Here is a 144,179-nt window from a genome sequence, read left to right as displayed (position 1 = left end):
GTCTACCTTAGGATTCCTAATTCTTCCAGGAATTTCAGGGAGTTTCTCACAATTTCTGTGCTTCTCCACTGACCTGTGCAAAGTCTGTTCTCTGTGTAACCCACAGTGACCAGATACAAGAGAGAGTGTGACTAGAAGGGAACAACTCTTTCCATTGTTTACTTTTTTTTTCAAAAATTCCACAAAACTACTCTGCTAATATTATGTCTCTCAAGCTTCTTATTATTTAGGTTCTATTACATTTATATTATACCTTTTCATTCTGTTTTTGATGTCTCTTGACTTCTTTTTTCCTATTCTCTATGTTATTTTAGAAATGGCAATTGATGTGACAGAGGTATTAGCTAATGCTACAGTGGTAATCAAATTGCAATGTACAAGCGTATCAAATCAATACTTAGACACCTTAAACTTACACAGTGTTATATGTCAATTATGTGTCAGTGAATCTGGAGGGAAAATCTCTATGGGCTGTGTTCAGGTCAGTTTATTCAGAGCTTTATTTATCTACTGAAGATTTTCTTCAGTTTTATCTTTTTGTTTAAATTTTCTGCTGAATTTTTAGCCTATGACAGCTGATTTTCATTTATAGAAATTCTAATGGTGATATTAGCCGTCTGCTTGCCTATTTCACTGATGTGTAGCTTTTAATGTTTTCTTTTATAGTTTCATAAGCTTACTTATAGTCTTAAGGTTTTTCTTTTTCTTAATTTTTTCTGGGTGCTGTTCTTCCTTTCTGGATGTGCCTTCTGACTCTCTTTGTTGTTGTTTGAGGGGATCTTGTTTGTTTTATTGTGAACTAATCTTCAGTGGTGATTGCTTAATTTGTAGGAATCCTGTGAGGCCTGAATTTTGGAAACACCTCTCTTCATGGCTGGTTGATGTGATCATGTTAATATCTCTGCTTGGAGTATAAGTTCAGACTCCGAATTTTGGTAGCATAGGCTTTAAGTTATTCCACAGGTGATCATTTGTTTTGGTTTTTCTTCTATATCCCCCTTCTTGAGAGCGTTGTCCCTGAGAGAAGATCCTGCCTTGTGACTCCTTCGTCACTGGGCGGATAAGCTCTTGTCCTGTCCCTTAGAGGCAGCCTCATGGGAGTCTCTGCAAGTCTCACTTGTGGTTTCCTGCCAAGTGCAGAGGCAGAGCTTTATAATTTTTTTTTTTTTTTTTTATCTAGCATTTTAGGGTCTAGTAGTAGAAAATGGTCTTATTAATTTTATTCACCTTGCTCTTAGATTGTTCTTGAGGATAGCTACTTATTATTTCAACTTTCTATTTTCCAGGATGTAAAGAAGAATTTTGCTCTAGATTAGGTAACTTTTTCTTTAAATGTCAGGATTGCAGTTATTTTAGGCTTTGTTGGTCCTATAATCCCTGTAACAATAACTCATCTCTGGCATTATAGTGTGAAAGAACCCATAAATCTTGTATGACTGACTAAGGCTGTGTTCCAATAAAACTTTGTTTTTAAGAACAGGCAGTGGGCTGAATTTTGCCCATGGATCACAATTTGCTGACCCCTGTTTGGATCACAGATTCTTATTCTTTTATTCCACAGTCAGAATTCAGAACTGTTTAAGAACAGAATTATTTAAGAAATAAATGTACATGATTTTTTAAAAATATATTTAAGTCAGGATATATGCAGATATGTAAGTGTGAGAAGGGCAAAGAGAATATGTGTGTGTGTGTGTGAGTGACTTTGATATGGGAGTTATTTGCATGCACCTATAATTTTTTCTCTGGGGAAACTTTACATCTTTCGTCAAATGTTTGAAAGATCCAAGGCTCTAAAAATCTTAGTAAAATCACAGAAATATCCCTGAATTAGAATTTAGAAGTTCTAGAATTCTAGAAATTCTGGAACTCCAAAATTCCCTGATAAGGTTTTCTCCTAACACATCCCTCTTCTAGAATAAAATTAATTCTCTGCACTTTAAATACTTGAATGTGATACTCTGAGTCTTTTTTCACCTTACCATGAGCACTGGCGTGAAAGGGGGAGCAGGTGGAGACATGTGACGGGGAGTTTCTTACAGCGTGATGCTCACATTATTGTTGAATAATTCCAAAACCGTGCCATGATATTTAAAGGACTTAAGGTCACTTTATTGAACAAAATACTTCCTCTCTCACTAATTTCAACTGCTAATTTTAACTTCCCCTCAGCAAAACTGTTCAACTCCTGATGCAGAGACCAAACCACCATCTGCACTCACTCTATTATTTCCATCATTAATTGTTGGCTACAAAAATATAAAAATAGTGCAGCTACAGCTTTTCCTTCTGAATGGAATACAAACTTTCTTTTTTGCTTCCTTTATTTTTTGATCACCTGGGCTAGGAAAGATTTACTACTAAATGCAGGTGTTCATTTCTGGCTCTCAGCCAAAGTTTCTGCTTAAGGTTGGAATTGGAGTAGGTCATCACTGATGAGTGTTTTTTGCTTTAACTGTTTCTTACAAAATGAAGGTAAATTATGATAATATTCTTATAATTTCTTTCTGAGCCTCTGAAATAACTTAGTTCTCTTTTCAATGTAATTTTAATCATTAATAATAATAAGCAGTACCTTATGATTGTCTATTTGTACATCTAGTTGAAAATATTAAACTAGCATTTGAGTGTAGTATACCAATAGCTATCAATAAGGTTTGAAAATCTATCTTGGTGAACAGTTGGGCAGTCGAAAGTGAATTACATATCAAAATTTGAATATTATTTTTCTGAAAAAATGAAATTAAGGTATTCTCAGGATAACAGATTTCAGGATATTTTAGAGATTTATAAAAACTAAAGCATATTGCTTACACATAATAGGCCACAAAAATATTCCTTCTCACAAATTTAAAAAAAAATGGAAAAGAAATAAATCTGGGATTTTGGCTCATCTAATTTACTTTTTTTTTTCATTTATTTTTATTAGTTGGAGGCTAATTACTTTACAGTATTGTAGTGGTTTTTGCAATACATTGACATGAATCAGCCATGGATTTACATGTATTCCCCATCCCGATCCCCCCTCCCGCCTCCCTCTCCACCCGATCCCTCTGGGTCTTCCCAGTGCACCAGCCCCGAGCACTTGTCTCATGCATCCAACCTGGGCTGGCGATCTGTTTCACCCTTGATAATATACATGTTTCAATGCTGTTCTCTTGAAACATCCCACCCTTGCCTTCTCCCACAGAGTCCAAAAGTCTGTTCTGTACTTCTGTGTCTCTTTTTCTGTTTTGCATATAGGGTTACCATTACCATCTTTCTAAATTCCATATATATATATGCGTTAGTATACTGTATTGGCCTTTCTCTTTCTGGCTTACTTCACTCTGTATAATGGGCTCCAGTTTCATCCATCTCATTAGAACTGATTCAAATGAATTCTTTTTAACAGCTGAGTAATATTCCATGGTGTATATGTACCACAGCTTCCTTATCCATTCGTCTGCTGATGGGCATCTAGGTTGCTTCCATGTCCTGGCTATTATAAACAGTGCTGCGATGAACATTGGGGTGCACGTGTCTCTTTCAGATCTGGATTCCTCAGTGTGTATGCCCAGAAGTGGGATTGCTGGGTCATATGGCAGTTCTATTTCCAGTTTTTTAAGGAATCTTCACACTGTTTTCCATAGTAGCTGTACTAGTTTGCATTCCCACCAATAGTGTTAGAGGGTTCCCTTTTCTCCACACCCTCTCCAGCATTTACTGCTTGTAAACTTTTGGGTAGCAGTCATTCTGACCAGCGTGAGATGGTACCTCATTGTGGTTTTGATTTGCATTTCTCTGATGATGAGTGATGTTGAGCATCTTTTCATGTGTTTGTTAGCCATCTGTATGTCTTCTTTGGAGAAATGTCTGTTTAGTTCTTTGGCCCATTTTTTGATTGGGCCATTTATTTTTCTGGAATTGTGACTCATCTAATTTCACCCAGTATATTTCTAGATTAATTTCAGCGAGTTAGTTTGGGTACTTTAAAATTTATATGCATGTTATATGTTTATATCTATGTAAAGATCTATATAAATAAATACATTATATGTATGCATGTATGGCATATATTTTATATGGCAGTTACTAAATGCAAATTACTAGCTGTGTGTTAAGATGTTTTATTTTCAAAGGAAAAATAAATCAAAATTTTACGTGGTTCTGACTAAACTTGGGTTCCATGACTAGTAAAAATTGTGCATTAATCTAAGTCTTAAATATATAGAATTCCAGACATAATACTAAATCTGACACAGTACAGTATGAAATAGAATATGGCAGCCTAAGTCCCAGTTTCATCAGCATTTTTTAATATCATTTCATGAGAAGAAGTCCAGCTCAGTCAAAGGGTTGAGGACATTATTTGTCATATAAGACAGTGTAAATAAAGAGGAAAGATGCTTATAAAAACTGTATAATAATTATTTTAGATCATTTTCATATGAATAATGAAGAGGATATAAATTGTAAATGAGTTTTCTGTAGGAGAAAAGTTATAAATCTTTAAGCATCTGAATAGATTTCTATTTGGAAAGTTAAAGCATTGACTAGAACTATTAGTCCTTTTAAATGCCTTGCATTTCAGATTAATGCCAAATATATTACTTTTTTCTGTGTGTTGGTATCACCCAATAAATACGATCTGATCATTAGCTTTAAATTTGTAAGTCCCGACAGAAGCACATTACACTTATGTTTTTTCCTTATAGCTGCATATATTTGTGTAGATTTTGGAAAGTGAGGAGAGTGGTGGCCAGGTGCCATTAAAAAGGAAGCAGGAAGTGCCTGTAACTATTTAAAAATATTTGCAAATATTTCCTGTTGGTTAAACATTCAGGAATTTAGAATAAAGATATCTATCGGTCTGTAAGTCAGAGAAGGACAAATACAGCGTGAATTTACTTACATGTGGAATCTAAAAAGCAAAACAAATGAACAAGCATAAAGAAACAGAGCTGTAGAATACAGGGTACAAAATGTGGTTGCCAAAGGGGAGAGGAAAGAAATAGGTGAGGGAGATTATGAGGCACAAGCCTCCAGTTCTATTCTTAATGAGTATACCTATGTTGTATACTTTAGTCCAGTTGCGTGCTTTTATCCTGTGCTGTATGTCAGTTTTATCTCAATAAAACTGGAAGAAAAAAAGTTAATGAAACAAGGAAGGAAAGAATGAAAGGGAGGAGAGGAAGGGAAGGAAGAAGGAAGGATGGAGGGAAGAATGTGAGTCCTATATGAAAGACAGAAAGGGATTGGAAGGCTTAAAATCAGCTTTAACTTAAGTCTTCAACTTAATCACAACCCTCCATTCTTGTTCATGCATTCAAGTACTAATTAATTCATCTTGACTAAAGTTTATTACATATGCAATGCTACATTCTATTTCAGCAGTGAAGATTAATAAGTGAAGAGAGCAGACAAAATTGGCTACCATTTTGGAGTTTACATTCTAGTGGAAGAATCCAAACAAATGAGTAATGAAATATGTGCATAATCTGTCAGCTGGTCGTGAGCGTTCCTCGGAAAATATAAAGCAGAGAAGGAGAGTAAGTAGTGTGCAGGGGAGAGATGGGGAAGACAAGACAGGAACTGTGCGGGTCTTAGTGCAGAGACATGAGGAATGATCTGGGAATTTGGGTTTCTTTGTAATGACCTAGAGGAACAGGGGTAAGGAGCCTACTAATACCCAGTGGGGTGGTCTAGAGATTGGTAATCATTTTCAAAGCATGAGGATCACTCTGGGGGATCACTTGCTCCTCTTCTGATTTTCTCAACTTCCCAATGACTTCTATGAGCTGATTTTTTTCCTTCTGTTCAACTCTGCTTTAGTAGAATTTTCATGTCAGTTCTTGGCCAGCATAGACCCCATCGTACTGCTTATTGGTTGTGCTACTTGCAGTTCCTGACCTTTTTTATATGATATACAACTGTAAAGATTGTAGAAAGGTTTGAGATTTTACTGTACTTTCAAGGTAATGACTTCATCTGCCACAATTTTATAGATCCTGGCAGAAGAGACGGGACTCCTGGGCCAGAAGCAAAGGACTTTATTACCTACAGCACAACAGGCCAGAGGACTTGGTTAGGATGGCTTAGAAAACTACCGATTTTTTAAGGGGGTTGCTGGCAAACCTGCCTTTCCTGTTCCCCAGAAGGAGACGTTATGTTTAATAACCTGGCAAGGAAATTTCTTTGCCTTCCTCCCTGGAAGGAGGTACTACTTTTTTCTTCCAAGTCCCTTTGTTATACAAAACTCCTTGAAAAAAATGTAGTTCAGAACAAAAGCCTGCATGGTTCTTTATAAGATGTCAAATCACAGCAAACCTTTGGAGAATTGTCTCCCAACAGCTTCATAATCACTCAGTCTCCAGCGTCGGAAGTGCCAAGATCTCACACTACCATTAAAACTTGCAATCCTGACTCACATCTCACTGTGCTAGGATGTCTTGATTCCTGAGTCAGCCTCCCTAATTCTATGGCTCTTACAAATCCAGTATTCCATATGTGTTATTCTTATGTTAAAATTTAATTCAAATTGTATTAAAATACAGTGTGAGCTACATTTAAGAAAAATTTGAAGTAGCTGAAATTTGATTTTAATATCCTAAACCTTTCCTGTAATAATTCTTGAAAATACATGTTTCTTGCCTTTAGGAAGGTGTTGAAGGAGTGTGTAATTTCATCAGTTCTGTCTCACCGCAGCAAAAATTTGAAGTGATGGATGGACCAGTGTTACAGCTCTGTGTTACAGCTCAGTTTTATTTGGCAAGCAAAGGAAAATATATCCTCGAAGCATGAGGGCGTGTCAACCCAAAAGACATGAAGAGAAGAGAAGCCCCCAGCTCAATTTTGGTTCCTCTTTTTGTATGTTTTTTCTCCTCCCCCCTGAGCCTGCCCTGTGGGCTAGCCAGGAGAGCTGTTTGTTTTACCTGAGGTCCTCACTCTGGTCCTTGGATCTTAGTTTGTTCTATATTTGCGGGTTTTTCCCTTCTTTGTCTTTTAGCCACCACCATTCAGGACTCCTTTTTCCTATTCTAACTACCTAACAAAGAGATATGAGCAATAATTTGTTCTGTGGCATTAAATAATAACAGGCTAAATTAATTACCCTATCAGGGACATTTATATTTTAACAAGTGTATAGTCATAACCAAAGGCGTTATCATTATTTGTATAAGTAATAAGTATTAGAAAACTTGTTTTGAATCAGAAGGAGTCTTTTGGAACATATCTATGAGTCTCAAACTCAGAAAAGGACTCCTTCCTGAGTGTATTTTATGTGGCCTGAGCCGCATGAAGCAGTCCTATGTCAGATCTGCTATATCCAGAGGCCTGGTGCTTCTTTCTGTTATCTACAGATCCCCATCATAGATTTCATTGAATTAATAGCTTTGCAGCTAAAGAAAGAACATCATCGTCATCAGCAGCAACAACAAAAATCTTAAGGTCACTGGTCTAATTTATTTGTGACTTGAAGCTGCCCATACCTTGACTTCTTTCCTCTTCTCTCCTGTTGTCTGTTAAACGGCATTAATTGAGGAGGCAGTTCTTTGGAACAGACACTTCTGTCTGTGTTTCCTGTTAAGTGTAGGAAGTGTATTTTTCATCTAAACTTACCTCAGTAAAATCTTGAGAAAGTACATTGGTTCATGATGTTTTCATGATTCTAGAGAATAACTGTTTGAAAAATAGGATATGTAACTGCATTTTAAATTATTCAGATTAACTGAGGAGCATTTCATTTTACTTAAGGGGCGTTTACAGCCAATTTCTACGTAGAAAAGACATTTTGTCTCTTTTGGATTTGGTGTGATAAGATGCAGTGTCCGTGAGTACTAGAACCTAGTGACAATCTAAGAATGTGACTTTTTACTTGTAGAAGAGAGTCAAGTATCAAGGGTATCATTGGTGGGAATTTACAGGATGACTTTCTAGACAAATTGAAACTTCTTTCTGTGACTGTATTCCCTGAATACCCAATTACTTCAGCTCAACAGGTCTTTCTGTCTTAGTGACTCAATCATTAAAACTGCACAACAGAAAAAAAATTTTATTTTAATATCCTGTAGAGAAGAATTAATATTCTTTCATTGATATATAGCATTTTCCTTGGGATATTATTTTTCTTGAAAAATTGCATTAAAAAATAACTGCCTTCTCCTTCCAAATAATTATTTTGTTCAAAGCTAATTTTATTTTGATTACTATCTTTGAGGAGAAATGAACTTTTAAAACTCACTTAAACATTGTCAGTGTTCTTGATGTTCATAAAAATTCAAGCAAAGCTATTCACTGTTTACAGTAAATTCTTCTCAAGTCAGTCTCACACCACTGTCCCTTGCCTTCAGGGCATGTTTGCCTTTAGTTTGCGTGATCATTTGCTAAATACATTGTGATAATCTGTCTGTTTTGGTTGACAGCATTGAATCCAGGGATGCTACCCTGCATCCCTCCAGAAGTTTCATAAATAAATCACTGTCATGTCTTCCACTGCCTGTTAAACCCTAGGAAATCAATATGCTTCTCCCTGTGTGTGGGCTTCCAGGAAGATTTCTCACAAAAATTGTTAAATAAGTATTGCTTGATAACTGAACTAGTTCCAATTTCAGGCATGTGAAGTCGCCATTCTGGAGCACCCTATAAAAGCAGAGTGTTAATAAAAATTTAATTATTTAAACCACCATATGTATTCATAGGAATTCTCTTCCAGTGAAGTCTATCTGCCCTAAAAAGTGAATAGCATTCTACTTTTTGTCTCATTGAGTTTTCTGACAGCTTGTGCTACATAGCTATATAAACAATCCTCAATTATAGCAAAATTTTTTGTTTGCTTATACTTGTGTATCTATTTAGTTTTGTCTTTATTTCATCTTTATTACACAATATTGAAATAATTAACCTTGTATTTCTTGAATCAATTTTGGCAGTTTATATATTTAAACTTGTATATTTTATGTCTATTTTCAAAGTTACTAGTATAAAGTATAAGTTTATTTATGAAAATTAATTTAAAAAATGTTCTCAATTTATATTATCTACTTGGGTTTATTTTATTATCACTTTGCCAAAGGTTGTTAGACCATTTAATTCTTACTTTTTTAGATAGTGCACTTGATTGCATTTTTATGGCTTATTAATATGTTTTTATTTTCTAAATTTTCAACTGAAAGATGGTGAATATCAAAACTGTGAAATGCAGCCAAACTTGAAAGTGATCTATAGCTTTAAATTCATAAGAAAAGGAAATACTAGAAATAAATTAATCAAATATTTGTTTCTAAACAAATAAACACCTAACAAATAAACACCTAAACCCAAAAAGTACAATTAAAAACATTTAAAGATGTGATGGCAATTAATGACATTGAAAACAAAAACATAAAGAATGGCCAAGTCAATTAAAAAGTCAATTTTTCAAAATTACTAAAAAAATTGATGAGAAAAATAAAAGAAATAGGCAAAAATATCAAGATTAAAAAGGTGTAATTAGTATCAAACATCTGCATATATTTAATAATGTAAGAAAATATTATGAATAACTTTATGCTAATAACTGTAAAAAAGTATGCCATTTAAAAATTTCTTTGAAAATAAATCTTCCCAAAACTGAACCAAGAAAATTTGGAATATCTCAATGACTATTGGAGAAATACAATCTAAAATTGCAAATCCTCTTTCAAAGGAAATTCTGGACTAAGATAGCTGTGTTGAATAAACAATGAAGAAATAGCACCAAAGTTATGTAGACTGTTAGAATAAAGTTGAAATGAAGCCAGCGTGAACTTGATGCTTAAGTATCATTCAACACTGTAAAGATGTAAATACTCCCCAAATTATTCTGTATAGTCAACGTAATCACAATGTTCCAAACTTTATTGTATGTTTTTTGTAGAACTTAACAAATGATTTTAACTTTATATAAAAACTTAAAGGCTGAGAATAGACATTTGGGAAAGAGAAGATGATAAGGGATTTGCTTTACTATATATTAAAATTTTGATTAAAATCCAGCCATTATTAACTTGAGTTTTAGGTCCAGAAAAAGGGAAATAGACTGGGGGAACTCTAAAGAGAGTGCAGAAACAGGCCCAGGACCTGATTTAGGAAAACTTGGCAATACATGGCATTGGAAAAGAATGCTCCTTTTCTGTAAATTGTGCTTGATCAAACAGATTACCTTACAGAAGAAAATGCAACAGATGTCTACCTTACATCATATACAATGTTAAATCACAGTGTATTGTAGATCAGTATGTAAAGTACAGAATTATTAAAGTTCTGAACTTAGAAGATTATCTTTAAAAAATTTTTTTAATTAAAAAAAAAGATTATCTTTATGGTTTTGAAGTAGGCAAAGATTTATTAAGTAGGATATATTAAAAAATTAAAAATAAATGCTAAACATAGTGGTAAAAGCTGATAAACTATATCTGTGTGTAAGACATGTATTCCAAACTGTTCATAAATGTGATGTGTTCCAAACTGCATGGTTGAAAGTTTGAGAGGGACCATGATATGCTAGGGGCTTCCCAGGTGGCCTTTGGGGTAAAAAGCCTACCTGCCAACGCAGGACACGACATAAGAGACCCTGATTCGATCCTTGAGTTGGGAAGACCCCTAGAGCAGGGCGTAGCAACCCACTCCAATATTCTCGCCTGGAGAATCCCATGGACAGAGGAGCCTGGAGGGGCTACAGTCCATAGGATCCTAAAGAGTCGGATGCAGCTGAAGCAGCTTAGCATGCAGGCATACTTGATGTGCTGGATACATTCTATTTCTTTCTTTTCTTAATTCCCTCGGTTAACCACACGTTTACTTTGTGATATATCACTAAGCTTATAAAATTCTGTGTTCTTCTTGTTTTTATTATATCCAATACATAATGGGTTAAAAGAGAAAGAAGGAACAATGAGAAGGGGGAGAGGACAGAGAAGGAAAAGAGGAGAGGCTCTATGTTCTACTAGGGTAATTCAATGGTATTTCCACATAACTCTTCCAAAATATATGTGCTATATTAATTTTGGCACATTTAAATTTTTCTATTTAGGTCCTAACTAAGCCCAAGTTCATCTCTAGCACTATTTATACAACTCTAAAACCAGACTTACCAATGTTATATTTTAATAACTTGCATACCTAAAAGTGAACTACAAAACTGATCATTAGCACCAAATGTGGTATTTTTAGTTTAGGCTGGCTAATAGCACTTTTCATTTCATGTTCATTCACATTACCTGTTGTTTCACAAAAGAGTTTTGAAGATATGAATTAAAATATGTTGCCAAGAAGCACTTTGTAATCCTTATTAAGTATACATTCTTATCTGTCTAATCTGTCCCCATCTCTGGACACAAATGAAAAAAGGAATCTGTTGACTAATTGATACTGTTTTACATCTTTTTTTTTTTTTTTTGCATTTTTAATTGAAGTGTAGTTGAAGTACAATATTATATGTTACATAGGTGCAATATTATTTGCAAATTTTTAGGTTATATTCAAATTTATAGTTAATATGAAACATTGACTGTATTCCCTGTTTTATAAAATATATCCCTGTAGGTTATTAGTACATAATACTAATAGTTTGTACCTAGTCTCCTACTTCTAGCTCACCCTCCTTCTTGCCTCTCTTCCCTAGTAACCACTAGTTTGTTGTCTCTGTCAGTATGCTTTTTTGTTATGCTCCCTAGTTTCTTGTATTTTTTAGATTACACATATAAGTGATACTATACATTATTTGTCTTTCTCTGTGTGACCTATTTCACTTAGCATCATGTCCTTCAAGCCCATTCATGTTCTTGCTAATGGCAAACTTTATTTTTTGTTTTCATAATATTCCATTGTACATATATGCCACATCTTCTTTATTAGCTCATCTGTTGATGGACACACAGATTACTTTCACATCTTTGCAATTGTAAATAACGCTGCTATGGACACTGGGGGACATGTATTTTTTTCAAAATAGTGTTTCTGTATTTTTCAGATATATACCCAGGAGTGGAATTGCTGGGTCATATGGTGGTTCTGTTTTTGTTTTTTTGAGAAACCTCCATACTGTTTTTCTCAGTGACTACACCTGTTTACATCCCTACCAAGAGTGTATGAGGGTTCCGTTTTCTCCACATCCTCGCAAACTTTGTTATTTGTGTTCGTTTTGATGATAGCCATTCTGACAGGTGGGAGGTGATGTCTCATTGTTGTTTTGATTTGCATTTCTCTAGTGATTAATAATCTTGAGCATTTTTTCATGTGCCTGTTGGCCATCTGCATTTCTTCCGTGAAACAATGTCTATTTAGTTCTTGTACCTATTTTTTAATCATTTTTTATGTTGAATTGTGTAAGCTATTTAAATATATTGGATAATAACCCACTATTGGCCTTATCATTTGCATATATTTTCTCCAGTTCAGTAACATTTCCTTTTATTTTGTCAGTGGTTTCCTTTGCTGTGTGTAGCTTTTAAATTAATTAGATCACATTTGTTTATTTTTTCTTTTATTTCCTTTTCTTTAGGAGGCAAATCCAAAAAAATACTTTTGTGGCTTATGTCAGAGTGTTCACCTATGTCTCCCTCTAGTTTTATGATTTCAGTCTTACATTTAAGTCTTCAATCCATTGTGAGTTTATTTTTGCATATGGTATTAGAGAGTTTTCTAATTTTATTCTTTTATATGTAACTGTCCAGTTTTTCCTTTAGCACTTATTGAAAAAACTGTCTCTTCTTTATTGTATATTCTTGCCTTCTCTGTCATAACTTAATTAACCATAAGTGTGTGGGTTTATTTCTGGGCTCTTTATTCTGTTTTATTGATCTGTGTCTGTTTTTCTGCCAGTACAGTACTAGCTTTGTAGTATAGACTAAAATCACAGCATGATTCCTTCAGCTCTTTCTTCTTTCTCAAAACTTTTGGTTATTCATAAAATTATTTGGGTTTTCCATACAAATATTAAAAATTTTATTCTAGTTTTGTGGAAAAGGTCATTGATTTTTTTTTCATTTTCAAAATTATGTTTAATCCTTTTTTATTATTTTTTTTTTCATTTATTTTTATTAGTTGGAGGCTAATTACTTTACAATATTGTAGTGGTTTTTGTCATACATTGACATGAATCAGCCATGGATTTACATGTATTCCCCATCCTGATCCCCCCTCCCACCTCCCTCTCCACCCAATTCCTCTGGATATTTTGATTGTGATTGCATTGTATCTGTAGATTGCCTTGGGCAGTATGGTCATTTTAACTATGTTAATTCAATGCACTCCAAGATCACAGTATATCTTTCCATCTGTTTGTTTCATCTTCAGTTTTTTTTTTAATCAAAATCTTATAGTTTTCTGAGTATAGGTCTTTTACTCCCTTAGTTTGGTGTATTCCTAGGTATATTATCCTTTTAATGTGATGGTAAATGGGATTATTCCCTTAACTTCTTTTCCTGATAGTTCATTGTCAGTGTATAGAAATGCAGCAGATTTCTGTATGTTAATTTTGAACAGATCAATTATCAGTCATGAAATTGAATCAGTAATTTTAAAACTCCCCACAAATGAAAGGACTGGATAGGTGAAATCCACAAAACATTTAGAAGAGTTTATACCTATCCTTCTCAAACTATTTCAAAAAAACTGGAGAGAAAGGAATATTTCCAATCTCATCTATGAAGTCACCATTATACTAATACCAAAAACAGACAGTGATATCACACAAAAATAAAACTGCAAGCCAGGATCACTGATGAACACAGATTCCATTTTCCTCAACAAAATATTAACAAACCAAATCCAACAATGGATTAAAAGGATTATACGCCATGATCAAATGGGATTTGTTCTAGGAATGCAAAGATTCTTCAGTTTTCACAGTTTAATCAATATGATACACCATATTGACAAATCAAAGAATAAAGACTATGATCATCTCAATATATGGAGAAAAAAGTAATTGACACAAAATTCTACTAAAATTCAACAACCATTTATGATAAAACTCTCCAGCAAATAGGCATAGACAGAGTCTAACAATAATGAAGGCCATATATGACAAGCCCACAGCTAACATTCATACTTACTGGGGAAAAGCTAAAAGTATTACCTGTATCACTTGGAAATAAGAATTACATTTGTGGATCATACAGTTAGTTTTCTGATGATGGCGATGGCAAACAGTTTATTTCACTTTTGTCTGCCTTGGATTTGTCAGATGAGCTTCAGGGCTTTTAGCTGTCTTTAAGAACTAATGCCAAATTAGCAACTTCATTCAAAAACAGAAAAAGTGACTTTTAAAACTTCAAAACCTGCGCTAATTAAAATTTAATGACAAGAAAAGATCTTCACCAGAAGGTGAAGTTTAATAGTCTCTTGCTTGATTTAGGTGCCTCCAAAGCAAGCAAAACATACAAATTTGTATTCCGTTCTCGTGAATCCTAGCAGCACAAAGCAAATTCTGGCAGAGTTTCTAAGATCGTAAAAATCTTGCATTTCGTTGAAAACTATTTTTGTGTGGATTTTAAAAGCTGGCTTTGCTTTTATTATTTATGTTTTCTTTATGCATTTGAGTGTCACAAGCTGTTCTGTACTAAAGAAAGTTTGGTCAGCATTCCTGGCAGACTACAGATTTAGATTTAAAGAATCTTTACTATGCTACTATTTCCACCCTCTCAGTCCTATTTGATCATACAATTTAAAGCAGTATTTATCCAATGCCAGTAGAAAGGTAATGAAATATGAATAATATGAAATCTGACTATAATTTTATTTTTAAACTGGCACTTGATAACACATTTAAAGAGGCTAAAGATATTTCTCATTTTCTCTCCATACACTCATCCTAATTATAGTATTATACCTTTTAGTATAACAATTGAAAATAATTTGACAAAAAAAGAAACCCTGATGTTTTGTGTGTTCATACTGATTGAAGGGTAAATAAAAGAGGATCCATTTTTCTCTTATGCTTTATTCATTTTGCCATTGTCTTATTTTCCTCGTCTCCTACAAGTCACTGTATTTTCAAACTTGCAATAAGCTGTTTAATCACAAACAGTCAAATTGACATTATCATGAATATAGTGTTTCATTCTTTCAGTGTATACGATCATTTGTATTAATAACCCATCTTCTTGATTAAACAATGGTACTGTTTGTACAACAGACATGTTCCTATAGTGGTTACAAGTTCCTGTACCCCAAATATTTCTAGTTTCATATATATACTTATTTAATAATTGTATAGAATCATTAGACAATTTCAAGCTTGAAAAATAATGGTCATGTAATTTATTTTTTCCACTTTATAGTATACCAAAAACAAATTTGCCACTTTCCATGTCAGATAACTATTATCATTATCTTTCCAAACTTTACATGCTCTTAAAGCTCAAACATTGTAAGAATGATTTCTGAGCATACCTTTTATTATAGAACAAAAGGTATGTTTATTCCAAAGTAAGTTATCTTCTTTTTCTTATGTTTCCCAGATTAGTTATTTTAAAACACATCACTGAGGTTATATTCTGAAAAACCAAAGGTTTCAGATTCTGCAACTAAAGATGGGATTTCTTGATGGAAGTAATCTTTAAAACAAATTATTGGAAAATCAGCAAACAAGATACTGCAGATAAAATTTAATGCTGTAGGACTATGGCATCAAGTCTGTGAACAAGAATCCCCCACTTAGAGTTATGTTCACTCAGCAGATGATTATAAGAGAGATGTAGATACTAAGGTCTGTGGATGCTAACTTATGGTCTTTAAAAAATGTAGTTAAATGCACGCATCACACTTTAATTTATAGTGAGAATTATGTGGAGCAGCATAAAAAGGAAATAACCTTACTTCATTTATTTTCTTTTTCCTTTGGAAAGCTTGCAGAAAATAAAACACTTTTAAAAAATTCTTCTGTATATTGAGGCAGTTATCATCTGTGGTATGAAGTTTAAGCTTTATATCACCTACATAAATTCTTTTTACTTTTCTTTTATCTGTTTAAGTCTGCTTCTCTGACATTTATGGGCCAGCAAATGGGCTCCCCATTGACTAATTTAACACCTGCAGATTGGGCTCATTATAAGCATAAAATCTGAATAACTGAGATGGTTAAAACTCCTTACCCTGGTTCTGAAGATTCTACCTGGTCTGAAATGTCTGTGGCAGTTGGGAACTCACTGAGTGAATTTTGAACCGACATGTGCAATTGGTGATTGTCCCCATGTGATGATTCCAAGAGATTATGCTCTCTGATGATTTACTGCTATATTTCTGAAATTGAGGATATTTCACATGTAAAGGATTCCTCTATTACTCAGCTTTAACCTCCCTAACTCATTGCATATTTATTAAACACTATTCATGAGCCATTAGGAAAGTCTGGGTAGTTGGAAGGTCACAAGATATAATCAGATGTACAATGAACACAATCTTCCAGGAAGTTGCTTATCTAATAGATGTCATAAGATGCATGTGCTAACCCATTATTAAAAAGTTATATGTAAGTCCTTCTATCCTAACAGAGTGCAAGTGCCTGAGCATACCTGAGTTAAAGGGATATACGAAGTGGAATGGGGCTTCGCTGGTGGGTCAGTGGTAAAGAATCTGCCTGCAAAGCCAGAGACGTGGGTTTGATCCCTGGATCAGGAAGATCCCCTGGAAAAGGAAATGGCACCCTTCTCCACTATTGTTGCCTGAAAAATCCCATGGACAGAGGGGCCTGGCGGGCTATAGTCCGTGGGTCACAAGGAGTTTGATACAACTTAGTGACTAAACAACAGGAAACAACAACAAAGTGAAATAGGATTAACCAAGTAAGATTAAAATCACTTCTTTAGCCAGAATTTGAAGAGAGTCATGAGCACAGATTGGTGAAGGCAAGTTGGCTACCTTCCAGTCAGCATCAATCTAGTGAGGTAAAAATCTTAGTAAATGGCCTCAGAGCATCATTTGTTTTACCTTTGTTAAAAATTATGCATCTTATTTGAGTTCTTTTGTTATTAAATTATTAAGATAATCTTCATGAAGGCAAAGATATAATGTTCTTGTTTATAATTGTATTCCCAGAAGTTATCATTGTGTCTATCACTGTGGCCAATAGGTAGGTATTTGTTGTTTTATTTAACAGAGGTGCAAACAAGTAAGTCATAAACAAGGTTCAACATATTAGTAGAAAACAACCCTTCACATTGCAGATATATTGTTATCTCCTAAATCTGGACTCAAAACACTTTTCTCCAGTTTAGGTATAGGTATAGTGATGCTTCTTTCTTCCTGAGAAATAACTAGGTAGACCTGTTTATAAGCTCTATATGTTGGTGCAAATTGTTGTCATATAACAACTCAAAGAAACAGCAAATAGCACAAAACTAAGATTTAATATAAATCAGAAATTACTTCAGTAGCACATATTATTAATGAACCACCAAAGAACACAGAAAAAGCCCAGTTATAATAGATAAACTCTGCAAACAAATTGGGTTTCACAAAAGCAGACGACCAGCACAAGGAATCAAGACTGCAGAATACTGAGTCATTCTTTTTGGTCAAAGAATAGAGAAGATAATATTCATACAATTTCTAAACTCTTAAGAATATTGGTATCAGGTTCAAATACAAATCTCCAATAAATGAGAAATGTTAATAGAATATGTTTTGCCTTTTTAAGATATGTATGTTACTACAGTGGATAATAGGGAGTCAATTCTTTTTCTTACTGGGACTGGGGATTTTAGATTTGATGTGATACAGCAGATGTGATAGAGCACAGAATCATCTCTGAATGGTGGGTCCTTGTGGAAGTGCTGACATTTGAACTGAATCTTAGGAAGGAGAAAGAGCTGGGATAAGGTGTAGGTGAGTTCCAGATAAAAGAAATGGACATGATTAGGTTTGAATTATAGATGGTTTCCTTTGACAGCAATAGAGAAGATTAAGTGTGCAGGCAGAGGTACAGGGTAAATTTTTATAAACTGAATATACGTTTGTAAAATAGCAGTGAAATCAAGAAATGGGATGTTGTCCACACCTCAAAATTACCTGTCATGTTCCCTTCCAGTCACTACCGTGTGACAGGAAAGCCACAGTTATAACTTCTAAGACATTTGTTATTTTCTGCAGTGTGTGTGAATAGAATAATACATAATGTGTCTTTTAGCTTCATTATTTTTCATTCCACATTAAATGTACAAAATTTGGTCATGGAGTTGCATGATTTAGATATTTCTTATCACTGCTGTGTAGTGTGACTATAACACCATTTATTCATTCTACTGTTGATAGGTTTTCAGTTAGTTTCTAGGATTTTGACTATTTCAGATGGTTCTACTGCCATGAACATTCTAGTACATATTTTTGAGTGAACTTATGTGGATATTTCTTTAAGGTATAATCTAGCAGTAGAATTCCTGGAGCATGGGAACTGGGTGAATGTACAGTTTTAGTGGAGATTGCAAAACAGATTTTCAAAGGAATTGTACCAATTTATACTTCCTCCAGGAAAGGAAGAGAGTTATTTACCATTCTCCAAAACAATTTTTATCATTGTCATTATTTGTCTTCACCATTCTGGTAGATTTTGGTGGTATATCGTCGTGTTTTAAGTTTCATTTACCAAACAATCAGAAAAATTTATTTCTATTTTGTATTTCTGTGTGTTCTTTGCACATTCTGTTTATTAGTATTTTTTCAGAAATATTGTTGGGAATATATTATTCTATTCTACCTATTGACTTTTCACTCTCTTAATAGTTTGCCTTATAAACAAAAGTTATTTTTTTAATGAAATCCCTTAATGGTTAACACTTTGCATCAGGTACTTAAGTCACTCTTGGTCTTTTCTAGTAACATGTACAGTCACCTAATTTTTCTCTGAAGGTTGTATCTCAAATTATGAAATATATTTAAAGTGTCATCTGGCACCACTCAGAGTTCACTGTGTCATCTTAATATGCCTTGGGCATACAATTTAGAACTATAAGGATATTGAGATTTTATGTTGTTTTTTTCTGGTCAGATTCAGCATTATTTTTGAGGATTTTGCCCAGTTCAACCCGGTTATTAAGTTTATTAGCAGATATGTTTGTAATTATTTCATACTTTCTCCTCTTTAAATCTGTCATATTTTTCCCTGTTCAATAATTATGGTTATAATTTGTGTTATTTTCCTTCTCCTTCTATTATTTTTCTTGGACAAATTGCCCAGAGGTTATCAAATACATTTTTTTAAAAAAAACTTTTGGCCTTCTTGAAATTTCCTGTTATATGTTTGCTTTTAATTTAATTTTTAATTAAAAAAATACACAACTTTTAAAAATTAGGACACACATTTTAAACTTAGATTTGCCTTAAGAAAATATAAATAACTTTATTTACTCTTATTCACATTCACTTGATTCAAGTGAATATATATATGTATATGGAGATAAACATGTCTGTCTCTTGCCCAGCACTAAGAGATGTCTCTGCTTTTCAACACACTGTCTAGGTTTGTCATAGCTTTCCTGCCAAGAAACAAATGTCTTCTGATTTCATGGCTGCAGTCACCATCCACAGTGATTTTAGAGCCTAAGAAGAGGAAATCTGTCACTACTTCTACCTTTCCCCCTCTATTTGCCATGAAGTAATGGGGCTGGATGCCATGTTCTTAGTATTATAATATTTAGTTTTAAGCTGGCTCTTTCACTCTCCTCCTTCATCCCCGTCAAGAGGCTGTTTAAGTCTTCTTCACTTTCTGCCATTAGAGTGGTTTCATCCACATATCTGGGGTGGTTGTTTCTCCCACCTATCTTGTTCCCAGCTTGTTACTCATCCAGCCCGGCATTTCTCATGATGTGCTAGCGTATAGATTGAATAAACAGAGTGACAGCACACAGCCGTGTTGCACTCCTTTCTGAATCTTGAACCAATCAATTGTACCACACAGGGTTCTAGCTATTGCTTCTTGACCAGCATTCAGGTTTCTCAGGAGACAGGTGACATGGCCTGGTATCCCCATCTCTTTAAAAGCTTCCCACATTTTACTATGGTCCACACAGTCAAAGGTTTTTGCATAGTCGATGAAACAGGTAGATGTTTTTCTGGACTTCCCTAACTATCTCTGTGATCCAGCAAATGTTGGTAATTTGATCTCTGGTTCCTCTTCCTTTTCTAAACCCAGTTTGGACATCTGGAAGTTTTTGGTTAGCATAAGGCTGAAGCCTAGCATGCAAGATTTTAAGCATGACCTTACTAGCATGGGAGATGAGTGCAATTGTCCAGTGATTTGAACATTCTTTAGTACTGCTCTTCTCGGGAATTGGGACAAGGATTGACCCTTTCCAGTCTGTGGCCACTGCTGGGTCTTCCAGATTTGTTGACACATTGAATGAGACATCTTGATAGCATCATCGGTTAGGGTTTTAAATAGTTCTGCTGGAATTCTGTCACATCCACTAGCTTTATTAACAGCAGTGCTTTCTAATGCCCACTTGACTTCGCTCTCCAGATTATCTAGCTCTGGGTGGCTGACCACACCATTGTAGTCATCTGGTTCATTTGGATCTTTTTTATATGGTCCTTCCATGTATTCTTTCCATCACTACTGAATCTCTTCAGCATCTCCTAGGTCTCTACTGTTTATCTTTGGGCAAAAGTTTCTCTTTATATCTCCAATTTATCTGAAGAGATCTCTAGTCTTTCCCCTTCTGTTGTTTTCTTCTAGTTTTATAGGCTGTTTATTGAAGAAGGTCTTATCTCTGTCTGCTCTGCCCCTTTCCTTATTATGACAGTGTGTGTGAGTGTCTGTGTGTGTGTGTGTGTGTGTGTGTGTGTGTGTGTGTGTGCGCGCGCATGCGCACGCGTGTGTCATTCAGTCATGTCTGACTCTTTGTGAACCTGTGGACTATAGCCCACTGGGCTTCTCTGTCCCTGGAATTCTCCAGGTAGGGATACTGGGATGGATTGCCATTCCCTCCTCCAAAAGATCTTCCCGACCCAGGGATCATACCCAGGTCTCCTTTACTGAAGTCAGATTGTTTCCCATCTGAGCCACCAGACAGCACACAAACTGTCAAATATCTCCATCTTTGGAGGAATTAGCCTTTTTCCCTGTAATGATCCCATGCATACAATATTGAAAATTAGTACATTTGGATACTTTTTCTTCTCTTAGTCTGCCTGTTTCAGTTTATTTAATTGACTTGACTATGGAACCTTAGGAGGCTAAAGGAAAAGTCTTTCCTCCCCTACAACAGAATCCAGGACGTCTGAGTTATAAATCATCAGTAGTAGTGAAGTCATGGCCTTCTTTCATAGTCTGTACATAGGGGGATGAAGGTAATAATCAATAGAGTTTTTACGTTTTGTTATTTTATCAGTGCATGACAATATACAGATCTTACCAAAACAAGACATTAGGGTTTGAACATTGTTTTTTAGAAGAGCATGGGTTAGTTGTTCCTTTTGTCTTTTTTTTGCCTCCTTTTAAGAAAAAACAGTTGGGTTTTTTGTTTTGTTAGTTTTGCTGGATGTAAAGTTCTAGGATGACAGTATTTTACTCATATCACTATATTGCTTTTCTTTCATTGCCTTTCTTGATTACTGGATGCTTTTATTTGAACAAGGAGCAGTTGTAAGACTTTTCTGATTAAAAATAAGCAAAAATCTTAGAGCTCAATTAATAAAATAGCAAGCAACTGAGTTAAAGTGAAGAAAAGGTAGAAAATGTCTGAAAAAAGCTTAGCCAGTTACTATAAAAGTTAAGCAGATATCTACTCTCTGACCTTGCCATTCCACTCCCAGTTATGTATACCAGAGAACTGAAAGTATAAGTACATTAAAAGCCTTGGAATAAAATGTTTACACAACATGTTTATTCATAGTACACCAGAAGTGGTAATAATACAGATGTTCATCAATTGGAAAATGGATAAACAAACTGGAGTATAATCATAAAATTAAATTCCACTTACCCATAAGAAAGAATGAGCTACTGTTGCAACACCAACAACATGGATGAATCTCAAAAACTGTTACACTCAGTTGAAGAAGTTTTACACACACACTAATATGTGTATGAGAATTTCTCTAGAAACTAAACTGCAGTGATGTAAATAACATCAATGTTGCCTTCTGAGTGTTTAACCAGCAGGGGTGGGGGGGCTGATGGATAAGAGATAGGGAGATATTCTGCAGTTATGGAAATTATCAACGCCCCGGTAGTGATGTGGGCTGTATGAGCCCACATCAGACATCAAAGTTCAACCGTTAGTAGTTTCCAGATCGGAACCTTTCACTGTAAATAAATCATACTTTTATAAAAAAAAAAAAAAAAAGTTAAAATGAATGTGCAAAAAGCTTGGAGAAAAACTTCATAAAATGTGCTCATCATCATTACTCATCAGAGAAAGAGAAATTAAAATCACAGTGAAATAGGAGCTTGCTAATATCAGAATGGCTAAAAAATGAAAAAGAATGTCAGTATCAAGTGTTGATAGCAATATGGAGAAGAAAATGATAAAATGTTACTGAAAAATAGTTGGCGGGTTTTTTTAAAATAAGATGCAGTGTATATACTTACTCTACTATCCAGTAATTTTATTCCTAGTTATTGAGTCAGCCTGAATCATCTATGTTCCTGGAGGCAGATGGTAAGAAGGAGGGAATACTTCATGGAAGTCTAAGTGAGGGCACTAAACTCAGGTACCCAAGAAGGCTGGACATTGAAGGGGAACGTTCCAGGCTCCAGCGACAGTAAGGCAGTGCTGGGGTGGAAAAGCTGAAAGGAAATGATCACAGCCTTTCCTGGCAGCCTGGGGAGAGTGGTGGTAACAGGTCACACAGCAGAGGGGATGGGATGGTTGGAATTTTGGTTACTTCGAACAAATAAGTGTGTTGATTTGGCAGATAAATCAGTACATGAGGAATAATTGGATTTACTATTATCTTACCTACTGAGAAATGATTTACAAATGAGGAGGGAAAAGTTAGAGCATTGAGGTTTTCTATTAGAATTGGAAATATGGGTGTGAACCCTTTTTAAAAACATACATAATCTATTTGTAATTATTCAGGAACTCAGTATTTTGGAATTCACAGACTTGCTAAAATTTATCTGTAACCCCAAAATAAATATAACACCTCTACGGTCATTCACAGACGTGGACAGGACAGTAAACAGTTTGAGTTGCCTGACATATGTGTTCCCTGCAGAGATCCACCAAGGCAACAGTCTGCCTTCAGGTCTCATACTGTGCAAACCTTTTCTCTTCCTTATTTGAGTCTATTTGAGTGATGTTAGTTGCTCAGTCGTGTCCAACTTTTTGCGACCCCAGGCACTGGGGCCTGCCAGGCTCTGTCCATGGGATTTCCCAGGCAAGAATACAGTGGTGGGTTGCCATTCCCTTCTCCAGGGGATCTTCCTGATGCAGGGATCGAGCCCCAGTCTCCTGCATTTCAGGTAGACTCTTTTCCATCTGAACCACTAGGGAACCATGGCTTTAACATTTTTGTGCTTTTTCTTGGTGCTTTTGCTGTTTCCAAGCTTAGTGCTGAAGTTTGTCGAGTATTCCTAAAGGCAAGAAGGTTGTAGTGTTTCTTATGGAGCAAATGTGTTAGATATGCTCCCTTTAGGCATAAATCCTTGTGCTGTTAGTCATGAGTTCAGTGTCAATGAAACAGTGATATATTTTGAGTTGATGGTTTTAAACAGAAACACATGTAACACAACAATGTTATGTAATGACCAATTGGTGAAAATGTGACCAGAGACTCACAGGAACCTAGCCCCACATTCTCAGGGGTGGTGGTTCAGTATTCCTTAATTTGGAATTTTCAGTGACTTGCTACAGTGTAACTACCATGTATAATGAGAATTAACTTTGTATGGGAGTGCATGTGAATTATATTCAGAGGTTGGCATAGACTCATTGATACCATTTAATAATATCCTTGGTTTCTAAATAGTGTCTTCACTAAAGCATAAGAATGATAAAAATGTGTCAAAAGTATATGAGAACCTAACTTGAGGGATCGCTCATTGAGCAAGTCTAGGATAATTTGAGTATTAAAATCAATGACAATATCAGATGACACCCAGTATAATAAAACAGGAACCCATGAGTTCATACTAATATAAATAAATGAAGGAGGAAAAGAACTCTTCTTCAATTAAATATCTAAAAATAAAGAGGAAATGATAGTCATAATTTGGAAAATTGTAATGGTGGCAGAGGTTTTGCTAAGAAACAGTATGCTGGTGGAATACTGAAATCTGAACACAATGATGACTTCACCCTAAAGAGACCTGACTTTGGGTTTGAGGAAGCATCCTCCAGACTCAGAAAGGAGTCATAAAGAATGAAAAGCCTACAGATTTGAAAGACTGTTAAGGACATAAGAGAAAGGGATAGATTAAACAACTGTTTCAGACTGAATGTTTATGAGACATGTAAGTTAGAAGCAACACTGCTTTCTTGACAAGTATCTGAACTAGAAGTGAAAAAGATACATTGATGTGGTCATTGGCAAAATTGAAATAGAGCCTATGGATTGGAACGCAGCATTGTATATAGGAAGGCTTCCTAAACGGATGAATTATATGGTGGTAATGTCAGAGAGGATTGTTTTTATAAGATACACGCTGGAGTCTCTTAAGAGTGATTGGGCGTCAAAACACCAAATGACTTCCAATCTATTTTCTTCGTTCCCTCCCTTCTTCCCTCTTCCTCTCTCTCCCTCCCTCCTTCCTCGCTCTGTTCCTTCCTTGATCCATCCTTCCATTTGTCTGTAAGAGAGAACAATATTCATTAATCTTTTTACTCTGAGAAAATCCTTAAAATAATTCTTAGGTTTCCTACACACAAAATATTCCATTACTCTTAGTAATTGAATAATATAAGTTTGTTGTGGATATAATATTACAATAATAATTTTCAGTACTATTTTAAGTTGAGAAATATTTTCCTGTGACTGTCTTTATTTTGGCCAATTCTTTATTCTGCTCTTTTTATGTGTTGCCTCATTCCTGTAAATTATAGCCACTTTAAGTCAGTGAGGTAGATAAAGGAAATTTTAGTTTTTTTTCATTAAAAAATTATTTCATATCCAAGTAAGTCTTATATTCTTATTACAACTTTCTGCTAAGCAAGTTCCTAATGAAGTAGATATATAGTACACAATTTTTAAGGGTGATTTTATGTTTCCTCCTTTTTAATATTTAAAACTTTTCTTAGAGAAAAAAAAGAAAAGAGGTGTAGCGTAATTACCCCTCTTGACTTTAACTTTGTTTCTTTGTACAAATTTAAAAAACTTAAAAGGCAGACAGTATGTCTTTGTCAAACTATGGCTTAAGGTAAAATAACCTTTCATTTTTTGAGATAGGCTAAATACATTTAATTTAAATAAAAGTTGAAATTTGATTCCAATTAATGTTATTAGCAATAGCAAATTTTCTCAACCTTAATCAAAAGTAACATGGATACAAATTAGTTTAAAACACAGATTTATTTAAGACTCTGACAAAGCATTCTTTCTTTGAGTGATATCATAGGGGCTAGTATGTAGGCATGTAATTACAAAATTATCATATCAAGACTTTGCTTTTTTGAACTGTTTATAGACCTATGAATAAAATTATTTCTTTTGATACTAAAAATAAAGAATAAAACTTCTTGGTGAAATTTATGCTTAGGCTTTTTTGCACAAAATACTCAATTTTCAGTCAAAATTGAGATAAATACAAAGGGGTTTATTTTCAATTGAAATTAAATGAATTTAATATTGTTCAAGATACTTGTTAAAACAAAGTAGCTTGCTCACACTTACAGGAAGCTAAAAACAGTGGCAGAATGTTGTTATACTTTCTTATGAATGGCAGGATATTCTTTCACACAGAAATTGTGAAGAGATTTATTACATGCTTAAGACAGCAGTAAATCTCAACTTGAGTGTAATAACAGTACAACTCTCTGATGTCTTTATCTTCTCTCAGTATTCTGTTCTCTGACTGAGCAGAAGGTTCAGAAAAAGGGTCACACCCATTCAGTCTAGGAAGGGGGAAGTTAAACGCTGTTAATTTTGTGCTGTAGCTCTTCCCATCTTTGGGTAGAAGTTGAGTGTTGTTAGTTTCCTTCCACATTCTAATGCCTAAGGAAGAATGGAAATGTTTCAAGATTTTATAGGGAGTTTTGTTTGGTTTTTTTTTTTGCAACATCATTTTCCAAAGATTTAGTTTTCCTTTAAATCCAAGTATCTTGTCACCTGAAGTCAGAACATTTTCTCCAAGGCCTTGCAGAGACTTATTCAACTGATTATTGTTGAAAACTCTCTCTAAACCAGACTAGTTTTTTAAGTTCATTCTATATTTTCAAAACACCAAGCAAAATCACAAAAAAGTTTTACAAAAAAAGCTCTTAAAAGAATTTATTCATCTTTAAGCTAAACCATCCTGTCACAAAACCTTCCTCTGTTAAACCATCAGATTTCTTTACTTAGCAGAGGATTATGTTCTCTTTGTCAATATTTGCATATAATTTTTAGATATGTTAAATGAACTGGTCTTTAATAAGTAAAGTTATCCATTTTGTAGTGTTATCCAGAGTTTTTTTCATTTTATCATTAAGAATTGCTGATCCAGCATTTCCACTCCTGGGTATTAATCTGAAGAAAATGAAAATACTACTGAAATGGATATATGCACCCCCATGCTCATTGTGGCATTATTTACAATAGTAAAGATATGGAACAAGTGTTCACCTGTGAATGAATAGATAAAGAAAATGCAATGTATACATGTATAATGGAATTTGGTCATAAAAAAGAAAGAATCTTGTCATTTTGAACAACATAAGTGGACTTTCAGGCAATTATCCTAAATGAAATGTCAGGCAAAAGAAAGACAAACACCATCTGATCTCACTTATATGTGGAATGTTTGAATAAAAGAGCTCATAGATACAGAAAATAGTTTAGTAGGTGCCAGAGGCTAGGAGAAAATAGGTGAAGCAGGTCAAAAAGTACAAATTTCTACTAATGAAATAAATAAGTAATAGGGATGTAATGCATAATATGGTGGCTATAATTAAAATACTATTTTAATTATATTTGGGGCTTCCAACATTGCACTACTCGTTAAGAATCTGCCTGCGGCAAATTCAGGAGACATAAGAGATGTGGGTTCAATCCTTGGGTTAGGAAGATCCCATGGAAGAGGGAATGGAAATCCACTCCTGTATTATTGCCTGGAATATCCATGGACAGAGGAGCCTTGCAGGCTGCAGTCCATGGGGTTACAAAGAAACAGTTGGGCATGACTAAAGTGACTTAGCATGCACACACGTAGCATATTTGTAAGTTGCTAAGATCTTCAGAGTTTTTATTACAGGAGAGAAGAGATAAAGAATAACTGTTGACATTAGCATGTCTCTGTGAAGAATGCAGTTCTATATTTCAGTGTTTGGATTTCCCTTATTTTTTAAAACAGTTGAAACATCTGAAACAAACTATTGATGAGCACCATAAATGCTGATATCAATATATTCTCTCTCTAAGACAGGCCTTTTCTCTCGATATAAAGACAAAAATGCTAGATACATCTAAATACCTTTGGTTGTCTCAGAAGTACTTTGCAACAAAATAAAAGTTTTCTTTAATGTCATCATCATTTACAAAACTTGAAAATACTACAGCATGATACTTTTGCTAAAATCTGTTTATTCATCACCTGAATAGAAAAGCTGCTGTTTTTCAGTTATTACATAGAACCTTTTCAGCATCATGTTGACTTTTCCTGCTGTGTGAGAATGTAATCTTTGAAAAATTATACACTGTAATTTGTCCTAGAGTTTTGCTTTCTATAATTTTACATGCTTGTATTATTAGATTCTCTCCAGTGGTATCACTTTCCCTTTCCTGGGCATTAATAATTTACTGAATGACTTGCTTCCTAATACTTTTTATCAAATCTGACTTTTAATAATAAAACTTTTCCTTTCATATGTTCTAAGATTCCAGTGACACTTTTTAAATAATCAGTTCTTTTATGTATAAACCAGCCCCATCCTCCAATCACACACTGGAATATTGAATCCCCATCAATACACCACAAAAAAGTACACAGATTTCCTGGGTCATTCTTTTATTATCTAATTGTTTAATGTCTCATACATTTGAAGAAATCCTAAAACATGGCAGAGAGAATATTATATATAATATAAACAAATCTTCCTCAGTGAATATCTTTTGAGAAATCTGAAAATATGTAATATAAAAAGAAATGGTGATGCTATTCAAAAGAAAAGAAATGAGGTACAGAAACAGAAGTACTGAAAAGTAAAATTAAGTGAAAGTATAGTTGCTGAAAAAAAGGAGTCCAAAATGCAGTACTTGAATGCAGTCTCAAAAATGACAGAATGATTTTGGTTTGCTTTCAAGGCAAACCATTCACCGTCACAATAATACAAGTCTGTGCCCCAAACACTAATGCCAAAGAAGCTGAAGTTGACCAGTTCTATGAAGATCTGCCAAACTTTCTAGAATACCAAAAAAAAAAAAAAAAAAAAAAAAGATTTTCTTTGCATCATAGGGGATTGGGATACAAATGTAGGAGGTCAAGAGATACCAAGAATAATAGGAAAATGTTGCAGCGGAGTACAAAATGAAGCAGGGCAAAGGCTAACAAAGTTTTGTCAAGAGAACACACTGGTCATAGCAAGCACCCTTTCCAAAATCTGAGTTGGACATCACCATATGTCAACATCAGAATCAGACTGAAAATGATCTTTGCAGCCAAAGATGGAGAATCTCTATACAGTCAGTAAAAACAAGACCTGGAGTTGACTGTTGTGGCTCGGATCATGAGCTCCTTATTGCAAAATTCAGGCTTAAATTGAAGAAAGTGGAGAAAACCGCTAGGTCATTCAGGTATGACCTGAATTAAATTCCTTATGATTATACAGTGGAGATGATGACTAGACTCACAAGATTAGACCTGGTAGACAGTGTGCCTGAAGAACTATGGATGGATCTTCATCTTTGTACAGGAGGAGGCAGTGACCAAAACTATGCCAAAGAAAAAGAAGTGCAGGAAGGCAAAGTGGCTGTCTGAGGAGGCTTTACAAATAGCTGAGGAAAGAAGAGAAGTGAAAGGAAAAGTAGAAAAGGAAAGATATACCCAACGAATGCAGAGTTCCAGAGAAATAACAAGGTGAGAGAACAAAGCCTTCTTCAATGAACAATGCAAAGAAATAGAGGAAAACAATACAATGGGAAAGACTAGAGATCTCATCAAAAAAACTGGAGATATCAAGGGAATATTTCATGAAAGGATGGGTATGATAAAGGGCAGAAACATTAAGGACCTAACATTAATTACCTAACAGAAGCAGAATAGATTAAGAAGAGGTGGCAAGAATCAGTTCAGTTCAGTCGTGTCTGACTCTTTGCTACCCCATGAATCACAGCACGCCAGACCTCCCTGTCCATCACCAACTCCCAGAGTTTACTCAAACTCATGCCCATCGAGTCAGTGATGCCATCCAGCCATCTCATCCTCTGTCGTTCCCTTCTCCTCCTGCCCTCAATCCCTCCCAGCATCAGGGTCTTTTCCAATGAGTCAACTCTTCGCATGAGGTGGCCAAAGTACCGGAGTTTCAGCTTCAGCGTTGGTCCTTCCAATGAACACCCAGGACTTATCTCCTTTAGGACGGACTGGATGGATCTCCTTGCAGTCCAAGGGACTCTCAAGAGTATTCTCCAACACCACAGTTCAAAAGCATCAATTTTTTGGCACTCAGCTTTCCTCACAGTCCAACTCTCACATCCATACATGACCACTGGAAAAACCATAGCCTTGACCACACAGACCTTTGTTGGCAAAGTAATGTCTCTGCTTTTTAATATGCTATCTAGGTTGGTCATAACTTTCCTTCCAAGGAGTAAGTGTCTTTTAATTTCATGGCTGCAATAACCATCTGCAGTGATTTTGGAGCCCCCCAAAATAAAGTCTGACACTGTTTCCACTGTCTGCCCATGAGGTGATGGGGCCAGATGCCATGATCTTAGTTTTCTGAATGTTGAGCTTTAGGCCAACATTTTCACTCTCCTTTTTCACTTTCATCAAGAGGCTTTTTATTTCCTCTTCATTTTCTGCCATAAGGGTGGTGTCATCTGCATATCTGAGGTTATTGATATTTCTCCCAGCAATCTTGATTCCAGCTTGTGCTTCTTCCAGCCCAGTGTTTCTCATGGTGTACCCTCATGATGTGGCAAGAATACACAGAAGAATTGTACAAAAAAGTCTTAATGACCCAGATAACCATGATGGTGTAGTCACTCACCTAGAGCCAGACATTCTGAAGTGTGAAGTCAAGTGGGCTTAGAAACCATTACTAAGAACAAAGCTAATGGGTGTGACAGAATTCAAGCTAAGCTAATTAAAATCCTAAAAGATGATGCTGTGAAAGTGCTATACTCAGTATGTCAGCAAATTTGGAAAACTCAGTAGTGGCCACAGGACTGGAGAAGGTCAGTTTTCATTCCACTTCCAAAGAAAGACAATGTCAAAGAATGTTCAAACTATGTACATTTGCACTGATTTCACTTGCTAGCAAGATTATGCTCTAAATCCTTTAAGCTAGACTTCAGTTGCATGTGGACTGAAAGCTTTAAGATGTGCAAGCTGGGTTTCAAGGAGGTCGAGGGACCAGATATCAAATTACCAACATCCATTGGATCATAGAAAAGGCAAGGGAATTCCATAAAAACATCATCTTCTGCTTCATTGACTATGCTAAATCCTTTGACTGTGCGTATCACAACAAACTATGGAAAATTCTTAAAGAGATGGGAATAGCAGACCACCTTACCTGCCTCCTGAGAAATCTGTATGCAGGTCAAGAAACAACAGTTAGAACCAGACATGGAACAGTGGACTGGTCAAAATTGGGAAAGGAGTGCATCCAAGGCTGTATATTGTCACCCTGCTTATTTAACTTATATACAGAGTAAATCATGTGAAATGCTGGGCTGGATGAATCACAAGGTGGAATCAAGACCTCCAGGTGAAATAACAACCTCATATATGCCGATAACACCCTAAGAGCAGAAAGCAAAGAGGAACTAAAGAACCTCTTGATGAAGGGTGAAAGAGGGGAGTGAGAAAAGCTGGCTTAAAACTCAACATTCAAGAAACAAGGATCATGGCATCTGGTCCCATCACTTGATGGCGAAAAGAAGGGGAAAAAGTGGAAGCAGTGATACATTTTCTTTACTTGGGTTCCAAAATCACTGTGTACAGTGACTGCAGTCATGAAATTGGTGCCTTGCTTTTTGGAAGGAAAGTTATGACAAACCTAGACAGCATATTGAAAAGCAGACATCACTTTGCAGAGAAAGATCCATATAGTCAAAGCTGTGGTTTTTCCAGTAGTCTTGGATGTGAGAGTTGTGAGATGATGTGAGTTGTGAAATGTGAGAGTTGGAATATAAAGAAGGCTGAGCAGTGAATAATTAATGTTTCAAACTGTGGTGCTGAAGATTGTTGAGAGTCCCTTGGATAGCAAGGAGATAAAACCAGTCAATCTGTATTCACTGGAAGGTTTGTTACTAAAGCTGACATCCCAATACTTTGGCCACCTGATGGGAAGAACAGACTCACTGGAAAAGATCTTGTTGCTAGGAAAGATTAAAAGCAAAAGGAGAAGGGACTGACAGGATGGTTAGATACCATCGCTCACTCAATGGATATGAATTTGAGCAAACTCTGGGAGATAGTAGAGGACAGAGGAGACTTTTGTGTTAGTCAATGAGGTCGCAAAAGGTTGGACATGACTTAGTGACTGAACTGCAACAATATGGTTGCTAAAATTTAGTTAGCAGAAAGAATAAATGGACAATATATCCAGAAAGTAGAAATGAGTAACAGATGGAAAATATAAGGTAAAAGATGATAAAAGAAACCGAAAATTAGTGTAAGGTGTCCAAAATATGTCTAATAGGGTCTCTAGAAAGGGCAAAATGAAGAAATGTGTTTTCATTTAGATGGAGCATCCCAAAGCCCAGGAAAAATAACTGAAATGTAAATCTTAATTTTGTATTGCTTAAACAACCGTGAAATTGAAATTTAAAAATTTAGATTTTTTTCATCATCAAGAGGAATTGGAGTGAGGGGGTATAAGAGGTTAGGAAAATAGTTACCTTGCCAAGGAATGAAACTTGAATAAGCATTGATGGCATAATCAATACTAGGTAGTAGGTAACAATGGAAATTCTGAGAGGCTATTTTCAACCAGGTGTTCCATACACAATTAAGAGGAAGGTGGGGGGGAAGCTTTACCGGAAATAGTAATTATAGAACACTTTCTGAGTTGGCAGAGAAAACAATTTACATAGTGATATCGAGGTTAGCATTGTGTCCTGATTTAATTAAGAATAGTAGGGCATAATTGAAATTGGTAGGTGAGTGAGAAAATTGAGAATGTTTTGAGAAAGAATTCTACCATAGAAGAGAAAATCAATGAACCAAAATTACTAATATAAGCATTCAGTTTTTAAATACAGAATTAAGGCTGGCATGGAACAGGAAATTTGCTTGTTATTAAAAGTCCTACTGCTTTTTTTAAGCACTTAAGATTTTTTTGGATAATTTTCAAACCAGTTTTTCTCATAAAGTGATTATTAACATAACCAATTTCATTTTTCTCATTCCATAACAACTTTGTTGATACTCCTAACTACAGTGTCAAAAACAGTGGCAAATATCATGCATAATTATATTAGCAATAAGTATAACATATGGAATGACTCCTGCACCGCATCTTCCTTTATTCTTTTTAAAACCCAAATGATGTTGTTTTGCTAGATAAAAGTCTTCTTTTCCTGCCTGGTTGTTTGGTATATAAATGCCAGCTGTTATAATGTTTTGATTTGGTTTTTAGAGAAACCATTATATAACATTTTCTTTCATCATTCCAACTCCAGGCACTAACAGGCCTCAAGGTACAGAGCCATAGAATCTCCTTCTGGAACTTTCAGATTTTCCTTGAAAAAGGAAGGCAGTTGTTTGCCTAAAATTTTTTCAAGAAATAATGCAACAAAAAACAGTGATATCTCATTTGCATCAGCCTCACAGACTTTCTAGCATCATCGTAGAGTATGTTAATCAAAGTCAGGCATCTGCTGTTATTCCGAGAGCAAATTTATAAACTAAATTCTCAAAATTATATACTGAAGTCAGTCTGAATTAGCTTCAAAGTCCACTAGCAACTTAGAATATCTTGAGCAAGTACTTATTCTGTCCATTTCCGGTTTCCTTGTATGGTTAACAGTATTAAGCTTTTCTGTCTTCTGTGTATGTTATGAAGTTACATGTAAATGACCTTGTACTATTCCTGGCATAGTTTCAGTCTGTAAATAGTGGCAGGGCAGTGCTGTGATTGCTGCCCCTGATGGTTCTGATAAACTTTATCATCATTGCAAACCCCAGTTTTTTCAACAGAGCTTTTTGTTTTTTCTGAGTGTTAGTTGACAGATAGGATATCACTAATTCTCCCTTCAAGCTAAAAATATGCATGGCTGCAGAAATGTCAACAGTAGACAGATGGTTATGCCGAAAGAGATGACATTATAAGAAATTCAAGGTATGGCCACAGAGGAATATAACTACATTCCTATGGCACTTATGAAATGAATTTATAGCTAATTCCAAATGAACTGCTTACTCTGAAGAGATGTCAGCATTTGAGAACAGGTGTCAGGTAGCTGATGACTTAGACAGACAATATATGATAAGTTTTAATATATCTTAGAAAATGTTTATTTGTACTCATTTTACTGATACCATAGGACAAGGTTATGAATTGAAGAAAAAATGTATAGTTATAAAAGAAACACAAAGGTACTCATACTGCTCCTTATACATACATAAGAAATTTAGCATTTTGGTTTTCTGTAAAGATCCAAATTTACTCACAGCTTTACACCTTGGTGGACTTTAAACAGGGTAATAAAATATAGCTTTATGTGACGCCATAATCTCTACAAATATAAAAGCCTGTATTAATGATGTAGTCACTTTTATATTCATGTTCAATCTCTCAAATGCCCTCATTCTGTTCTGAAATTCATGACATACCAATTAACAACCTCATGACATGCTCATTTCTTCAGTGTTCTCATAGTGACAAGAGTAAGAAGGCCTTGATTGTTCCTGGGTTTTTCAGTTCCCCTTCCATATATGCTGTGGTGTAGCTGGCATAGGTAACCACTGAGATGTGACATCCCAGCTGGTCTTTGGAGGGCAATAGTCTAGATGCCATGGTACAAACTGTATGTCCCTAGTCATCAAATCCTTCTTTTGATCTGTGTCAGCCCATGGACAATTCTTTTAAGCTCTCCATTTCCATAGTGAAATTGCTGGATCTTTCTGTGCTCCACAACACATTTTTACAGGAGTTCAGGACAGAGACCTTAGGCTCACTGTGGAGCTCCCCTGGCATTGCTGCACTTTCGTTTTGCTACGTGTTGGATGTTCAACCCACGAAATTGTATTTCCTATAACTTAATTGAATTAAATTCCCTAGGGGAGAGTACCATGTTTATCAATCTTTATTTCTGTCTTAAATTCCTCAAATTCTAATAATCTAGTACAGTATCAATTAGCAACAATTAATAATAATTAACTGAGCAAAACAAGCATAAGTCAATGTGGTGGGCAAGCCAATTAACTGAGGAATGGAAAGAGACATAATATGGGAAATCACAGTAAAGGTAAAGACTAGATTCAATAAATACATGATTTTGTTGGGTGCCAAACATGAACTCATTGTGGTGAATCATTTCCAAATATGATGAAAAGCATAGTCAAGCTCTGCTGCTGCTGCTAAGTCGCTTCAGCCGGGTCCGACTCTGTGCGACCCCACAGACGGCAGCCCATTGGGCTCCCCTGTCCCTGGGCTTCTCCAGGCAAGAAAACTGGAGTGGGTTGCCATTTCCTTTCCCAGTGCATGAAAGTGAAAAGTGAAAGTGAAGTCGCTCTGTCGTGTCTGACTCTTCGCGATGCCATGGACTGCAGCCCACCAGGCTCCTCCGTCCATGGTATTTTCCAGGCAAGAGTACTGGAGTGCGGTGCCATTGACTTCTCTGAGTCAAGCTCTAGTAGAAGGTAAATTAAATGATATAAAGGTGACCTTAAAATATGTAGAAGTGATTGAGCAAGTCTGGTCTCAGGTACCAGAAGGGTCATTGCTGCTGCTATTGAAGTTGTAAAAAATTTTAGTGAGGTGGCTATGGGAACTTTCAGCTTGCTGATGAAGGCCTCAAGGAGAGGGGTTGAATTTTGAGCATCCTGTCACTGACACCACTTGTGAAGCTAAAATTAAGCTTTACTGAAGATTTTCGAAACGTGATTGCTGGTTGGTGGTGGCAGAAGTGTGATCTACAATTAGCATGGGAGTCTACCGAGTATCTTTAATAACTGGGAAAATCAGGAAACACCACACTCTCCAGTGAAGAAAGCTGAAAGAGAAAGTAAAATTTCAGCTAAAGCAAAGAAGTTGAATTATTGTTTACAGAAATATTTAACAATGCTAGAAAATATATTTTAATAGTATACTGTTATCTTGATGCTCATTGGAAAAGCCCAGTAACATCTAGGCAGATGGAAGGAGGATGATGAGCAGTTTAATGTTTAGTGGTACAAATAGTCAATCAAGTGGTAGGGAGGTAGTTTTCCTATGGTAAATAAGATAAAGGAAGCAAAAGTACAGGAAGAAATTCATAGTGGCATGAAGTTGATAGTGGCTTGGAGAGGTGGACACAAAATAAATAGGAGTTGAACTGGTGAGAATATTGGAGGGTTAACAAGACCCTGAAGGCTTCAGTTTTTGTGTGTCAGGATTGCTCATAAATCTTGTGATAAGCAGCTATCTCAAATAAACCATGGAAAAATGTCACATATTAAAGCTTTGTTTAGGAACAGTTATGTATATTGTGATTAGTGCTGTCATGTTCATTAATGTGCTTTTGTAAATGAAGGGCTAATGCACTAAATGGAGGCAGCGGTCTATTTTTCTTAGACTGTACACTTTATCTCTTAGGCCTAAAACATAGGCTAGTATTCGGTGAACAGTTTTATTTATTGCTCTTTAAACCATGAACATCTGTAATAAATACAAGTAAATTCAACAAATACAAGTAAATTCAAAACTGAGTCCCATGGTGACTTTTGCAACTCTTAAGAATTTAAATACTGATAAAATGGCAATACAGAGTACCTTCAAAGTCATGAAATAGAGGATGGACACCAAAGATTGTCTGGCAGATCCATTATTCTAATAATTTTTCTTTACTCTGAGACACTAAAATGAAATTTTGGTTTCCAAAAGTTTTACAACCCATTTTCCTTAAAAGTTAATTTTTAAGATTTTATAGAAAAACATTTTTTCCATCTCTTTTCTTTTAGTCTAGATGGGGTAATTTTTCTCTGCCCTGTCCTTCATTTGAGTTCTCCTAATACCTCTTGCCTGGAGAATCCCAGGGACAGAGGAGCCTAGTGGGCTGCTGTCTATGGGGTTGCACAGAGTCGGACACGACTAAAGCGACTTAGCAGCAGCAGCAGCAATACCTTTCAAATTTATTATTTGTATATACTTTCTATTTAGAAATTCTCTAAGAGATCCCTTTGTGAGTTCCACAGGTTCCCTGGGCACTGAGGGAGAATGTCACTTCCCACCCCCATTTTATAGAAGAAAAGAGCATTGAATGATGAGTTCACATGGTGTGTTCATGTAGATTAATAGAGCCAAAGTAAGAAACTAAGCTTTCTAATCCAATTTGATACTATGTATAAAATTTTTATTACTCTCTATTTCCTCCCTTTTATATCCAAAATCTGGCATCACCTTCAAACTGCAATTTCTCTGTACCTCAGATGTAAAAATCCCTTTTATCTCATGCCAACTTGTCACTGATTTTCTCAGTGTGGCTTTAATTGACATCCTTTTTTCTATCTGTTCATTGTCAGTATGTAAAATAAAATTATTTCTCATCCTTAATTGTATGCAGCATCCTATAATCAGCTCATCCTAGAATTACGGAATCACATGCAAATTATAGATTATGCTCAGAAACTAAAGATTTTCCCAATTCAAGGAGTAACCATGAGCTTGCTTTGCATACTCTCCTACAATAGAATAAAATACCATCACTTAACACACAATCCCTATAGAGATTAGAATATAAAACAGCTCCTCAAAGAGACTTCATTATATTTCCTCATTTTTTTTTATTTCTGCTAAATTGTATTCAATTTTTTTCAGTACTTCATTGGCAAAGAGAGAATCTAGATACATCAGAATCAGTTGTTTATCTTTCTCTACAAGCCAAGTGAGAAAAGCCAACATGGACTAGTAACTTGACTAAGTCAAGATTTACATATTTGAATTCCGATTTGGCATCAACTTCCTTGAAACCTTGTGAGATCTTATGAGTCTCAGTTTCCACAACAGTGAACGAGTGTGGTCTTCACTGCACCGCCTGTCTTTGCAGGGTTAAAGTTAGTAGTGATAGATCTCTGAAAAATGTAGACTTCAGAGATGCAATGTATCCACAAAACGACAACATCTCTGCTCTTTCTATTTCAGGTCTGAGTATTCTACAGGAAAAAAAGAACAAACAAATTCCATGAAACTCCAAACTTGATTAACTTCAAATCTTTAAATTCTCTGCTAGTCTCCAGGCTATCTGATATGTCATGATCTTTAATCAAGAGACTTTTATATTCAGTCTTTATATCACCATCAGTGAAACATAACTTTCTGGAAGTCTTCCTAGCTGTCCACGTTCACCCATCTCAAGTTCACATAGTTCCCGTTCTTCTATCCTTTGAAGTGTCCTCTGTATTTCTACATTCAGAGCATTTAAAACTGTGTTATATAATTATATATTCACTTTTCTTTATTCCTCAACATATTGAACGTTCTGAGAGTTGGAAAAATTATGTTTTCATAATCTATAATGAAAAATTATGAAAAATATGTATATATAATTGAATCACTTTGCTCTACACAAGAAACTAAGGCAATATTATAAATTAACAATAATAGTAACAATAAAGACTATCATCCCTTTGGCATAAGTTCAGTTGGAGGTAGAATTAGTATCTTATGTGAAACATACTGATCTTTACAACCACTTTTTCACTTTTTCTATCTTCTGAACCACTATGGTGTTTTTCCTGCTGGGCATATTCATTTTTAATCATGTTTTGGTTGTGCTGTTTTCTTGCTGTCCTCTAAATTATCATATATATACAACCTCTTGCTGCCTTATTCCCTTGATTTTATTTGGGAGTATAGTCTCCTGGCCTCGGTTAATTTTTTACTTTGTGCCAAGTGCTTCACCATCTGGACATCCTACTCTGTTATCTGCCAGTCACACCAAGGTCCCAAATTCAACATTTCTGTCCTCAGACTTGTGTTGTCAAAGCACAGCATTATCGTACATTTTCCTAATTCATGTTTGTCTTGGATATTGAATTGTTCTTTCTTTACTGATGTTTTCTATAAAGGATTTGGAGTTATATATGGTATCAAGACAGGAATAAGAGTTGTCCCATAATAGAGCACTGCTCGCTCTCTGTACACTAGCTGTCTTCCCTTCCTGACACTTACACGTGTTATTTCACAGTGCATGCAAGGGAAAGACACTCACTGTTTATGTGTGTGAGTGAAGTCGCTCAGTCGTGTCCGACTCTTTTCGACCCCATGGACTGTACCCTACCAGGCGCCTCTGTCCATGGGATTTTCCAGGCAATGGTACTGGAGTGGGTTGCCATTTCCTTCTCCAGAGGATCTTCCTGACCCAGGGATCGAACCTGGGTCTCCCACGTTGTAGGCAGACGCTTTACCGTCTGAGCCACCAGGGAAGCCTTTATGTGTGTGAATTCCCATTTTTGTCCAATTTACTTCTACACTTTTAGCCACTCACTTAGCTTTCATGATTTGATAGGCAATCAGTTGTTTTTTTCTTCCATCTTTAAATAAATTAAGTATAATAGTGATATTTTAAAATATCAAGGTAATTTGAGAATCCCGAAATGTAAAATCTCTACATAGATAAGCAAATTCAGTTTTCATATACCATACATTTTTTTTAATGAAAATGATTGAGAAATCAAGTATGTTTTCCTACTTCTTTCCAGTTTCTTCCCTGTGTAATACACACACACACACACACACACACACACACACACACACACAGAGTTTCTCTTTACTGCTCTGATTCCTCTGCATCTATTGGCTACATACTCCTGCTGTTTCGAATCTTTCTGCACAGAGACTGATGACATCACTTATCCCCAAAGTGTTCAGTGAAAAAAATACATGGACACAACTTTGGGTAGGAATAGAATTTCAGCAGTCAGTGACATTAGGTAATCTCCTCGTTCACAAATGCTACCTGTGAGGCCAAAGTATCCTGTCATCAAACTTGACATTTAGCACATGAAATTAATCAGTGCACTCATTCGTTGTCATTCATTTTTATTTTAAAAGGCAGCCCTAGGTCTACACAACATGGCTTGTCTGGGATGGTTATCACTTAGCCTTGAGTGTGCCGGGTCTCCCTTGGCCCATTATACTCCGCTGTGGTGAGGCAGAACTATTTTTCTGCGACATCAACTGTACTTCCTATACTATCATCACATGGAGGAGAAAAAAAGCAAGCATGTCTATTTCTTCCTCTTACTTAATATGTGCCCTATCTCCACAAAGTCATGAAGCATTAAGGTGTAAGGTTACCTAAGGATTAAGAAATCTCTATTCCTTACACCCATTTTATACTGGAATCTGCTTTGACAGTTTTAGCTAATTGGCCAGTTGAGTCATCAATGATTTCAGCGAAGCAGGACCTAGGAAATTCATTCATTTATTTACTCATTCATTGCATATTTATTTCACCCTGTGTTCTGAAGATTTAACAGAAGTAAAAGGTGAAAATTTCAACACTCATAAATTTTACATTCTACTGACAGGAGAAAGACACAAAACAAAAATGATTAAGTGAGAAGATATGATATTAGATATCAGTAAGTGTCAGAGATGAGAACAAAGCAATAAATAAGGAAAGGAATTACCAAGAGAATGATGAGGCTCAACTTTAAGTAAGATGATTAGGAAATGTCTGATCAGAGGAAGCACCTGGGGAATGGAACCTAAGGAGGGGAGTGCAGGATAATTGAGGGAAGAGCTTTCTAGGCAAAACACATGAAAACTAAACACCTATAGATATAAAAGCTCTTAGGTGTACATTGCCCAGTGTGTTTGAAGAGAAAGATCCAGTGGCACTAAAACAGAATGAATAAGGGGAATGATAATAATGGGTCATGAGGTCAGAGAGAGAATTGGGTTGGTGGAGAAAAGCAAAGATGTTTCGTAAGACATTGTAGGATGCTGCAGTAATTTTTGTTTTCTCTTTGAGTGATATGGGAAGCCAGGTTTTGAAGCATACAAGTGGCATTGTACGATTGGTATTTTAAAAGATACATGTCCTCTCCCTCTAGAACCTCCACATATGTATACCTATGGCTTATTCATGTCGATGTTTGGCAGAAACCAAAACCATTTTGTAAAGCAGTTATCCTTCAATTAAAAAATAAATTATTTTTTAAAAAGATAATGTCTTTGTTGTGCAAAAGCTTTTAATTTTCATTAGGTCCCATTTGTTTATTTTTGCTTTTATTTCCAATATTCTGGGAGGTGGGTCATAGAAGATCTTGCTGTGATTTATGTCAGAGAGTGTTTTGTCTATGTTCTCCTCTAGGAGTTTTATAGTTTCTGGTCTTACATTTAGATCTTTAATCCATTTTGAGTTTATTTTTGTGTATGGTGTTAAAAAGTGTTCGAGTTTCATTCTTTTACAAGTGGTTGACCAGTTTTCCCATCACCACTTGTTAAAGAGATTGTCTTTTTTCCATTGTATATCCTTGCCTCCTTTGTCAAAGATAAGGTGTCCATAGGTGAAAAGACAGCCCTCAGATTGGGAGAAAATAATAGCAAATGAGGAAACAGACAGAGGATTAATCTCAAAAATATACAAGCAACTCCTGAAGCTTAATTCCAGAAAAATAAATGACCCAATCAAAAAATGGGCCAAAAACTAAACAGACATTTCTCCAAAGAAGACATACAGATGGCTAACAAACACATGAAAAGATGCTCAACATCACTCATCATCAGAGAAATGCAAATCAAAACCACAATGAGGTACCATTACACGCCAGTCAGGATGGCTGCTATCCAAAAGTCTACAAGCAATAAATGCTGGAGAGGGTGTGGAGAAAAGGGAACCCTCTTACACTGTTGGTGGGAATGCAAACTAGTACAGCCACTATGGAAAACAGTGTGGAGATTTCTTAAAAAACTGGAAATAGAACCGCCATATGACCCAGCAATACCACTTCTGGGCATACACACTGAGGAATCCAGATCTAAAAGAAACACGTGCACCCCAATGTTCATTGCGGCACTGTTTATAATAGCCAGGACATGGAAGCAACCTAGATGCCCATCAGCAGACGGATGGATAAGGAAGCTGTGGTACATATACACCATGGAATATTACTCAGCTGTTAAAAACAATTCATTTGAATCAGTTCTAATGAGATGGATGAAACTGGAGCCCATTATACAGAGTGAAGTAAGCCAGAAAGATAAAGACCAATACAGTATACTAACGCATATATATGGAATTTAGAAAGATGTTAATGATAACCCTATATGCAAAACAGAAAAAGAGACACAGATGTACAGAACAGACTTTTGAACTCTGTGGGAGAAGGTGAGGGTGGGATGTTTCGAAAGAACAGCATGTGTATTATCTGTGGTGAAACGGACCAACAGCCCAGGTGGGAGGCATGAGTCAAGTGCTCGGGCCTGGTGCACTGGGAAGACCCAGAGGAATCGGGTGGAGAGGGAGGTGGGAGAGGGGATCGGGATGGGGAATACGTGTAACTCTATGGCTGATTCATGTCAATGTATGACAAAACCCACTGAAAAATTAAAAAAAAAAAGATAATGTCTATTTATATATTTATGTCAATATAGATACAGATATGGCTAATTTCCCTTCAGAAGCTTGATGAGGAATATACATTTGGGTCAAGGAAAAAATTAAGAGGCCATTGCAACTATCCAGACTAGAAATAATGTTGGCTTGTATCATGTCACTCGGTGGATGTAGTAAACTATTACTTGAATTTTAGATATATTTTTAAAGTAAAGTTTCCAGAATTTGCTGCCAAATTTAATGTTTGTCATAAAAGAAAAATCATGAATGATAGGAGTTTTAGCCTAAACATCTGAAGAGTGGTGGTGCTGTGATCAAGATGGTGGCGATTTCAAAAGAAGCAGACTTTGAGGAAACTGATAAATCTGTTTTGGAAATGTTAAGTTTGAGATGCATTTTGAATACTTAAATAGAGATACTGAGTAGGTGGTATTGTACCAGTCTGGAATTTGGAGATTTATGAGAAAAGTCCAGGCTGAAAAATATCTATTGGTATTTAGATAATATTAAAAGCCATAAATATCAAGGAGTGGATTTACATAAGGGAAAATTCCAAAAGTTATGTGCAGAAGTTCTACAATATTGAGATACTGGGAAACTAAAGGGAATAGTCATTGATATAAAAGGGGAACCATCATGAGAGTGAAGTGTCCTGGAAGAAGTTTTAGTAAGTGGCTACACCTGAGACCAATACACTGTATGTCAATTATATCTCAATAAAAAATAAAGTGAGAGTGATTAATGTGTAAGACACTGGTGGCAAGTTAAGGATGATAAAAAGTGAGGATTCTCATTAGATTTAGCAATGTAGAGACTGGAAGTGATTTTGGTAAGAGTAGTTATGGGATGAAAGCCTTATTGGAATATCATCAATGAGAATAACAGAAGAAGCACTGCAGATGATAAGCATACACCATTACCCTGAGATTTTCTGTTACGTGGAGCAGTAAAAGATCAATATCTAGGAGAAACAGGACCAGTGTGTTTGTGTGTATGTTTCAAGATAGACAGTATCACAGATGAGTTGTATTCTATGGGAATGGCACCTTCTCAAAATCATCTCAAGACATCTTTGACCTGTTTTGACCTTTACATTGTACCTTAATCATATACTAGCCTTTCTACCTACCAAAACTGTTTTAGTCTTTTTGAATCAGGGGTCTTAATTCTGTAATCTTTCTACCTGTAGTACCAAACCATCAATGAAATCCTGGGTTCCAAACCAACTTCCATTGGAGTGTGGTAGAATCTTAATACAAATGTCTTTCTAAATAGGAAAAGAACAGAAATATAAGCTTCATTTTCCTACATCCCCCAAAATAAACACCAAAATTAAAATAAGACAGGATTATGTCTTTCTTTTAATTAATAATTTTGCTTCCCCTGTTACCTTTTGGATACGGGTAGAAATGTTTCAATGGAGGTTGCTGTTGAAATTGTGAATCCATAATTATTTTAAGTAAGTAGTTTATACTTTTCCTTTTAATATACCACAAAAGAAATGTTTTGAGATAATGGCTCCTCAATAAATATGTTTAAATGAACTTCTGGGGGTGCATTAGAGACTACATTTAAAGGTTAAAATGCGTCAATAGTTTTATAGAAATTTGGAAGGGACTTGGGAATGTGTACTGTTTTTGTCAATGAATATCACAGACAGTGCTGCCTAAAATGTTGTGTCCTAATGTATGTCACCAACATTCATAAGGTGAGAAATAAAGTACACTGCTCCTAGGCACAATCTGAAAGTCACGTGGCAGACAGAAATAGGGAGGTGTGAAAAACTGTGAAAAATATGCAGCCTACTTTCTTTCTGCTCCACTGTTGTTATTTGCTATGTTTTTCTGATTGATAGCAGTGAACATTTCAGAATATATCCTAACTAATGGACATTAAAAATAAAATAATGGTCCAGGAATTAAACTAATATGATTTTCTTAAACAGAGAACAACAGTGTGATTGAGGCCAGAGTTTTAAAAAACAGGCAGAAATGAGTTCATATGTCAAATCCTTCACTCAGTTAGCCTTTTGTTCTTGAACAAATGCATTCTCTCTCTTTTGTCACTGAACTCATGGCAGTTTGAATTTAATATTTTTATGTACATTTTTTTTTTTTGGTCTGCTACTCCTGGTAAACGAAAATTTCTGCAAAGACATAGATGATATCAGTTTTGATCATCAATGTATAACTAGCCTTTAGCACATAATCGAAACTCAGGAAGAACAAGTTTAAGAAAAAAAGAAGGGAGGAAATGATGCATAAACAGTAGCTATATGTAAGGGAGGAGAGAAGGAGAACTCCGGGAAGAGGAAGAAGCAGACAAGCAGGCTCTGAGGTGAGAAGGAGTATGATAAAGAGACCTGAAATGAGATTGTCCATCCATTGGGATTGGCTGAAAGAAAAACAGCAGAAAACATGGTTTAGAAATAATCACTGTTCCGTTCTTAATAGTTTTAAGAGCATTGAGATTCTTTTGATGTATTTTAAGAAGGGAGGTTATATGATCAATTTTCCCTCTAACAAATAGCCTTCTGGTTTCCACCAGAGAGGTTCCGGGCTGATGGATGTGGCTTTGAACATGTATGTGCTTATCCAACCGCCCACATATCCCTCCATCTCCTCTCCTGAGCTAAGCAGCTCAGATGGCGGGGAAGACCTGGAGCTCTGTCCATGTTTGGTTCTTCCCTTTGGTTCTCTGGAAGATGAGGCAGGGCCAGGTGCTCAGCCCGCGTCCTGCTCCTGTCGCTGGGCCTGGGGGAGCCCTGGGAGCTACTTGAGCGGAGAGCTGCCTCCGCTGCCTCCGCTGCCCCGCCAGCCCCCGGGGCAGGCTGTCTGTCTGTCTTGTGGAAAACGACGCGCATGACATCACACTAACATACATTCTGGAACTGAAAAATGTTGTTTTCCAGACTAACAAGTACAAAGTCATAGATAGGAAGTCAGTGCTTTTTGTGCTAGAAAATCAAGTAGAGGTAATATTTCAAGCAAAAATGAAATAATATAAAAAGCATGAAGGAAAATATAAGACTTGGAAAGAAGATCCAGAGTATCTAATATAATCATGTTAGGATTTCCCAAAAGAGAAAAGAACTGGATATGTATGCACGATCATTAGACAAATAAGAGATAATTTCTTTGAGCTAAAGAAAACTGAATATGCAGATTGACAAGATGTAAATCTCAAGAGAAATTAGCCTGTCTCCACTAAATGCCCAGGGCAAGGAAAGTACCTGTCACACAGTAGGTACTAAATGGATTTTTGATGTGTGAATTAATAGACAAAATTTGCTTCTGGCTTTTAAGGTGCTTTTAAGATGGAGTGATAAAATGACATATAATTTACTCAAGGGAAAGCAGATCAAGATGGAGAAAAAATTGCAGTTGTAATCAAATAGGAAAGAAAAAGGAAACCTTGGGGCTTTCTTCAATATGCCTCAATATTTTAATTTTAATACAAAAGGTGATTAAAATGTTATTGATCACTCATATGGACCATCTATATCAACCAATCATGGTGATGTCATAATAAATTACCAATGACTAAAAGTGATTTAAATGTATATTTAGGCTAAATATGAATAAAGTTTAAATGAAATACTTGGCATATAATTATATGAATAGAAGTGCATTATTTTTCAGCAAAAAAGACAATATTTAATATAGTAGTATTAAAAATGTTTTGTAGTCTACAAATACTGGTTAATAAGTAATGGGCTTTACATCATCACATAGCCATTAGATGCTATGAGAACAGAGAGGTTATCATGGAAAAAAAGATGTGTCTCTGGGGTTTTGCCTTTAGTGGATTATTGGATGCCCCTGCTGAGTGAATAAAACAGCATGGTATAAAGAGTAGAATGTTAAATTTTATGATCTCTGAGTTACTTTCTATTTCAAAAATTTTATGACTTCCTATTGATGACTGCTGTATATAGGATAGTTGCTGTTTCTTAGATTCTTAGAAAATTTTATAGTGCAGTTTCTCCCTGAAAGCTACTAATTTTATTGTTTGGAATGTTTTAAATGTCCAAACTGGTCAAAATACTGTAGATCAATTTTTACATCTCCCTGAAATGAACTATCATTAGAAAACAAATTCCTCAGATACATATTGAAAATCTATAGAGAAGTATTGCATTCCCCTTCTCTGTATTTGTTTGCCAATAATTCCAAATAATTTCATATGACTCTCACTCTTCTTTGGTATATAGGAAAGTATAAAAAAGAAATAACAGCATACTTCAAAGGGCTCCCAGGCCTGTAAACATCTCCTTTATGGCTTTTATGGGATAGACTCTCTCCTGTCATATTTTTAACATGGTTCTAATAATAGATGTTTATTGACTTGTTTACTCCAGTCAATTTTCTCCATATCACCCACCATGCTGTTTGATGTTAATTCATTACAAATGATGAAATATCCCATTGGAAGTGTGAGTGTGCAGGACTGCCAAACTCAGGAAGGCAAAATAAGCATTCTTATTGGTACCATGTACACATCTGTTGGAAGATTGCTAAATTGGTCTGTAAAAAAACTCAAAGATAGGTAATTTATCAGATTACTTGAAACATAGATTGATCTGTGAGGTTTGCTTTCTAAAAACATACAATGCAGTATCACTAAACAGAATGATTATATGGAGAACAGAATTTTCCTTGTTTCTGATTCTTTGGAATCATACTCCACTGTGACTAAATAGGAAGAGGAGAATAATATCTCTGGCAAAAGTGAAAATGGTTAACACAAGTACAGAAGAAACTTGCAGTTAGGAGAAGATACCATGCATGTCTTTGCAAAATGCTTATGCAGCTTATTTTTCTGATTTAAATACTAATTTTCTTTTAGTAGAAAATGTTTATTTTATTGAGAAATGTGACCTTTCCACGTGGCACTAGTGGTAAGGAACCTGCCTGCCAATGCATGAGATGTAAGAGATGTGGCTTTGATCCCTGGGTTGGAAAGATCCCCTGGAGGAAGGTATCGCAACCCACCCCAATATTCTTGCCTGGAGAATCCCATGGACAGAGGAGCCTGAAGGGCTACAGTTAATAGGGTCGCAAACAGTGGGACACAAGTGAAGTGATTTAGCATATATTATTTTAATTGGCAAAATAATGTTGAGTGTTTTTCTCCTACTAAGAAATTTAGCATTTCCATCTAGTCTAATTTTCTAGTTAAATATATCTAAATATCTCCTTTTGGCACCTAACGCCCTTACAGTCTGATCTCCCACAGAGTTGTTTCATCAAAGCAAGGTGAATGTTTAAGCCATGTAGTTACATGTAGGAAGAACTTTATTTATTTTTATGTCCCTTTCGCAGAAACACTATACCAGTAAAATAAGAATCCTGAGGGTTTCTGATTTTAATTCAAGCCAATGTATCCTTTCCAAAAGTCAATCCCTGGACTACTTTTCTCCAAATGTTTCTAGGGAATTTAGTTATTGCTATTCCTTTCATATTTTCTTTTTAATTTTCCACTTCAGGTCCCTGGACAAGTGCTAGAGCCCTGGAGAAATTTGAAATTACACATTAATTATGTCCCTTTCTTCTCTTTTCTTATAAAATTATTTTTTTAAGATAGATAAATGTGAAAATTTCTTCACTTTTGTGTCCCACCACCACCAACCTTGACTGGATGCCCTTGTCAACATCCTTTGTGGGCAGGAGAAAAACTACTGATCACTCCACGTGTGTGTGTGTATATATTTATGTGTGTGTGTTTGTGTGTGTTTGTGTGTGTGTGTGTGTGTGTGTGTGTGTGTGTATTTCAGTTCAAATAAGACTGCTCTCTGATTAATCTAAGCCAGGAAACAAGTATTTGCATTTGGGATAAAGTGGAGTGACTAAGGTACCTCTCTGTGCCTTTCTAAAAAGGGATATTCACTTTAATAATATTCTTCTCCTATAATATAAACTTGGGTAGGACTGATTGGAGCAGATATTTAGAAGCAGACAGGACCTTCTGCCATAATTTAAATTACTGTATGGATACATCCACCATCTTTGTCTCATGATGAGGGAATTTCTGAATTTTTTGTCTGCTATTCAAAAGGCTAATAAAAAGACAAGTCAATAAGAGCAGAAGAGAGTTTGAGAAGATGAAGAGAGTCACCATCTGAGGCTTACTAAGACAGACTCTTGTCTGAAACTCTAAAGTACAGTTTCCAGGGCCATAGGAAGGCTCTACGATGACACTGGGTACTGCTTTTCTCAGATCATGACATTCTCATGAATTTTTGTCTAACAAGTTGTTCTCTGACCCAGAATAGTTCAGAAATACTGGAATTCATTATGGCAAAAACTCACAATGTTATCAGTGAAAGAGGGGATTTATTCAATCACACCAAATGTTTGAGGTTCTATTATATTTATCGATGAGTAAGACAGTAAGTCTTCTGTATGCCCACGATTTAGGCTGCAGAAATTTTTAATGATGTGCAGTATTCCATTACTGAACACATTGTATTAATAAATATAGTTTGTAATAAAATAGATTTTATTTCTGAAATTTATTTTATTTTAGTCACATAAAAGTAATGTATGCAACTAGTTAAACAAAAATTTTGTGCCGGAAGATTAATGAAAAAAGGGCCCCTCTCACTCCGCCCCTCCTGGTCCTCAGACACTAGCTACAGTTGTAGTCAGCCTATAACTAGCTTTTTTTGGCTGCGCTGGGCCTTCGTTGCTGCGCATGCTTTTCTCTTGTCGCAGTGAGCAGGGGCTCCTCTCTGTGTGTGGTGTGTGGGCTTCTCATTGCAGTGGCTCCTCCTGATGCAGAGCACGGGCTTTAGGGGGCATGGATTTCAGTAGTTGAGGTTCCTGGGCTCTAGAGCACAGGTTCAGTAGTTATCTCACACAGATTTAGTTGTTCCATGGGCATGTGGGATCTTCCCAGAACAGGGATCGTACCCATGTCTCCTGCATTGGGAGGCGCTTCTTTACCCCTGAGCCACTAGGGAAGACCTGTAACTCACTCCTTTAGATTAGATCACGTGGTTCATTTTTTTTTTTTCCCTCCCTGGCAGTCACCATCATGTCTCAAAATAACCTGCTTACTCTGCTAGTGTCTTTTTTTATAAATAAAAAATAAAATATATTTTTATTAAAATATTGAGGAAATGTTAATTTTATTCAGTATTTTTCCTAACAAAAGAACAACAGCAACAACAGAAAAACAGCATTAAACCTCCCCTTCTCCTATATGTGTCCTTTTAGGAGCTGCCTTTTTACCTTTCCTTTTCATACAGTCTAGCTTTAGGTACTATTGGTGTGCACATCAGGTTTTTTTTTTTTATCAATTCCAAATTACTTTTTAATTCAACTAAAGATAGTTACAAAATTAAGTAAACTGCTTTTAAAATCTTCAACTTAATGGAACTTTCTGCTTCACGTGATACAACTTAAATCCCATGGTATCTCTTGCTCCTTTTGAGGAGGCAGGCAGCTACCTAAGATTTTTTTTTTAACTTTTATTTGCTGGTGTAGTATAGCCAGTTAACAGTGTTCTGATAACAGGACAGCAAAGGAACTCAGCCATACATCTATGTGTATCTTGTACTACTAATTTATGACTTAATAATTGGAATTTCTCTTCTTTTGTTTTTTAGGTTAGGTTGACCATTTTCTAAAACCTGTGTCTCTTAGATGCCATCCTTTGTTACTTCTTTTTAATTTGCTAGAGGACAGCTTTAAGCAACATCCTAAAAAAAAGCTAAAAAACAGGTACATTTCCAGAATCTTTTTTTGTTTGGTTGAAAGTGTCTTTATTCTGCTACCTAAATGGTTAACAGGTTTGACAGCATATGGAAATATATGTCAAATCATTTTTAACAGAATTCTAAAGTAATTGATATTATTCAATTATTATTGTGAGTACTGTTTATACACAAACAATCTGTTTGTACATTTTTTGTTTGATTTTTACATTCTGTTTTTACATTCTTTGATTTATTCTAATACTTCTATGTGATTCTTTTTATGTATACTATATTGAATTCTCAAGCAAACCCTTTAATTTCTGTTCCCAATTTTTTATATTGACATCCTGCAATATTTTTAGTTAACTTTTTAAAGCTTCTACTTGATTTTAATTTTAAATAATTTTGTTAAGTTATGTTTCTAGATCCAGTGTGTTCCTAAAAAAATCTACTATAGACCTTTATTGTTGAAATTAAGAGGCAAAGACTTTTTATAGGGGACATGGAGTGTTACCCATGACAAAGATTAATAGTAGTAATAATCATCACTAACATCATTATCACCCCAGTGTTAGTGATTATAGAACACTGTTGGATATATTAATACAAACTTTCTGAAGGGCATTTGTTTAGTAAATACCAAAAGCTTTTACAATGTGAAAATCACCTAACCACAAATCACACATGCTTCAGTTCAGTTCAGTCGCTCAGTCGTGTCCGACTCTTTGTGACCCCATGAATCGCAGCGCGCCAGGCCTCCCTGCCCATCACCAACTCCTGGAGTTTACACAAACTCATGTCCATCAAGTCAGTGATGCCATCCAGCCATCTCATCCTCTGTTGTCCCCTTCTCCTCCTGCCCTCAATTTTTCCCAGCATCAGGGTCTTTTCCATTGAGTCAACTCTTCGCATGAGGTGGCCAAAGTATTGGTGTTTCAGCTTCAACATCAGTCCTTCCAATGAACACCCAGGACTGATCTCCTTTAGGATGGACTGGTTGGATCTCCTTGCAGTCCAAGGGACTCTCAAGAGTCTTCTCCAACACCACAGTTCAAAAGCATCAATTATTCAGCGTTCAGCTTTCTTCACAGTCCAACTCTCACATCCATACATCACCACTGGAAAAACCATAGCCTTGACTAGACGAACCTTTGTTGGCAAAGTAATGTCTCTGCTTTTTAATATGCTATCTAGGTTGGTCATAACTTTCCTTCCAAGGAGTAAGCATCTTTTAATTTCATGGCTGCAATCACCATCTGCAGTGATTTTGGAGCCCCCCAAAATAAAGTCTGTTACTGTTCCCACTGTTTCCCCATCTATTTTTCATGAAGTGATGGGACCAGATGCCATGATCTTTGTTTTCTGAATGTTAAGCTTTCAGCCAACTTTTTCGCTCTCCTCTCTCATGTTCATCAAGAGGCTTTTTAGTTCCTCTTCACTTTCTGCCATAAGGGTAGTATCATCTTCATATCTGAGGTTATTGATATTTCTCCCGGCAATCTTGATTCCAGTGTGTGCTTCTTCCAGCCCAGCATTTCTCGTGATGTACTCTGCATATAAGTTAAATAAGCAGGGTGATGATATACAGCCTTGACATACTCCTTTTCCTATTTGGAACCAGTCTGTTGTTCCATGTCCAGTTCTAATTGTTGCTTCCTGACCTGCATAAAGGTTTCTCAAGAGAAAGGTTAGGTGGTCTGGTATTCCCAACTCTTTCAGAATTTTCCACAGTTTATTGTGATCCACACAGTCAAAGGCTTTGGCATGGTCAATAAAGCAGAAATAGATGTTTTTCCTGAACTCTCTTGCTTTTTTGATGATCCAGCGGATGTTGACAATTTGATCTCTGGTTTCTCTGCCTTTTCTAAAACCATCTTGAACATCTGGAAGTTCAGGGGTTACATATTGCTGAAGCCTGGCTTGGAGAATTTTGAGCATTACTTTACTAGCATGTGAAAGGAGTGCAATTGTGCAGTAGCTTGAGCATTCTTTGGCATTGCCTTTCTTTGGGATCTAGAAATTAGGAAATTACAAGAATAACATTAAAAATACCAGCAAAAAAAAAAAAAAATACCAGCAAAAGCATGTAAAAGAATAGGATAACTGAAGGTAAATATTGGGGAAATAGATTAATAAGTTATACTTAGGTGCAAGTAACAGATGATTCACTGCAGATTTCCTGAATTAATAGAATGACTTAATATTTCAAGTTAAATATATTAAAATATGCTCAATAATTTTATTAAGAATTCAGATTTAATTCTTATTCTTGGACTATTGACTTTTGTCTGCAAGTAAACTATTAGAAATAATTATGGTGTTTCAGTGATTGGTTAGACTAATTAAGATTTATATAAATCTCTGAAAATGTGGTCAATATGTATATTTTTATTATTTGTTTCAGATATACAGTATCATAATTTGATATCTGTACACTCTAAAAAGTGATCATCACCACAAGTATAGTTATCATCTATCACCATACAGTTGATTCCCTTCATCCGTTTTGCCCACCCATCAACCCCGTTCCCTTTAAGTAACCACTTATAACCACTAATCTATTGTCTATATCTATGAGTGTGTTTTTGTTGCATTTGTTTGTTCATTTGTTTTTATATCCACATATGAGTGAGTTCATATGATATTTGTCCTTTTCAGACTTATTTTACTTAGCACAATACCTTCAAGGTTCACCCATGTTATCACAAATGGTAGGATTTGAGAAGTATTCTACTGTGTGTGGGTGTGTGTTGTGTTGTGTGTGTGTGTGTGTATGTGTGTATGTATGTATCTTCTTTATCCGTTCATCCAATGATAGATACTTAGGTTGCTTCCATTGCTTGACTATTGTAAACAATGCTGCAGTGAACATATGGGTGCATATATCTTTTCAAATCAGTATTTTTATATTCTTGAGGTAAATACCTAAAAGTAGAATAGCTGAATAATATGATAGTTCTATTCTTTTTTTTTTTTTTTTTGAGGAATCTGCAATAATTTCAAATGGAATTTCTATACTGTTTTCCACAGTGACTGCACTGATTTATATTCCTACTAACAGTGTGTGAGGGTTCCCCTTTCTTCACATGCTCCCCAATATTTGTTATTTCTTGTCTTTTCATTAATGGACATTCTAACAAGTCTGAGGTGGTATCTTATTGTGGTTTTAAATTGCATTTCCCTGATAATTAGTGATGTTAAATATCTTTTCATGTTCCTGTTGATTATCTATATGTCATCTTTGGATTAATGGTCTATTCAGATCATCTGCCCATTTTTAGAAAGTTGTATATATTCTTTACATATTTTGAATATTTTAAGAGTTTATCATATATATTGCAAATATCTTCTCCCATCCAGTAGGCTGCTTTTTGATGATGATTTCCTTCACTGTACAGAAGCTTTTTTAATTTGATGTAGTCCCAATTGTCAATTTTTGCTTTCCTTTCCCTTGCCTCTGGAGTCAGATCAACAAAAGTTTCACTAAGACTGATGTCAATGAATTTTTATATCTATGTTTACTTCTATGAATTTTATAGTTCCCAGTCTTACATTTAGGTCTTTTATTCATTCTGAGTTTATTTTTGTATAGGATATTAGAGAATGTTCTAAATTTCATTCTTTGAAATGTAGCTATCCAGTTTTCCCAGCACCACTTATTATAGAGACTCGTTTCTCCCTTGTGTATTCTTATCTCCTTTGTTATGGATTAATTGACCATAAGTGTGGTGGGTTCATTTCTGGGGTCTCTATTGTGTCCATTGATCTATGTTTCTGTTTTTGTGCTGGTACCATTCTGTCTCAATGACTTAGCCTTTTAGTATAGTCTGCAGTCAGGGATCATGCTTCTGCCATCTATTCTTCTTTGTTAAGATTTCTTTGGCAATTCAGGGTCTCTTGTGGTTTCATTCAAACTATAGAATTATTTGTTCTATTCCTATGAATTATGCCATTGGAAGTTTGGGGATTTCATTAAATCTTTAGATTGCTTTGGGTAGTATTAACATTATAACACTATTTAGTCCTTCAGTCAATGAATGTGGCATTCTTTTCTTTCACATCCTTGGTTACATTTATTTCTAGGTATTTTATTCTTTTTGATGCTATTGTAAGTAGGATTGATTTCTTAATTTCTCTGTTAGTTATTATTAGAGTTTGTTCTGTATGGCCTTTATTATGTTGAGGTATATTCTGTGTACACCCACTTCTTTGAGAGGTTTTATCTTAACCGAATGTTAATTTTTTTTCTTTTCCTTTATAGGTTATTGCAAAATACTGAGTATAGGCCCTTATACTATATAGTAGGTCCTTGTTGGTTACCTATTTTATATATTGTAGTGTGTATATGTTAATCCCAAACTCCTAACTTAACCCCCTACATTCACCTTTGGAAACCATAAATTTGTTTTCTATGAGTTTGTTTCTGTTTGTAAAAAAAATTCATATGTATTTTTTAAGGTTCCACATATAAAAAATATCATGTATTTGTTTTTGTCTGATTTATTTCATTTGGTATGATAATCTCAGGGTCCATCCATGTTGCTGCAGATGGCATTTCATTATTTATTTATGGCTGAGTAATATTCCATGGTACATACACATGCCACATCTTTACCCATTGATCTGTTGATGGACATTCAGGTTGCTTCCTTGTCTTGGCTATTGTAAATAGTGTTGCAGTGAATATAGGGGGTGCATGTATCTTTTCAAATTACAGTTCTTTCTGGATATATGCCCAGCAGTGGGAGTGCAGAACCATAAGGTAACTATTTTTGTGTTTTTAAGGAACCCCCCATATTGTTCTCCACAGTGGATTCACCAATGTACCTCCTCACCAATAGCATAGAAGGGTTCCTTTTCTCTAGAATGTCTCCAGCATTTATTATTTGTAGACTTTTTATGATGGCCATTCTGACCAGTGTGACATGATACCTCATTGCAGTTTTGATTTACATTTCTCTAATAATTATATATGTTAGCCAGATTTTCTGCCCATTTTTTGACAGGATTGTTTGTTTTTTCAGTACAGAACTGTCAAAGCTGTTTGTACATTTTGGAACTCAATCTCTTGTTGGTTTGCAAATATTTTGTCCCATTCTGTGGACTGTCTCCTCATTTTGTTTCCTTTGCTGTGTAAAAGCTTTTAAATTTAATTTAGTCTGATATTTTTAATTTTTATTTTTATTTCCTTTATCCTAGAAGCTAAATCCAAAAAAGATACTGCTGTGGTTTAGGTTAAAGAGTGTTCTGCCTGTGTTTTCCTCTAGGAGTTTTATAGTATCGAGTCTTACATTTAGGTTTTTAATCTGTTTTGAGTTTATTTTTATATGTGATGTTAGAGAATATTCTAATTTTATTTTTTTTGAAATGCAACTCTTTGATTTTCCCAGCACAACTTATTCAAAAGACTGTTTTTCCTCCATTGTGTATTCTTCCTCTTTGTCATAGATTAATTGATCATAAGTGAATGGGTTTATTTCTGGGATCTCTATTCTGTTCCATTGATACATGTTTCTCTTTTTCTGCTTGTACCATACTGTCTTGATGACTTAGCTTCCTAGAATAGTCTGAAGTCAGAGAGTATGATTCTGCCGGCTCTGTTCTTCTTTCTCAAGATCCTTTTGGCTATTCAAGGTCTTCTGTGTTTCCATATAAATTTTAAAATTGTCCTAGTTTTGTGAAAAAGGTTATTGGTAATTTAATAGTGATTTCATTGAATCCTTAGATTGCCTTGGATAATACAGTTATTTTAACACTATTGATTTTTCCAATTCAAGAACCTGGTGTATCTCTCCATCTGTTTGTGTCATCTTGAATTTCTTTCATCAATGTCTTACAGTTTTTAGAGTACAGGTCTTTTGCCTCTTTAGGTAGTTTTATTCCTGGGTATTTTATTCTTTTTGATGCCATAGTAAATGGGATTTTTTCCTTAATTTCTCTTTCGAATCTTTTGTTGTTAATGTATAGAAATGCAGCAGTTTGTGTGTATTAATTTTGTATCCTGCAACTTTACCGTTGTTGAGCTCTAGTAGTTTTTTGGTAGCATCTTTAAGATTTCCTATGTATTACGTGTCACCTCCAAATATAATAGTTTTGCTTCTCATCTAATTTCAATTTCTTTCTTTCTTTTGATTTAAAAAATGTATTTATATTGGAATATAGTTGGTTAATGATATGTTAGTTTCAGTTGTACAGCAAAGTGATTCAGTTATGTGTATACATGTATCTTTCCTTTTTCAAATTATTTTCCCATTTAGGCCATTACATAATATTGAACAAAGTTTCCTGTGCTATACAGTAGGTCCTTGTTGGTTATCCATTGTAAATACAACAGTGTGTACATGTCAATTCCAAACTCCCTAATTATCCTTCCCCCGACCCTTCCCCCCTCATAACCATAAGTTCATTCCTAAGTCAGTGAGTCTGTTTCTGTTTTATAAATAAATTCATTTGTACCTCTTGTTTTTTTTAATATTTTGCATATAAGTGATCTCATACAGTATTTCTCTTTCTCTGTCTGACTTAATTCAGTGTGAATTGTTTTCTTTTACCTTTCTGATTGCTGTGGCTAGGACTTCCAAAACTATTTTGAATAAAACTTGAGGGAAAGGGCATCCTTTTCTTATTCCTGATCTTACAGGAAATTCTTTCAGCTTTTTATTGCTGAGTATGATATTAGTCATGGGTTAATCATCGATGGCCTTTATTATGTTGTGGTGATTTCCCTCTAGGCTCACTTTCTGGAGAATTTTTTAAATGATTATAAATGAATATTGAATTATATCAAAAGCATTTTCTGCATCTGTTGATATAATGACATATTCTTTAGTTTGTTAATTGGTGTATCAGACTAGTTGATATGTGGATATAGAAAAATCCTTGCATCCCTGGGATAAATCCCACTTGACCATGACATGTGCTTCGTCGCTTAGTCATGTCTGATGCTTTGCGACCCCATGGACTGCAGCCCACCAGTTTCCTCTGTCCATGGGGATTCTCTAGGCAAAAATACCGGAGTGGGTTGCCATGCCCTCCTCCAGAGGATCTTTCCAACCCAGTGATCAAACCCAGGTATCCCACATTGCAGATGGATTCTTTACCATCTGAGCCACCAGGGAAGCCCATGAATACTGGAGTGGGTAGCCTATCCCTTCTCCAGGGGCTCTTCCTGACCCAGGAATCTTCTGCATTGCAGGTGGACTCTTTACTAGCTGAACTACCAGGGAAGGTGTATTGATCCTTTTAATGCATTGTTGGATTTGGTTCACTAGTATTTTGTTAGGACTTTTGCATCTATATTCATTACTATTATTGGACTGTAGTTTTCTCTTCTTGTGGTATATTTGTCTGTTTTTGGTATCAGGGTGATGGTGGCCTCATAGAATGAGTTCAGTAGTGTTCCCTCTTCTAGCTTTCGAGGGATAAGTTTTAACTCTTCTCTAAACATTTGGTAAAATTTGCGTGTGAAGTCATCCTCTCCTGGACTTTTGTTTATTTGCAGTTTTTAAGTCACAAATTCAACTTTAGTACTTGTAACTGGTCTGTTCATATTTTCTATTTATTACTGGTTCAGTCTGGGAAGATTGTGCCTTTTAAAGCACATGAACATTTCTTCTGGGTTGTCCATTTTATTGGCATATAACTGCTTGCAGTAGTTTCTTGTGGTCCTTTGTATCTCTGTGGTGTCAGTAGTAACTTCTAGTTCATTTTTAATTTTATTGGTTTGGACCCTCTCCCTTTTTTTTTCTTGATGAATATGGCTAAAGCTTAATCAGTTTTATCTTTTCAAAGAGCCAGCTTATAATTTCATTGATATTTTCTATGGTTTTTGGTCTTCATTTTTATTTATTTCTGTTCTAATATTTATTTTTTTACTTCTGCTAACTTTGGATTTGTTTATTCTTTCTTAGTTGCTCTAGGGATGATGAATTTTGTCAAATGCTTTTTCTTCATCTATTGAGATGATCATATGATTTTTATCTTTCACTTTGTTAATATGAATGTAATATATTGCATTGATTTATATGCAAATGCTGAATAATTTATGTTTCTGAAATAAATTCCACTTGATCGTGGTGTATGGTTCTTTTAATGTATTGTTAGATTTGAAAAGTAGTCAATATCATGTTGGCAGTTAGCATGACACTCAGGCCTGTGACTGGAATTGATTAATTATTGTTTTGACATTTGAAACGACAGTACAAAAATGAACCTAAGAAAGGTCTAAAGCTGGGACTCACTGAGCAGTACTTTTAGATAATTGCCTTTCACTTGTTTTGTCTCAAAGAGAATATTTCAATATTGTTTTTCTTTGGCTTATACATAGTACCTAGTAAAACAGACAGACATATAATCCAGGTCTCTAGAGTAGTTAAGATGGAGTCAGAAATTCTTGAGGAATATTAAAGGCAAGTGTCTTAACATTTGGTCAAGTTTTCTTTATGTATAAGTGGAATCACTTATCTTTCACATACAAGTTACACCTCATATACTTGAAGTGAGATATTTTAGGGAACTAGAAATTGATTTCTAGAAAAATTCCTGTTTTTTATACTGGTCTCAGCATCTTTCTATCAATGTTTTAGTCATCCTTCTTGATAATCAGGCAGGCAGTACACTGCAACTCTAGCAGTTGTTATAAGAGAACTGGAAAATACTTAGAATAAGCTTTTAAGAATAGATACTTCTGTCTTTATTAAGGCATTTTTTTAGTAAAATGACAAGTGCTATCTTCTAAATTAATTGGGAATAGATGAGAAAGTAAGAATAGTATCCTTACTTTTGTTTGCATAAAAATTACAGCATTTTAAACTCCAGAGATGGCTAATGTAAACCTTTCTCTCATGAAGATTCTTTAAATTTAACTTAATTTATTGTGTGCTAAAATCAGACTATTTATCTGACTTAGAACTTCAGGTAAATAGCAATCAGTGAGTAAATCAGAGCCATGCATGTTTAGGTCAATGTAGCACCAGCTGGTGTCTCTGAAATGTATGTGATTTTGAGAAGCTCTTTGGAAAATTCTACAGAATAAAAGAGAAATACTATAAAGGCAGTATCATACTGAACAAAATTAATTTGAAATTTGTATTTTTATATAAGGATGTTATAAAAAGTAATAATAATAAACATTAACATGTACTACTTAACCTCATTCATTGAGGAATAGACCCTTTGCTGTTAAAAGAATAAGCTCATGAGAGCTTTAAGATTCATTTTTTTAAATGCAAGAGACAGAAGTGGTGCTGAGACAGCAGGCTGAGTTAAGAAGAAAATAAATCTCAAAGGTTATATAACTCAAGATTAAAGGTAAATCACAATCAGTATCAAGGACTAACCATGGGTAACTTCAAATAGTCTTATTTTAGCACACTACAAATTAAGATAAATTTAAAGAATTTTCATGATAGAAATTTCTCCATAGCCATCTCTTGAGTTTAAAATGCTGTAATTTTTAAGCAAATGAAAAGACATATGTTTGATCCACCTGCCAATATCTAACATTATAGCATTTTTCTTCTTTCTTTTTACTTTGTCTCCAAACCCAATAACTTTATCAAGTTTTGTAAGATACTTTAATTGCTTGGAACACAGGATATACTCAGACTCAGCTATAAGGTATAGGTCATATAATTGCAGTCCTTTCTCTTTTTGGAAAAAAAATCTGTAAGATGTCCAAATATCCTGTTTCTTGAAGCTATTACTATATAACTTAATGGCTAAATGCAAAATCAAGAGAGGCCATTGACTTGGATTTGAATCCTAATTAAAATGTTTACTAACTATTTGGTTCTGGTCATGTCATTGAAAATGTCTATACCTCAGTTGTTTTCTCTATCAACTGATATTTATTGAATCATTGTGAGGAATATATTAAATACGATATGTAAAAGGTTGCATAACATTTTCTGACCAGCTTACCACATGAATCGAGTATAGATCACTCTCCATGGCAGAAATTCATAAGAACTCTGCATAAAATATGACCAAAAATCCATTATATGTCTAACTTTTTTAAACAGCCAAAGAATAGCTCTGTCTCAAATTTAAAAAAAAAAAAATTGGACCTCAGATTAGAGAACTCAGTTTGATGCTGGTGACCTTTATTAAGCAACAGATAAAGAAACTAATCAAACCTGAGGGGTTGGTTTTTGTCTGGAATAAAGAGAAAATTGATCAGGTCTTGAGTTCAGGCAAGCTGGAAGGTATATATAAGGCTGCTCATAAAGCCAGGGTACTTGACATGATGTATAGTCTTTGAAAAGGAAGGAGAAAAACTATACAGTGAAGGTTTTATTTATACTATGGATGAGGAAAGTTAAAAGATCTGTGAAAACTTTAAACCTGAGTCCTTGACCAAAAATGAGAAGGAATTGTGTAAGAGAAAAAAAAAAGCTTTAAAACTTTATTTAAAGAACAAAATGGATATCTAGAAATAAAAAGTATAGACAGTGATTTTAAATAAATATCAGGAGAAGATCAAAAACAACTGAAGAGAAATAGAGAATTGTTAGACATAAGGATATATGCATTAGTAAGTCATAAAAGATAAATATACAGAAAATAGGAAGGAGAAAGACACACAAAGAATTACAACACATCTGTAATGATGTTTTTCAGATGGGAGAATAGACAGAGCATGGAACAGATAATAGCAAAAAAGAATGAACTAGAACTTTATTGATTTGAAGAACCAAAATAAAGACCCAAATGCATAACTGAAGAATCATAAGACATAAGCAGATAAAACATCAAGAAATATAACGATGAAAACCCAAAGGAACAAAACCTAGATGCAGGAAAGCAATAAATCAAAGTTCAAGAGTCAATGTAAATATATCTTTGATTTTCTGAGAGTAAAAAAGTCATCAATCTTGTTGTCTGTATTTAGCTCAGGAACACATTAAGCACAAGAGCAAAATGAAAGCGTTTTTCAGTACTAAGAGAAAATATTACTTGAAATCTGACATCAACAAAATGAATTATGGCTTTGATGAAAAAAAATACAAGAGGTATCAATAAGAAGCAAAATAAAATCATAAATAAGGAAATCCTGCTGTGACTGAGATGGATTAAGAGGAACCAGATTTAAGCTCCCAATTGAAACTATAAAAAAAAATAAGTTTTGAGGACAGTGGACTTTGCAAAATAAAGGGAAAGCATCCCTTAGGAATGAAAAAAAAAAGAAGATGAGCCCTAAGTCGACCCAAGCTTCTTGCACTATTATAGTTTTCAGGCTGGAGCATAAGGAGGACAAATCCAGGTACAGTCCTGCACATCCCTACACTACTAACACAAAGCGCAGACTCTCCAGGATCAAAGCAGTGAGTTCACAACACAGAGGAAAGAGTTCCAGGGAGAGACCATTCTGGAGAGGTAGAAGTTTCCCTAGAATATTCAGCTGCGTACTTACCAATTATGTGTTTGAGGGAACTAATCAAGGTCAGAAGAATTTTAAAAACACCTGAAGGAATTAGAAGGAATAGTGATTGACGTTTACACAGAGCTGGGAATAGTGTCACTTCTCATTAGCAATACTAGAAAAGCTCAGGATTCCTACAAGGTCGGGTACAGTGTTTTTGAGTACATATTCTGAAGTTATAATAATTAGCTTAATGTCCTCTCTGCTAACTTATGTCTCCATTAGTCAGAGGTCATTTTTGATTGATATATCCCCTCACCACCGCTTACATTCCCAGCTTCCTTTCATGCTTGGTTCTCAGTACATTCTGAGAGGCCAGCATTGCATGCATGCGTGCGTGCTCTTTGTAACCCCATGGACTGTGTCGTCCCAGACTCCTCTGCCCATGGGATATTTCAGAATACCAGAGTGGATTGCCATTTCCTCCTCCAGAGGATCTTCCCAACCCAGGGATCGAACCCAGGTCTCCTGCATCTCCTGTGTTGGCAGGCGAATTCTTTTACCACTGAGTCTCCTACCTTTGGATACAAGATACACTCTCTTAGATAAAGCATAAAATTATTTTACAGCCTGTTTGTGGTATATTATAGATGGAAATATTTATTCATTTAGCCCTTCCTACACTTGGAAAAACCATTAGGATACATTAATGGCATTTATCTAAATTCTGATAAGCAGGATAAGTCTGTAGCTTTCTTTGACTACTAATCTGTAGCCAAAGAAATTATCTCAGTTTGTCTCTAATGAGTTTGCTTTGTCTACTGTGCTGTACAGATGCACTGCTAATAGCAGTCTTTTAAAACACTTCAACAGTTCTATTGATTTGAAGGGCCAGCACACATTGCCTGGATATGTATGGAAGGAGTGTTCCTGGACATTTACATTTGTTAATACATACACACAAAAATAAGGCTTTTAGCAATTTTGACCTACTCAAAGTATAGAGTAGAATTTGAGGATACATTCCTGTTTTTCTCACTACACATTTTAAAAAATTTTTTAAATCATAAATAACTCTCAGTGTTAAATGACAAGATCAAAAAGTAAACTCTATTTCAGAGAAAATGCTGTTTTTAATACTGAAGGAATACTGATTAGCATACATAGTAGTTTGAAGACTGAAATTATTTCCTCGTTCTAGGAAATTCAGAGAAAGAAAAATTGTTATGTAGGCTATGTCAATAACAGTTTCATATATTTATGCACTAAAAACAACAAAACTATAACTTGATAAACTGAGGTGCTGGGTGTAGCCAGGCAGCATCTCCATAATGAACCAAATTACACTTAGACTGTGCACAGAAATAATGGGTAAAGTTTCTCACTTCTCTCTTTACTCTCATTTTTGCAAAGTAAAAGTTCTTCATTTGATTTTCTCATGAGATCCCTTCCCTTGAGAGAGTGGAAGTACTTGTGTTGAACAACTTGGTGAAAGCTATGGAGCAGCAGGGGACTGGAAGATTTGGAGGCCACTGGGGTGGCTAAGAACAAAAGCCGAAGTTACAGCGCCATGTTCATGCCTATACCACAAAGCAGCCTTGAGAAACGTTCCCATGTCTAAGAGGAAGCCTTGCACCAAAGCATACATTTCAAACCTACAGAGATTCTTTGGGCATTACTGGAAATACGTCTAATGATGTGACTCAGGGTGAGGGGCACAATTGGGGAAAGATGAGAGCAGTGGGATCCCTATTTTAATAGAACAGCTTTGCTTTCAGCTGTTTTCTATTTGGACTTTGATATGATGGAGAGTTTTTAGAGTGAGCGCCCCTGATCCTTCAGCTGATAAAGAATCTGCCTGTGATGCAGGAGACCCCCATTCAATTGCTTGGTCGGGAAGATCCTCTGGAGAAGGTATAGGCTACCCACTGCAGTATTCTTGGGCTTCCCTGGTGGCTCAGATGGTAAAGAATCTGCCTGCAAGCAGGAGACCTGAGTTCAATCCCTGGATTGGGAAGATGCCCTAGAGAAAGTAATGGTTACCTACTCCAGGATTCTGGCCTGGAGAATTCCATGGACAGAAGAACCTGGCAGGCTAGAGTTCATGGGATCATAAAGAGATGGACTCGACTGAGTGACTTTCACTTTCAAAGTTTTTAGAAAGGTTTTTTAAGAACTACTAATCCAAGAGATGACCAAGGTCTTTTATATCTATAGTGCTGTAAAGTTGTATTCCATATCTGCTTAAGTAAATAGTTAAACTAGAAGAATTAGATGCTTTTTTTTCCCTACTAAACTCTTTGACACCAATTTTAATATTTTTGCCACCTCATACACACAACTCACCTAGTCACAGATTTCTGAACCAAGTATAAATATTTTGCTAGCCTTAAAAAATCATCTAATTCTGATTTTTATTACAGTATACTATTTTTATTAATAATTTAAGATCCTCTGTGCTCTTACAAGCATTGCATCAGTATATTTTCTCTATTGAAGATGTGGAATATTACAGATTGTCCTTTTCAGAAACTTTGTAGTATTGGAATGATTCAGGTTACAGCAATATCATTTACTGTCATCCTATTCTTTACTCAAGGAAATAAAACACAATTAAAATTTAGTAGAGTTTTGTCCTAGTTCTCTCCTCCTGACTCTTTTGTGATTCATCTTCAAGCAAATAGCAATTTATTAATCATTGGCCTGGAACATGTATCTCATCTTCTGCTGACACATGAGTCGACATAGCTGTCCTCCACTTAAGATTGCTATGGATCTTGTCATATGGAAAATGTTACTCTTCTCCCTAGGTTGCTAGTGCAGGACTAAGATTAGATGGTGGTCTTTAACAGGATTCACTCAAATGTTGATAGGTGAGGAGAACTGTTATTTCTGGCCACACAGCCTGTTCTGCCTATCTCAGTATCTAACAGAACATCTACCAAATCTGGCTCTTTCAGTTGTGCAGAATTTTGTGAGAAAGATCAGTCTAATCTAAGGTATAATTTGCAGAATTTTATGCAGATAAATTTGAAAACCTAGATGAAATATATAATGACTAATTTTTAAAATTTTTTCTCAGTAAGTTAGCACATGTATAGTATTTCCACCCCCCCACCCCATCCCGAAATAGTCTTCATCAAAATCCATCCTAATAGAGGCAGAAAGTTCCAACAAAACAATGCTAAAGAAAAACCAAGAGAAAAGGATAAAGAGAATCCCACAGAAGTCACCATAGGGTCTCACAGGGAACTAAGCCAGTTCTTTAAAATGGATCATCCCAAACTATATGAATTACGATAGAGCATAAAAAAAGTTTTTGAAATTTATTTGACATCAATGCAGCATAGATACCAAAACCTGACCCAAAAAATTGCACCTGAAACTGCAAACCCACACCACTTACTTATGAGTAGTCATAAAAAATTTTGGAATATATTGAAAGAATATCCTATAATGACCAGGTTAATTATTTCCAAGAGATCAAGGTATTTTGATACCGCGGCTGTTATTTAGTCCTAAGTTGTGTCCAACTCTTTGCAACTCGATGCAGTATAGCCCGCCAGGCTCCTCTGTCCATGGGATTTCCCAGGCAAGAATACTGGAGTGGGTTGCCATTTCCTTCTTCAGGGGATCTTCCTGACCCAGGGATCGAATCAGACCCAGGGATCTACTTCATTAGCAGGTGGATTCTTTACCACTGAACCACCTGGGAAGCCCAGTTTGGTATTAGGGAATCAATTATTAAAATCCTCCATATATGTTTATTCAAACAAATTGATCACATGAACATCTCCATTGAGAATAAATGGCATTTGAAAGAAAATAACTATTCACGATAAAACCCTAAACTTAAGAGGAGTTGTTGGATATTTCTTTAACATGATAAAAATTCAGCTTAAATAACTTTGTATCAGGAAAACAGAAAAGTATCAATGGGAAAAGTAATACAAATGTTAAGAGAACTTAGTAAAATGGCAGAAAATAAAACACTCAAAAAATCTAAAACTTTCCTAAGAATAAAACATCAGGTAAAAAGTACATAAGGGATGAGAACATATATTTATCTCAGCAATAAAAGATGAAACTTCACACTCATGAAATTAGCAGGAAACATCCAACTCTTAAATGAGGAAAACTCTAGAGTCCTGAAAGATTTAGAAATAGATTTGGAAAAAAATGAAAATCGTATCATGGTCTTAAATAGGAAATCTAAACATCCTAAAGATGTTATATATTAGTTCTTAAAATGTAATGCAATCCCAGTACAAATACTTTTCCAGAGCTAGTCAAATTGATTATAAAATTTATTTGGAAGAACAAAAATCAAAATACTCCATAATCTCTGACAAAGAAATATGTGTGTGGTGGGCAGAAATGAGTAGCTGATGTAGATATTAAAACATACTATAAGTTTATCATTAAATTGTTAATAGGCACACAGAAAAATGGAATGAATAATAAAACTTGAAGGCCAACAAATAGCAAATAAAAGTTTACCATATGACAGTGTTCAATTTGAAATTATTGGAAGAAATGGATGTTTGTAACAAGTATTGCAGGAGATCTGAAATTATTTTTTAAAAAAGATAAAATGGATTTATTTTCCATACTTCATGAGAGTATCTGAGATTCTAGATAGAAGGCCTGGGCAGAAGTGAAGAAACTGGCAGAACTGCTGGCAATTCCATTCGTTGTCCTTGACCCAACTCAGCGTGTACATTTACTCACTAAAATCAATGTATAAGATGTTTATTGCTGCACTAATATAGAGAAAATGGAGATGTTCATTAGTTATAGAATGAATAATTCTATTCTGATATGTTTATACAAAGGCATTCTATAATGATAATAATAAAGAAACAGTACTACGTGCAATAGAATGAATACATTTTACAAACATAATGTTGAAAAAACGAAAGAGAGTGATTATGTTTAAAGTTGAAAACCAAGCATAACTAGAAGTTACCATCATGGTTACTTCTGGGAGGCATACTGACACTTTCTGGGATATTGGCAATGTTCTCTTTCTGAATCTGGAGGCTCATAAATGGAATGTTCACTTCGTAAAACTTAATTGTATTGCTGGTGATTGGTTCACTTATCTGTATGTCTGCTATCTGTTAGTAATTTTAAAAAGCTGACTGACTTTCAACCTGCCTTAATAAATTTTTGGATTTCTTAATGAAAAATTCTGTATGTTTACAACTGTAATAAATTATTAATATTAAGTATTCCATAGGTAAAGTTATTGCAAGAAATATGGGAAGGTCCACATTTTTCCTTCCTCCGTAGGGACAAAAAAATAGACTGATTCATAAAATACCTCACATTAAGTTTGAGATATATAGAATCCAGACATCTATCTACCACATATTTAGTGGTAGTATTTGATATCAGGGAAAGTATCTAAAAGGAAAATGTCTCTTGAGTGCAGAATTAGCACATAAGTTTACATATATCAATAAATATTGCAAAATGTGTTATAAGAATGAAAAGTAGAATAGTGGTTCACTTATGAGAAGTTAAATTAGTTTCATCATTGTGAAAAATACCTATCGTTCTATTTAGATGAGATTTTGGAATTCCATTGATGTTGTAATACATTGAGGCTTTTAGAGATGTTGCAATTGGGTGAACGTATTTTGCGTAAGAAATGGATATGAATCTTTGAGCACCAGAAGTAGATTGTAGTAGACTGAACAGTGGCTTCCAAAGTTTTCCTAGTCTTAATCCCCAGAATATGTCAATATGTTATCTCATATGGCAGAAGGAATTTTGCAGATATTAATAAGTTAAGAATTAAAAGATAAACACCTATCATTCAAATGTTGTATAAGAGATCTTTGATATACAATAGTCTTATAAGAAGGTACCTAGATCCTCAGGCCTTTAGTGTTATTTCTTTTAACTCACAAAAGGCTTCAGTTCTAGTATTACCTATTTACCAATACTATAAATACTAAAAAAAAAAAAAAAAGAAAGAAAGTAAAAAAAGGAATCTGCTGGTGCCTTTTGCTTGAGCACTGGCAGCATAGTCAGTCCTAGGAAATTTAACCTCTGTCTGCCTCTGTTCACTATACGCCTGCAAAAGTGACTTGGAGGTATTTCGTTCAGTTTCATAGTATTTTATTGACACAAATTTCATCTTAACAGTCATACATCTTCACCAAATAAGGCTATGCTAAAACGCAAGCCTTCAAGATAAATAGATTTGTATAGGGAAAAATATAGCAAGAGGTTGAAAAAGTTCAAGGAATCAAATGAATAGAGCATGACACTTGGTCAGCATCTAAAATGGGAACATCAAATATAATATCAGTTATGCAGGAATAACATGGATTTCTAGGGCAAATATGATTTATTCATTCCACGCTGAAACATTGTGTGAGAGGAAACATCCATCACTGGAAGAAAGTGCTGTTTGCAAGCTACCTAATAGCCATGAAATCATATTCTCAGCCCAATCAAAGAGCAGATAAAGACTTTAAAAACTGACAGCTTACTTTTTATCCCTCTTTAATAAATAAAACTTCTAAATTTATATATTGTAGCTAGGACCACAGCCCACTCCTCTGTTATCTTAGAACTCTGAAAGAAAAACCATCACCAAAATCAAAATGTTTTCTTTCTCTATGCCTTGTTAACTCATTTGCAGTTTTTTTAAGAAGGTGGTGTCTTTGAAAACATTTCTTTTTGGCTAAAAGGAAAAAGAAATAAAATCTCAACTGATTTTTAGCCCCAAAGCAAAATAAGGTTATCCCATTTGGCATTCTTATTCAGAATTGAATATTAAAATCAAACCTCTCCTGGCAATGACAGTGATGATCAAAGGCAATGATTATGAAAACCAAGGATTTATTTAAGAGTAAAAGGAAATTGCTTTGTCATTAAAAATGAAAATGATACCAACACATCAATCTCCAAGTGGACTAATCGATGTGGCAGAGACCAAATGCTCTGGCTGGCAAATGCTTAGCAGAAATCAGAGAATACTGTCCAAGGCGATAAGTAAGGGACAGTGAATATAAGTAAGATGCTCTGTTGGAAAATGTACTCTTCTTTGTATTCATACGTAAATCCTACTGATGAAATTTATATATAGAGTTGCGATTGGGATTAAGTTGTGCATACTTCCAGTTGTAAAATACATAAGTTATGTAATAATAAATAAGTACAACATTGAGAATATAACTAATAATATTGCAATAAGTTTATAAGGTGACAGATGGCTACTAGATCTATGGTAGTCAATTCTCCACAGTAAAGAAGCCATCAAAAAAGTGAAAAGACAACCTACAGAATGGGGGCAAAATATTTGCAAACCAGATATCTGATAAACAGTTAATAATTATAATATGTAAAGAATTCATATATTGGGAGGGACGTTCAAGAGGGAGGGGACATATGTATACTTACAGCTGATCCATGTTGGTATATGGTAGAAACCAACACAATATCATAATTACCCTTTAATTAAAAATGAATAAATTAAGGAAAAAAAACCCAATAAAAAATGAGTAAAGGACTTCAATAGACATTTTTCCAAAGAAGATATAGGAAAGGCTAACAGAATCATGAAGACATGGTCAACATCACTAGTCAATAAGGAATTGCAAATTAAAACCATAATGAGATACCATCTCATGCTTGTGGAATGGCCATCATCAAAGACAAAAGGTAACAAATGCTGGTGTGGATGTGGAAAAAAGAGAACTCTCTGCACTTATAAATTGGTGCAACCACTATGGAAAATAGTGTGGAGATTTCTCAAACAATTAAAATCAAAACTGTCATATGATCTGGCAATTTAACTTCTGGGAATATCCAGATGAAATGAAAACACTAATTCAAAAAGATATATACACCCCCATGTTCATAGCAGCATTATTTATAGTAGCCAAGCATGAAAACAGCCTGAGTATTTGTTGATGGGTGAATGGATAAAGAAGTTGTGATACACACACACACACACACACACACACACACACAATGAATATAATTAGTTATAAAAAATAAACATATCCTATAATTTGCAGCAAGATGGGTGGACCTTAATGGTAGTGTGCCATGTAAAATAAGTCAAAGACAGAGAAAGACAAATACTGTATGATCTCACTTATATGTGGAACTTGGAGGGGGAAGAAAAGACTCATAGAAAGAAGGTCAGACTTGTGGGTACCAAAGACGAAGGGTAGGGGAAAGGGAATTAAAGAAAGATGGTCTGCAAATTCCCAGGTATAAGATAAATAAGTACTAGCAATATACCATGCAACATGATGAATATAGCTAACACTGCTATATGGTAGAGAGATATAATGTTACATGTTATATTATAGGTATCTATATATGATATATGTATATATGATAGATAACACTGCCATCTAAAGTCTCCTCACAAGGAGATCCCCCCACCCCCACTTTTCTTCTTTTTTTAATTGAATATATAAGAGGATGGTTTATCAGCTGAACCTATTGTGCTAATCTTTTCACTGTACATTTAAAATCAAGTCATCATGCTGTAAGTCTCAAACTTATGAGTGATATATGATGTTAATTATTTTTAAATATACCTGGAAAATAAAATTGCCATAACATCTTCAACATAATTTACCTTTAAGATAGACATAGGAACGAGAATTAGTTTGAAAAGTGTGTAAGTGAGGGTTGGGGAAAAATAGCTTTAAGATTTAGGTACATATATTATTTATCTAGTTGCTGTTAATTTATAAAATGAAAAACACTGTTCTAGTTCCTGGGGAAAAACAGGAAGAGGAGCAAAAAAAAGAACCTGCCTATATGGAGCTTGCATTCTAAAAAAAAGAGTTTTAAAAAGAATAAATTATAAACTCATGACATGTCAATGGTTTTAAATGCCTCAAAAACAGTAATACTGACTTTAAAAGGACAAGTAGTATGTATTCATTATAGATGGGTTTGTTTTATAAAAGGTGGTTAAGAAGGCTTGGCTTATTGATTAGGTGATGTTTAATCAAAGACATAAATAAAATGAGGAAATCCATTGAATTACTGTTTTACTACAAAGAATGAATTTTACTGAAAAAAATTTATGTACATTTTTACTGAAAACTTTAAGTACAGTTAAAATAAATTTAAAAGATAATAGAATAAGTGAGGATTGGCTCAAAAATGTGCTGGACAGCTTGAACAACAGGTACTAGTTAGCCCAAATGTAGTATACCTGGATAGGATTGAGTAAGGGAAAGTTAGTAGAAGTGCAGATACAAAAATTATAGGGAGACAGATCATGCAAAGTCATCTAAGCGACTGGAGGACTTTTGACTTTAGAGTTGCCTAGAAAGACATGAAAAGTTTGAACTAAGGGATGATGTTATTTGACTTTTGTTTTAAAGGATTCATACTAGTTACTAAGTTGTGGGTAGACCAAAGAGAAGAACAATATCAGAAGATAATTGGATAACTAATTAGATTAGATAAATAATTGAATCAAAGTGATGATGTTTTGGACTTAAGCATTGATACTGAAAATAGCAAGAAAGGTCTGATTATGGATGAACATTAAAGACAGAGCTGACAGGATTATCTGGCAGAGTGGACATGGGGTAAGTGAGAATGAGGAGAATCAATGTGGATTTCAAAGTTTTTCACTTTAGCTACTTGAAGGATAAGGTTGTTTTTGTCTATAGTTTGGAATGAAGAGGTACAGTAAGTTTGAGGAGAAAGAGGAGGCTTTTTACAGTTTTGAATGTATTTATTCAAGTCATCTATTGAACTGTTAAGAGGTGCTAAGTCCAAGTCAAATAGGCAAATCTATGAATCAGTTCAGACCAAAAAGAGGTAACATGATGTAGCTTCTTTGGGGTAATGGAACAGCACTGTTTCTTTATTGTGGTGGTTATATGGATCTGCATCTGTGATACAATCTTACAGCATTATGCAACACCCCCAAATGAGTGCATATAAAAACTGACAAAACCCAGGTAAGATCTATGGTTAAGTTAATGGCTTTGTTCTAATGGGAATTCCTGATTTTGATCATTTTACTGTTTGGATTATGAAGGAATCTGGTCAAAAAGTACAGGAGAACTCCCTCTGCTATTTTTGTAACTTTTACCCAAGTCTACAGTAATTTCAAAACAGAAGGTCTGAAAATGTAAAAATGAGAATGAAAAGCTGAGTCTTAGCCTCTTTCCACAAGTACGAGTACTCTTTTGATGGAGTAGTTCTTTCCTGCCTCCATGGCAAAGATTTCTCGATACAGGAAGGGAAGCCTGGCTTGAACTAGTTTAAGTGAAACTTTGAAGAGGGAGATTGGAGACAACTAAGTATACTGAGGAAACTTCAGGAATTTTGCAGAGAAATTGAGTGTTAGCTGCATAAGAATTAAGGATTAAGAGAATTTTTTTTAGATTGGAAAAATTTTACAACTTTAAATTCTCATTGGAATGATCCAGTAGAGGGTTTAGGAGGTTAAACTTGGATTTAGGATAGGAGCACAATTGCTGGAGCTGCATTTTTAGGGAAGGGAGAAGAGATGGATGGAATCTGACACATAGGCACTGGCTTAGGCTTCAGATCCAGTTGCAGGCAGATGTATCTGTTTCTATTTGTCTGTCTGTCTATCTATCTATCTATCTCTATTTAGGCAAGTGAGAGGCTTGAAAAAATTAACAATATGTTGTGAAATTGAAAGAGAGTATTAAAATCCCACTTAACTAGTGGGAAACTGGTGATCCTAAGTTTTACATAGAGTATGTGGTCTTGGTTGTGATTTCCTTTAGTCACATTTAGTGGTGAGGATTTACTACAGCTGAAATTTTGTTCCAGCATCTAAGAAAGTAGGAAGAGTGGTCAGGTAGTTCGAGATATTTTCCAGAAAGTGAATCAAATAATAATTGCTGGAGTCTAAGCTAAATAAGAAGGGAATTGAAGGCTTCTGCATGATTTTGAACAATACAGCTTTGTCACACTCAGTTCCATTCAGTTCAGTCGCTCAGTCGTGTCTGACTCTTTGTGACCCCATGGACTGCGGCACACCAGGCCTCGCTGTCCATCACCAACTCCCAGAGTTTACTCAAACTCATGCCCATTGAGTTGGTGATGCCATCGAACCATCTCATCCTCTGTTGTCCCCTTCTCCTCCCGCCTTCAATCTTTTCCAGCATTGGGGTCTTTTCAAATGAGTCAGCTCTTCACATCAGGTGGCCAAAGTATTGGAGTTTCAGCTTCAACATCAGTCCTCCCAAAGAATAATCAGGACTGATTTCCTTTAGGATGGACTGGTTGGATCTCCTTGCAGTCCAAGGGACTCTCAACAGTCTTCTCCAACATCACAGTTCAAAAGCATCAATTCTTTGGTGCTCAGCTTTATTTATAGTCCAACTCTCACATCCATACATGACCACTGGAAAAACCATAGCTTTGACTAGATGGACCTTTGTTGGCAAGGTAATATCTCTGCTTTTTAATATGCTATCTAGGTTGGTCATAACTTTTCTTCCTTAAAAGCACCTTTTAATTTGATGGCTGCAGTCACCATCTGAAGTGATTTTGGAGCCCAAACAAATAAAGTCTGAAACTGTTTCCACTATTTCCCCATCTATTTGCCATTAACTGATGGGACCAGGTGCCATGATCTTTGTTTTCTGAATGTTGAGCTTTAAGCCAACCTTTTCACTCTCCTCTTTCACTTTTGTCAAGAGGTTCTTTAGTTCTTCTTCACTTTCTGCCATAAGGGTGGTGTTATCTGCATATCTCAGGTTATTGATATTTCTCCTGGCAATCTTGATTCCAGCTTGTGCTTCATCCAGCCCAGCATTTCTCATGATATATTCTTGCTAATAAATTAAATAAGCAGGGTGACAATATACAGCCTTGATGTACTCCTTTCCCGATTTGGAACAAGTCTGTTTTTCCATGTGCAGTTCTAACTATTGCTTCCTAACCTGCATACAGATTTCTCAGGAGGCAGGTCAGGTGGTCTGGTATTCCCGTCTCTTTCAAAATTTTCCACAGTTTATTGTGATCCACACAGTCAAAGGCTTTGGCATAGTCAAAAAAGTAGAAATAGATGTTTTTCTGGAACTTTCTTGCCTTTTCGATGATCCATCAGATGTTGACAATTTGATGTCTGGTTCCTCTTCCTTTTCTAAAACTAGCTTTAATATCTGGAATTTCACAGTTCACATGTTGTTGAAGCCTGGCCTGGAGAATTTTGAGCATTTATCACACTGTTTGCACTTAAATTGTCGCTGAAACTGTTTAGTTTATTCTTTGTAAATCCATTTGGGAATCAGATTAGGATCCAGCCTGTAAAGCCCACATGGTTTTCATTTGCTTATACATGTCATTTTGCCTCTGATGGCAAGTAATTGTAAAGCTCCATTCACAAGAGAGAAATTCATAGACAAAAATTTTAAATTCCCCAATGTATAATAGCCAGAGAATGATAAAATGGTACATTTACTGCTAAAAGATAATCGTCACTTGCATTCAGATCTTCTTTGAAAAATATAAATACTTTATATGTATGCATGCAGTCTTATAGACCACACCTTTTCTCTACTAATGGTATAAGAATAAAATTGCACATTGCGGGGATTTCCTGGTGGTCCAAGGGTTAGGGGTTGGCACTTTCACTGTGATGGTGTGGGTTTCGTTCCTACATTGAAGAACTAAGATCCTGCAAGCCAAGTGGTGTGGCCAAACCCAAAATTAAAATTGCACTTTGGTATCAATGTATATATTGCAAAAAGGAAATAAAAAACACTAATTTTTAAACTCATATGAGCAATATTAAATGTATATATATATTTTTACTACTTACTATAAATATATGTATTTTCTTAATGGAAGTATGTTGTCAGCCTTTTTTTTACTCAATCATAAGTTTTTATTTCATACATTTTAAGCAATTAAAAAAAATATTTTTAAGTCAGTCAATGGAATTATTGTGGCTACTATGTGGTCCAACACCCTGCTTATCAACTAGAAAGAAAACAGAAGAGTTAATTGCAGATAGCAGTTATTTACTGAACAGTTATTAACAAGTTCAATAGTATACTATTAATCTACCATTGAAGAAAATAATTAGATCACATACATTAATGTCTTCTTTTTTAGAGTTTATTTTATAGGGCCAAAGATATTTATCTCCCTATTGACCAACTAATGGAACAGGGTAAAAAAATCATGTTGGCAGTTTCTTTGTGCAGTGGGTCTGTGTTGTATCTATTTTTTTTAAGTCATACATCTTATTTTATTAAAACTTAGATTGTCCCACTTAGTAGTTAGAATCCGTCACATATACTTTAGTCAAAAGGAGATGCATCACTTGGTAGTAGTGCTTGTGTTGTATCTTTACTTGCCACTGGATAAATGCTGCCTTAGAATTTGCTACCTGGTTATAAAGAATCTAAATCCAGGCATAAAATTTGTGCAAGTATGTATATTCTCATGTTGCATATTCCATATGTAAGCTGTTGAATTTTGGATATGATGTGGTCATTGCTACCTCATCAAAGACTAAAGAGAAACCCTCATCTGAAAAGTACAGTAAACCATATTTTGATATGCTGCTGCTGCTGCTAAGTCACTTCAGTCGTGTCTGACTCTGTGCGACCCCATAGACAGCAGCCCACCAGGCTCCCCCATCCCTGGGATTCTCCAGGTAAGAACACTGGAGTGGGTTGCCATTTCCTCCTCCAACTCATGAACGTGAAAAGTGAAAGTGAAGTCACCCAGTCGTGTCCAACTCGTAGCAACCCCATGGACTACAGCCTGCCAGACTCCTCCGTCCATGGGATTTTCCAGGCAAGAGCACTGAAGTGGGGTACCATTGCCTTCTCCGATGTTTTGATATAAGCAGCTCTTACTTCAGCAGGTCTCTTATTACTGCCGGCCAGCATGCCTACCTGCAGGGGAAGCTTTTATCTAGGTCAGTTTGAATTATTATTAGTAGGAGATTAAAACTCCAGCTCAACAACTACCACTGTAAAACAACAACAAACAGAAAAGAAACCAAAAATAAAAAGAAGAAATAAGAAAAACAGCTTATATCTCAAAACTCAAGCTTAGAGGAACTGAGATTTTTTTTTTTTAAGAAAATCTTTCTAACTTGGATGCACCAAGAAATGGAGAACAATTAAAAATATGTGCTTTTACTAATTGCTTTCAAGAAAAGAAAAATAGATTTAAATGGATGTTGCTCTTGTAAACGGTGTTTAACATTAAGTTGTGTGTGACTCTTGTGCAACCCCATGGACTGTAGCCTACCAGGCTCCTCTGTCCATGAAATTTATCCTGAATTCAAAACCAAGCACTTTATATTGTGCTACATTCCTGGGAAAACTGACAATGAATTCTGAAAATGCCGAAAAAATAATTCAGCATCTGCACAAAAAATATCTCCTGTTTCTTCACATCACTTCCAGATGATCAGGCCCAAGGCTGCGACTCAGACTTGCTCCTCAGAGCTGTGTGATCTTGGCTGGTCACTTTATTTTCTCTGAACCTGATTTTACCAAGTTACAGGGCATAGTAATAAATAATGAATGTGCTAATTAACTCTTTCAGAAGATTACAGAGTTGGATCAGTGAACACTATCCATAATCATAACAGCTTGTACTTAATATACTGCTTCTGGTGTGTTAACTTATTTAATCCTCACAACAACCTTAAGAAGTAGGTTATGTTAGGAGGGTCAGTTTTCATATAAGAAAATTGAGTTCTGGAAAGGTAAAGTAACTTGCCCAAGATATTCAAACATTAAGCAGTAGAGTTGAGTTTGGACCTATGGTCATCTGGCTTCAGACTTGTAGAAACTATAAATCATGAAGATCTATACAATGTCCCATTATTTTCTTATTGAATAAGGTCATAGCAAGTGTGATGTTGATCAGAATGGTATCAACCACCAAAAACCCATTCCTCCTATTATTAAAAAATCACTAGAGATGTATGAGAGGATTACAGTAGATACGCAGCTATCCTTCAGTGCTCTAATGGCACCAATCAAATGACAGGAAAAACAAAAATCTGTGTTCTAGGTCATCTGATGCCTCAAACGATTTTGCAAACATTGAAAATTTGACAAAACAGACTCAAATTGCCTCAGAAATTTGTATCCACTTATTCTTTTAAGTATCTGTATTTCCAGGGAGCTGAAGTCTCCACTTGTCTAATTCAGCCTGTCAGAATGTTTCTAAGGGCTATGTGCTGTTGTAGAATATTTATGATGATTCTTTGAGAAAATAAAAGTGTGTCGACTGTAAGAAAAAACCTAAAGAGTTGCTTTATGTGCCCTTTCACAGATAGTCTGTATGTTTGCAACTTGATCTCACATATCAAATTAGTTACATTAGTTTTATTCCTTAGACATTTACTAAGTAATAATTATGCTGTTAACAATGATCGTTATTTATTAAATGTTAATCATGTGCTGGGACCGATATTAAGAATAACTAATATTCTCAGGTTTCTGGCCTGGATTATTCTCTGGTTTTCAAGTCTTGCAGATGACCTTTACTTGCTTCATTAGCTAAGAATCTTTCTGCTTTATGTGTGAAGGATCTAATGAAAATTGGTGTTAGCTGAATAGAAAGTTTAATGGTTCCTGCAAATGAAAAGGCCAGCCGTATATCAAATCGGGTCAGCTGGCTTGTAGGACCAAGCATTTTTGTGAACGTAACCTTACCTTTCTCCCTCTCGTCTCTTCCTCTGCTTTGTTTTATGTTGTTTTGTTCATTATCTGCATATCTCTCTTTTGATAGCTTCTGGGTTATATTCTTAACAGATTTTCCACCTTCAGAGCAAGATTGTTTCTGTTTTAAGTAGTTTTAGCAGGGGTCCATGGCATGGTTTCTCCTTTTGACCTGATTGGAGATATCACTTTTTACCTCATTTTGTGACTTGCATGTGGGACTGGCCATAGGATGACTCAATCGTGGACAAAAGCAAAGCAACAAAAAACAAGTGCTTCATGCTCCTGGTCACCATAACTGACTCATTTACAAGATCATCTCCTAAGCCAGATCAATGAGAAACAATCTGGGTCTTTTCTGAAACTACAGGAATAAATACTTACTGGCGGGTTGAAAGTTGTTTGAAAATTGCTTGGTATGCATTAACTACTTGCACAATACTTAAAAGAAAGTCATTATTTATCTGAAATTCAAGTTTAACTCCATGTTTTGTATTTTTATTTGTTAAATATGGGCATTTTACTCAAGAGATTATTTGCTAATGTGATAAATTAATACATTCAGAAAGGGACACACATAAAGAAAATGATAAGTAACTAATAAGCCAAACAATATATGGCAAGAATGGCATTTTATATGTGCCAGGAATTACCCAAAAATCATGAAAATGCAATAACATGTAATTGTGTAAAAACTCTGTGAAGTAAATGATTTTATCATCTTTATTTTAACAGATAAATAAATTTGGGCACAGAGAGGTTAAATAACTTGTTGAAGGTGAAACAGCCAACAAGAATGGAGCTAGTATTCAGCCAAGGTATGTGACTCCAGAGACTTCTTACAGGCAATCCTTCCCCCACCCTTTTCATTTATTTATTTATTTATTTATTTTTAAATTAATTTATTTATTTTAATTGGAGGCTAATTACTTTACAATATTGTAGTGGTTTTTGCCATACATTGACATGAATCCGCCATGGGCGTACATGTGTTCCTCATCCTGAACCCCCCTCCCACCTCCCTCCCCACCCCATCCCTCAGGGTCATCCCAGTGCACCAGCCCTGAGCACCCTGTCTCATGCATCGAACCTGGACTGGTGATCTATTTCACATATGGTAATATACATGTTTCAATGCTATTCCCTCAAATTATCCCACCCTCGCCTTCTCCCACAGAGTCCTGTTCTTTACATCAGGCAATCCTTTTGATAGTGTCATCTCTTTTATATCCTGGGGCCATTAACAAAGCTCCCCTGGTCAAGACCAGAATTTTAAGTATAGTTTCCTGTGCTATGCAGTAGGTCCTTGTTGGCAATCTATCTTATCTATGCTAATGTGTATATGTTAATCCTAAGCTCCTGATTCATACCCCCTGACCCCATATTTCCACTTTCATAACCATAAATTTGTTTTCTATATCTTTAAGCCTGTTTCTGTTTTGTAAATAAGTTCATTTGTGTCATTTTTTAAAATTAGATTCTACATATGAGTGATATCATATGATAATTGTCTTCTAACTTATTTCACTTAGTATGATGATCTCTAGGCGCATCCATGTTGCTACAAATGGTATTATTTCATTTTTTATTATGGCTGAGTAACATTCCATTGTACATATGTACCACACCTTCTTTATCCATTCTAATTCTGGGCTTTCAGAGGAACATAATTTACAAAAACTGCTGCTGCAGCTCTGTGGTCAACAGAATTACAGGTAGAGGTTTTAAACTTGATTTATTTTAAAATTTTATAAAGAGAGGTTGACAATTTTTGACTGCTTCAATACTATTAAAATATGTATAACTTCCTGGCTAATTTCCTACACTAAAAGGTAAGTCATTTTATTATTAAGATTATCTGATTAAAATATGTATAGGTTAGGTGGTGTTTTATGATCAATTTAGATGCCTAAATCCAATATGTATCTATATCAATATCTACATTTACGTCTATATAAAACCAAAGGTACATTTTTAATGCATTATGAAAAAATACAGTACTGCTTACAAAAAGAACTTGAATAAATATTAACTGCAACTTGTCATATATCTTTATTTTCCCAACTCTCTTCTAAATACCAATGTTACTTCCAACATGGAGAATCATAATTTTACAAAAAGTGCATTTTTTAATGAAAGTTTTTACGTGGTAAAAGGGGGGTATTAATGCTTGCCAAGATAAGCAGAGCGTTCAAATATATTTGCAACCAGCCTCTCGTCCTGCCAGACCACAAGTGAGACAGACACAGTGCTTGCCTCATTGTCAGTAACTGTCTTCCTTCCTCAGCACCTCAGCTGACTCTTAGATAAGGTAGACTTTCCAGATGGAGCAACGTGGTTTTATTTCCAACAACAAAAGCCAGGGTAGGGAGCTGATTTGATACAGAAATAAGTGAATGAAAAACCTATAAGGACATAGCTTCTTAAAGTGAATCCTAACCTCATGCACTGTGATATCACCAGTCTTTTTGTTAGAAAGTTTTCTAAAGAAAGGTTGATGGTTTTTGACTGCTTGACTACTGCTAAAACATGCATAACTTCCAGGCTTATTTCCTACATGTCTACTGTAAGGTAAGTCATTTTATTATTAAAAGTATCGGATTAAAACATGTATAATCTAGGTGGTCTTTTACTGTCAACTTACATGTCTAGATCCATATCTGTATCAATGTCTATATTTATGTCTGTATAAAGCCAAAGGTACCTTTTTTTAATCAATTCTGAAAAAAATATCAATGCTACTTAGGAAAAAAATTTGAATAAAAGGTAATTTACTACAATGTGTCATATCTTCAATTTCCCATCTCTCTTCTAAATACCAATGTTACCTTCCCAACACAGAGAGTCACTATAATTTTATGAAAAATATATTTTTAAACAAATATATTTACATGGTAAATGGGAGTATTTATACTTGCCAAAATAGGCAGAGTGGTCAAATATATTTGCAACCAGCCACTAGCCATTCGTCCTGCCAGAGGACAAGTGAGAGAGACACAGTGTTTGCCTCATTGTCATTAACCATCTTCCTTACTTATCACCTCAGCTGGCACCTGGGTAAAGTGGGATTTGTCTGAGGATGGAGCAGCTTGGCTTTTTCTTTATAACAGAAGCCAGAGTAGGGAGCTGAGTTGATACAGAAATAAATGGAAGAAAAACCCATAAGGACATAGTTTCTTAATCTGAATCCTAACCCCTTGCACTGTAATATCACCAGTCTTCTGTGATAGAAATATTCATTCTTTGGGACCACATTTGATCAGTTTTTCTAGATCTTTCTGAATGGATTAGAGGCATTGATATCATAAACATTTAAGGCAGTCCTCTAAAAATAAAGTATTTGTATACCTTTGTTATGAAACTGATCTAGAGGGTGTGGAAAACCACAGTATAAACTTGGCACATTATTTTGAAGGGTAATGTTTACAAGTATATGTAGCCAGATGGCGTGGGTTCAGATCCTGACCTGAAGACTGAGAAATGTCCATTACTTAACCTTTGAAGTTCAGTTCCCTGAATTGAGAGCTGACTGAGACCTCATATGGAAAGCACTGAACGGTCTTTTCTTTCTGTGCTTCAGTCTATTCTGCTCATATTCACTGTTCCTTGGAAGGCTTAGGAAGGTCTGGTCTGTGGGAATAATGGCTTTTTCTGTTTTTCTTTAAAGCATTGCTATTAACTAGTCCTTTCTTTTTTGAAGTTGCGCTATTATTAGTGCTTGCTATTATCTAGTCCTTTCTTTGAAGATGTGCTATTGTACAGGTCTGGGACTGACCGTGGCTTAGAAAATAACTAATGCTGACTAAAACACACTTCAGACAAAGTTAGATACTGGTATGTCAAATCATTAACTTTTTTTAATTTATTTTTTATTGAAGGATAATGGCTTTACAGGATTTGTTGTTTTCTGTCAAACCTCAACATGAATCAGTCATAGGTATGTGTGTGTGTGTATATATATATATCCCCTCCCTTCAAATCATTAATTTTAAACAGAAAAAATAAATGTCAAAAGGATTGTGGATATAATCATATTGACATAATCACTATTCTTTCTCTTAGTCAAATATATTAAAAGGCAGTATTTTTATTTAAAATTATATTCACTAAAAAAATAAAGTACCAGAAGCAAAGTCTGTCCTATAATCAGAATATGTAGGAATCAGGAGGACATTATCCTAAAATGGGCATTAATTCAGAACAAAAGAACTTCTATAAACCAAATGTTAATGGCAATAGGTCATGGTATGATTTTGTTTCACTAGAGTTCTAAAATTTTCTATAGCCATTTCCACTTGGGATTTAGCTTTGTCATCGACACTGGCAAGTTTGAAATCCATTAGATAAGATGTTGTTTCCTGTGAACAATAGACACAAGATCACCTCAAAGGTGTCCTTTTTGTTGGTGTTTTATTTTTCTTTGAAAACTACAATATGTATTTTTAATAACTTTAGCAAAGTTATTTTCTAGTTAGGTTTCTTGATTAAGCTGTGAAGACTGTGTGACCTTTTTATGAGTCTTGCTTTGTCTTTAAAAATGCTGTATATTTATCTCTCAATCCAACCTTCCTTCCTAGTTTGGTTCACTAAAAAGATCTAGAAATAACAATAACCCAGTAGGAATAGGCACCTCTGCCCTCAAGACTATGAATTCTGAAATGTTATAGCCACTAGTTGTCTTAAATTATTGACTGACTCCAGGACTGTTATAGGAAATGTTCAAGGTGAGTCTGAGATACTGCACCACAGCAAAAAAACAATAAATGTATAATGATGTTATATCAAAAGGATTTAGGGACTAAAATGAAGGAACTCCAACAAAGGTGGGAGATTTTGGCAACAAATGTAAAATCAGGTTCTGTTGATTAATATATATGAAATATATATTTTAAAACATTGAGTTAATAAGGATACTAAAAAAGAAGATATAGTATCAATTTTAAAATTAATAAGTAATATAAGCAAAAACCTTTATTGGTCACCACCTAGGTATGTAGAGCATCACTTCTTTACCCTGAAATTGGTAATTGATGGAAGATTTAATATCTTCCCTACTAATATCATATTAATGGCATTTTGCTGTAACTCAGTAGTCCTAGCTATTGATGAAAATGCTTTTATTATAGAAAAATTTAGTTAATAAATGAGGAAGAAATAGCCAAATTAGAACAATTTCCCCTTGGTAATCTGTAATTAAATAATTGTTTCAGACAGAGGAGTAAACAATTATATCTAAGATGGATGGGGAGCTTTACAAAGGATAAGTTAAATGCTATTCCCACCAGAATCCTGCTTAGCAGTCTTACTGCTATTAAAAGTGAGACAGCCAGATAGCCAAATACTGTGTACCACCTAGAAGCACTATTCCCAAAGTTGAACCTGAGTCTTCTAGATAATGCTTCCAATTTATAAGAAAAAAATTGTCTCTCCATCAATTTAAAAGGCATACAAAGGAACAAAACAGAAAAATCACCGATACAATCCATAACACTTGACAATTTACTTGATTTTTGCATTTTGTCAAGGTTGCAAAACAAGAATAAGGAGGATTTGGGGAGAGGAGATCATTCTAAAGTAACAGACCTCAGAAACATAATAACCAAGCCAATGGACTTAATTTGAGTATTAATTTGAAAAAAAAATGACGTTAAGCAGATATTATAAGACAGTTGAGAAATGATCAATATGAAGTGGTATTAGATGTAGAGGAATTATTGCTAAATTTCTTAGATACTTGTGATAGTAGAGCTATGCCAAAGAAAGAGAGATATTCATTATTCTATAGTGCCCTCCACATTCCTGATAACATCCCTTCCCCTGAAGTCAGCTTCATCTGAAATTATTACAGATTTTGATTAGTGCTAAAAGAAATAGAGGAAAACAACAGAAAGGGAAAGACTAGAGATCATTTCAAGAAAATTAGAGATACCAAGGGAACATTTCATGCAAAGATGGGTTCGATAAAGGACAGAAATGGTATGGACCTAACAGAAGCAGAAGATATTAAGAAGAGGTGGCAAGAATACACAGAAGAACTGTACAAAAAAGATCTTCATGATCCAGATAATCACAATGGTGTGATCACTCACCTAGAGCCAGACATCCTGGAGTGTGAAGTCAAGTGGGCCTTAGAAAGCATCACTACGAACAAAGCTAGTGGAGGTGATAGAATTCCAGTTGAGCTATTTCAAATCCTGAAAGATGATGCTGTGAAAGTGCTGTACTCAATATGCCACCAAATTTGGAAACCTCAGCAGTGGCCACAGGACCAGAAAAGGTCAGTTTTCATTCCAATCCCAAGGAAAGGCAATACCAAAGAATGCTCAAACTACCACACAATTGCACTCATCTCACACTCTAGTAAAGTAATGCTCAAAATCCTCCAAGCCAGGCTTCAGCAATACGTGAACTGTGAACTTCCAGATGTTCAAGATAGTTTTAGAAAAGGCAGAGAAACCAGAGATCAAATTGCCAACATTTGCTGGATCATCTAAAAAGGAAGGGAGTCCCAGAAAAACATCTATTTCTGCTTTATTGACTGTGCCAAAGCCTTTGACTGTGTGGATCACAATAAAGTGTGGAAAATTCTGAAAGAGATGGGCATACCAGACCATCTGACCTGCCTCTTGAGAAACCTGTATGCAGGTCAGAAAGCAACAGTTAGAACTGGACATGGAACAACAGACTGGCTCCAAATAGGAAAAGGATACGTCAAGGCTGTATATTGTCACCCTGCTTATTTAACTTATATGCAGAATACAGCATGAGAAACGCAGGACTGGAAGAAGCACAAGCTGGAATCAAGATTGCCGGGAAAAATATCAATTTCCTCAGATGTGCAGATGACACCACCCTTATGGCAGAAAGTGAAGAAAAACTAAAGAGCCTCTTGATGAAAGTAAAAGAGGAGAGTGAAAAAGTTGGCTTAAAGCTCAACATTCAGAAAACTAAGATCATAGCATCTGGTCCCATCACTTAATGGCAAATAGACGGGGAAACAGTGGAAACATTGTCAGACTTTATTTTTGGGGCTCCAAAATCACTGCAGATGGTGATTGCAGCCATGAAATTAAAAGGCGCTTACTCCTTGGAAGGAAAGTTATGACCAACCTAGATAGCATATTAAAAAGCGGAGACATTACTTTGCCAGCAAAGTTCTGTCTAGTCAAGGCTATGGTTTTTCCAGTGGTCATGTATGGATGTGAGAGTTGGACTGTGAAGAAAGCTGAGTGCCAAAGAATTGATGCTTTTGAACTGTGTTGTTGGATGACTCTTGAGAGTCCCTTGCACTGCAAGGAGATCAAACCATCAGTTTGATATCATCCTAAAGGAGATCAGTCCTGGGTGTTCATTGGAAGGACTGATGCTGAAGCTGAAACTCCAGTACTTTGGCCACCTCATGGGAAGAGTTGACTCATTGGAAAAGACCCTGATGCTGGGAGGGATTGGGGGCAGGAGGAGAAGGGGATGACAGAGGATGAGATGGCTGGATGGCATCACCAACTCAATGGACATGAGTTGAGTAAACTCCGACAGTTTGTGATGGACAGGGAGGCCTGGAGTGCTGGGATTCATGGGGTCGCAAAGAGTTGGACACGACTGAGCGATTAAACTGAACTGAACTGAGCATGAAATTTATTTCCTTAAGGAGATTTAAATTTCTGATGTATATAATTTTCCCCTGACCTGAAAAAAAAAAAAAACTTAATTTTTCATAAGTAAGAACTGGTTGCAATGAATTCCTTCTGATTTAGTTTGTCTGACAATGTTTGTATTCTCCTTAATTTTAGAATGGTAATTGTACTAGATTCACAATTCTAGGTTGGTGGGTTTTTTCCCCCCAACACTTTAAATGTTCTAATCTGCTGTCTTCTTTTTTGCATAATTTCTGACAAGCATCTGTATCTTAATTTCTGATCTTTCTTCAGTTTTGGTTAAGGTACTCTGCCTCAACCCTCCTACCCCCAAGAAAAAGGCTTCTTTCAAACTTTTCTCTTTGTTTTGGGTTTTCTACTGTGTAAAGGTGATAGTATATTGGTCTGCTTGAACTACCCATAACACAGTACCATAGACTGAGTTCCTTAAAAATCAGGTTTTTTCCCCTCATAATTCTGGAGGCTAGTGGTTCAAGATTAAGGTGACAGCAAAGTAGGTTTCATTGTGAAACTTCTTCTCTTGGCTTGTAGGCAGCAACCTTCTAGTTGTGTCATCTTAGTGGAGAGGGATGAAGAACAAACTCTTTGCTGTGTTTTCTTACAGGACTGCTAATCCCTCATTTAACTAGGTCCTAAAGGCTCAAATACCATCACACTGAGGATGAGGGTTTCAATATACAAATTTTGAGGAACACATTCAATCTATAGCAATTTAGTGTGATTAGGTTTTGGTATTTATTCTTTTTTGTGTTATCTGAGCTTCTCATACCTGTAAGTTGGTACCTGTCTTTAATTTTAGAAAGTTCTCAGCTATTACTGCTTCAGATATTCATCTCCTCCATACTCTTCTGATATCCCAACTATATATAATTACAACTTTTTAAAATTGTCCAACAGTTCTTAGATGTTCCAGTCTGCATTTTTTTTCTCCTTTAGTTTCAGTTTTAGTTTTTATTGACATATCTTCAAGCTCACTGTTTATTTTCTTGGAAATTTCCTCAGAGTTGCCAAATGCATTGTTTATTAATTTAAGTTTCTGACTTGAATTCTTCTTTCTTTTTAATATAAATACTTATTGCTATAAATTTTCTCTGAAATCTGTGTCTTTGTTGCATTTTAATCTATTTACATTTGTTATGGTTATCAGTATGTTTGCATTTATATCTCTCTCTTTGTGTTTTGTTTTCTATGTGCATGATGATTTTTTTGTTTGTTTGTTTCTCCATTGCCCCCCTTTTGTCTTCCTTTGAACTAAGTGGTTATTTTTAGCATAATACTTTAAATCTTCTAAGAAATTCTAATTTTACTTTTTGAAGTTCAAAAATCTACATCACTGGTTATAATAATGTGAGCGAGGAAAGTGACTGTAACCCTCAATGAAGGTAAATTGCTATCCCTTGGATTTTTAGTATTTCCTTCGGGTGAACAGTGAGTTTCAATTCCTAATGAATCAGTATTATTTTCAAGAAATGTTACTGATGGGAATGTGCTCTATAAAGATAAGGGAGAAGGGATGTTAAGAATCATTATTCTGTATTAAGTAGAAGAAGGTTACACTTTATCAGTCACTAGAAAAAATAAAGAACCACAGCATAATGTAGGGCTTCATCTGGATGAAAATGCATTACAAAACTGAAAATGGTATCAACAGCAATTCAGCCCAGTGTATAAAGAGTATATGTGTGATGGGCTTCCCTGGTGGCTCAGATAGTAAAGAATCGGCCTGCAATGCAGGAGACCCAGGTTTGATCCCTGGGTCAGGAAGGTTCCCTGGAGAAGGGAATGGCTACCCACTTCAGTTTTCTTTCCTGGAGAATTCCATAGACAGAGGATCTGGCGGTTACAGTCCATGGGGTTGCAAAGAGTCAGACATGACTGAGCGACTAACACTTGGGCTTCCTGGGTGGCACTAGTAGGAAAGAACCTGCCTGCCAAAGCAGGAGACATAAGAGATTTGGGTTCAATCCCTGGGTCAGGAAGATCCCCTGGAAGAGGCCATGAAAACCCACTCCAGTATTCTTGTCTGGAGAATCCCATGGACAGAAGAGCCTGGTGGGCTACAGCCCATAGGGTCATAAGATTTGGACACAAATAAAGTGATTAGCTCAGACGGTAAAGCGTCTGCCTACAATGTGGGAGACCTGGGTTCAATCCCTGGGTTGGGAAGATCCCCTGGAGAGGGAAATGGCAACCCACTCCAGTATTCATGCCTGGAAAATGCCATGGACTTAGGAGCCTGGTGGGCTACAGCCCATGGGGTCGCAAAGAGTCAGACACAACTGAGCGGCTTCACTTCACTTCAAAGTGATATAGTATGCATGCATACATATGTGTGATATAGACATAGATTTATACACATACACATGCATTAGTATATACTGTTTATATTGCTATATACAGGTAACGCTTGAACAACACAGGTTTGAACTGCAAGGGTCCATTTATATGTGCATTTTAAAATATGTATTACATACAGTACTACATGATCCATGGTTGGTTGAATCCTAGGATGCAGAACCAGGGATGCACAGGGCCAAGTTATGGGTGGATTTTCAACTCTGTGAGCACCCCTAACCCTCATGTTCAAGGGTTCACTGTACATATATATGTACATATATTTATGTAGGTATACACCTATGTATACATATAAACATTGATGTAATTATTCTATAATAAGTAATGTTGGAATACTTAATCCAGTTAGTTGCAAAGAACCTTATGATTTTATCTTTATCAGTATCCACTTTAGGTGGATCTTGAATATAGCATGATAAATCAGCTTTTCAGGAAAAGCTACACAGTTTATCTATCCAACTAGTTGTTACTGAGGACTGGATAAAATGGAGAAGTTCTAACTAAGAATTAACTCTGTTGAAGAAAATATCCAAGGCACCTGATTTAGGACATTTGCATATTTGCTCTGAAAATTGTCCACAGCTTTTCCCACAAAAAGCCTGATAAAGCTTATTGAGGCACTTGCTTGAGAAACCAAGATAACTTTGTGCATCTGAGTTCTTTACTGATTACCTGGATCATCTCAGACCACAGTGAGAATGGATGGTTGTACTCAGACCAGGAAAATCCCTCTTCCTGACCCCTTGCCCTACGGAACAAATCCACCCCCCCACCAAGTTCAGATTTGTGGAAATTTTATTAAATATCATTCTTTACCAAAGTTATCTTGCATGGCTTTTATTCATTTTGGAGCAGTTTTAAGTCTAGGAACTGATCATGTATAGGCAATCTTTGAATTTCTGGTTCTCAGACATTCATACACTTTTTGAAAGCAAAGACATTATTTTCCATTACCATCAATGGAATATTCACTTTTAATCTTGCCACAGTGCCTTTCTGAAGGGCAGACTGAGATTGCCCACTGAATTTTAAGCTTTGAATTCTGTAAACATATAATGCAATTGTCCATTTTCACCCAAAGTGATGCTCAAAGTGACTGTAAAATTAGGTTAGACATTTACTTGTGGCATAAACATTTCCCACTTCTAAATTAATAGACATCTGTTATAATTTTAAAATGTTAATTTTTAATGTTTAAATGGAAATAACACTAAATGTTAGAAAGCAATATCTATGTTTTATACAGATAAGTTCATTCTATAAAAAATGTGTTACTAATGAAAATAAACTTATGAATTATGTTTTTAAATAAACATAACTCTCACTGTTTCTAGGCAATGTTTTGATAAAACAGTAGGCTTTTCCATAGGACAAAGAATAAACTTTATTTAACTCAAAAATTGTCAGGTCATAACCTGAAAATGCCAAAAAAATTTTTAGTGCCATCACTAAGAAAAATAATCTTACTTGGTAACTGGCTTTAGTCAATATGTCTCAAAATAGCATGATAACAGATCAAGAGTTTCTCAAGTTTATCAGTTTTAGTACATGTAGCTCAATTGCTGACTTGACAATTTTTTGAAACGCTCTAGTGAAAAATTTAGATGGAAAAGAAGTTACAGTAAAATATTTTTAAGACAAAGCAGTTAAAGCTCTTTTAACTCTGAATATGTTCTGCTCAGAGTGAAGCATGATACAAAGCTGTGGTAGGTGATAAAGAAATAGCAAAGATTTTTATTGTACTCTTTAGTCAGTCGTGTCTGACTCTGTGACCCCATCAACTGTAGCCTGCTGGGCTCCTCTGTCCATGGAATTCTCCAGGCAAGAATACTGGAGTGGGCTGCCATTTCCTTCTCCAGGAGATCTTCCTGACCCAGAGATCTAACCTAGGTCTCCTGAATTGAAGGCAGATTCTTTACCATCTGAACCACCAGGGAAGTCCAGCAAAGGTAACCACATAGTGGAAAAAAAGAAGGCTTATTATCTGAAGATAAAAACAGCTGAAACCAGGTTCTTTCCTTTTTAAAATAGCTACCATTTAACTCTTACAAAGGGGTCGAGTTATAGGACATATATACAAGAATGAACTTTTTGTTTAGTAATTATCCCTTCTGCTATATTCTATTAACCAAAATAAATCACAAGGTTATCATGCTTTAAGGGATAGGAAAGTAAACTATTACTAATGCAAGAAGTTGCAAAGATATATCACAAGGGCATGAATGTACAGAGAGCTAAATAATTAGAGCTAAATATCATTGTAAAGGAATAGACTAAAATCATAATTTAAATTTATAAAGCAGGTTATACTTATATATATATCATTGTTAAATAATCATATATAGCATTACTAATAATAATATAATGTAGTTAGTATAGTGTATTCATTAGCAAATACCTGACATCTCAATTATATATTTTAGTGATTGTTGAAGTTTATTTATGATTTACGAATAAGCTCTTCTAGGGTTAATGCACTATTCTGCTCATTAAATGAAAATGAAAATCTATATATCCTTTTAGCCTTTCCCAGCTAGGGTCACAGGAGCAAATTAAGCCCTAAGGCCTTAAAGCAGCTCTTTAGTGTAATAAATTAACATTCTTCCTATGTATCTAGAATGGTACTAGATAAGTACCATGCTTCATAAACTTGAGAATAAAATATAATGGATAAATAGAGTTTATTAAAATTATATGCTTCATTTGTTGTATAATTAATTTTATTTTACCAAGTAAATTTTAATAATGAAAACTATTTAGACTTCTAGCTTTCATTGACCATCTAGTTATCAATGTAATGAATCAGTATCTTGCTTTATTCACATTACAAATGGACCTACAGTATACACTGGGGCTTCCCAGATGTCTCAGTGGTAAAGAATTCACCTGCCTGAAAAAAGAAAAAAAAAAAGAATTCACCTGCCAATGCGGGAGACATGGGTTCAATCCCTGGGTCAGGAAGATCCCCTGGAGAAGGAATTGACAACTGACTCCAGTATTCTTGCCTGGGAAATACCATGGACAGAGGAGCTCGGTGGGCTACAGTCCATGGGGTCGCAAGACTTGGATATGACTTAGCCACTAAACAACAACAAATAGACTGTCTAATACAGCCAGATATTTCCCAGCTGTCATGAGCATATGTGAATTCTGCACTAAATCATGAGAACTTCTAGAACCATAAATTCAAACAACAAGGGAGAAAATAAAATGGATGTTTGGCAGTACTCAGTAATGACATCATTGGTGTCTTTGCATTTTTGCTGTATGAAAGGATTTTGTACATTAAAAGCAAGAATGTATTTGTCTGTTTCCATGTAGGCACTTTCTGTTTAAACGTTCTCTATACCCCACAGCAACAGCCGTCTTCCAGTGCCCGCAGTGACCTTACCTAGGGTTCACAACCCTTTGATGTCATCACGTTTCCTGTTAAGGACACAGGACAAGATGCAGAGAGGTTCATTAGTCTCAGAATACCAGATTTAGAAAATACAGGTTTTGGTTACTCAATTACATTTAAGTTTCAGATAAATAATACACTTTCCCTCCCAGTTTGTTCTATCAGTACATTTTTTTTCTTAACAGATGCATATTTTTCCAGAAAGCACTCAGTTTCTATATTCCCTTTCTAAGCAAAACCTCTCAATGATGTTTGTACATTCTTCCAGTGCTTCATTTACCATTCACTCTGTTACCTGTTTGACTCAGGCTTATGAAAGTCTATATTCCATTGAAATGTCACTTGTCAACATGACTGAGGACCTTCCTTTGGACAATTCCAGTGGACATTTGTCTGTCTTCATCTTAGGCAACCTCTCACCATGTTCTACACTTGACCACTGAATTCTTCCTAAAATATTCCCTCCTTTGGTTCCCATGATGCCTCACATTTCTTGTTTTTTTTTTTTTTTTCCTATTTTATTTTCCATCCTTTCTCAGTCTATATATGCTATCTCCTTTTCAAAGGGATCCTTTAGGATTTCCTGTTGGCTTCCATTTTCTTCTCTACTATACCCTCTCCTTTAGTGATCTTAAAATTTTACATGGCTTTATATACCATATGAAAAGTGAAAGTGAAAGATGCTCAGTTGTGTCCGACTCTTTGTGACCCCTTGGACTATATAGTCCATGGAATTCTCCATGCCAGAATATTGGAGTGGGTAGCCATATCAGTTAAGTTCAATTGCTCAGTCGTGTCCGACTCTTTGTGACCCCAAGAACCGCAGCACGTCAGGGCTCCCTGTCCATCACCAACTCCCAGAGTCCACCCAAACTCATGTCCATTGAGTTGGTGATGCCATCCAACCATCTCATCCCCTGTTGTCCCCTTCTCCTCCTGCCTTCAATCTTTCCCAACATCAGGGTCTTTTCAAATGAGTCAGCTCTTTGCATTAGGTGCCCAAAGTATTGGAGTTTTAGCTTCAACATCAGTCCTTCCAATGAACACCCAGGACTGATCTGCTTTAGGATAGACTGGTTGGATCTCCTTGCAGTCCAAGGGACTCTCAAGAGACTTCTCCAACACCACAGTTCAAAATCATCAATTCTTCCACGTTCAGCTTTCTTTATAGTCCAACTCTCACATCCATACATGATCACTGGAAAAACCATACCCTTGACTAAACAGACCTTTGTTGGCAAAGTAATGTCTCTGCTTTTTAATATGCTCTCTAGGTTGGTCATAACTTTCATTCCAAGGAGTAAGCGCCTTTTAATTTCATGGCTGCAATCACCATCTGCAGTGATTTTGGAGCCCCAAAAATAAAGTCTGACAATGTTTCCACTGTTTCCCCGTCTATTTGCCATGAAGTGATGGGACCAGATGCCATGATCTTAGTTTTCTGAATGTTGGACTTTAGGCCAACTTTTTCACTCTCCTCTTTCACTTTCATCAAGAGGCTCTTTAGTTCTTCTTCACTTTCTGCCATAAGGGTGATGTCATCTGAATATCTGAGGTTATTGATATTTCTCCCGGCAATCTTGAGTCCAGCTTTTGCTTCTTGCAGCCCAGCGTTTCTCATGATGTACTCTCCATAGAAGTTAAATAAGCAGGGTGACAATATACAGCCTTGACCTACTCCTTTTTCTATCTGGAGCCAGTCTGTTGTTCCATGTCCAGTTCTAAGTATTGCTTTCTGACCTGCATACAGGTTTCTCAAGAGGTAGGTCAGGTGTGTCGGTACCCATATATGGGATGATATTTCCCAAATATCTCACTGAACATCTTATTATACGTCTAATTGATTTCCTGATTATTTCTACCAAAAGTCTCATAAACATGACAAATTTCACAAAACAGTCTTTTGATTGTCTTTCCTCTTTCCTAACAAGTTCATCAGTTAATAATCCTGTTTCTCCACTAATCCTTTTCATTTCAGTGAATTCCTACACATACCATCCAGTTATTTTAATCTGAATTTCTCCTCATTGCCACCATACTCACATAAACACATATATGTAACTTGTCAGTGCCAAATTCTTCTGCCTTAACTTAGAAATGTATCATAAAATTTTCTCTTTAACTTTACTCTTACCAGCCCAGTTATCATCATGTTCCATTTAAAATATGGCAGTGTCCTTCTAAAAGGTTTCTCTTTTCCATCTTTCCACCTTCAATTCCCTTTACATTGGATAATCAAATTGATCTTTAATAATGTGTTCAAGTAATGTACCTCTGCTACCTAAAATTATCCATTAGCATCCAGTTTTTACTTAGAATAATGTATGAACTTTTCCCCATCCCTTCAGCCTTACCTTAGTCTACTTTCCTTTGTTTAGTACATTCCTACATGCAGGACTTCTGATGGATAAAACCCATCAAATCCTAGCTTTACAGATTTTGAGGAAGTATTAAGACCTTGATTTTTATGTGGAGAGCTAATAGTTTGATATATAAAGCTAAACTACCATGTATTCAATAAATTTTCAATTAATGTACTGTTTCTTGGCACAGTAAAGGAGCATAGCATTTCTGTCAGTCAAGTTCCTAACCTTTGGAAATACAACTTGCTCTTCACATTAGAATCATGCTCCTAAGTATCAACTCAGACTCAGATTGACCTCAATTTCAGTGAAGAAATCTGACCTGAAACAGAAGGATTTAACCACGTCACACTTGTGCTCAGCCCTATCACTGCTGCTCATTCAAACATGATGCTGTTCCATTTCTGACTATTCAGCTTAAAGTTTTACTTTGACAAGTCCTTGGCACATCACAGGCACTGAAATATCTCTTCTTTAAGTGGTGAGATACAGTTTTTATGCTTCTGGAGCTCTCATTTTCAGACTCCTCATCCCTATTCCTCAGTCCTATGCCTTTTATTTCAAACCCCTTCCCTGTCTATCCACTCCATTTAACCATTCAAACCGCAAGTCTTATCACTGTTCTTCAGCTTTGAATACTATTTCACTCTTCATTTTCTGGAATCTGGCTGATAAGTAGGTTCCCACATGTGAGATTCTCTGTTGCTTTTATATTGTAGGTTGTTGTCATTCCCTCTCCCAGAAACAAGGGCATTACTCCTAAAAGAGATTGTCTAGCTTTGACTTAGCACCGAAATTGCAATCAGTAACCTGATAAATTGCCTGATTCAGTTTATTAGTTCAGTGCCTTTTATTCCTTCAGCTTTGCCTTTGAACTTCTTCTCTTATTTTTCTGGTATTTTCCAGAGTAGTAAACAAAGGATATCATTCTTTGCAACTCCTTACTTAGTCCAAAATACAACGGAGTAGTGATTATTGGTGGGATGAGTAAGTCACTAAATTTAAATTTTGTATACAAAATGTTGTGTCATGAAAAATTCAAGAACAACTGACTAGGTTGGAAAGTATGCCTATCTTACAAATTAAAGGCTCTATAGCCTCTAAGTTTCTTCTAAAGAAACTCTGTGGAAATAACTACTGTCAATAATTTGCCAAGGCTTGGTTCCATCTTTTAAAATGCTATAAATAATTGAATTTTAGATGAAGGAGCCAACCAGATCCACCAGTTAAGACAGGGCTCTCCTGATAGCTCAGTTGGTAAAGAATTTGCTTTCAATGCAGGAGACTCTGGTTCAATTCCTGGGTCAGGAAGATCCTCTGGAGAAGGGATAGGCTTCCCACTCCAGTATTCTTGGACTTGCCTTGTGGCTCAGCTGGTAGGGAATACACCTGTAATGTGGGAGACCTGGGTTCAATCCTTGGGTTGGGAAGATCCCCTGGAGGAGGGAAAGGCTTCCCACTCCAGTATTCTGGCCTGGAGAATTCCGTGGATTGTATAGTCAATGGGGGTCACAAAAAATTCGACACGACTTGAGCAACTTTCACTTCACTTCACCAATTAAGACAGTCTCATGAAACTGTAAATTCAAATGAAGAATGTACCCATTTAATTGCTCTCTATTTGCCACTTTAAAGTCTCTTCCAGAAAACAACATAACAAGGTGCTGTATTAGAAAGGAGGGATAGATTGGTTCTAAGCTGGAATTCAACATGTTTATGGTTGTATAGTTTCCAATGGCTGTGCTAACAAAGTATCACATTCTTGGTGGCTTAGACCAGCACACCGTCTTTACAGATCTGAGGTTCAAAATCAGTTTCACTGGGCCAAATCCAAAGGGTTGGCAGGACTGCACTCCTCTGGAGGTTGCAGGGGGTAATCTGTTTCCTTGCAGGGATTAGGACCTAAATCTTAGACAACCCAAAGATTTTTCAGCCTTCCACAATGACATTGTGTAACCTTTGAATCTCAGTTTCTTGTATAAAATGGGGCTAACCAGGATATTTTTAAGAACTGAAGGAAATGAAAAAAAAAAAAAAATTAAACTTGTCATCTAAGAGGCAGTTACAGCTCCTGATTTACATTTGTTACTAGCTTTATGGTTTAATGTAAAATCTCTTCTTGACACTTATCTATAAGTTTTTTAAGAGACAGTGCTATTTAAAAACAAATAAATGATTTTCTGATTTTCCATGTGTATATCACATACACACATGTATCACACACACAAACTGTATCATATTGCTGTTTGAAGTATGTTACTCTTTCCAGTTTCATATTTGGAGTTGGTGGTGGTGCTCAGTCATGTCCAACTTTTTGCAGCCCCATAGACAGTAGCCCTCTAGGCTCCTCTGTCCATGGGATTTTCCAGGCAAGAATACTGGAGTGGGTTGCCATTTCCTCCTCCAGGGGATCTTCCCGAACAGGAATTGAACCCATGTCTCTGTGTTTCCTGCATTGGCAGGCAGATTCTTTACCACTGAGCCACCTGAGAGGTTTTAGCATCTTAAAGAAAAATAATCAAATCACTGATGCACCAGACATAACACAAACATAATGTTTCAGAAATTCTTGAGTGGACTGGTGAGAATTATCTGGACTTTGTCTTTGGAATTGCAGATATCCTTGTTTTATCTTAACCTTATCAGCCATGTCATCTCTCCTATTTTAGGTAGGTTTAGCCTTAGTGAAAATAATACTCATAGTGTGAGTAAGTTAAAGGGGAATGCACTACTTTTAAATCAGTTTAAATTATATATCTCAAGGCCTCTGAAAGTTACTAAGACAGCTAAAGTTCTTGCAGAATATCTGAAGTAGCAAAAGCTGTCAAATTGGTAAAAATATTTGAGAGAAATTGTATCTTAATAAGAGGGAGACACTGATTGGGACATACCGACTTAGTCTTATCAGAGACCTAGACCAGAGTTTGGGACAATAAATTTCTCTCACAAGTATTGCTAAGGAACTAATAATCTACTTTTGACTGTAAACAGCATCATCTGTCACACACTGTTGTTAATTTAAGTCACTGTATTATAATACTGTATTTTTAAATATTGGAATATTGGAATTTGAAGATATTTTAAAGCTTTTAAGTTTTCATGTAAACAGTTTTGATGCTTGAGACTATATCTATATTGCCAAATCCTTGGGCATGATATTTATTTATTGTGAAATATATCCAGGAATATTTAATTTTTAGATTTTACATAGTTGGCTACTATTCATTATTCAAGTCCTGACTCTAGATGTCACCTGCTAGGAAAATTAGTTCATGAACATCTATTCTAAATTAGTATTTTCTACTAAGTTATTCTCTGTAGCGTCACCCTATTTTACTTCCTGTATAACATCTGTGTTTCTCTGAAATCACCTCTTCATTACTGTCTGTTTTCCCATAACATGTAAGCTTCATGAAGAGAGACCTCTATACCTCAGTTGGCTAACAGAGAACCAGGTCCTCTAGGCACTTAACAGTTGTTGAGTAAATGTAAGACCCAAAACAATTTGATGGAGGAAATACTAGTTTTGGGATCTGGCATTTTATGATTACATACTGTCTGATGTTTTTATATCTCTGATGACCTTCAGTACTCAGAGGAGTCCCTGGAGCTTGGCAGATTCAAAGAGCATATAGATCATTGCTCTCACAGGACCCTGGATTGCAATTCAGATATGGACTACATAGGAGAGCCATAGGGTCTGTCTGACAATGCCTTTCAATGAAAACATTAACTTTAAAAAAAGAAAAAAACTTTAAAATAAATATATCTCAAGAGCTTAGAGGAATCCTGGTGAAGTAAAAACTAAGTGCAGATTCCCTTCTTTATGTTTGACTTAAACACAGAATCCCTTACGCCACAAAAAGTTCAGTTCAGTTCAGTTGCACAGTCATGTCTGAATCTTTGTGACCCCCATGGACTGCAGCACACCAGGCCTCCCTGTCCATCACCAACTCCCAGAGTTTACTCAAACTCATGTCCATTGAATTGGTGATGGAATCCAACCATCTCATCCTCTGTCATACCCTTCTCCTCTCACCTTCAATCTTTCCCAGTATCAGGGTCTTTTCAAATGAGTCAGCTCTTTGCATCAGGTGCCCAAAGTGTTGGAGTTTCAGCTTGAACATCATTCCTTCCAATGAACATTCAGGGCTGATTTCCTTCAGGATGGACTGGTTGGATCTCCATGCAGTCCAAGGGACTCTCAAGAGACTTCTCCAACACCACAGTTCAAAAGCATCAATTCTTGGGCACTCAGCTTTCTTTATAGTCCAACTCTCACATCCTTACATGACTACTGGAAAAACCATACCCTTGACTAGACAGACCTTTGTTGGCAAAGTAATGTCTCTGCTTTTTAATATGCTCTCTAGGTTGGTCATAAATTTCCTTCCAAGGAGTAAGCATCTTTTTATCTCATGGCTGCAGTCACCACCTGCAGTGATTTTGGAGCCCCCCAAAATAAACTCTGCCACTGTTTACACTGTTTCTCCATCTCTTTGCCATGAAATAATGGGACCGGATGCCATGATCTTAGTTTTCTGAATGTAGAGCTTTAAGCCAACTTTTTCACTCTCATCTTTCACTTTCATCAAGAGGCTCTTTTGTTCTTCTTAACTTTCTGCCTTATAAGAGTGGAGTCATCTGCATATCTGAGGTTATTGATATTTCTCCCAGCAATTTTGATTCCAGCTTGTGCCTCTTCCAGCCCAGCATTTCTCATGAGGTACTCTGCATATAAGTTAAATAAATAAGCACGGTGACAATATACAACGTTGACGAACTCCTTTTCCTATTTGGAACCAGTCTGTTCCATGTCCAGTTCAAACTGTTGCTTCCTGACCTACACACAGGTTTCTCAAGAGGCAGGTCAAGTGGCCTGGTATTCCCATCTCTTGAAGAATTTTCCACAGTATGTTATGATCCATACAGTCAAAGGCTTTGGCATAGTCAATAAAGCAGAAGTAGATGTTTTTCCTGAACTCTCTTGCTTTTTCGATGATCCAGTGGATATTGGCAATTTGATGTCTGGTTTTTCTGCCCTTTCTAAATCCAGCTTGAACATCTGGAAGTTCATTGTTCATGTACTGTTGAAGCCTGGCTTGGAGAATTTTGAGCATTACTTTACTAGTGTGTGAGATGAGTGCAATTGTGCAGTAGTTTGAGAATTCTTTGGCATTGCCTTTCTTAGAGATTAGAATGAAAACTGACCTTTTTGAGTCCCGTGGCCACTGCTGAGTTTTCCAAATTTGCTGCCCTATTGAGTGCAGCACTTTCACATCATCATCTTTTAGGATTTGAAATAGCTCAACTGGAATTCCATCACCTCCTCTAGCTTTGTTTGTAGTGATGCTTCCTAAGGCCCACTAGACTTCACATTCCATGACGTGAATCACACCATCTAGAAGTGTGATCTAGGTGAGTGATCACACTATCGTGGTTATCTGGGTTGTGAAGATCTTTTTTGTATAGTTCTTCTGTGTATTCTTGCCACCACCTCTTAATATCTTCTGCTTCTGTTAGGTTCATACCATTTCTGTCATTTATTGAGCCCATCTTTGCATGAAATGTTCCCTTGATATCTGTAATTTTCTTGAAGAGATCTCTAGTCTTTCCCATTCTAATGTTTTCCTCTATTTCTTTGCACTGATCACCAAGGAAGGCGTTCCTCTCTCTCCTTGCTATTCTTTGAAACTTTGCATTCAAATGGGTATATCTTTCCTTTTCTCCTTTGCTTTATGCTTCTCTTCTTTTCACACTATTTGTAAGGCCTTCTCAGTCATTTTGCTTTTTTGCATTTCTTTTTCTTGGGGATGGTCTTGCTCCCTGTCTCCTGTACAGTGTTATGAACCTCCATCCATAGTTCATCAGGCACTCTGTCTATCAGATCTAGTCCCTTAAATCTGTTTCTCACTTCCACTGTATAATAGTTAGGGATTTGATTTAGGTCATACCTAAATGGTCTAGTGATTTTCGCTACTTTCTTCAATTTAAGTGAATCTGGCAATAAGGAGTTCATGATCTGAGTCATAGTCAGCTCCCAGTCTTGTTTTTGCTGACGGTATAGAGCTTCTCCATCTTTGACCGCAAAGAGTATAATCAACCTGATTTCAGTGTTGACCATCTGGTGATGTCCATGTATAGAGTCTTCTCTTGTGTTGTTGGAAGAGGGTGTTTGCTATGACCAGTTCATTCTCTTGGCAGAACTCTATTAGGCTTTGCCCTGCTTCATTCTGTACTCCAAGGCCAAATTTGCCTGTTACTCCTGGTGTTTCTTGACTTCCTACTTTCGCATTCCAGTCCCCCATGATGAAAAGGACATATCTTTTGGGTGTTAATTCTAGAAGGTCTTGTAGGTCTTCATAGAACCGTTCAACTTCAGCTTCTTCAGCGTTACTGGTTGGGGCAGAGGCTTGGAAACAAACAGAGATCATTCTGTCATTTCTGAGACTGCATCCAAGTGCTGCATTTTGGACTCTTTTGTTGACTATGATGGCTGCTCCATTTCTTCTAAGGGATTGTTGCCCACAGTAGTAGATATAACAAAAAGTTACATATACTTAAAATACCTAAAATCAAAAAAATGAATGTATGCATATTAGATGTGCTGTGCTTAGTTGCCCAGTCATGTCCGATCCTTCATGACCCAATGGACTGTAGCCTACCAGGCTCCTCCAGAGGAGGGGATTGTCCAGGTGAGTATACTGGAGTGGGTTGCCATGCCCTCTTTCCAGGGGATCTTCCGAACCCAGAGATCAAACTCAGGTCTCCCACATTGCAGGCGGATTATTTACCATCTGAGCCACCAGGAAAGCCCATGTATTAGGTGGATATAGATGTAAAAGATAGGAAGAAAGGGAAAATAGTGAAAGAAATTAGCCAGTTTAAAAAACAGAAAGCAAGCTAAGAATAAGTCAAAGCTGTAACAAAACAAACATAGCTAATAACAGATCTGATATCTTGCACATCCGTATTCACAGATTTGTGTTTTATTAAAGTTTTTAAGTGTCATATGATCATTTGAAGAGACATTTAGAAAGTCATGAGAGAAGAACGCTCTCTATTGACTTACTAGGCTGAGGCCAATATACTTTGAGGCTAGGAAAGCCACCATGAATGAAGGGAAAGCCTGCTGATCCTGAGGGCAGCCAGGCCCAAACCAGTGGCCTACACCTCCTGGTAGAGGGACATCTGTCTCCCCTCAATAATGCAAGCTCCTTACAGCAGCTTCTGGTCACAGGTACCTTCGTAGCCTGAGTACCTCATTCAGTTGACCCAGGGTGGTCAGAATACAACAGAGTAGCCTGATTTAATGAATGTATGAATGAATGCATGAGTGAATGGATTGTTAACCTCTTACCAAATTTAAAAGATTGTCAATTTGAGCTGAATTGTATCCTGAGAGTTTCAGGTCACCAAGATAAGAAATGCCCTTCAGATAGAATTTTGCAAAATTCAGAGTAAACTGCCGAGTTGCATGTTCCATTTCTTTGTAAATATTCACTGTCATCTGGAGCATGCCCATTTCTGATAATTCTGCTGTTTACACATCATCCCAGAAAACGAGTTGAGCTGCCTATTAAAATAGCTGTATAATCTGACACTTCTGAATGTGCTAGATAAAAAAGTAATGAAAAAAAAAAAATCCTGCAGTTTTCCCAGGATAAATCAAAATCACCTAATCAAGGTAGCAACCAAGTATCTCAAAACCATTTAGATATTTAAAATATTCATTATCTTCTCATGCAACTTAACTGCTGTTCTGTTTCTTTCCATTTGGAAATTATATAAACTGTGTATTTTCTAAAAGATTATGTATGTTTAGAAGCAAGTTTTTTAGTAAGAAGCTAGCCCTTTTACAAATGTCCTGTGGGAAAGAAAGAAACTTGAAAGAGAGAGTTACTGAAATATATTAAAATGTTATCCCATGATTGTGAATGTTTTAAAGACACAGGAAAAAAGCTCCTTGGAATTCTGAAGGCAAGATTAAATTGGCACAGTAGAATTCAGAATATCCTTTGAACCCCAAGCTTTTTATTCTCAGCATATAGCCAAGGTAGCATATAAAGGTTTCAAAGTTTTTCCTTAAAATGTAAAAGCAAATCTTTGCACCTGCCTATAAACAAAGCAAGACTGTGCTCTAGTGTATATATAACCACTTAGACTGTTTAGACAGTTCTCTGAGCCTCGATAGTTGTCACGTAAAAATTGAGATTAATAGAGCAATATTTCAGTATTCTTAATTTTAACAAAAATGTTTATTTGTATAGCTCCTTAGGAAGACCTTTCTTATACTTTACCTAATTTGAATTTCCAAATATCTTCTTATCAGATAATTCTCTGAGAGTATTAAAATTTTATTTTATTTAAAGGGCAGACTCTTGAGGAGTCTCTTTCTGCAGTAGTTTATTTAGGATACACACATAGGCACAGAGAAAGGAAGAACTGACTTCAACCTGACTGATTAAAAAAACAAAGTCACTATAGCTACCCATCCAGTCACGTACTCAACTAGTCAAACACCTAGACTCTAGTGCTTAGTATAAACAAATCATTAGGATTTTATATTATTTCAGATTTTGTAAAGCATAACAAAATCTTTCTTAGACCAAAATAAAATATCCCTCATTATTATTTAAATTAAGCTAATTACATTTACTTTTGTTGTTTTTAAAGTACAATAAACTACATCTGTTTTAAGTGTATAAAATATTGTATTTGAACGGATAAGTATGTGGAAGCAAAGCCACAGTAGAGTTACAGAATATTTCCGTCATCCTCAATGTTTGCTCATTGTTCAACAATCTGTCCCCCCCCTCTGCTCCCAGATCCAAACAGCTGGTCTGCTTTTCATTACTTACAGACTTAGATTATACTCTCTAGAATTTAGTATCAATGGAATTACGCAGTAAGATATTATATTTGACATTCTAAAGATAATGATTCTGAGATGTATCTGTGGTGATACATGTATTAGTAGTTTATGTTCTAATTGCTCGGTAGTATTTTTTGAATGTGTACCATGTGTTCAATTGTGTCTGATTCTCTGCCACCTCATGGAATGTAGTCTGCCCAGGCCCCTCTGTCCCTGGAATTTTCCAGCCAAGAATACTGGAGTGGGTTGACGTTTCCTCCTCCAGGGCACCTTCCCGACCCAGGGATCAAACCCACGTCTCCTGTATCTTCTGCTTTGCAGGTGGGTTCTTTACCTGCTAATGTACCGTAATTTCTTAGCTCATTTCCCTGTTAACGAAAATCTAGTTGATTTCTAGTTTGTGTCTACTATCAATAAAACTTCTATAAACATTCACAAACAAATATTTTTTGTGCGTGAATGTTTTTATTTCTCCTCAGTGAATATAGTGGAATTGCTGGGGCATATGGTTGGGGTATATTTGACTTTATAAGAAACTACCAAAACTGTAAATCTTAAAATCAAATTTTGTAGGTGCTCTAGCATTCCTCCTCTTTATAGTAATTGTTTTAGTTTTTATAGATTTTCAAAAAATAGCATGGCTTTCTTAGGACCATACTAGGGTATTTTTCAGTATTCTGTTGAATCTATAGAACAATTTGGTGAGAACTGACTGCTTAAAATAGTAATTGTTGCAATCCATGAGCATGGTATTTTCAACATTATCTTGTTTTCTTCAATATTCATCAGAAATAGCTAGCTTTATTATAAAGGTTTTGAATTTTTCATTAAACTCACTTCCCAAATCATGTTTTCTGTCATTATGAAAGAAATTTTTGCTTGTTATATGCTGGCACATTCAATTTGCTATTTTTTTTTAATATTTAGGGATCTATGTTCATAAGGGATATTGACCCATAATTTTACTTTTTTGTAGTGTCTTTAGAGGTTTGGTATCAGAGTAGTTCTGGTTTCATTTGAAAGAGTTGAGTAATTGCTATTATTTTTCCTTTGAATTTTTCATAGACTTAATCATTAAAAATATCTGATTCTGGTACTTCTGGGAAAATTTTTGAGTAACATTTCAAAAATTTAAACAGACATACCACTATTTATATTTATTACTTATTTGTCTTGATTTTAAGCTGTAGATTTTCAGTTATCCCTTTCATCACAGTTATTTTATTTGGGCATAGAATTGTTCATAGCATCATATTATTCTTTTAATGAGTACAGAAGCTATAGTGAAAACCTTCTTACCTTATATTAGTAATTGTACTATTTTTGTGTTCACTCTACTTATAGTTTAATCAGATTCATTGATCTTTTTAATAAACATGCTTGTGGTTTATTAATTTTCTTTATTCTCTTTTATATTTAACAAATTCTTGCTCTTATTATTTAGTTTTTTCTACTTGTAAAACATACTTTTCACCTTTTTTCTAGCTCCTTTTGATAACTCAACAGTGACGGAGAAATGATTTAATTTCTTTATTAATGTCTTTTATAATCATGTAAAATTTCATACTGCTCTCTAAGCATTACTTTAAGTCCCATAACTTTTGATGTAGTATATATGCTTCACTATTCATTTAGAAATATTTTCCACTTTCTCTTGTGATTTTTCTTTGACCCATGAGTTGTTTAAAATTTTCTTGTTTAATTTTGGAAATATGATTTTCTTGGGTATCTTAGGGTTTTTTAATCTATAATCTGATTCTGGTTGGGGCATATAAAATACACGGTTAAGTTTGTTTTTAACTTCTTGATCCTTGCTTTTTGGTCCAGTATGTTGGCAAATATTCTTTGTGCACTTGAAAATACCAGTTGTATAATAGGATATAATTATTTTAAAAAAAACAACTAGGCCACTGATAATTTTTCTAATTATCTAGTATCTGATAATTTTTCTAATCACCTCTGCTTGTACCAACTTATTACCATGTTATATCAGTTGATAAGAGAACTCTGTTACAGATACCCTACTATACTTGCATTTCATTTTGCTGCTACCAGTTTTTGTTTTACAGATCTTGAGTTTCCTTTATTATTCACATACACATACAGATTATCATGTCTTCCTTATGAACTGACTCTTACCATTATATAGTGTACAATTTTATCTCAAAAAATACTCTTTGATATTATATATCATGATCCCTCAGTGGAAAATTTGATTGAATTTAAAAATGAGTCAACAACAACAATTATGTACTCTGTCTTGAAGACTATTTCACCTAATATTGGTAGAACATTCTAAACCACTCAAGCTACTTGTTATATCATTGATCCTCTGTATCCCTGATTTCCACATCCTGGGATATAGGGGCCAGCTATGTTATGCCATTTAATATAAGGGAGGGTCCTGGAAACATGTCCCTGGGAATGTTGAGGGATGACAATATATTATTCCATTTTCATCCATTTAGTTTGAACCCACCAGTGTCTTTATATTGTTTCTTCTCCACAGTATGAAACTGGGCCCTGGTTTTTTCATTCTTACATTCTCTGCCTTCTCTGGAGCATGTAGTCATAAATTGAGGTGTAATTAATATACAATGTAAGTTCCAGGTATACAACATGGTGAGTCACAATTCTTAAAGGGTATGTTCCGTTTATAGTTATTATAAAATATGCCTGTATTCCTTATGTTGTCTCTATATCCTTGTAGCTTATTTATTTATACATAGTACTTTGTACCTCTGAATCCCTAACCCCCATCCTGTCCCTCGCCCCACTGGCAACCACTAGTTTGTTCTCTGTATTTGTGAATTTATTCTTTTTGTTATCCCCTGGAGGAGGACATGTTATATTAGTCTTACATTTAAGATTCCACATATATATGTGATATCTTACTATATTTGTATTTCTTTGACTTACTTCACTTATCATAATATCCTTCAAGTGCATCCATGTTAATGAAAATAGCAAACTTTCATTATTTTCCATGAGTGTAGTATTCCATTGCATATATATGTAACATCTTCTTTATCTATTCATCTGATGATGGACACTCAGGTTGCTTCCATGTCTTGGCAATTGCAAATAATGCTGCTGAACATTGGGTGCAAATACTTTCTTGAATTAGTGAGCTTTTTTTTGATATGTTACCTGGAGTGAAATCAGCGGGTCCGTATAATAGTTCTTCTCTAGGCTTTTAAGAAGCTGGCACGATGTTTCCCACAGGGGAAACCAATTTACATTGCACCAATTTACATTCTCACGAACAGCGTAGGAGTGTTCTTTCTGATGATGGCCATTCTGATGGGTGTGAGATGATATGGCATTGTGGTTTTGATTTGCATTTTGCAGATGATTCATGATTTTGAGCATCTCTTCATATTCCTGATGGCCACCTGTATGTCTTCTTTGGAAAAATATATATTCAGGTCATTTGCCCATTTGTTAATCAAGTTGTTTGTTTTTTGATGTTGAGTTGTATGAGCTATTGATATATGTTGGGTATTAACTCTTTATTGATGATATAATTTGCAAATATATTTGACCATCTAGTAAGTTGTCTTTTCATTTTTTCAGTGGTTCATTTGCTGGCTGTAGAAAAGTGTTTAAGCTTAATTAAGTCTAATTTGTTCATTTTTGCTCTTATTTCCTTTGCTGTAGGAGATGGAAAAAATATTGGTATGATTTATGTCAAAGAATGTTTTAGCTATGTTTTCATCTAGGTCTTTCATGGTTTCTGGTCTTGTATTTAGGTCTTTAATCCATTTTATTTTTGTATATGATGTTAAAAAGTGTTGGAATTTCATTCTTTTACAAGTAACTATCCAGTTTTCCCATAAATACTTATTAAAGAGGCTGTCTTTTCTCCATTGTATATTCTTGCCTCCTTTGTCATAGTTTAATAGACCATATGTGTGTGAGTTTTCTGGGCTCCCTATCCTATTCCATTGATCTATATGTCTGTTTTTGTGCCAGTATCATACTATTTGGATTGCTGCAGCTTTGTATTATATTCTGAGGCCAGGAAGTATGATCCTTTATTCTCTGTTCTTGTTTCTCAAGATTGTTTTGGCTATTCAGGTTCTTTTGTGCTTCCATGCAAATTTTAAAATTATTATAGTCCTTTGAAAAATGTCATTGGCATTTTGATAGGGATTGCATTTAATCTGTGAATGGCCTTGGGTAATATGGTCATTTTAATATAATATCTTTCCATCTGTTTGTGTTGTCATCAATTTCTTTCATCAGTGTTTTATAGTTTTCCAAGCAAGTATTCTACCTCCTTATATAGATTTATTCTTGGGTGTTATATTCTTTTTGATGCAGTGGTAAATGGCAAATGGTGAATAAAAATGCAACACATTTCTGCATATTAATTTTGTGCCCAGCAACTCTAATGAATTTATTGATTAGCTTTAGTAGTTTTCTAGTGGCATCTTTAGAATTTTTCTATGTATAGTATCACACCATCTGCCAACAATGATAGTTTTAAGTTTTCCTTTCCAATTTTGTTTCCTTTTATTTGTTTTCCTTGTCTGAGTACTCTGGCTAGAACTTCCAAGACTATGTTGAATAAAATTTTGAGAGTGGGCATCTTTGTATTTTTCCTGATCTTTGGAGGAAATTCTTTTCATCTTTTCACTGCTGAGGTGTTAGCCATGGGCTTGTCATATGTGACCTTTACTATGATAGGTATATTCCCTCTATGCTCACTTTCTAGAGAGTTTTTATCATAAATGGTTGTTGAGTTTTGTCAAAAGACTTTTTCTGTTGAGATGATGATAAGATTTTCATTATTTAGTTTGTTAATGTGGTACTTCACATTGATTGATTTGTGAATATTGAAAAACCCTTGCATCCCAGAGATAAATTCCACTTGATCATGGTGTATGATCCATGTATTTTTGGATTTAGTTTGCTAACATCTTGTTGAAGAAATTTGCATCTGTGTTCACCAGTGATATTAAAATGTAATATTCCTTTTTTGTGGTATTTATGTCTGGTTTTAGTACCAGGGTGATGCTGGTCTTATAGAAGTAGTTAGGAAGTATTCCTTCTGCTGAAATGTTTGGAATAGTTTCAGAGGGATAAGTGTTAACTTTATTCTAAATGTTTGGTTGAATTCACCTGTGAAGCCACCTGGTCCATTATTTTTAGTTTGCTGCTCTGGGCATTACAATATATATATTCTTAACTTCTCAAAGTGCATGGAGTCATATGTCCCTAATTATTCTGTGTCAGTGATTTAGAATTTCCCTGATCATTGTGAATTTTATAGAGACTCTTATTTTCTTAAACTCTAATTTCAAGCTCTCTTTTCAGCTGCAGGCCAAATCTCAGTTAAATTCATTTTCCTCTAAGTGCACTACTTTGAGTAGACCACACACATAGGTGATTCAGAAGGCAGTAAAAATCTTTAGTAACCATTAAACACAGAATTTGGGGTTCCCCTCCTTGGGCTTGTTCATTTAAAGGACTCCCAGCCATTTCATATGATAGGACTCCTCTAGTGGCTCAGATGGTAAGGAATCTGCCTGCCATGTGGGAGGTGTGGCTTCAGTCTCTGGGTCGGGAAGATCTCCTGGGGAACGAAATGGCAACCCACTCCAGTATTCTTGCCTGGAAAATTCCATGGACGGAGGAGCCTGGGAGGCTGCAGTCCATGGGTCACAAAGAGTGACTTTCACTTTAAGACTACCATAAACTTTTTCTCCAGTTCCTCACACTGCCCCCACACCATCAAGAATCATAGTTTATCTGCATTTTAAATACACACAAGTATGTAACTCAACACAGACTGGTCTTTTTCCAAGTTTTAACTCCTCTCCAAAATCTTCATATCTTTATTCAGTCTCTAGAATCTCGATGTTAATTTTGGCATGTTATCCAGATTTTGTTATTTTCTCTGAGGAAAGGCCTCCTATTAGGAGCTTTTTCTTACACGACTTTTTTGAAATGTGCAATGCTGTTGTCTTTTACAGTGTCCCATACTCTGGCATTTGATTAATTGTCCCCTCATGGTTGTTTAGAGTGGTAAAGAACTCACCTAACACAGGAGATGTAAGAAACAGGAGTTTGATCCCTGGGCCAGGAGGATCCCCCAGAGGAGGCCCTGGAATCCTATGGACAGAGGAGCCTGCTGGGCTACAGTCCTTTGGGTCATGAAGAGTTGGACACGACTGAAGCTACTTAGCACACAGCACACATGGCTCTTTAGTCCTCTATCCTTTGTAGTTACTTAAATGAATATGTATTTAGTTTCATTACTTTTAGCTTGTTTTTTTGTAAGAATAATCTCTATGTTCTTCTTATTGTATCATACTGAGAATAATTTCAGATGTATGTCTATAAGTGATACTATGATGATTAAGGTAGTCACTGCCAGATCTCTCTATTGCAAATGCAAAATTTTTCCTTGGTAAGACATAAGTAATCTGCCGTGTTATATTTTGGCGCTCTGCCATATTGTGTTTCCCATAACATCTCTTTGAACATTCTTGCCTGAGTCGGTTAGTACAGTGGAAATGATAAAATGATGGTTTTCCTAATTATCGTTTACTAGTTGATGTGTACCGATAGGTTTTTTTTAAATATATAATGTGAGAAGTAGAGTTTTTAATTACAGGGGAAAGGTCTACTACAGAGAGCGCAGAAGAGAGCAGGTTCAAGAGCTAGTCTCAGGACATATCTGTGAGGGCACGGACAACGAATATCAGGAGTTTTAGACCATGTGCTGAGCACAGAGACCAGAACGTGAGAGCAGTCCAAGGCGCAAAATCAGCCTAGAAATTTGAGTGAAGCCAGTTGCCAGTTATTTAGATTTTAGACACTAATTTGCATTCTACATACGTAAGCCTGAAATTATAATAAAAAGTCAGCTCTTTTAAGAGTTTGAAAGTTGTGATGAAGCAATACCAAATAAAACACTGGACTGTTTTGGTAAGCATATGTCGAAACATCCTGTGTATTTTGTTAAGTAAGCACAGATATTTATAGGCACTGCTAAACAGAAAGCAAAAGAAAAAAATTTAAGAGAGAGACAGAGATGAAGAAAATGTCTTCTAATGGGCCTTAAAGTATGCCAGGGAAATCAAAGTAAATTGATATGATAAATTGTTTGTAATTTACTCTGTGTGTATGTATATGTGTATTTATGTTTAGAATGTCTCTATAATGGAAGAAACTTTGGGAGTCATCTAAATCACAATGCATTTGATATCTGATGGAGACATTGAGTTATAACTGACTGAAAATTTCTCAAAAGACACTCTGCTCCAAGGGGGCAATCGGTCTGACTTTTAGGTAGTTTAGGTAGTCTAGCTCCTTGCATTATAGATATAAAACCCAGTGCTCTGTAGCATTAACATACTTATTCAGTTTCAAACAAACATACTGAACACCTACTATATTATCGTGTGCTGATTCAGGTAACAGGCACTGTATATTATGAGAACAATTGCTATAAGAAGACAGCCTTTTAAATATTTGATCTGTGAGGATTTCCGTGCAGGCAGTAACTTGCATAAAGATGCCATGGAAAACAATGAAAGCTTATTTAGTTTTCAAGAAAATAGATATACATTTTTTAATAATTATATTTATCATGATGTGGGAACTTCAGTGGAGTTGATTTTATGAGGACTCTTTATCATAACCATTTATGTTTAAATTCTTTTAATTTTCATAACGTAGAAATCAGTAGACAGAATGAATTCCCTTTTACCCTGGATTCTTTGTCTACCAGTTAAAAGTGAAATTAAGGCTCTAATATGATATTTACATTATTTAAACCAAATATATACTTATACTCATTGAATATCAATATATAAAGATACAAGAGCAATGCCAAGCTTCAGGAAGGACTACAATTACTAGCACTCTTGCCTTCTGCAGCAGTGCTGAGTGCTGGCTGGCTGCGTATACTTCTCCATTGTTGAATGACCTCCCACTGCATTTAATTTGAATGTTGTTCTGACAGCTTTAATCAACCATAAAACATTACCAGCAGAAAACAGACTAAAACCTTCAGACGGTTTGCCTAAGTACTCAATATTGTCATAAACATTAAGCTTTGTTTTTAATGTTCACTCTTCCCCTACATCAACCCCAGTTATACTTTTCAAATAAAATTGAGCTACACAATACAAAGCTTGGTAGAACATGATTAATGAGCATCCATATCCTCCAACAATAGGATCTTCCTCTTCAGAAAGGGAAAGCATGTGGAAAATATTCCTGCTGAATGAATTAGGCAAGGGAACCTCTCTCGTTAAATAAGAAGGTATATAAATTTAGCACTCGGTATTCAAATGGAAAACACATACCTGTTGGTATATTGACTACTCCCAATTGAAATATTATACAAAAGCAATAGGACTAAAAGATCAGGCAAGAATTCCATTATGCTTCATTTCCATTGAGTCAGACAGTTAAGTGTGCTTGACAAAGGTGCATTTGTGTGGGCTCTATCTCCACATACCAGGGAGCGAACTGTCATGAGCAGCTTAAAGAAGGCTGACACTGAAACCACTGTGCCCCAGAAGGATTCTGGGATCCTTTTCTTTAGCCACTGAATATTAAGAAGCTTCATTCATTGGTGGCAGTGCACACCGGAGACAGTTCACACTTGCAGCTCTGCAAAGAACAGCATTCCGAAAGTCTGCTTTCCTGCTGACAGCTCTGATTGTCTTTGGTGTTGGATATGCAAACAGAGGAGACCAGAAACAGAAGCAAGGACACCTGATGCTTCAGTGATTTGAGAGACCACTACAGCCACACACCTATTTGTGTGAGACGCATAAATCCCCTTCAGGTGCTTAAGCTTCAATAAACCCAAACCTCTCCAGTTATCTTTGTCTCACAGACACTGAACACAATGCCTGGCTCAGTAATTTTTTTTTTTAACTCTTATTGAGACTTCCCATCACCATTTGTACATTATTTAATTTAGAAACTGTTCATAATATCTGAATTACTTTCAGATATATATAGAAAATGTTTTTTTAATCTCTATTATGTTACTTAATGTAGAGTATTTCACTTTATTTGGGTAAAGATAACTTCAAGGTTATGAAAAAATTCATAACAGTTGAAATAGAGCTTTCCCACATCAGTGAAGAAAAGGCTGACAAAAAAATGAGGGGCTACTTTCAGTAATAGAGATTTTGATGATGAATGTTTACTAAATCAGCTCTTTTTTTTAACCCTCAACTTAGTTTATCATTAATAGTCCAGTTTATATAGGTTTATATGTTATACTTTGTCAACTACATAAACAGGAGAGATATGTAAAATTACAAGTAAAACACATACGTTATGAAATTCTTTTTATCCCTTTGCTTTAAACTTCCCTCCAAATATATTTTAAACCATACTTTCTAATAAGATGTACATCAGTTCTACTTCTCACCCATTCCTAATCAATTCTCCCATTTTCAACTCTAATCTTTCTAAAATTTTTAGAAAGAAAATAACAAATAAAAACCTAAAAGTCACCTAAAACATTCCCTATAAAACTGTGGGTAGAGAAATTTATAGTATACATTTAATAAGTCAATGAATGTTAATAAGTCAATGTATGGTTAATAGTGTAATGCACATAACATATGTACCATAGATCTCATATAATGCTATCCTATATTTTCTGTTTGATAAGCAACATTTTTCATTTAAAAATATGTCCCAAACATTACTTCATGTCACTAAATATCCTACAACAAACATCAATACCATTTATTATATTAATATGCCTATACCTAATTTCACATAACCAGTCAACTAAGTGAAAGTTAGATGCAACATTAAAGGGTTAAAAGAAGACTTTCAGGGGGAAAAAAGCACAAACCCTACCAGACTGGTGACAATCTTATGATAAGCAGTACAAAAACAGAGTTGATCTAGATCCAGATTTCCATTTCCTATTTTGAATCATGAGTTTTTAGAAACTTTCTGTTTTGGTCAGGTGAGTTTGAATGACTTATCTCAGAGTTTTACAGATTTCTAAATACCACTCTCACCTATGTTTATCATGTCTGTTTCCCTATTAACCTAAAATAATTTAAAGAAAAAGCAATTCAAGCATTGTTGTTTTGTATCACCAAAATAACTGAAGCATTTTATAGTATATAGTTTTACCTTAGCTCTAAAATTTATCATCTTTCCCTGATTATGCGAGAAAATTTAAAAGAAGAATTGAACCCTGCTTAAACCCTCAGCCACTTAGTAACTTTTATATTTTTTCATTATTTACAAAAAGTTTAAGTAGATGGTAAATGTTTAAAATACTATTCTCCATCTGATTCAAATTGCAATTTTTATTGGATAAATTATAATTTTGGTGTATTCATTTTTTCACTATAAATCAATTTTCTTAAGGATTTGGGTATTAGATGTGCTCATACCTGCAGTAATCATGCCTTTTTATCTTGACGTCTCATCAGTGGATCTCAAGATGCATCAGCTACTTCTAACATTTGCCATCTCTACTAGACCCACGTTTAAGACTGGGTTTATGTATATCCCAATACTGGTGGATCTTTTATATTCTTTGGCTTTAATTCCCAGTATGCAGTCATGAGAACTGGAAGAAAAATCATGGGACAAGTGGAAATGGTCTCTAACCACTTAATCTTTCTTGGAGCAGTGAATCCATATGAGGACACTGATATACTAAGTTATCATGGTACTACTCCTGAGAGACTAATTTCTAGTGGTATTCTTTTGAAAGGAATGCAAAATAACTAAATTTAAATTTGAGTGCCAGCTAAAAATAAATTGAATGTCTTGTGCCTCAGCACTTAAAAGCTCCCTAATGGGCTTTAAACCACTATCCACTATTATTGAGGGATGACTTCCAATTTATAAGGCAGACACTTTTGTCATTAAAAAGAGAAAGAAAAACCTCTACTACAGAAATACTTTTAAGTTGCATCCAAACAGAAACGTTGTTGTGGGAATGTAAAACTTTATTTTGCCTCCAAAGTTTTCTCCAGTTTCAATCTTGACTTTTTCTTCCGAAGACCAAATACCACTCTCTTGATCATTATAGCTGATTTTCTTCATCCTGCTATCCAGACTCAGTTTGATCAGCACTACAGTCTCTAGCATCATAGACTCTTACACAAACTATTCCTTATTATAATAAGGAATCCTAATAAGCCTGACTCTATATTAAATCTATCATCAATTCCTTGTACAAAATGCTCCCCTCTGCTCCTGGTCCTATTTTGCGAAGAAATTGTGGAGAAATGCAAAACTGTAACAAAATTTGTGATTTTTTTTTCCTTCCAGTCATAGCAGATTAATTTGAGTAAGACTAACTCTTTCCCCAAAACTGGAAAATCTGGATGATATGCAAAATAAAATATGTGTCTTTAATAATATTAAAGTAGGAAGACTTGAATGGTCATGATCCTACCAAGATGAAATGCCCCCAAATGTGAGTAATGCATTCAATACTGCATTTCCTCTAAAAAGGTCAGTGCCTTAACCACAGCACTACAGACATATTAAGTCAGATAATTATTTGTTAAGGGGAGTTGTCCTGTGCATTACAAGAAGTTTTACAACATCCTTAGTCTCTATGCACTGGATGCAAGTAACACCATGATAGTTGTGAAAAACAAATATGTCTGTTGACATTGCCAAATGTCCTGGACGGGGGAGACCAAATTTCCCCCAGTTGAAAACGACTACTATAGAGCATTCAGTGAATCAAGAGAAGCTTCTGTTAACCTGGAAAGAACATGCAGGAGCTTTTAAGAACTGGGGCAGAAACTGCGCTAATCAGGGCATTCAAAATGAGCTCTCAGGTTAGATTCCTAAAGGACAGCCACATAGCCGTACGAGTGAGCCAGAAATAGTTAAGTCCTGATTTGGGCCCCAACTTTGAAACAGCACAACCAATGATTGGATTAAAATTATCTACTTTGGCCCTAATTGCCTTGAAGAGGCAAAATTAATCATCTCTGAAAGAAAAGATCAGCCAAGTCCTCAAATTATGTGAACAAATTCTTATATACATATGTGACATGTAGTCTCATTAAAGTCATAAATGATTGACCAAAATCAAGAAGGAAAACAAGTTAATTGAAATAAATTCATGGGATAGGCATTGACTTAACAGATAAAGGTTAAAATAACAGGTATAAGAAATTAAACAATTATAAAACGGAATAATTAGGACAGAGCAGATAATATGAAAATAATAGAATGAAATTTACAGTCTAAAACTAAAAACTGAAATAAAAAATGTAATATATGGGCTTGAAAACAGATTAGACAGTATGGAAGAAACTGCTATTAAACTGTAATATAGGTCAAAAAAATACAAACAGGCACAGAGAGAGAAAAGATTAAAAAATTCAGTAAAGAGTAAATGGTGTACAGTTATAGCAAAAGAAGCTGAATATATGCATGATTAGAGGATAAGAAGCAGAGGAGAGAGATTGTGGCAGAAATGTTATCTTAGAATTTTCTAAATTTGATAAAAACATGAACCCACACTTTTTTTTAAATTTTGATGAACATACATAGGAAGAAAGGTATACCTAGGTACATCATACAGCATTGCTGGAAAAAACCAAAGACAAAAAGAAACTTTAAAAGTAACCAAGAAAATGAGATATTTTTAAAATAGAGTAATAAAACAGGCAGCTAACTTTCCAACTTAAACTGGAGCCTAAAAGGTAATGGAGTGCTATTTTCTGCCAACCTCAGACTCTATACAGTGAAAATATCCTTCAAAAATACAGAGAAAAACTTATTACAATGAAAAAAATTAAATAATTTATCATCAGTATAACTACACAAGAAATAGTACTTAATGAAAAGTGTTCATTAAGCAAAAGAAAAGTGATCCTAGACAGAAGTATAAAAATTCAGAAACAGAGTAAAATAGCTAAATACAGATGAATATAATTACACACACAGCGATAATAATCAACTTTGTGGAGTTTAAAAGGTACTAGAAATTAAAATACATGGCATACATACAACAGTCCAACAGCGTCAAAATTCAACAGTGTCTGAAAAAGGCAGGAGGGAAGTACATATAAATGTAGCGAGTGTTGCAGCTTCTTTATCTAGGAAATGTAAAAGTTTTCATTCATATTACATGCACATATTATTCTATAGAGGTATCACTGAAAACAGTAGCAGAATGTATTGCTAACAAGTTAGTAGAGCAGGAAAATGGGAAAGTAGGAGTCCACCAAAAAGAAGACAAGAAGAGAAAATATAAATGTACATTGAAAAGAGAAATGAGAAAGAGTAAGATGGTAGATATATTGTTAAATATATCAATATTCACAGTAAATTTATGCTGTTTTTGTTATTAAAAAATATGTGAACTATTCTGTTATGTAAACTATTCTACTGGATAATTGAGTACTGCAGATAGGTATAAATTCTTCAGATAAGCTCTGACATAGGCACTGCAATATACTTTTTATTTATTTATTTATTTTTATTTTATTTTATTTTATTTTATTTTATTAGTTGGAGGCCAATTACATCACAACATTTCAGTGGGTTTTGTCATACATTAACACGAATCAGCCATAGAGTTATACGTATTCCCCATCCCGATCACCCCTCCCACCCCCCCTCCACCCGACTCCTCTGGGTCCTCCCAGTGCACCAGGCCCGAGCACTCGTCTCATGCATCTCACCCGGGCTAGTGATCTGTTTCACCATAGATAATATACATGCTGTTCTTTTGAAACATCCCCCCCTCACCTTCTCCCACAGAGTTCAAAAGTCTGTTCTGTACTTCTGTGTCTCTTTTTCTGTTTTGCATATTGGGTTATAATTACCATCTTTCTAAATCCCATATATATGTGTTAGTATGCTGTAATGTTCTTTATCTTTCTGGCTTACTTCACTCTGTATAATGGGCTCCAGTTTCATCCATCTCATTAGAACTGATTCAAATGAATTCTTTTTAATGGCTGAGTAATATTCCATGGTGTATATGTACCACAGCTTCCTCATCCATTCATCTGCTGATGGGCATCTAGGCTGCTTCCATGTCCTGGCTATTATAAACAGTGCTGCGATGAACATTGGGGTGCACGTGTCTCTTTCAGATCTTGTTTCTTCGGTGTGTATGCCCAGAAGTGGTATTGCTGGGTCATATGGCAGTTCTATTTCCAGTTTTTTAAGAAATCTCCACACTGTTTTCCATAGTGGCTGTACTAGTTTGCATTCCCACCAACAGTGTAAGAGGGTTCCCTTTTCTCCACACCCTCTCCAGCATTTATTGCTTGTAGACTTTTGGATAGCAGCCATCCTGACTGGTGTGTAATGGTACCTCATTGTGGTTTTGATTTGCATTTCTCTAATAATGAGTGATGTTGAGCATCTTTTCGTGTGTTTGTTAGCCATCTGTATGTCTTCTTTGGAGAAATGTCTGTTCAGTTCTTTGGCCCATTTTTTGATTGGGTCGTTTATTTTTCTGGAATTGAGCTTCAGGAGTTGCTTGTATATTTTTGAGATTAATCCTTTGTCTGTTTCTTCATTTGCTATTATTTTCTCCCAATCTGAGGGCTGCCTTTTCACCTTACTTATAGTTTCCTTTGTAGTGCAGAAGCTTTTAATTTTCATTAGGTCCCATTTGTTTAGTTTTGCTTTTATTTCCAATATTCTGGGAGGTGGGTCATAGAGGACCCCACTGAGATTTATGTCGGAGAGTGTTTTGCTATGCTCTCCTCTAGGAGTTTTATAGTTTCTGGTCTTACATTTAGATCTTTAATCCATTTTGAGTTTATTTTTGTGTGTGGTGTTAGAAAGTGTTCTAGTTTCATTCTTTTACAAGTGGTTGACCAGTTTTCCCAGCACCACTTGTTAAAGAGGTTGTCTTTTTTCCATTGTATATCCTTGCCTCCTTTGTCAAAGATAAGGTGTCCATAGGTTCGTGGATTTATCTCTGGGCTTTCTATTCTGTTCCATTGATCTTTATTTCTGTCTTTGTGCCAGTACCATACTGTCTTGATGACTGTGGCTTTGTAGTAGAGTCTGAAGTCAGGGAGGGTGATTCCTCCAGTTCCATTCTTCTTTCTCAAGATTACTTTGGCTATTCGTGGTTTTCTGTATTTCCATACAAATTGTGAAATTATTTGTTCTAGTTCTGTGAAAAATACCGTTGGTAGCTTGATAGGGATTGCATTGAATCTATAGATTGCTTTGGGTAGAATAGCCATTTTGACTATATTGATTCTTCCAATCCATGAACACGGTATGTTTCTCCATCTGTTTGTGTCCTCTTTGATTTCTTTCATCAGTGTTTTATAGTTTTCTATGTACAGGTCTTTTGTTTCTTTAGGTAGGTATAATCCTAAGTATTTTATTCTTTTTGTTGCAATGGTGAATGGTATTGTTTCCTTAATTTCTCTTTCTGTTTTTTCATTGCTAGTGTATAGGAATGCAAGGGATTTCTGTGTGTTAATTTTATATCCTGCAACTTTACTATATTCATTAATTAACTCTAGTAATTTTCTGGAAGAGTCTTTAGGGTTTTCTATGTAGAGGATCATGTCATCTGCAAACAGCGAGAGTTTCACTTCTTCTTTTCCTATCTGGATTCCTTTTACTTCTTTTTCTGCTCTGATTGCTGTGGCCAAAACTTCCAAGACTATGTTGAATAGTAGTGGTGAGAGTGGGCACCCTTGTCTTGTTCCTGATTTCAGGGGAAATGCTTTCAATTTTTCACCATTGAGGGTGATGTTTGCTGTGGGTTTGTCATATATAGCTTTTATTATGTTGAGGTATGTTCCCTCTATTCCTGCTTTCTGGAGAGTTTTAATCATAAATGAGTGTTGAATTTTGTCAAAGGCTTTCTCTGCATCTATTGAGATAATCATATGGTTTTTATCTTTCAATTTGTTAATGTGGTGTATTACATTGATTGACTTGCGGATATTAAAGAATCCTTGCATTCCTGGGATAAAGCCCACTTGGTCATGGTGTATGATTTTTTTAATATGTTGTTGGATTCTGTTTGCTAGAATTTTGTTAAGTACTTTTGCATCTATGTTCATCAGTGATATTGGCCTGTGGTTTTCTTTTTTTGTGGCATCTTTGTCTGGTTTTGGAATTAGGGTGATGGTGGCCTCATAGAATGAGTTTGGAAGTTTACCTTCATCTGCAATTTTCTGGAAGAGTTTGAGTAAGATAGGTGTTAGCTCTTCTCTAAATTTTTGGTAGAATTCAGCTGTGAAGCCATCTGGTCCTGGGCTTTTGTTTGCTGGAAGATTTTTGATTACAGTTTCGATTTCCTTGCTTGTGATGGTTCTGTTAAGATCTTCTATTTCTTCCTGGTTGAGTTTTGGAAAGTTATACTTTTCTAAGAATTTGTCCATTTCATCCAAGTTGTCCATTTTATTGGCATAGAGCTGCTGGTAGTAGTCTCTTATGATCCTTTGTATTTCAGTGTTGTCTGTTGTGATCTCACCCTTTTCATTTCTTATTTTGTTAATTTGGTTCTTCTCTCTTTGTTTCTTAATGAGTCTTGCTAATGGTTTGTCAATTTTGTTTATTTTTTCAAAAAACCAGCTTTTAGCTTTGTTGATTTTTGCTATGGTCTCTTTAGTTTCTTTTGCATTTATTTCTGCCCTAATTTTTAAGATTTCTTTTCTTCTGCTGACCCTGGGATTCTTCATTTCTTCCTTCTCTAATTGCTTTAGGTGTAGAGTTAGGTTATTTATTTGGCTTTTTCCTTGTTTCTTGATGTAAGCCTGTAATGCTATGAACCTTCCCCTTAACACTGCTTTTACAGTGTCCCATAAGTTTTGGGTTGTTGTGTTTTCATTTTCATTCATTTCTATACATATTTTGATTTCTTTTTTGATTTCTTCTATGATTTGTTGATTATTCAGAAGCGTGTTATTTAGCCTCCATATGTTTGAATTTTTAACAATTTTTTTCCTGTAATTGAGATCTAATCTTACTGCACTGTGGTCAGAAAAGATGACTGGAATGATTTCAACTTTTCTGAATTTTCCAAGACCAGATTTATGGCCCAGGATGTGATCTATTCTGGAGAAGGTTCCGTGTGCACTTGAGAAAAAGGTGAAATTGATTGTTTTGGGGTGAAATGTCCTATAGATATCAATTAGGTCTAGCTGGTCCATTGTATCATTTAAGGTTTGTGTTTCCTTGTTGATTTTCTGTTTAGTTGATCTATCCATAGTAGTGAGTGGGGTATTAAAGTCTCCCACTATTATTGTGTTACTATTAATTTCCTCTTTCATACTCATTAGCGTTTGCCGTACATATTGCGGTGCTCCTATGTTGGGTGCATATATATTTATAATTGTTATATCTTCTTCTTGGATTGATCCTTTGATCATTATGTAGTGTCCTTCTTTGTCTCTTTTCACATCCTTTATTTGAAAGTCTATTTTATCTGATATGAGTATTGCGACTCCTGCTTTCTTTTGGTCTCCATTTGCGTGAAATATTTTTTTCCAGCCCTTCACTTTTATTCTGTATGTGTCTCTGGTTTTGAGGTGGGTCTCTTGTAGACAGCATATATAGGAGTCTTGTTTTTGTATCCATTCAGCCAATCTTTGTCTTTTGGTTGGGGCATTCAACCCATTTACATTTAGGGTAATTATTGATAGGTGTGGTCCCGTTGCCATTTACTTTGTTGTTTTGGGTTCACATTTATACAACCTTTCTGCATTTCCTGTCTAGAGAAGATCCTTTAGCATTTGTTGAAGAGCTGGTTTGGTGGTGCTGAATTCTCTCAGCTTTTGCTTGTCTGTAAAGCTTTTGAATTCTCCTTCATATCTGAATGAGATCCTTGCTGGGTACAGTAATCTAGGTTGTAGATTATTCTCTTTCATTACTTTCATTATGTCCTGCCATTCCCTTCTGGCCTGGAGGGTTTCTATTGATAGATCAGCTGTTATCCTTATGGGAATCCCTTTGTGTGTTATTTGTTGTTTCTCCCTTGCTGCTTTTAGTATTTGTTCTTTGTGTTTGATCTTTGTCAATTTGATTAATATGTGTCTTGGAGTGTTTCGCCTTGGGTTTATCCTGTTTGGGACTCTCTGGGTTTCTTGGACTTGGGTGGCTATTTCCTTCCCCATTTTAGGGAAGTTTTCAGCTATTATCTCCTCGAGTATTTTCTCATGGCCTTTCTTTTTGTCTTCTTCTTCTGGGACTCCTATGATTCGAATGTTGGGGCGTTTCACATTGTCCCAGAGGTCCCTGAGGTTGTCCTCATTTCTTTTGATCCTTTTTTCTTTTTTCCTCTCTGCTTCATTTATTTCCACCATTCTATCTTCTACCTCACTTATCCTATCTTCTGTCTCAGTTATTCTACTCTTGGTTCCCTCCAGAATGTTTTTGATCTCATTCATTGCATTAATCACTTTTAATTGACTCTCTTTTATTTCTTCTAGGTCTTTATTAAACATTTCTTGCATCTTTTCAATCTTTGTCTCCAGGCTATTTATCTGTAACTCCATTTTGTTTTCAAGATTTTGGATCATTTTTATTATCATTATTCTAAATTCTTTTTCAGAGAGATTCCCTATCTCCTCCTCTTTTGTTTGACTTGGTGGGCACTTGTCATGTTCCTTTACCTGTTGGGTATTTCTCTGCCTTTTCATCTTGTTTAGATTGCTGTGTCTGGAATGGGCTTTCTGTATTCTGGAGGTCTGTGGTTCCTTTTTATTGTGGAGTTTTTACCTGGTGGGTGGGGTTGGACGGTTGGCTTGTCAAGGTTTCCTGGTTAGGGAAGCTTGTGTCAGTGTTCTGGAGCGTGGAACTTGATTTCTTCTCTTTGAAGAGCAATGGAGTGCCCAGTAATGAGTTTTGAGACGGGTCTATGTGTTAGGTGTGACTTTGGGCAGTCTGTATGTTGACTTTCAGGGCTATGTTCCTGCGTTGCTGGGGAATTTGCGTGGTATGTCTTGCTCTATAACTTGTTGGCTCTTGGGTGGTGGTTGGTTTCAGTGTAGGTATGGAGGCTTTTGGACAGTCTCTTATTACTTAAAGTTCCGTGTAGTCAGGAGTTTTCTGGTGTTTACAGGTTTTGGGCTTAAATCTCCTGGCTCTGGATTTCAGCTTTATTCTTCCTGTAGTCTCAGGACTTCTCCAACTATACAGCACTGATATTAAAACTTCTAGGTTAATGGCAAAAAGATTCTCCCCCGTTAGGGACTCCCATAGAGGTTCACAGAGTTACATGAAGAAGAGGACAGGGAGGAGGAAAATAGAGATGAGTAGGAGGAGAAAAAGGGGGACTCAAGAGGAGAGAGACAGATCTACGCAGTCGTCTGTTCCTAGAGTGTTCTCCGTAGCCCAGACACCCATAAAGATTCACAGAATTGGATTGGGAAGAGAAGGGGAAAGGAGGAAATAGAGGTGTTCTGAGGTAGAAAACAGAGAGTCAAGATTGGGAGAGAATAGTCAACACACTCCTGAATAAAAATGGAAACTGAATATTGGATTCTTAAATGTTCACGGTTTATATCATATACTGAAGAACAAAAATTAAAAATCTAGAGTAGAGGTTAGACTCTTAAAAATATTATATTAAAAACAAAAACAAAAACGCCCCCCCAAATATTTTAGAAATATATATGAGGTTCAGTTTAAAAATAGGGCTTCTCTTCTTTTTTTCCCTTTCCTCTTTGTAAGGTTATAGTGTATTGAAAATGAATAATTAAGGAGCAGTAGAGGAGTACTATAGGACTTTAAAAGAAATAAGAGAAAAAGAAAAATAGAAAATAGAAGAGAAGAAGGAAAAAAAAAAAAGAAGAAGAGAAAAAAAAAAAAAGAGGGAAAAAAAAATTTTTCCCTAACTAAAAAAATCGTAAGAATTTATAAAAATGAAAGTTAAGGAGTAATGGGGGAGTAATAGGGAATTTTAAAGGAAAATAAAAGAGAAAAAAGAAAAAAGAAAAAATAAAATTTAAAAAAAAAAATCTTTTTTTTTTTTTTTCTTCCTTACTTAAAAAAAAAAAAAAAAAAGTAAAAATATATTTAGGAATTTCTCTGGAGCTGTTGCGGTCAGTGTGGTTTCGGCTCGGTTTCAGATAGCTCCTCGTTCCAGCTTACACTTCTCGATATCTACAGGCCCCTTGCGGTGTGGTCAGTGTTTCCTACAGGGATTTTAATCTGTTGCACCGGTCCCTTCTGAAGCGGTTCCCTTTGTTTATTTGGCTTCTGTTTGCCGGTCTCTTCAGGGCCTCATTTCCGCCCTGACATAGGCGGGCGGAGGTGGACTCTTATTCAGGAAGCTAGTTCCGTCGAGCTGCAGGGTGGGGCTGGCGCTGAGGGGCGGGGCCGGCGCTGCTCAGGCTCCGGCTGCTCTATATTGGAGCAGGCACTGCGCGCGGTTCCAGCCCTCGGGTGTTCCGCCAAAGGTCGGAACAGAAAGCTGCGCGTCCAGGCAGCCACGGGCTTGACGCTTGACGGGCGCACTCTCCCCGGGTGCGGCGCGCCCACTCCCTTCCGCGGTCCCAGTCTCAGATTCCGCAGGCGCCAGTCCGGTGCGTGCACCTTCTGCCCTCCGCGTCCCCAGCACCAGTCCCCGCCCGAGCCAGTCGGGTGCCTGCGCCCTGTGTCTCGCTGCGACCCTCCCGGCGGATGTCGATCATCCAGATCACCCTTTGTTCTGCGAACGGCCGGCAGTGTGTTCGGGCCGGTTAATTTTCTGTCTCTTTTGCTCTCCCACAGTTCAAGCTGGCAACTCACAGAAGCTCCCTCCGATTGTCCTCAGGGCACTCAGGCCCGGCCCCTGCCCCAAGTAATGCCGTCCGCTCCTCTCCGTTCTGCACCCACTTGCTGGTGGCAGATTCGGGCATCTGGAGTACTTTTCTGCTGGGAGTTGCTTTTAGGCTTGTAATCTGTGGGTTTTACTTATTCTATCCCTCCCAGCCAGATTCAAACTCCGAGATTCAAACACTTCACCCAGGCCCGCCAGTGCGAGGGTTTCCCGGTGTCTGGGAACGTCCTCTATTAAGACCCTTCCCGGGACGGATCTCCGTCCTTAGCTCTTTTGTCTCACTATTTATCTTTTATATTTTGTCCTACCTCCTTTCGAAGACAATGGGCTGCTTTTCTGGGCGCCTGGTGACCTCAGCTAGCGATCAGAAGTTGTTTTGTGAAGTTTGCTCTGTGTTCAGTTATTCTTTTGATGAATTTCTAGGAGAGAAAGTGGTCTCCCCGTCCTACTCCTCCGCCATCTTGGCTCCTCCCTGCAATATACTTTTTAATAATCCCCTAAAGAGATCTCATTATGCACACAGGTGTGTTTTCTCTACGCTCCAATCTAACACATTTTTGAGAGATATACCTAAAATGCTTTAAATATCATAAATGACAGCAGTGTTTTATATAACCTGGCATAAAATGACACCATCCTGGCCTAAAATTATGTTTTGTTTCCATCCCTGCCTCTTTCTCAAAAATTATTCTCTCTCAAGTTCATTCACAGGTGCTCCAGTTCTCAACACTGTTAACAAGATGTATCCAGCATATTTCTTCTTTCTTTATATTTTACACTTATTAAATACCCATATATGAAAAAATAATAGCAATGTTAGGACCCACCTCAGATCAAAATAAATCAGAATCTCCAGTGCTGGTACTAAAGCTTTGGCATTTTTATGCTTATCAGCTAAGAGTTGGCATAAGGTAGCAATCTGTACTGTTAGAAATGTTGTATATTTTCAACGGGATAATGATTTCATAGGTCAACACTTTTGTAGATATTTCCTAAGGCTTATGTGAATATTCATTTTTTTGTAAGTTATAACGCAATAAAACTTTTTAAAAAATCAAAACTTCCCCATATGATCCTAGTACACAGCTGTACTGAATAATTGCTAGAGTAAAGAGGGAAAAAAGAATGTAGTCGAGAAAGATTTCGGTGGTGAATGTATGAAGTAAGATAATGGGTTTAGTTCCCACTGAGTTTCAAGGATCTTAAAAACACAAATAAATATGCCCGGAAGATAGTTGGAGTTAAGAATGGTCTTTGAAAGTCAGTGGTTAAGTTCAAAGATACACATTTGGAAGTTTTCAAGTTTCAGTTGGATAATTTCTTCCAAATTGTTGGTGTAGCAGGAGATTAGCAGATGTTTTAGGATAAAACCCTGAAGTACTACCAATATCAATGGCCTGGAAAAGAAGATTGAACCAAAGAGAATATGAGGAACACGAAAAGAGAAGAGAATCAGAAAACTCAGATGCATCAAGAGAAAGTTAAAAATAGTTTCAGAGGAAGAAACTAATTGCCTGTGTCAAAAGATGTTGAGGGATCCAAAAGGAAGGAAAATGAGAAAAGATCACTGAATTATTCTGAGAGAATATCGCGTAAAAGTAAGTGGTTTTGTAATATGAAAATGAAAGAGGTCAAAATGCAAAAGATTTTGAAAGAAGTCATCAGATGATGAATCGATTGTATATGAGGAAACTGATTAAAGAAATTAGATATTACACATTTTAGGAAAGAAATAAAATTAATAGAGATGCAAAATGATAATACAGTCAAGGAAGATTTCTGAAGACCAGTGAACACTTACAGAAGTCTTAGAATTATATGCCAAATATATTTTGTGTCTAGTATATAACAGAGCAAACAGTAACTGCTTGACATATATTAATGAATAATTATTATGAATGCTGGACATGAATAGAAAAACCTTATATGTACGTTTCTATTATAGAGTGGATATTCGGTTTGTACAGCAGAGAACATGAAAACCCTTTAAATAGCATTATCAAGATTTTATTACTATACACACAAATTTTTGTTCAGAAAAACAAATTCAAGAAAGAGCTTTTGACAAAGTTGGTAATATTTTATAAATAGTACTTCATTTCTTTTTATAAGCTTTCATCAGTAGAAGTACATTGGTCTTTCTTCATAGTCCAATTCCTACTTCCTACTGAGTAGTCAGTTCTAAACACACAATCATATTGCTGGGAGTTTGATGGTAGCCTTTGAAACTACCAGTCATCAAGGAATTACAAGTCCCAGTAACTTTCAAGTAAAGATTTGAAAAGTGGTACAATGTCACAGTTACAACCTTTATTTAAAAAAAAAAAAAAAAAAAAGATTCCCCAACTTGGTGAATGATGCCAAATCAATATTCAAACCCTTCCTTTTAAAAATTACTGTTTTTAATTTACTTTCATGAGATTAAGGTGTCATTAAATATTTCTCAAGGAAGTTTATATAGGTCATATCTTGTTTATCTTACATCCATTAAATTCAAATTTCCAGTGTCCAAAAATTTGTAGATTTTAGGGTTTGTTCAACAGAAGGAAACATGTGTGTGTTTTCAGGAAAGTTCAGATTTTTTTTTTTTAGGTGTTGTCATTTCTTAAACAACTCACTAGTCTAATTTATGTCCTCAATGATGCATTGACATGAAAGAAAATTAATATTTAAAGAGGTGACGTTAATTCCCATTTGAAACACCAAATTACATTCCAACTCAGTGTGTACTATAGTCAATCAATATCTCCAAGAATTCTTAAAATTCTAGATGAGAAATACAAATGAAAATTAAATTACCAAGTTTCTCACAAAAAAAATTAACACAGCAATGTTGTTATTGTTCGTCTTCATTATTTTTTTTTTCTTCGATGGTTGGTTGCCTGGCTTGTTTTTTCAGCTTTATTGAGATATAATTGATATATAATATTGTATAAGTTTAAGGTATACAGTGCATTCATTGGGTATACTTATATATTGCAAAATGATTATTACCATAGCATTAGCTAAAACCTCTGTCATGTCACCTAATTAGCATTGCTTGTGTTGAAAACAATTTAAGACCTACTCTTAACAATTTTTACACATGTGCTGTGCTTAGTCGCTCAGTCCTGTCCACCTCTTAGCAACCCCATGGACAGCAGCCTGCCAGACTCCTCTGTCCATGGGATTCTCTAGGCAAGAATACTGGAGTGGGTTGCCATGCCCTCCTCTAGGGGATCTTCCCAGCCCAGGGATCGAACTCTGGTCTCCTGCATTGCAGATGGATTCTTTACTGACAGAGCCACCAGGGAAGATCCCTTCATATATGTAATACAGTATTATTTACTATAATCCCATGCTGTCATTAGATCCCTAGAACTTATTCATCTTATAACTGCAAATTTGAAACCTTTGACCAACATCTCCCTACTGCTTAGAACCCCCAGCCTTTGAAAAACACTTCTTTTCTGTTTCTAGGAGCTTGACTTTTTTACACTCCACATGTAAGTGATACAATGCCCTCAAGGTCCATACGTGTATTGGAAATGACAGGATTTCCTTATTTCTCATGTTGTTGTTTGTTGTCTAGTCTCTATATACAACTTAGGACCCCATGGACTGTAGCCCACCAGGCTCCTCTGTCCATGGGATTTTTCATGCAAGAATACTGGGGTGGGTTGCCATTTCCTTCTTCAGGAGATCTTCCTGACCCAGGGACTAAACTGGCATCTCCTACATTGCAGGTGGATTCTTTACCATCTGGGCCACTTGGGAAGCCCTAGAGATGGCTTATTGTTGTTTAGTCACTAAGTCGTGTCTGACTCTTCATGACCCAGTGGACTGTCGCCTGCCAGGCTTCTCTGTCCATGCAACTTCCCAGGCAAAAATACTGCCGTGGGTTGCCATTTCCTTCTCCATGACTGGATAATATCCCATATATAAACATATATATATAGAGAGAGAGAGAGAGGAAGAGACAGAGAGAAATGTGATCTTGATCCACTTATCAGTTGATGGACACTTAGGTGGTTAACAAATCTTGGCTATTGGGAAATATTCTGCAGATAATATGGAGAGTCAGACATCGATTCAAGATCCTACTTTCAATTTGTTGGATATATACCCAGAAGTGGGATCACTAGATCATATGGTGGTTTAGTCGCTAAGTCATGTCTGACTCTTGCCATCTGATGAACTTAGCCTCCCAGGCTCCTCTGTCCGTGGGATGTCCCAGGCAAGAATCCTGGAGTAGGTTGCCATTTCCTTCTTTAGGTGATCGTCCCGAACCAGGGATTGAACCCTGGTCTCCTGAATTGCAGGCAGGCTGTGTACTGACTGAGCCACCACGGAAGTCCATAAGATGAGAGGTAGATAATATAGTAACTATTTTTAATTCTTCAAGGAAACTTCATACTGTTTTCATAGTGGCTATACCAATTTACATTCCCAAAACAGTGTATAAGAGTTCCCTTTTCTCCACAGCATTACTAACAATTATTTTGTCTTTGATAATAGCCACTCTAAACAGGTTCCAGGTGTTATCTCCTTGTGGTTGATTTGCATTTCTTTGATAGTTAATAATACTGAGCACATTTGCTGTACCTGCAGGCCATTTGTGTCTTTGAAAAATATCTATTCAGGCCCTCTGCTCATTTTTTAATCAGACTGCTTTGATTGAGTTGTATGGGTAATTAGTATATTTTTTATATTAACCTTTTATCAGGTGTATGATTTATAAATATCTCCCATTCTGCAGGTTGCCTTTTTATTATTTCTTTTGCTGTGCTGAAGCCTTTTAGTTAGATGTTGTCCCACTTAGTAATTTTTGCTTTTCTTGCCTGTGCCTTTGGTGGCACATCCGAAGCATCCTTGCCAAGACCCATGTCAGGGAGCATCTTTTCACTATTTCCTTCCTCAAGTTAAATTTCCAGGTCTTATGTCTAAGTCTTTAATTCATTTGAGTTAATATTTGGAGTGATACAATATAGGACTCCAGCTGAATTATTCTACATATGATTATTCAGTTTTCCCAACACTATCTATTGATGAGACTATCCTTTTCCCTTGGAGTATTTTTGACTCATTTTCAAATGTTAGTTGAGTGTGTATTCAAGGATTTATTGCTGGGCGCTCGGTTCCTTTCCATAGGCCATGTGTTTATTCTTTTGGTCAGCACCATACTGCCTTGATTACAGTAACTGAAATATAGTTTTAAATCAGGAAATGTGCTGCTTCCAGCTTTGTGCTTTCACAGAATTACTTTGGCTATTCAGGCTCTTTGGTGGTTCCATACCAATTATAGGATTGTTTTTTCTATTTCTGGGGGGGGGGGGAAAAGTCATTGCAATTTTGGTAGGGGCTGCACTGAATCTGTAGATGGCTGTGGACATGGTAAGATTCTTTCAATCCAGGAACATGGGCATTTTTCCATTTGTTTGTCTTGCTCAGTTTCTTTCATCAGCGTCTTATAGTTTTCAGGTACAGATCTTTCATCTATTTAGTTAAGTTTATTAATAAGTATTTTATTATTTGGGTGCTATCATGACTGGAATTGTTTTATTTCTTTGTCAGATATTTTTGATTTTCATTTTGATTTCTTTGTTGACTCATGGTTTCCCAGTAGTCTGTGATTTAGTTTCCACATGCTTGTGAATTTTCCAGCTTTCCTCCTGTTACTGATTCCTAGTTTCATTCTGCTGTGGTTAGAAAAGATACTTGATATGATTTCAGCCTTCCTAAATTTTCAGAGGCCGTTTTTATGTGCTATGACATGCTCTATCCTAGAGGATACTGCTGTGTACTTCAGAAGAGTGTGCATTTTGCTACTGCTGCATGGAGCATTCTATGTCTGTTTAAACCACATGATGTCATCATGTCTTTATTAGTGTTTTTTAAAGTTGCACAAGTATTTTTATGTAGGGAAATTAAAAATATATAAAATATAAGTAAGAAAATCTAACATTCATCTGGTTCCCATTTTTCAGATATTATTTATTTATATTTTTAAATACCCCTTAGTAATTTTTCTCTGCATTGGAATCACTTGTTATTAGATGTCTTCATTTGCTCTGTCATCAAAGATGCTTCTGATGTTTATCTATTCACTGGATACTTTTCTATGTTAGAATGTGCCAACATATATCTAATTCCTTACTTCTTTGTCAATTGTCACATTTTACTCTCATAAATAACTCTGAATTTAACTCTGAATTGTCTTTTATCTTAAACAAGACCTTCTCTGTGATTATTTTGCTTGAGTGTATGAAGGTTTTCTGAATTTCTAGCTTTAATACTCTGATAACTTACTAAAATGTTTGCATTGGTTTTTCCTTGTTTTAAAACTTTGTCTTGAGTTTTCTGTAAATACTATTTAAAAACTCACAAAATTAAGCATGTTTCTTCTTTTCCAATTCTTTTCCCTCAAATTATTTTTTCTTTACTTATTGTTTGAGTAATAACTATAATTCAGTCTTAAATACCAGTATAGATAGGTAGTGGGCCTTTTTCTTATTTTGGTCTTACTGTTCTGTTCCTTCCTACTATGTCAGATGTTGGTTTTGCAACTGAGGCATATAAATTTTATCAAGGTTAGGAAGTCACAGTAATTTTTAAAAAATTTTATCAGTGTTTTGTTAGCAAACAGTAGATTTTTTTAAGTTTTATCTCTGTAGTATAGATTGAATCATCCTTAAATTTCTAGAATAAATCCTACTTGATCATCATATATTTTTAATGTGCTTTTTTAGATTCTTCTGATATTATTTTATTCATGATTAAGCAGGACTAGTCTGTACTTTATAAATTCCATATCTCTTACACTATTACAACTCTAACATCCTTATATAAGGAACTGGCAGTCTTGACTGGAATAGTAGGTATAGTATTAATGTGTGTGTGTGTTACTAGCTCAGTCGTGTCCAACTCTTTGCGATCCCACAGACTGTAACCTGCTAGGCTTCTCTGTCCATGGGCTCCTCCAGGCAAGAATACTGGAGTGGATTGCCATTCCCTTCTCCAATAGTATTAATATACCCTCCTTAATCTCCTGAACATTTAAGTGGCATTAGAATTGCTTTATTTTTGGTAGATTTTTCAGTGAAATAAATCTAGGTCTGTATGTGGTGGAGTGTTTTGAAACAAGGTTTTTGTTTTCTTTTTTTCTTGGAAATCTGAAAGTTAAAAAAATAGATATATAAATGTTTTATTGATAAATTTTTCATCACAGAGGCTGAAAAATAACATTTTGAATGGAGTTTTATCGCTTCTACCTTTCTCTCACCCAGGAAAGACCATTTTTTAAGATGGTATCTCTTCTTTATTGTGTTCTTCACCAGGTGGTGATGCATAGATATAGTATCTTGTTGATAGCTTACAGAGCTTTAGAACAGAGTGGAAAACACTCTTTGCAAACTGAGACTGCTAACTCAGATTTTAACAATTTGAGTTATTTTCCTCTGCTGCTGATATCTGAAAGAAAAAAGTGATGAATAATTACCAATCTGACAAATACTATGTATCTACCAATTAATTAAAAAGCTCAGTGATAGAGCTGTTTTATTTGTATCCATGCATTTGGATGTAGACATTTTAATTTTTTAAGAAAACTGTCAATGTTAAGAACTTTCCTTCCCCACCTAGCTCAGCTGGAAAATTCTCTGCCCCACGACAAATGGAGATAGATATGCCCATGGAATTCTATTCTAACTCCGTCCTTCGCCTGGAGTATTTTTTGCACAGCATCCAAAACTTTCTAGGAATATTTCCTTCACTCAGGGTATATTTCTGATTGACATACCACCACCTCAAAGGAAAAATCCTTTGTCATTTCCTAGAACATTTCAAAAATTAGAGATTATATTTCCAAATTTGTGAATAATGCTCTATAGCAAACTATACAATCCAACATCATTTCATCATTTAATGCAGTATGTATATTATTGATTGTAATGTGAATAGAGAGGATTTGTTTTCCCCTTAATTGTTGATATCAGGATAGGACTATTTCATAGACCTGACTAGTTAAAATAGTTGAGAATTATTTCAGGGTTTTTGAATATCTTATGCATGGTTCAAGAATTAGAAAAATGAATGGTCTTTAACCACACATTTGCTCTTTATCCTCTTTTTATATAATTTCCATTCATTCATCAAATATTAAATAAGCATATGATATCCTTTAGTTGGAAATATACATATTTATACCTATGGCATTTATGATCTTTATATTACTGTGTACTTAATGTCCATGAAATAATCAACTCTGGTTCAATTCTAAACTGCTTATTAACAAGGTAGCATACTAAAAATGGTGAAATACTTCCAGGCTCAGTGAGTTTAACTCTTTTAACTTTGGTATTGGAAGCTTAAGTGAGAACAAAAGCCAATCTGAAAATAAGTGTCAAGATATTCAAAAATCTATAAACTCTGATGTAATGTTTCTCATCTTAGAACTCTCTTTTAAGAAAGCAGAAACTCAAATAATGATTAAAGTATAAGAACTTCAACATTATTTAATATAAAATTGGGAATAAATTGCTTATGCAATAATATGGGACTAGTTAAAGACCCTGATGCTGGGAGGGATTGGGGGCAGCAGGAGAAGGGGACGACAGAGGATGAGAAAGCTGGATGGCATCACTGACTCGATGGACATGAGTTTGAGTAAACTCCGGGAGTTGGTGATGGACAGGGAGGCCTGGCGTGCTGCGATTCATGGGGTCACAAAGAGTCGGACACGACTGAGCGACTGAACTGAAGTTAATACTATATTCTGAGTTCCTATACTATACATACGGAGAAAGCATTGGTCACAGCAAACACCCTCTTCCAACAACACAAGGGAAGACTCTATATATGGACATCACCAAATGGTCAACACCAAAATCAGATTGATTGTATTTTCTGCAGCCAAATTTGGACAAGTTCTATACAGTCACCAAAAACAAGACCAAGAGCTGACTGTGGCGCAGATCATGAACTCCTTATTGCCAAATTCAGACTTAAATTGAAGAAAGTAGGGAAAACCACTAGACCATTCAGGTATGACCTAAATCAAATCCCTTAGTGGAAGTGACAAATATATTCAAGGGGTTAGATCTGATAGACACAGTGCCTGAAGAACTACAGATGGAGGTTTGTGACATTACAGGAGACAGGGATCAAGGCCACCCCCAAGGAAAAGAAATGCAAAAAGATGAAGTGGTTATCTCAGAAGGCCTTACAAATAGCAGTGAATAGAAGAGAAGCAAAAAGCAAAGGAGAAAGGGAAAGATATACCCATTTGAATGCACAATTCCAAAGAGCAAGGAAACAAAAGAAAGCCTTCCTCGGGGATCAGTGCAAAGAAATAGAGGAAAACAATAGAATGGGAAAAACTAGAGATCTCTTCAAGAAAATTAAGAGATACCAGGGAAACATTTCATGCAAAGATGGGCTCAGTAAAGGACAGAAATGGTATGGACCTATCAGAAGCAGAAGATATTAAGAAGAGGTGGCAAGAATAAACAGAAGAACTATACAAAAAAGTGCTTCATGACCCAGATAATCATCATGGTATGATTGCTCACCTAGAGCCAGACATCATGGAGTGCAAAGTCAAGTGGGCCTTAGGAAGCATCAGTACGAACAAAGCTAGTGGAGGTGATGGAATTTCAGTTGAGTTTTTTCAAATCCTAAAAGATGATGCTGTGAAAGTCCTGCACTCAATATGCCAGCAAATTTGGAAACCTCAGCAGTGGCCACAGGACTGGAAAAGGTCAGTTTTCATTCCAATCCCAAGAAAGGCAGTGCCAAAGAATGCTCAAACTACTGCACAATTGCACTCATCTCACACACTAGCAAAGTGATGCTCAAAATTCTTCAAGACAGGCTTCAACAGTAGGTGAACCATGAACTTCCAGATGTTCAAGTTGGATTTGGAAAAGGCAGAAGAACCAGAGATCAAATTGCCAACAACCATTAAATCATCAAAAAAGCAAAAGAGTGCCAGAAAAACATCTATTTCTGCTTTATTGACTATGCCAAAGCATTTGACTGTGTGGATCACAACAAACTCTGGGAAATTCTTCAAGAGATGGGAATACCAGACCACCTGACCTGCCTCTTGAGAAATTTGAATGCAGGTCAGGAAGCAACAATTAGAACTGCACATGGAACAACAGACTGGTTCCAAATCAGAAAAGCAGTACGTCAAGGCTGTATATTGTCACCATGCTTATTTAACTTATTTGTGGAGTACCTCATGAGAAATGCTGGGCTAGATGAAGCACAAGCTGGAATCAAGATTGCTGGGAGAAATATCAATAACCTCAGATATGCATATGATCCCACCCTTATGGCAGAAAGCAAAGAAGAACTAAAGAGCCTCTTGATGAAAGTGAAAGAGGAGAGTGAAAAAGTTGTCTTAAACTCAATGTTCAGAAAACACAGACCATGGCATCTGGTCTCATTACTTCATGGCAAACAGATGGGGAAGCAGTGGAAACAGTGACAGACTTTATTTTGGGGGCTCCAAAATCACTGCAGATGGTGACTGCAGCCATGAAATTAGAAGACACTCCTTAGAAGAAAAGTTATGACCAACCTAGACAGCATATTAAAAAGCAGAGACATTACTTTGCCAAAAAAGTTCCATCTAGTCAAAGGTATGGTTTTTCCAGTAGTCATGTATGGATATGAAAGTTAGACTATAAAGAAAGCTGAGTGCCAAAGAATTCATGCTTTTGAACTGTGGTGTTGGAGAAGACTCTTGAGAGTCCCTTGGACTGCAAAGAGATTCAACAAGTCCATCCAGAAGGAGATCAGTCCTGATATTCATTGGAAGGACTGATGCTGAAGCTGAAACTCCAGTACTTGAGCCACTTGATGCAAAGAACTGACTCATTGGAAAAGACCCTGATGCTGGGAAAGATTGAAGGTGGGAGGAAAAGGGGTCGACAGAGGACAAGACTGTTAGATGGCATCACCGACTCAATGGGCATGAGTTTAGGTAAACTCTGGGAGTTGGTGATGGACAGGGAGGCTTGGTGTGCTGCAGCCCATGGGGCCGCAAAGAGTCAGACACGACTGAGCGACAACTGAAGTGAACTGATACTATACATTCAGTTGTGTAATCAAGATTTCAAAATCAGAAGCAAAAACTTGCAAACTCAAAGTAATGCCTCAACTAAATGCACTGCCCCAACCCTGGTATCTAAGTTCCAACTACACTGATGTTCTTTATCTCCCTTGCACATGCCATGCTTACTACGGCCTCAGAGCTGCTGCACTCTAGTGACTGTCTCACTCTCCGTTGTCCTCATCTTTATTACTGTTAGCACTGGTGGCAGTTGTAGAGTTTAGTTATACATCAATATACATCATTTCTTCACATTCTTTCCCTTACAGGTTATTACAAAATATGGAATAGAGTTCCCTGTGCTATACTCTAGGTACTTGTTGGTTACCTATTTTATATATAGTAGTGCGTATCTGTTAATACTACACTCGTAATTTATCCCCCCTGCCCCTTGCTCTTCAGTAACCATAGTTTCTTTTCTATGCCTGTGGGTCTATTTCTGTTTTGTATATAAGTTCACTTATATCATATATTTTTTAAAGATTCTGTGTATAAGTGATGCCATATATTTGTCTCTCACTGTCTGGCTTCCTTCATTTAGTATGGTGGTCTCTAGTTCCATCCATGCCGTTGCAAATGACATTCTTTCATCTGTTTTATAGCTAAGTAATATTCCACTGCACGCCACTTCTTTATCCACTCATCTTTTGATGGACACTTAGGTTGCTTCCAGTTCTTGGCTATTGTAAGTAGGGGTGCATGTATCATTTCAAATTATGGTGTTCTCTGGATATATGCCGAGGAATGGGATTGCAGAATCATGAAAGAAAGTGAAAATGAAGTCACTCAGTTGTGTCAGACTCTTTGCGACCGCATGGACTATAACCTACCAGATTCCTCCGTCCTTTTTCTCTACATCCTGTCCAGTATTGACATGTATTTATTTTTTACTATCTGTCTCCTTCAGGAGGAATATAAACTGCACAAGCAAATAAGAGTGTGGCCTATTCTCTTCAGTACTCCAGGTTAGCTTAAACTTATTTCTTGATAAGCACAGACACAGAATCTAAAGCAAACAATAATATGAAAGTAAATTCATATGAGTGGAGACATTTCTTCCTGTTAAATTATTTAACACATACACCTTGAATATACTACTGGAACACTCAAAAATTATAGGAGGAATAAAAATCACATATACATAACATGGAAATAAAGATGTTCACAAATACTAAAGAGAAATATCTCTTGATAAAATCAACTACCAAATGTTTGATAATCTGTATGATTTTTAAGGTCAATATTTTGCAACCAATGTTCAAGAGAATATTGTGTAAGCATAAAAAATTATCTTAATATTTATAGAGCAGAAAGTTTTTATATCCCTTTATGAATGAGAAAAAAATTACAAAGAAAATACTGAAGCAAACCCTTTTGGAAAGTAACAGAATATCAAGTATCATTACATATCTCTTATGTCATTGTGTCACTAATATCCTTTAAAATGAAATGAGAGTTGGATGTAATTTTCTTGATATGAATGGTTGAAAAATAATGTTAAGTGAGTCAGAGATCTAGGAATGAATCACAATTATCTTTTCTTCTCTTCCAGAGATCTAGCCACTTAAGTATTTTTTTATGTATTTTTCACCATATTGTAATAGAATTCTGATAAATACCAAATTTTCCAAAACAGTTTTTGCCTAAAATTCACCAGTAGTATTTTTGAATGGCTTGTATAGATAATCAGTAGTTTCCCTAAATGATATCATCCACAAATGTATTCAAATTATGCAGCAATCTAACATTACATTGACCAAGCAATTATGGGCTCACTAAAAGATTAGTCCCAGTGTAATCTTCAGAGAAAAATAATAAGTACACTCTATTTCAGCTTAGAAATATAATTACAGTGTTACTGGGCTCAAGTAAGTATCATCAAAGAGAATTAGAATAAGGTACATTAGCAGTGACATAACTTTGCTAGTTGAAATTTTTGCATAAAATTATTTGACACTGAAGAGAATATTCCTAGAGTCAATTAAAACTTACATATATAAGGAATAATATCTGTTTAAACACCTGAGAGTTACTGGGTTGTCTTTATGGTTCTTTTAACATAAATGAAAAAATGCAAACAATATTTCATTGATGAATCTAAAATGAATTATTTAATATAATAATTCCAAAGTCTTTTGATGGAAATTAAACTCTCCAGAATACTTTAAGAATTAAAGAGAGTAATGGTTTCAGGCTGTCATTAATTGTCTTAGTTTTCTTTAATAAAGAATTCATTTTGTTCAAATCAACAATATGTTCAAATCAAATAATTGGGACTTTCTTTGGAAAGTTGTATGCATTCATTCTCAGTGATTCCTAAGAATTAAGACCTGACTAAATGACATAGTTCAGTTGGTAAAGAATCCACTTGCAATGAAGGAAACACCAGTTCGATTCCTGGGTCAGGAACATCTGCTGGAGAAGGGATAGGCTACCCAGTATTCTTGGACTTCCCTTGTAGCTCAGCTGGTAAAGAATCTGCCTGCAATGTGGGAGACCTGGGTTCAATCCCTTGGTTGGGAAGATCCCCTGGAGAAGGGAAAGGCTACCCACTCCAGTATTCTGGTCTGGAGAATTCCATGGACTATACAGTCCTTGGGGTCATAATCAGTGACAATTCCATTAGCTCATATACTTAATATTGATGGTGGGGGAGGAGGTGGTGAGAACATTTTATTCTCTTAACAACTTTAAAGTATATGATACAATTTTGTTCATCATAGTTATCATGATATACATTAGATCCCCAGAACTTACTGACTTTATGGCAAGAAGTTTGTACACTCTGACCAAATTCTCTCCATTTTCCCCACTCCCAGAAACTGACAATTGCTCTTCTATTGTATCTCAGAATGACTTTTATTTTTAGATTCTTCATATAAATGAGAACATATATTTGTCTTTTTTTTATTTATTTCACTTAGTATTTGGTGCCCCCAGATCTCATCCTTGTTATCACAAAAGGCAGGACTTATTCTTGTGGCTGAATAATCCACGATTGCCATTGTAGTGACAATTAGCACCTCTCTCATTTTGCATTATTACATTTCTTTTTAGAGGTTATAGTGGTGGTTTAGTTGCTCAGTCATATCTGACTCTTGCGACCCCATGGGGGAGCCTGCTGGCCTCCTCTGTTCATGGGATTTCCCAGGCAAGAATACTAAAGTAGGTTGCCATTTTTTAGTGGTTGGAATCATTAAATTCTGGTCTTTTAGCAGGTTGAATGTTGACAGTCCAATATTTTAGTATATATATTCCCTATACGATGCATCAGATCCCTAGGACGGACTTACTTCTCGTTTTAAGATTTCACTTTTCGACATCTATCCTTCTTCCCCTTATCCTCTGGTAACCACCATTTTATCTCTGTTTCTGTATGTTTGACTTTATATTCTGAGTGATATCATGCAGTGCTGGCCTTTATCTGACTATCTTACTTAGCCTAATGCCTTCAAAGTACATTCATGTTGTCACAGATGGCAAGGTGTTACACCAACCTTTCACTCCTTGGTTAAACTTACTCCTAAATAATTATGCTGTTGTAAATATAATTGTGTTACTTATTCATGTTGGATTCATTGTTAGTGTACAGAAATACAACCATTTTTTATGTTGATCGTTGTATATGACAAATTAAATTGTTGAATACTTCTGTTTTTGGGTAGGGTCTTTAGAGTTTTCTATACAGAAGACCATATTATCTGCACACAGAGAAAATTTTACTACTTTCTATTTTGGATGCTTTCTTTTGTCTATTTGCTTTGACAGAACTTCTAGTACTCTGTTAAATAGGAGTAGAGAGTGATCACCCTAGTCTTTATCCTGATCAGAGTGGAAAAGTTTTCAGTCTTACATGACTGAGCAGGTTTGCTGTGAGTTTTCTATATATGATCATGGGAATACTGAGGCACAATTCTTCTATACCCAGTTTGTTTATGAAAGGATGTAGATTTTGGCCAGATGTTTCTCTGCATTTATTGAGATGATCATATGTGTTTTACCCTTCATTTTATTCATGTAATGTATTACATTTAATGATTTGCCTGTATTAATACACACTTGCCTTCTGGGGAAAATTCACTTGATCATGATACATGATCCTTTTAATGTACTTTTGAACTTGGTCTGCTAGTTTTCCTTTAGTGTAGTATCCTAGTCTGACTTTGGTGTCAGAAAAATTCTGGCCTCATGAGTTTACTAGTGTTCCCTCCTCTAATATTGTAGGAAGAGATTTAAAAGTATCAACATTAATTCTTCTTTAAATCTTTGGTAAAATTCATCAGGGAAACCATCTGGTCTTTGGACAGTTTTTGATTGCTGTTTAAATCACTTGACTCAATATTATTCTCTTCAGATTTTCTATTTCTTATGATTCAACCTTGGTAAGTTGTATGTTTCTAGGAATTTATTTTTTTAGATTATCCAATTTGTTGGCCTCTAATTGTTCACAGTAGTATATGGTCCTATGTTATTAGTTGTAATGTCTACTCTTTCATTTATGATTTGAGTTTTCCTTTATTTTCTTGGTTTGTCTATGCATTTGCCAACTTCTTCTATCTTAAAAATGTTCTAGTTTTTAGTTTCATTGATATTTTGTATTATCTTTTTAGTCTGTTTCATTTACTTCTGCTCTATTTCTCTTAGTCTCTGCTTTTTTTTTTTTCTGTTTTTTTTTTTTTTTTTTTTACTTTTCAGTGGGTTTTGTCATACATTGATATGAATCAGCCATAGAGTTACACATATTCCCCATCCCGGTCCCCCATCCCACCTCCCTCTCCACCCGATTCCTCTGGGTCTTCGCAGCCCACCAGGCCCGAGCATTTGACTCATGCATCCCACCCTCACCTTCTCCCACAGAGTTCAAAAGTCTGTTCTGTACTTCTGCATCTCTTCTTCTGCCCTGCATATAGGGCCATCGTTACCATCTTTCTAAATTCCGTATATATGAGGAGAACATAGGCAAAACACTCTCCGACATAAATCACAGCAAGATCTTCTATGACCCACCTCCCAGAATATTGGAAATAAAAGCAAAAATAAACAAATGGGACCTAATGAAAATTAAAAGCTTTTGCACAACAAAGGAAACTATAAGTAAGGTGAAAAGACAGCCCTCAGATTGGGAGAAAATAATAGCAAATGAGGAAACAGACAAAGGATTAATCTCAAAAATATATAAGCAACTCCTGAAGCTCAATTCCAGAAAAATAAATGACCCAATCAAAAAATGGGCCAAAGAACTAAACAGACATTTCTCCAAAGAAGACATACAGATGGCTAACAAACACATGAAAAGATGCGCAACATCACTCATCATCAGAGAAATGCAAATCAAAACCACAATGAGGTACCATTACACGCCAGTCAGGATGGCTGCTATCCAAAAGTCTACAAGCAATAAATGCTGGAGAGGGTGTGGAGAAAAGGGAACCCTCTTACACTGTTGATGGGAATGCAAACTAGTACAGCCACTATGGAGAACAGTGTGGAGATTTCTTAAAAAACTTGAAATAGAACTGCCATATGACCCAGCAATACCACTTCTAGGCATACACACTGAGGAAACCAGATCTGAAAGAGACACGTGCACCCCAATGTTCATCGCAGCACTGTTTATAATAGCCAGGACATGGAAGCAACCTAGATGCCCATCAGCAGATGAATGGATAAGGAAGCTGTGATACATATACACCATGGAATATTACTCAGCCGTTAAAAATAATTCATTTGAATCAGTTCTAATGAGATGGATGAAACTGGAGCCCATTATGTCTCTGCTTTTACTAACTTTGGACTTTGGTTGTTTTATCTAGTTCCTTGAAGTGTAAATTTGAGGGTTTTTTTTTTTTTTTTTTTTTTTTTTTTTAGTGTAGGAATTAATTTCTCTCTTAAAACTGCTTTTGCCACATCATTTAAGTTTAATAAGTTGTGTTCCATTTTAATTTGTTTCAAGATTTTGACTTCTGTTTTCTTTCTTTTTTGACTCATCAGCTGTTCAGAATAATGCTGTTTAATTTCTACACACGTGAATTTTTTGTTTGGTGTTTTTTCCTGTTTCTGATCTTTATTTTTGTTTGATATCATTTTGGTTGGCTAAGATACTTGGTATTATTTAAATATACTTACATTTGCTAAGATTGTTTTGGAACTTATGATATATACTGGAGAATATTCTGTGTGTGCTTAAAAAGAATATAGTCTCCTGCTTTGGGGTAGGATTCTCTCTATGTGTCTCTTAGGTCCAATAGGTGTGGGAAATAGAAGTCCAGTGTTTTGTTATAATTTTTCTGGGTTTTTTTTAAGTTCAGTTATTTTACAGTATCATAATAGTTTCATGTGTACAATATAATTAAATATTATATTCCAATTACAAAATATTATATTCCAATTTAAAAAAAACTTCAAAATAGTAGCTCTATTCCCTGTGGTATATATCTTGTTGCATATTTATTTTGTATTTTATCTATTAACCTATTTTGTCCTTCCCTCTCCACTTGTTTCTTCTTTTTTATCTTTAAGTTTCTGTTTTGTTGTATTCGTTTATTCATCTTTGTAAAGATTCCACATATAAGTGATAATATGGTATCTGTGTTTCTCTGAGATGATTCACTAAGCATAATACACTCCAGGCCCATCCGTGTTATTGTAAATGGCAGGATATTTTTTTCTATGGTTAAGTAATGTTCTTCTGTGTGTGTATATTTATACATACACACCATCTCTTCTCTATTGAGTCATTTGTTTATGGACACCTGAGTTGCTCCCATTGCTTGACAACTGTAAATAATGCTACTACAAATATAGACCTGTGTGTATCCTTCTAAAGTTTTCATTTTCTTTAGGTATTTACTCAGGAGTAGAATTGGTTGATCAATGGTACTTCTATATTTAGATTTTGGGGAACAGTTTGTACTATTTTCCATCATGGGTGCAAAAAGTTGAAATGCCAACCCAGAGTTTACTAGGTAGGGTTCCCTTTTCTCCATGTCCTCACCAAAATTGCTTTTTGATAGACTATTTGATGACATTTTTACAGTTGTAAGGTAATATCTCATGGGTTTAATTTGCCTTTCAGTGAGATACCAAGGGAACAATAATGCAAAGATGGGAATAATAAAGGACAGAAATGATATGGACCTAACAGAAGCAGAGGATATTAAGAAGAGGTGGTAAGAATAAACAGAAGAACTATACAAAAAAGATGATCATTATGCAGATAATCACGATGGTATGATCACTCACCTAGAGCCAGATATCCTGGAGTGCAGAGTCGAGTGGGCCTAAGGAAGCACCACTATAAACAAAGCTGGTGGAGGTGACAGAATTCCAGTTGAGCTATTACAAACTCTAAAAGATGATGCTGTGAAAATCCTACACTCAATATGCCAGCAAATTTGGAAACCTCAGCAGTAGCCACAGGACCAGAAAAGGTCAGTTTTCATTCCAATCCCAAAGAAAGGCAATGCCAAAGAACGCTCAAACTACTGCACAATTGCACTCATCTCACACACTAGTAAAGTGATGTTCAAAATTCTCCAAGACAGGCTTCAACAGTAGGTGAACCATGAAATTCCAGTTGTTCAAACTGGATTTAGAAAAGGCAGAGGAACCATACATCAAATTGCCAACATCCTCTGGATCATCAAAAAAGTGAGGCAATTCCAGAAAAACATCTATTTCTGCTTTATTGACTATGCCAAATCCTTTGACTGTGTGGATCACAACGAACTGTGAAAAATTCTTCAAGAGATGGAAATACCAGACCACCTGACCTGCCTCTTGAGAAATGTGAATGCAGGTCAGGAAGCAACAGTTGGAACAGCAGACTGCTTCCAAATCAGGAAAAGAGTACCTCAAAGCTGTATATGTCACCTTGCTTATTTAACTTATATGCAGAGTACATCATGAGAAACGTTGGACTGGATGAAGCACAAGCTGGAATCAAGATTGCCGAGAGAAATGTCAAAAACCTCAGATATGCAGATGACACCACCCTTATGACAGAAAGCAAAGAAGAACTAAAGAGCCTCTTGACAAAAGTTTAAGAGTGAAAAAGTTGGCTTAAAACTCAACATTCAGAAAACTAAGATTATGGCATCCGGTCCCATCACTTCATGGCAAATAGATGGGGAAACAGTGGAAACAGTGACAGATTATTTTCTTGGGCTCCAAAATCACTGCAGATAGTGCCTGCAGCCATGAAATTAAAAGATGCTTGCTCCTTAGCAGAAAAGTTATGACCAACCTAGACAGCATACTAAAAAGCAGAGGCATGACTTTGCCAACAAAGTTCCATCTAGTCAAAGGTATGGTTTTTCCAGTAGTTAAGTATGGATATGAGAATTGGACTATAAAGAAAGCTGAGCAATGAAGAATTGATGCTTTTGAACAGTGGTGTTACAGAAGGCTCTTGAGAGTCCCTTGGACTCTCAAGGAGAGTTGGATCTCCTCTGCAAGGAGATCCAACCAGTCCATCTAAAGGAAATCTGTCCTGAATATGCATTGGAAGGACCGAAGCTGAAACTCCAATATTTGAGCCAACATATGCGAAACTGACTCACTGGAAAAGACCCTGATGCTGGGAAAGATTGAAGGTGGGAGGAGAAGGGGATGACAGAGGATGAGATGGTTGGATGGCATCACTGTCTCAGTGGACATGAGTTTGAGTAAACTCTGTGAGTTGGTGACGGACAGGGAGGCCCAGCATGTTGCAGTCCATGGGCTCACTAAGAGTCAGACATGACTGAGCGACTGAACTGAACTGAACTGATAATTAAGCAATGTTGATTTATATTCATACCCTTGTTGATCATCTGCAATTCTTCTTTGGAAAAAATATCTAAAAATGGGCAGAAGACCTGAATAATCAGGTTGTTTTTCAATACTGAATTTTATATGCTGTTTATATAGTTTGAATTTTAACACCCTTTGGTGATATCATTTGCTAATATTTTCTCCCTTTCAGAAGGTTGTCTTTTCATTCTGTCAATGGTTTCCTTTGCTGGGCGAAAGCTTTTAAGTTTAACTAGGTCTCATTTCGTTTTGCTTTTGTTTCGTTTGCCTCAGGTAACTGATGCAAAAAAAAAAAAAAATCAAAGAGTGTTCTGCCTATATTATCTTCTAACAGTTTTATGTATTTTAGTCTTACATGTAGACATTTAATCCACTTTGTTTTTGTGTATCTTATGAGAAAATATTCTAAGTTCAGTATTTGACATGTTGCTCTCCAGTTTTCCCAGCACCGCTTACCGAAGAAACTCTCTTTTCTCCATTGTATATTCTTGATTAATTGACCATAAGTGTATGGGTTTATTTTGGGGGTCTTTATCCTGTTCCACTGATCTGCGTGTCTATACTGTTTTCATTACTATGCTGTGTGCTTAGTCACTCAGTCATTCCTGATTCTATGCAACTCCATGGGCTGTAGCCCACCAGGCTCCTCTGTCCATAGGATTCTCCAGGCAGAATACCAGAGAGGGTTGCCATGCCCTCCACCAGGGGATCCTCCCAGCCCAGGTCTCCAACACAGCAGGTGGATTCTTTACTGCCTGAGCCAGCAGGGAAGCCCTTTCATTAACACAGATGTGTAGTATTGTCTGATGTTAGGAAGCATGACGCCTCCAGCTTTGTTCTTTTTCCTCAAGATTCCTTTGGCAATTAGGGATTTTTTGCCTATATAGTGGTTCTATCTGTATTTTTGGATGATTTTTTCTAGTGATGTAAAAATTTCCTAAGTATTTTCATAGGTATTGCATTGGTTCCTATATTGCCTTGGGTAGTATGGTCATTTTAACAACATTAATTCTTCCAACCCATGAACACAAGATATTTTTCCATTTTCATCTTCTTCATATTCTTTCATTAGTATCAACAGTTTTGCAAGGACGAGTCTTTTACTTTCTTAGGTAGGTTTATTCCTAGTTACTTTATTGTTTTTGTTGTGATTGTGTATGAGATTGTTTCCTTAATTTCCCTATCTGATTGTTTATTGTTAGTGTATAGAAATGCAGCAGATTTATGTGTATTCATTTTGTATCCTACAACTTTACTGAATTATTGAGCTCTAGTACTTTTGGGGAGACTTTTTGCTATCACTGTAGGTTTCTGAATACAGAATTAATATACAGAAATGTTTATAAACTAACAAAGATCTATCAGAAAGAAAAGTTAAGGAAACAATCCCATTAAAACAATCCCATCTAAAAGAATAAAATACCTAGGCATAAACAGACCTCAGGAAACAAAAGACCTGTACTCTGAAACCAGAAGATGCTGATGAATGAAATTGAAGATGATACAGATGGAAATATTGTGTTCTTGGGTTGGAAGAATCAGTAATGTTCAAATGACCATAATACCCAAAACAACCTACAATTCAATGCAATCCCTATCAAAATACCTTTTTTTTTTTTACCAAACTAGAACAAAACATAAAAATTTGTATGGAAACACAAAAGACCCTGAGTATTCAAAACAATCTTGAGAACGAAGGGTGAAGCTGGAAGAACTATGGTCTATGACTTCAGACTATACTACAAATCTATGGTAATGAAAGCAGCATGTGGTACTTGCACCAAAAAAGACAGTCTCTTCAATTAGTGAGTGGTACTCGGGAAAATGGAATAGAAATGACTAAAACTAAAGTATTATCTCACACCATATACAAAAATAAATTCAATGGATTAAAGACCTAAGTGTAGGTCCAAACATTATTAAATTCCTAGAGAAAAACATAGACAGAATACTCTGACATAAATTGTACCAATATTTTTCTAGCTCTGTCTCCTAGAGCAATGGAAATAAAAACAAAATAAATGAATAGGACCTAATTAAACTTAAAAGCTTCTGCACAGCAAAGGAAACCATAAATGAAATGAAAAGACAGCCTATGGAATAAGAGAAAATATTTTCAAATGATAATACCAATAAGGGAT

Source organism: Muntiacus reevesi, chromosome 6 (genome assembly GCF_963930625.1).
Source record: "Muntiacus reevesi chromosome 6, mMunRee1.1, whole genome shotgun sequence".
NCBI lineage: Eukaryota > Metazoa > Chordata > Mammalia > Artiodactyla > Cervidae > Muntiacus > Muntiacus reevesi.
The sequence above is the reverse complement of the archived record's forward strand: the minus strand, read 5'-3'. Positions refer to the sequence as shown.